At 37.1% G+C, this 144,179-nt stretch overlaps 1 protein-coding gene across 1 annotated transcript; it reads right to left on the bottom strand.

The window, feature by feature from the left end:
* Positions 1–740: 740 nt before the first annotated feature.
* On the bottom strand, positions 741–77,081 carry PPP1CB (protein phosphatase 1 catalytic subunit beta). The gene is made up of 8 exons (XM_027850464.1): positions 76,927–77,081; positions 37,872–38,003; positions 34,964–35,194; positions 31,640–31,744; positions 24,045–24,116; positions 11,609–11,760; positions 5,156–5,290; positions 741–3,373 (listed from the first exon to the last, which is right to left on the bottom strand). Exons 1-8 carry the CDS (start codon positions 76,976–76,978, stop codon positions 3,269–3,271), a joined length of 984 nt encoding a protein of 327 aa, XP_027706265.1. The 5' UTR covers positions 76,979–77,081; the 3' UTR covers positions 741–3,268.
* Positions 77,082–144,179: the final 67,098 nt, after the last annotated feature.

Raw genomic sequence — 144,179 nt, forward strand, 5'->3', positions numbered from 1 at the left:
ATGAAAAATTAATCCTTTTCATTTCTTAAATGTATGTGGCATGTTAAACTCAAGAATTTCTTTTCATATTTAATAGGATGTAGGTAACACTTACAACTAAGAGCACAGGAACTGACAAAGTTTGGAAATTCCTTGGATTAGAAGGAAGATACTGATGTAGGGAACCAGCTGAAGAAGCTACTGCACTAATTTAGTCATGGGGTTAAGGTGGTGGCCACAGGAAGATGAATAATGGAGATATTTTGAAGAAAACTGACTGGATTTGGTGATGATATATATTTAAAAGTAGAATTTAAAATGATACAATGATCTTATCACAACCTATGACCCAGCTTCTGCATCTACAAAATGAAAGTATTGGGAGTTGGGGTAGATTAGATAATCTGTGAGGTCCTTTCAACCTTAAATCCTATGATCCCACGAATCAAAGAATGTTAGATCTTTGCTATTTTTAGATGATTACTGAAATCCATTGGTTTGGACATGGTCAACATGGGGAAAACACAATGGAAGATAAAGCAGCAAAGTCATACTTCTCTTTTAACAACAACAAAAAATGTATAAAAAAGACCACCTACATATTCCTAAAAATGTCACTGCTGTCTTTTGGCAATGTTACTTGGGCTATTTATGTAAACTCATAGTTTTGAAGATTATTATTATTCTGAAGCCTTATATTTTAAGCTGTAATGCCGGGGGTAAGGGAACAGTTTGAATTAGTGACACCAGAATTATAGGACTTTTGTTAAAAAAAGAAATTAAGTTTTATTACTTTCAAGTACATAGCAATATGTAACAGTGTAGCCAAGTAGATAAACATTTGTAATGAACACATTATTTATATGCAAATGATGTTGCTAAAGTGGTTAAGAGGGGTTAAAAAATTTCTTAAGTAGGCTAACACACTCCCCGAATAATCTAGCTGATTCCTCCTCCTAGTTTAGTTTATACTATAAAAATTCACATAGTTAGTCATCTTTTTTCATAGATTGTATAAAGGTAAACTTCAATCCTATCTGAATTATTACAAATTCCCAATTAAATGAATTTGAATTAATGAGGTTTCAATGTATTATGTACAGTTAACAAAAGATACAATTTATTCCATCTTCTATGCCATCTAAAACACAATTTCCAAGCCTTCCTTATATATACCCACACCAAAAATATACTGAATCCAAAATCCTTGAAGAGTCTACTATTCAGTTTCAGCTCTGATTACTATTTAAATAAATTGACATTTAAAATCAAGTTAGACAAAGTGCTGTTGTTAAATTTAACCCAGTATACCAAGAATGAAGCAATGTCAGTAGCATTTACATATTTTATGTATGTTTACATGTATTTGTATAGACAGCTACATAGATATCTATATCTACATGTATGTAGATATAAATAGATAGTCTATAGAATCTATAGTATAGACATTTTTCTGAAGAGGCACCGAGCCAGCACACATCAAGTCTATAATGACAAGTCCTTCGGAGAAAAGTGTGTTGTTGTGATTGTTATTGTTTGTTTTAAAAGTTCATCGGAAAGAAAAAAGACAAAAACCAGTCAGGCTTCAAATCAATTAGACAACTTTTACTAAATGGAAAAAAAAAACTACATTTGAAATACGCCTTTAAAACAAAATGGAATTAGAAAAGAGACATCTATTTTAAAGAACTTTTTCACTGTGTCAAAAATCAAATATCTCTTGCATTATGTAACGTGCCAATTCAAATGTTAAGTTACTAGAATCCTCAATTTAACATTTTCAAAGACAATAATAAAGAGTTTTACATCTATTGTAGCACATTCAGAATGGCATTATAAATCTGGTATCTTTCTCCAAGCTTATAAATTTGACAACGTTCAATAAAAACCTTTATAATTACATTCAGTAAAGAACCACAAATCTGTGTCTTGCAATTTTCATCTTACTAAGAACTTTAAATGACTTTTTTACACCTTGCCATTTGCTAATGTTAACCCTAAAAAAGGGGAGGGGAAAAAGAACAGTAAAAGAAATATAGCAATAAACTCTTGATCATGTACAGAAATTATTGCTACTATAGTACACTACAAAGCATAAGTCTATACAGTAATATTGTATGAACTTTGATCATGAAAATCCAGGAGGATAAAATCTTTAGTGATATAAGCCTTACAATCGCATACAACATCCACATGGCAATACTAGACAGTTAAGCACCCAATAATCATATAGTTGACAGTATCCCACCAATCAGCATCCATTTAAATACATCCCTTCTTTAGGAAAATTTTAAAAAGAAAGTATCAGCTTTCTGAGGCTTATCAAAAAAGGATCCTCACATTCTGGGGATCTACAAAAAAATGTTCTGATGCAGGTGCGGGTGTTACCTGAAAGCTAAGCATGCCAAAAGGTGTTTCGTGCTAATTAAATCTAAAGCCAAGGTACCACATAATCACATTACTAACTAATTGGGTAATACTATTTGAGCCTTATCTTAAAGTTAAATGAAATGCTACTGCACAATATAGCATTAATAAGTTAAAATATTATAGTGCGCAAGTCCAAATCAGTGGCAATTTAAGTAAAAAGCAAAATGTCTACTGTCGGCTGGTCAGATTGCTCAGTCAAGTTGCTTAAGTTACTAGATCGGACTGAGTTTGCATGTTTTTATTCACTATCACTGTATATTATCCTTTTAAAAAAGTATAACGGGCTGCATATTTACTAAGTTAAACAGGTAAACAGCTCAATAAGCAAGGGAAAATAAGTCAGTGGCTGTTTTTAAAAGTCCCTCCCCACATTTCACTTCCAAAAAATCTAGGGAAAATGAAAACCATTTACCATTATTCTAGCTTAAAAAAATCCAAAACAAACCTCCCCCCACCCCCCCAAACAAACCCAAAGTAATTAAACAATCAAGCAACACTAAAAACCACATTACACAAGTGGATCATCATGCTTTCATCTGGTTTAACTATCACATCTAGTTTTAACTGGGATGCTTTTCAACTTTAAAAACCATGATAAGTGCATATGGAACCTTAATGGGTATTTTTGAATCTGGATTTAACTTTGCTGGATATTAGAACAGAGTATACTTGTTACAATACAGTGTTGCACATCTTTCTACTAGGAAAAAAAAATGAAGATCCTTTACCCGTCTCTTTAAGTTAAATGTGTGACATCATAAAGAGTGTCAAATGGCTGGATGGTTTTACAGTGCACACTTATATATTACGGAGTTTTGTCCTTGACAGATCTAATGGGTTCTCTACACAGATCCTTTCTTCACCTTTTCTTCGGGGGATTAGCTGTTCGAGGTGGAGTGACAGGACGTCCAGAATTCAGTCCACCATACTGGTACTTGGCTTTCTTTTCAGATGGTTTTAGTATCTGTAGTAAGGAGTTTATCAAGAAAATGTCATAAGAATTATGATAAAATATTGTGATGAAAGAAATTTTAAGTAATATTTTTTAACCCTATCTAAAGAAAATACCTTCAAAAAGAGGAAATCAGAAAGGCTCCTTAAAATGTGACTATCAACTTTTTTTATTTGTAGTTTCATATGACGGAGCATACCTTCCTGATGAAAATCACTCTGCCCATAGTTTCCATGTTTTTATTCAGTATCACTACATATTAATAAGACTAATAAAAAAAATTATGTCAAAACACTTAATTCCTGGCCTACCTACAATATGTTTAAGTTGTTTTAATAAATTTAATTTGTTGTTCTAATAAATCAAGAGACAGTGTGGTATGTACAAATACTAGAAAGCTGAAGATTCAAGTACTCTTTATTTTTTGTGCCATTAATTGTATGATATTGGGTAAGTTAATGGGTTAAATTGGGTAAGCTCTCCCCAGAACCACATTTCTTCAATTATAAAATTAAGGGATTAGACTAAGGCCATGACTCTATGATTTTATCCTAAAACCTGGGTGGATTAGATTCTATGATCCTGTGGGGGAAAAAATCAGTAAAACCATAAAAAGTTTTAGAGTTATGATTATCTTTATTCTCCCTAGTGGAGAAGTTAAATTTCTCATAATAATTTAGGGAGGATCACTCTTTCAAATTACTATAGGACTACCATATGGGTCTAGATATAAAGTAGTCTTCCCCCACACCAATCTCAGCGAGGACAATAACATTAATAATGAAAATAATGATAATAAGAAAATGAAAAATAAAACTTTTCACATAAAATATTATATATAGTACTTTCGCATAATAGTCTTCCAACATATGTCTACACTGTTTTAGGTACATATTCTGTATTTCAATCAATATCACAAGAAATAACCTCTACTTAGGGTACACATATATATAGGGTATTTGAGTACACATATAATTGTTGAATTGAAACTGATATAAGACATTGGTCTAACACAAAATAGATTGCATGACTGATCATAAACTTGTACAATATAACCTCAAATTGGAGTAATGGAGGATGGAAGAAGCAGTTTAAATCAGTGAAATTTATATTATATAATTTTTTAAAAAGTTATTTATTACTTTGACACATAATTTCTATTTTTAACAGTGTTAAACAGATTAAATTCTACTTTAAATGAGCAAATAATAATTTTTAAGACATTTTAAGTCTAGAACAAAGTTGTTATTTTCTTTATATTTCTACTTTGAATAATGTTTACTGAAAGCTGATTTAGTTTCCTGCGGTTCACTAAGTTACTTAACTTCTGAGCAAAGAGAACTCTTACTCCTTAAATTTTCTTAGAGCATTTATTTTGTTTGGATTTTTCATTTGCTCCTATCACATTCTATAGTGAAATCATATTCATTTTTATAAACGCTGTATCCTTTCCTCCTTCATTCATGAGACTATAGGTTTCTTAATTAAGAGCAGGAACAGCAGTGGCCTCTTTAGTTCTCAGAGTACCTTGCAGACAGCAGCCATTTAATAATTTTTACTTAATTAAAGAGAATTATTTCAAAAGCATTCACTATATTTATTAACCTTACATATACAGCAACTATAAAGTAGGCAATGCCTTACTTAACTACAAATAGTTACTGGTAGCTTAGAATTTAATTTGGGTTATACCAGCATCTAGAATAGTTTACCACACTTCTACCGGGGGGAAAAAAGAGCCAAAAACCACCAACAAAGGGTGTTCAGGGGACTGTTTAAATATTAATACCATACCTGAAATGAACACATCAAAGTTTCATCGACACTCATCATTCCACCAGCATTATCAAATTCGCCACAGTAATTTGGGGCTGAAAATAAGGTTACCAGCTGTCGCTTGGCAAAAAATTCATATCCATCTTCAACCACCTATCAAAATAAAGTATGCTAATTTATAATTATTTCCTGATTGTCAATATTAACATAGTGGATCAATAACATAATCCGAAAGTAGTGGGCAATGGAAAAAACTTTTTTTTTTTTATTCAGAATGCACTGTGTAACTTTTGGTGGTAAAGGAGAATATTCACAAATCACACCACTTTCTATACTCATTTTTGGACTCTTCAATGTTAACCTCATGGTCAGATACTTTAGGAGTAGCCTTCCCTCGCATACTAGATTCTCTCAACCCTATGACATCCTCAAAATCTATCCCTTTCTTGGGAGGACATAATCCTTCCAGACACTCAGATTCTGAATCATAATTGTCTTCAGTGGCTGACTCAGCCTTACCTTCTATATTTCCAATCAGTTGTTAAGTCTTGTCTGTTCTCCCTCTACCATATTTTGGAATCCCTACCTTCCCCTAAGATGCAGCTCAAGTGGCACTCTTACAACAAAGCCTTTTCTGTTCTCTTCACTAGTTACTGCACTTTCCTGGATCTGAAGTTACTTATGAATTTCGTATTTATTAATTTTTATAAATGTTGTTTTACTCAGTATAATGTAAACTCCTTAAGGGCAAGAGATATTTCATTTCTGTCCTTGTATCCCCTGTACCTAGCACAATGTTTTGCACACACAAGTGATTAATATATTACTGTTGAATGAATGGATTCTAACAGGTCTGTAGATAGCAAGAACAACGAATGCCCTCTCAGGACATGCACCATTGTTTAGCCATAGAAATCCCAATTCAAAGAAAGATGGGTATAAATAGGAGGTAATGAAGAAAGTAAAAAAATAATTTCTGAAAGCTTTGTTCTTATTTCCAATTTTCTATCTGAATTGCACAGCTACATACTGAGACAACATTAGTTTAAATTAATAAGTTATTTGGAAAAGGTACTAGAAAACTTATTTCCTGTAACTTTATTGATTTTCCCCAATGACTTTTACATTATAATTTCTAAAAAACCTTTAGTTTCATTTGTGACTGATTCTCAATAAAGGATTTGATTCCAAACACAAAAGGCTTTAAATTCTGAGAACCAAACTCTCTTAATTTTTTAACTTTGCACTAGGAAAGGTCATTTTAAAGTATTAAGTCAATCCATTTCTGAAAGTAAAACATCCTTTATAATGCAAATAATTATCATCGTACTTTGTCAGTTTCTGACAAGGGAAGTGTGGTCGGTCTGTAAAGTGCATGGAAGGGAATAATGTCTAAGATGATGTGACAAACATAGGAAGAAGCCAGATTATGAAGGTTTTTAAAAATCATATAAAGCAGCTTATATTTGATTCTGGAAAAAATAGGGAGTCACCAGAGTTCATTAGTGAGGAGGTCACATGATCAGACCTAAGCTTTAGAAAAATCACCTTGGCAGCTGAGTGGAATATACACTTGGGGCTGGGAAACCAGTTAAAAGGGTATTCTATATTAATCTAAACAAGAGGTGATGAGGGCCTGAACTAGGAGGTAGCTATATTACTGTACAGAAAAAGAATGTATAGATCATTGCCATAAGTAGACTGTTCCACAGACCACCCCGTCCCCTCAAGAAGCTTGATGGGCTCTTGCCCCCTCCACAGTTCAAAGACCCAGCAACCCAAGCACCTCCAGTATCTGGGGCCTAACACAGTGCTTGCCCCAACCCCGCCCTACCCCCCCATTAGCTGGAGCAACTTCAATGCCTGAAGCAGAGAACCCCTGGCTCAGGTCTACACTGGTGCTGCTGGCACCCACGTGGTGAAGGGTGGAGGATGGGGTGTTCCTGCTGCCCACCCCCAGGAGAATCAGATTTGTGTAATTTGTGTAATGCAATCTTAACTAAAAGCAAGAACTATCCGTATATGAGATATCACAAAAGTAGAAATACTTGGCAATGAAATGGATACATGGGATGAGTGAGGATAAAGAATCATGGGTAATACTGAGATGGTCAGCCTGGGTGACCAGGAAAAAAAGTTGTGCCCCCCACATAACAGGGAAGTTCAGGACAGGTGAAAAAAATAGCGTTCTATTTTAGAAGTAATGAATTTGAGATAACAATGGGACATCTGGTTTAAAATGTCCAAAACACAGATAGTGATGTGGGGCTATAGCTCAGGAGAGGCTAGAGCTTGAGATGCAGAACCAGGAATCATCTCCATAGCAATGATTATTGATCTGGCTGGAGCTGATAGAAGGATAGGATAAAAAGAGATGAGAAGAGGGTCTAAGACAGCTCTGAAGGACAGCCCCCCCTCCCCCTTCAATAGGCAAGGCAGGAAGATATGTAGCAAATGGAACAAAGCACAGTGAACAGAAAGAAGGAGAAAAGAAGGCAGTGTTACAAAAACCTAGAGAGCAAAGAGTATATGGTAAAAGTTAATCAACAGTGGTCAAATCCTCTTTTATTTTTCTTATAAAATCTCTCTTTGTATCAAGGTCATGTATCCATTCTGACCTTATCTTGGTAAATGGTGTGAGATACCGGTCCCATTCCCAATTTCTGCCATACTGCTTTCCAGTTTTCCCAACAATTTTTTTAAACTAAATAGTGAATTCTTATCCCAAAATCTTAAGCCTTTACATTTGTCAAATACAAGGTTATTATGTTTATTTGCTGTTATAAATTGTTATGTCTACTCTACTCCACTGATCCACCTTTTTTATTTCTTAGCCAGTACCAGATAGTTTTGATAATTACTGCCTTATAATACAGTTTAAGATCTGGTACTGTTAATCCTACTTCTTTTTCACTTTTTTTTAAATTTCCTTGGATAGTCCTGATTTTTTTGTTTTTCCAAATGAATTTTTTCCCCCAAATTCAGTAAAATAATTTTTGGTAATTTAATTGGCTGGCATTGAAAACATAAATTAGTTTGGGCAAAAGTGTAATTTTTATTATATTGGGCTTGCCTACCCATAAACAATTAATATCTCTATTATATACCTTTCAGACATGGATAGGTGAACAATTTATGAACAAAAGACTGAGAGCAATAAAGGTATAAAATGGATAATTTTGATTACATTAAATGAAAAAGGTTTGTACTAATAAAAATAGCCAAGATTATAAGGAAAGAAGAAAATCGGGGGAAAATTTTATAGACAGTTTATCAGATAAAGGTCTCATATCTAAAACAGATAAAGAACTTGGTCAAATATATAAGAATACAACTCATTCCTCAATTGATAAATGGTCAAAGTATATGAACAGGCAGTTTTCCAATGAAGAAATCAAACAATCTGGAGTCACATAAAAATGCTCTAAATCACTACTGATCACAGAAATGCAGATTAAAACAACCATGACATACCATTTTACACCTACCAGATTGGCTAAAATGATAGAAGGGGAAGGTGCCAAATGTTGGAGGGGATGTGGAAAAATCAGGCCACTAATTCATTGTTGGTGGAATTGTGAACTGATCCTACCATTTTGGAGAGCAATCTGGAATTATTCCCAAAAAGTTATTAAACTACCTATACCCTTTGACCCAGCAGTAACACTAGTTGGTCTATTTCCAAAGATGATTAGGGAAAAATGAAAATAATATATACATTCTAAAATATTTATAGCAGCTCTCTTTGCGGGGGCAAAAAAATCAGAATTTGCAGGGATACCCATCAACTGGGGAATGGCTAAACAAGTTGTGGTACGACTGTGATGGAATACTACTGTGTTATAAGAAACGGTGAGCTCAATGATTTTAGAAAAACATGGAAAGCCTTGCAAGAAATAACGAAGAGCGACATGAGCAAAACCAAGAGAACATTGTATACAGTAACAGCAATATTATTTTAAGAATGACTTCGAGCAAATAAGTTGTTTTATCTATTATAAATACCCAAATTAATTACAAAGGGCACATGAAGAAAAATGCTATTTTCATCCAAAGAAAAAACTGATAAATAGATGTATAAACTTTACATATATCACATATTATATATACATATTACATGTATACATATACATACTACACACACATATTGTGTGTGTGTGTGTGTGTGTGTGTGTGTAATGGTAGTGGGGTGGGAGGAAAGGAAGGAAAAAAGAAATTAACATGATAATTTTGTTGTCTATTTGAAAGGAACAGCAACTTGTACATGGTAGATTTGCAGTTTCATGTACAATCATCTTTTTCTGGTACTATGTTATGAAAATGCTTGTTTTATTCCATAAATTAAAAATAAAATAAAAATGACAAATGCCACCAAAAAAGTCAAGAAGATCAGAACTGAGAAAAGGTCACTTGATTTGGCAATTAAAATATCACTTGTAACTTTGGAAGGCAGTTTCATGGGAATGAAGAAGCTAGATGCCAGATTGCAAAGGATTTAAAGGAATTGAGAGGAAACAAAGGTAGATGGCTTTCTCAAGGTGTTGAGCCAAGACATGGGGATGTCTTGGATCAAAACTGAGCAGTTAAGAAACCTATTAAGGGAGACAGAAGACAATGCTATGTGAGAGGAATAACTCAACACACAGGCAGCTACTGAATGGTATAATGTGAACAGATAATTTATAAGTTTATTATTCTGCTTAGCAAAAGTACAGGCAGCAGGTAAGATAAACAAAAGAAGGTAGTGGGGCAAAGGAGGAGGGGAAGGATTACACTAGGCAAAAAATATTTCCCCCAACATACGAACAGTGGTGATTGATATGCATATATTATCAAGTTGTTAATCATTCTTGGCAATGATAGTAATTATACACTAAATACATTTATAGTTTAGATGTCAACATTTAAAGAAATTGTTCTGACAAAATAAGACACCCCTATACTTTAAAAATAAAACATTTCTCTCAAAATAGAGGCTACCTTGTTTAATTGGATGTGCAACATACTCAGTCTCTTAAGTTACTAGAAATCAAAAAACGAGGTCAGAAAAGACTATTCAAAATGTTTCCAATTTCATAATTTGGCCCCTGGTAGCTAAATTTTGGAGTTAACCTGGTTCCTGATATTCAAATACTTGTAAGAAATCACTCTTCCTAAAAACTGAAGGTATATTGGTAAAATTTACATTAAAAAAGCTGACATTAGGAGACAGGACAAATATCACTCTATAATAATCAACAAGCATTATTAAGCACGTACTATGTTCCAGATACTGTACTAGATGCTGGGGGTACAAAATCAAAAGCAAAATTAGTCCCAGCCATAAAAAAGCTTATGTTCTATCAGGGTAAACAACATGTATACATCTAATATAAAAAATGAACAAGAGATCATGGGGAGGGGTATTTGAATATGAAGGTACTAGCAGGATGCTGTCTGTACTTCATTCTCAAAGAGAATTGGATTTAAGTGAGGGTTTACTAGCAGACAGGAATTTTAAGAAAGGCTTTATGCAAAAGGTTTTGGTTGAGCCAAGTTCTGAAAGTAACAAGGAATTCTAAAAAGTAAAGGTAAGAAGGGAATGTATTCCTGGCAAAAGAGACAGTCTTGCAAAGGTTTTTACCCTAAAAATAACTTTTCAAAGACATATGTGAAATAAGCCATGTCAGGTGAGGCTTTACTCTAGAATATTCTCATGTAATTATTAGAAAACCTTTTCTTGAATTAACAGAATGGTGAAGTTAGATTTTTTTTAATAAAGTAAATAAATAACCAAGACAAAACATGGCTAAATATTTTCTTAAAGTTTTCAGAAAATTACACAAGAAAACAAAATAAATAGACAAATTAGAAATCTATTTCTCATCTGTGCCAATCCTTACAAGGTCTGAGATTAGGTTGACAGATGAGGGTTGTAAAACCATTAGAATGTCAGTTCCTTGAAGGCAGGGATCTTTACTTCCATTTTTTGTACACAAAGTCTGGCACCACAGTAAACACTTAATAATTCAGTGGCAGATGTTAATTATGTAAAGCATCGGTCAGGTTTGTTCAACACCAGTTGCCTGTTTCTGTAAGGCAGAGCTAAGAATGATTTTTACCCTTTAAAATGCAACAAAACATTATTTAAAAAATGTAAAACTCATTCTTTGCTTGCGGAAGTAGCATACAAAACATGGTAACATTATATCTCTTTAAAAATTTTTTTAAAAAAACTTTTATTTCAGTAGATCATAAACTCTTTAAGGGCAGGGATATTTTGTTTTTCTATTCCTATTCCCAGCACTTAGCTTAGTGCTTGCATACAGTCGCTTAATAAAATGCTTGTTTAAATAAATTAAGTATCTACAAGGAATAAAGATTATTAAATCCACTAATAATAATGATCTAACTAATAAAGTCTTATTAAAGTCCACTAGATGGGGTAAAACATTAAGAAACATTTATCAAAACAAGTTTTAGATTTCATACCTGATGAGCTCGACAAATCAAGTCCAAGTCATGACGATTCAGAAATTTACTGACCACATCAGCCCCAAATGTGAAAGAAACACCACGATCATTTTCTCCCCAACCTTGTACATCCTTATCTGGGTCAGACCACAGCAAATCACAAAGTAAACCTTAAAAAAGATATCAGTGAAAAAGTTACTTAGAAATATGATATAGAAGTATTCTATCTTAAATTTAGTTCATCTTTTGTTCCCTCAACCCTTAAACCACCTGACACTAGCAATTCAAGGCCATCCCATTACCTGGATCCAATCTACCACCTGCTGTCCTGCCTGGTTTCTTACAAATACAATCTGTTCTGGTCAAACCAGAACACTTTGTCCCAGTTCTACTCCTAAACTTCTCCCACCTATATACCTTTACTCATGTCAATCCTCTATGCTATCTAGACTATCATCACTCCACCCGTAACTCCATCTATTGAAGTAACCACTTTATTTTATCATACAATTATACTATATTCTCCCCAATCTCACTGGATTGTAAGCTCCCTGAAGGCAGAGTACTAGGTCAACATTCACCTTTATACTGTGCCTAGCACAGTATAAAGCACTTAATATTTTTAACTTTATAAAGTTGAATACTCAACTATCCTTAACTTATAAAGCTGAGTACTCAACTCAGATTCTTGAACACATCTACTGCTTTCCCTCCAAGTGAAAAACCACCATAAACACTCTACTAGCAAAGACTATGACAGATGTGGTAAAGCAATGTGGCATAGTACAAAAATGCTGAATTTGGAAAGGTTAAGATCCTGCATTTGGCCAAGATGCCACTGAATGGATTTCTTAACTCTGAACAAGTTCTTAAATCTATTTGAACAACTGTCCTAATCTAGGAATTGGAGATAACATTGCTGATACTAACCTACCTCACAGAAGGTGCTTGTGAAACTGTGAATCATTATGTAAATGTTAGCTATTATTCTTAGTAAGATTCCAACATACAAGGATACATTTACAATTATCCATGAACACAGTGAGGAAGAACTACCTAACTTTATAGTGGATGATACTCACATCTAACAAAACAAGTCTTACACATGGCAGTACCAAAGTAAAAGATAAATTGATGGATCTATGATCTCAATGACACGAGTATGTATTCCAATAGTGCAGATTATAAACCCATCCAGGACAACTCTTGTCCACATTCTTCTGTAAATCTTACCCAGGGGATGGGAATCTACCTAACGTACTAGAGGCTTATTCTATTTCTACTCCATGTCTCTTGATGTTGAATGGATACCAGTGGAGGACAGAGTGTTTTCTTTCTAGTCATTCATTTCTCTTATAACATCTTTCAAGCTGTTTTTCATGTGTAAGTCTTTGTTGGTAACTTATTGCAGCCTGCTTAAGCTCTCCATGTGCCCCTTCATCGCCTTCTGGGTGAAATGAGGTTTTATTTCTTTGGAGTCATGTAGCATCCCTGACGTTAAAAAGATAGATTTTTGAGGGAGAAGTTCGGGGAGTCATTGAAAATTATATAATTTGTCAAATGCTATCCAATTCATTCTCTTCATCCTATTCAGTTCTACCTGGTCAAAAGACCTGGCTGGTGGTTCATTTGCATCATCCTGATGAACAAACTATAAAAGGTTACTATCAACTTCCATAGCATAGTTTGAAAAATAGGTATTCTTTATTCATATTATCTTTTGTGGGTAGGCCAAATTCTCCATTTGTTATGGATCTCATTTAGGATGCTCTGCCATATCCTAGAACTTGATATAATCATGACCATTTCATCTACAAACAGATCAGAGAGGACCTGGCCAGCTCTAAGGAATCCTTCCTCTTTTCCACGTAACAGCTGTTTCCTATAACAGAGACAAAAATACCTTTGGTCTCACTTGTTATTAATAAGGCTAAGCAAAACTAACAAATTTGTTTCATCAATCAATGATTTTAACATATGCAGAAGACAGTTCTTTTAGGAATCTTTAATGCTATATTTTTCTCTACAAAATCAATTTTTTTAAAAAGTCACACAAAGGTGGAATTTTATATTCTCTATAACTTGAAGGAAGTTATGTAAAGATGGGATGTGTTTTACAATGTATGAAAAAGTTTAATTCTCATATTTTCATCAAGGATGTCCTTGATAAGTATGTAGATTAGCTTCATTAAGATTTTGTAGAGACAGGAAAATAGGCAGTTGATATTTTCTCAGTCTTTTTTAGTAATAATGGTATCCTCTTTTGTTTCAAATATCTTAAGAACTGATTCCTTCAGTGCTCTGAAAATTGTGTCATCTTCAGCACAGAACTTTTCTGTGTACAGCTTGTATTATTTCAGCTGCTTTTTCTGTCCTCCCCCCAACCCCTTACCCCCAGTAGTGACATTTCTGCTTTCTTTCATTCAGGGGCTTTAGCAACTCCACTGTCACTGACGGAAGAAAAATTTGTTATACTAATCCTAAGAATCCTCTCCAGTTTCATATGTTTGTTGTCCTTCAAGTTTCATCACTAAATATTCTCAGGATGATGTGATTTAAATTGGCCTCAACATACTTTCCATAAATTTGTTTTTGTGAAGGATATGGGGAGAAAAAAGCATGAGCAAAGAGGATGCCCAAGAGGTAAAAAAAAAAAAAAAAAAAAGGATGCTTCAGAAAGACAATTGCTGTTTGAATTATATGGGATAAAATTCTTTCTCTTCTCCTCTAACATTGGTTTCTAAGGCCTTTAAAATTTTATTTAGTTTTCAAAAATTAAACTCAAGGTTAAAAAACCTATCTTTCTTCCTTGTATATCTTAACTTGTACAATCAGTCAATATGCATTTGCTAAATGTTTACTACGTGCCAGTCAGGAAGTGACTGGAGTCAGGAAGACTCATCTTCCTGAGTTCAAATTTGGCCTCAGACACTTACTAGCTGTGTGACCCTGGGCAAGTCACTTAATCCTGTTTGCCTCAGTTTCCTCATCTGTAAAATGAGTTGGAGAAGGAAATGGCAAACCACTCCAGTATCTTTGCTTTTTGAAGAAAATCCCAAACGGGATCACGAAGAGTTGAACATGACCAAACAACCAGACATTGTACTATGCACTGGAGATACAAAGAAAGATATGTGTACAGTGGAAAAATTAGAAGTATCAAATTAAATAGCCCCTCTCTGTGTTATTTTGTAGGGGGAAATCTGCAGGGGAAGGAGGATGCTGCTGGGAGTGGAAATCTCTCACTTATGCCATATTTACAGGTCCAAACCCGCAAATTTCAAAACTTCAACAACAACAAAAAATGCATTGTCTTTTCAGCTGTCTGAACTGGTCTAATCAATTTCCTGTTTGTTTCAGACAGGAGACTGAGGAAAGGAAAAGAGGGAAGATAATGATAGAGCACAGAGAACAACCTTGAAGTAAAGATAAAGAGAATATAAACTATAACACTACAAACTTGTCTGAAGTTCCTGGCAAAATTTATAAATGTATCATTAGCGGCATGATTTGTGAAAGGCAAACAGTGACAATCACTAAGCATCAGCATGGTTTCACCAAGAATAGGTCATGATGCACTCAGAGAAATCTAAGACTTGTATGAACTAATGAAAAGTAAATTGAGCAGAACAAGGAAAATTACTTTTACAATGATGCAAAGAAAACAACTACGAATGAGATAAGAACTCTGATCAATACTACAAAAAAAAATCATGACATACTTTCTACCTCTTAGCAGAGATAATGGACTAGAGGTACAAAACAACTCCCATCTTGTCAGACAGGGCCAATGTGCAAATCTGTTTCACTTGAAACTATACTCATTTTAAGGAAGGACTATTAAAACTCCTAACATTTTATTTATTTGGGAGAGAAAAAAGGGGTGGGCAGTGACAGAGGTAACGGGGAAAAAAATGTCAATAAAACATTTAAAAATACACAGAAAAGAGCAAAAGGAAGGAGGGGAACACAAATAAGCAGGGTAATCTTGGTACTAATGTTAAATTTAATATACACTTAAAAAATAAGGTCATGACTGACCAGATTAATTTTTGATAGAATTACTAGATTGCTAGGTACACTGAGGGAATGCTATGGCTATAATATACCTGAAACATTTGAGAAAATCTCTTCTGCTATCCTTATGGACAAAATGGAACTATAAGTTAAATAATGGTATAGCTGAGAGAATTTAAAACTAGATGAGTGGCCTGATCCAAAAGAGCATTTAGTAAAGTCAGGAAAATCTGGGTTCAAATCCCACTTAGTGTGTGGAGAAGCCACTTAATCCCTATGGATCTGTTTGCTCATCTGTAAAATGAGGCCCCTTTAAGCTCTAAATCTATGATCCTAAGAGAAGTCATTAAGGGATTGAATTTAATTGAGAGGATATGCTCCTCATATTTGAAGATGACACAAAGTTAGACAGTAGATACCTAAAGCACTGAATAAGAGAATCAGGAACTAAAAATATCTCAATGGAATAGAATAATGGGACAAATCTAATGAGAAAAAAATGTAGTCTTTCATGTGAGTTTAAAAAAAAGCAAACTTCACAAGCATAATATAGTATCACACAACTGTTGTCAATAAAATAGGGATGGCTTTATGGAACCCAGAAAAGCTAACAACATCTTAGGTTGCATTAAGAGTGGCACAGCATGCTGGACTAGCGAGGTGATGACACTCTATCTGCTCTGGTCAGACTAGATCTGGAATAATGTTCAGTTTTGTGTAACATTTCAGAAAGGAAACTGACAAGAAAGAAGATCATACAGAGGAACTGAAAAACAGTAGAGGTCAACCATGCCTTAGGAAAGCCAACTGAAGGAATTGGGGATGTTTTGCCAAGAGACATGGATGGGGGCTAAGATGGGAAGGAAGAATGGTAGCTGTTTTCAAGTTTTTAAAGAACCATCAAATAGAAGGATTAGACTATTCCTACCTGGCGCCAAAGGGAAGGAGAAAAAATGGATAAAATAGGCAGAGAAACAAATTTAGGTGTGATGTGAGAAATATTTCCTAACAATGAGAACTACTGTATTGCACCACATAATTGTTGCATTGTTGCTTTTTTTTGTTGTTTTTTGTTCAGTCCAAAAATTGGTTTATAACCTTTCATTTTGTAATGGTCACATTGTATAATTCTGTTCATCACTGCTTAAAAGGTAAACAGAGCAGCAATGTATTCACCACTGGTAGGGAGATACGCATTTATCTCTCATGCATTGTGAGCCATGAGCCTCAAATTCTCAGTGTACATGCATTATAAGTATATTTCTGAAAGCCTACTTCTATGGTTTGTTTAGAGCACTGCAGTACAAATAGTACTGTCACTCAACCCAACGAAAAGCCATAGGCGCAAAGGGAGTGGGTAGGCGGGCAAAGTTGACATAAGTTAGTCATGTGTTAAGACTCCCATGCTAGCTAAACCGTACAGTTCATCTGCCAGAGATACATTAACATGCAAAACATTTCTTTCTGATTATGGATAAATATAAAAACTATTCTGCGGGCTTCAAGCTGAAAGTGATTGTGTTCACTGAACAGCATGGAAACAGAGCTGTGGAAAGACGGTTTTCAGTGAGTGAAAAGTTAGTGCAAGACTGGCGGAAACTAAAAGACAAGTATACCAGCACAAGCGATTTTTTTTTAAAGTTTCACATAATGGTCGCACCCCATTTTTCTGCCAAAAATTTGTCATAAAATCTGTGACAATTACGTCGTAAAATATGGTATTCAGAAGTGAAATGGTCTATCCTGGAAAGTATTGGCTTTCCTCCACTGGATCACCGCTTAAAGATGTCATCCAGGGGTTTTGAGTATAGGCACACATTTGACCACTTGGGCTCTGAGGTCCTTTCCAACTCTGAGATTCCAAAATTACCTTCCTGAAAATGGCTAAACTTAAGTAAACAGAACACAAGCAAGTTCAGAAGACATACAAGCAGGAAAATGTTGGAACTTCTATGTTAAATCTGAAATACATATTTTAAAAAACTGTACATATTGGAGACTCACAGTTTCATATGTACTCTTCTTTTTCTCTTTGTACTGGGAAACGTTCATGTTTGTTGATGCTTGGTAAGTTCATAATAATAATAAAAAAAAATTTTTAAGTGCCAAGACCATTCTGTAGGCCAGTTTAACGTGGAAAGACTTTAGGGGCAGGCCTGTTGGTGGACACCATGTTTCCTGTGCAATGATTAGTCAGACTGTCCACAGAATGATTTTTTTTTTGGTAGAGAACAACTCTTGAAGATATTCTACAAAGATATTTGTGTTGCTGGAAGAAGCATCCACATTGATGAAATCAGGTCACTAAGGCATGTCACAGCTTTTTGGTTAATAGAAAATCTACAACTAAACTGAATTCTACCTGTTGACAATAAAGAACAATATCTGATCCATATAATGTTAATAAAAACTTTGCAAATAATCAAAGAGGGTAAGATGTCAAATGTCAATGGTTTGATAAGGTTTTTAATTCAACTTTCGAGGTTATCTTCAATTTCTTATTTGAATGTTAAGATTCAAATACAAATTAAAAACATGGATGTTCATTGTACCTGGTGATATGATATATAACAATATACATAAAAGTAAAAAATAATTATAATGAAGCCTACTAGAGTCCAATGAGAGGCAGTGTGGAATAGTAAAGAGCTGACCTTGGAGCAGGAATATCTCAGATCAAATCCTGCATCTGACATATCCTAGCTATGTGACCATGGGGCAAGTTGTTTCACCTCTCTGTTCCCCAGGCACTGAGACTGAGTTTAAGACTTGTACTGGTAAAAGAATTTTCCACACCAAGAGTTTTCTGCAATAATGAAATTAATTTTTTACATATGTACATGTGAATCACAGGCAGATCACATGTTCCAATAAAAAGGTAATCTATTTGATAGATGGAATGCTTCCATATCTTAAGTTAAAACAGAAATTGCAAATATTCTAAAGTAGCATTTTTTCTACGTGAAAAAAAGTCTATTTATAAAACCTTTAACACCAAATCACAAAGACTGTGGAAAGTTTAGTCAGAGTTCAACCCTTTGCTATTCTTGACTTCCTTCCAAACTCCTAACAAATTTTACCTTCTGAAGGAAGCCTTTCCTGACCCCCTCCCCGATACTAAGGCTTTTCTTTTCAGATTACTGTCAACTACTCTGTATATTTCCATGGACCTCGTTATTTATGTTCTGTCCCTTTTAAAACGTATGCTCCTTGAGGGCAGGTGCTGAATTTTGTCATTCTTTCTATTACTAGCATTTAGCACAATGCCTGTCACATATTAAGTGCTTACATTACTGACTGTTCTTACTGATGCCCTACCAAATTCCTTACTGCAAATGCTTCAAACTTTTCCTTTTAAGTCAGAATCTGTACTTCTGTACTCCATATTAACAGAAGGTCTTCTACTTCACTGAGATTTAAATCATCCAAGAGGAAATCTTCAATTACCAACCTCTTCCTCTACTCAAAAAAATTTTTTTCTTTATCTCCTGCTCTCATCCTTTTGGCCAAAGATTATTTAAAAATTCCTACTCTCTGACAAGGAGTCAGGTCTAAATCCATGCCATTTCTTCCTACTTCCTCCAGGAATAACCCACTTTTTTCTTAGGGCGCAGCTAACTCTCTACTGGCTATTTCTCGTTTGCCTACAAACACACACAGATATTCCTAATCCTAACCAAAAAACAAGAACAAAACAAACTTCCCGTGATCCCTCTAAAACATCCAGCTAACCACCTCTTTTTCTTCATTCCATTCATTGCCACACTTCTAGGGAAAAAAAGTTGGCATTGGCTGAGCTCTTGGTTTGCTGCAGAAGCCTGGCCAGGAGCTGCTCAAAGAATATGCAAACTTGAAAAAAAACTGTAGTGCAGAACTTAACTGGTCACCTGGTCAAAATCCAGCAAGGAAAAAAAATCAAGTCCTAAAGCCCGTAATATGTGGAGAATCAACAAGAATAAATTGTTTCTGGATTCCCCTAATGGAAAGCCAGTGAAAGGAAACTGTTACACTGTACCTCCTCTGAAAACAAAGACTTCAAGACTAAATTACTCTTAGTGCCTCAACTTTCCATGAAAGGTCAGGGAGCCAGCTTCTGAGGGTGGAGAAAAGTAACCTCAATGTTTAATAAATATAAACCTCCAAAGTTTAAATGAATATGAAAACTAAAAATCAAATCTGGATTTGGGGACAGTTTGATGCTGGGAAGAATATACTATCTACACTCCCACTGATGTAGGCAGCTCCTTCACTGACCACCTCTGAAGTCCAGACTGGAAGATGAAACTAAAGGCTCTACTAAATAAACCAATCTGCCCAACTCAGGAAACAGTTCCAGGTAGAATATGAAATCAGCGAGAAAAGTGGCTGCTATTAGATGGAAAAACAAAAGAAGTCTTATGGATAAATGGGAAGAATTAGAATGATAATGGCAATCTGAAATACTTTCAAAAAGAAAATTCTTTAATTTCCATGAATAGTCAAACCAAAATATGATCAGTTCTACACCTATATGCTTAGTTGTGTTCAGATTCCTATTTTTCCTCTGCTATATTTTTATCAGTTATCATAAAATATAACTTTGGGGTCTTCATTTAAGAATAATGAACCTCTTTTGCACCTATTTTTCACATTTGCGTTTTTTAATTAGAAAAACTTTTAGACTGTTAAGATAACAAAAAATACTCTAATTCTACATTGAATGTACCTACTGGTTTTGACTCTGACTACCTAACCTAGAAATTTGCAGGTCTTCTGAAGCTAGAGATATACATTTTACAAGATTCTCCTTGAAGAAGTCAGTGCTGACTTATAATTGGACACAAAACTCTTCTTCATGCCATCATTATAATTCCTTAGTATTCTGAGAATGTGCTTTCTTTGTTTTTGCACTAGACATTATTTTTCAATACAGATTAAGTGAGACATTAAGACTACAGTAGTTGGGCAGTTCTCTTCTAAAGCCAGAAACCTGCAATCTTGGGGGCCAAATCTTATAAAAGTTAGACTATAATTGATTTATTTAGTAGGAAGGTCTTTAAATTTGTCATACAATGTATCAATGTTAAATATCAGGCAAACTGGGGCAGCTAGGTGGTGCAGTGGATAGAGCACCGGCCCTGGATTCAGGAGGGCCAGATTTGACACATTACACTTACTAGCCTAGCTGTGTGACCCTGGGCAAGTCACTTAACCCCATTGCCTAACAAAAAACAAACAAAAAAAAATATCAGGCAAATATCATTAAAGGCAAAATGGCAATGTTTCAAAGTCCATATTTCTACAACCCTTAAAGAGAAATTAGGATCTAGTTTGCCCAGAAAATGATTTATTAATGCCTAGTAAGGACCACTCTTTCAGATCATGCCTCAATTTACTCCCCACCTCTGTACTGCCTCACTTTCTCTACTCCCCAAACTTTATAATTCTGGAATCATAATCAAATCAATACTTTCATTGTGACTTGAAAGGGCATGTCCATCTACTCCCCAAATTTCCACTTACCATCCTGGTAACTGTCTAAACCAAAGCATCCCTTCCTGGCTACCACTCTGTTTTAAGTTTACAGTAGTCTTCCCCTGTTAGAAAGTATACTCCTTGAGGTCAGGGACTAATCTTTTTTGTATTTTAATCCCCACATTTAGTACAATACTTAGCACATAGTAAATGCTCATTCATTCATTCACATGGATGAATTTTTAGTTCCTTTTGACTTTTAGATATTGATCTTATTTAAAATTATTTAGTATTAAAGTCATTATGCCCTTACACTATCTGGATAATTGAATAATGATGGGATGTACACATACTATTTACTTATCATAGTAGTGTTGATTTATTCCTTCCACACAGGGACATGGCATTCCTGTACTCTGGAAAATCTACATAAAATTTTTGCGCCTTCCTTTTGTACCAGAGAAGTCTAAATTTTTTTCTTCTATGCGGTGGTTTACAGAGTACCTTATTGTAAAATTTGGGTATATTTATGGTGTTAAAAGATAAAATATGTTGGTATTATATAATATCATACATATTTTATGCATTTCTGAGTTTCTGAACTTTTTTGTTGTCACCTGTGGCTTCCATAAAACTCCCCAAAAGTTCCCATTTAATTTCTTATGCTGACCTGAGATATATTGAAACCGTGATGGGGAAAGTTGCAACGTGGAAGGGATAACTACTTTTTCATCGAGTTGCCCTCAATTCCCTTACAATCTGGCTTCTGCCACCAACATGAAACTAAAATTGTTTTCTAAAAGATTTCCAATGATCCCTTAATTGTTAAATCCAATAACCTTTTTTGGTCATCTTCTTTTCACTGACCCAATTTACAGCATCTGACACTTTGGTTAACCCTATCTTTACGTATACTCCTTTCTCTTACGGCTTCAGACTCACCACTTTTCCTGTTTTTCTGACTTTTCTCCTTTGTCTTCCTTCACCAGTTCCTTTTAAATCTTTTAGCAAGGTATCCTCAAGATTTTGCCCTTAAATATCTAACTTCTCTACAGTCTCCTCTCTAGCAATCTCATTTGCTCCTATGGCTTCATCTCTGCAAGTGACCACCAAATCTTTTATCACTAGCTTTGACTTCTCTTTTGAGTTCCAAAACAGTACCACTGGCTGCCCACATGACATTGCCACTTGGGATGTTCTGCCCATCTAAAACACAAACTAGTTTATGATCATAGCCAGTTCTTCCTACTATTTCCATCAGTTGAAGTACTATTTTCCTCATGTTCATGTGCCATCTGACTTGCCTCTTTTCCTTCCACTGGATTCACTAAAGGTGATTGTTCTATTGATGGCTAAAGCTTATTTTATGTGCCTTTATTTAAATATTTTGATAGAAGTTTCTATGTTATGCTTGTACATGGGGGTGGGTAGCTTTGGAAGGGTCAATGCAATGACTTTTGAAGGACCTTCAATAACCACATACATACATACATACATACATACACACACACACACACACACACATCAATCAAATGGTCAAATGATATAAGATTGTTGGATGGTTGGGCTCTTTCACAAAGGCTTGGTTTAACATACTTGTTTAGTATTCTAAGGTGTTACCATTTGAATTTTATAAATGTTATTGTGCTATGGTAACATTAATTCACTTTTTTCCTCTTATATTTACATCTTATGTTTTTTACCTGTAAATATCTAGCACACTTTGAGGCACGAGATAAGTGTTTAATAAATCTTTTATGATAGATTTAGGGCTAAAAAGGACTTCAGAGATCCATTAAGTGGACCCAGAGAGGCTGATTTACTTGCTCACTTAATTTCTTTTCTCTCATATGCCAACATTAAGTCCAGTTTGATACACTCCAAGAATAGTCAACTCTGTTAAAGAATGACTTTTTTTCTACAGTATCATCTGCTTAATTTAGTAATTTGTTGATATCTGCTACTCCATTTCCTTTTTGCTGGTAGGCAATTTGTAGACCAGCAAAGAGGCTCTGCAAAATGGAAGTATGAAGCAAAGTTAGTATTTTGCACTGTTATGAAAGATGATGCTATTCCAAGAGTTGAATAAGAGTGGTTAATTTGGAAAACTTTCCATGTCCCCCAAGTTAGGCCTTACTAATATGACTTTATACTAATTCTTTGATTATACATATGTATACTCACATAAAGCCCAAATGCACATTACAAAGCCAATGCAGAGGTTTTAAATGAGTGAACCTCTGCTTCCCTTCATTACTATTGCAACGTGAAGTAAACTAATTGTCCAGAACAAAGGACAACAAGATCATTTGCAAAAGTCAACCACCACACTTTGCCATCCAGGTAATTTCTGCTTACTTTGGTTTGGACCTGCTACAGCTCCTCAAAAGTTATTCTATTTTGTCATTTAACACTATTTGGTTACATCAAATTTTAACTATATAAAACTGGCTAATTCTTGGGAAGGGCCTTATCAAGTTAGCAGACTTGAGGCAGAAGATTATAAAAGAACTACTGGAAAAATTTAAAGAAGGTGACTAACATTAGATCAGGTATACACATATATACATACATACATACACATTTTTAAAAATTGTTCTGAAAAAGGGCTGAAGATGGAAGTTAGTTTGTGCGTGAAACGACCAACACCTAGAAGAGTAATTAAATGTGAAGGTACCATTCAAAAGTATATACTAATAGAGGAAGAACATGAGAAAAACTTGAAGAGAGAATTAAAGATGGCCAGAATCACGATAGTAGAGTATCAAATTTTAAATCCATTTTTTTTGGTGAGATGATTTCAGTATAAAGAGATATAAGTTAGTATAGATCAAGCAGTATCCATTTAATCCACCTCCTGGATAGAGCAGCACCCAGGTAGAACTCTAAACATAATTAAATTTGAGCCAAATTGCTAAATCTCCCAATATAATGGCACTTTACCCAAGACAAATGTTTTATCCAAGTCTACAGCATAATATACCTGTATCAGGGACATCTGTTGGTCTCATAATTCTCCGAATCTGCTCCATTGATTGAAGATCTGGTGAAAGTCCTAAATAGAAAGCAAGGGAAATACATGTGGTATAAACATTTAGTATTATTCAATAAAAAGTACCTCAGAAATTAATTGTACTTGAATAAAATATATTTTAAAATGACAATTTCAGAACCGAGAGCAAATAGGAAATTTATCATTAAAAACACAGCAACTTTGTTTTGCTTTCAAAAAGATAGTTAAAAAAAAAAACTATTGAAAACTGAGAAACAAACATTCATTTTGAAGGGGAAAAAAAACCCCAAGACTGTCTGACTTCAAGGAACTATTATAATCCATATACATATACAATCAACCTTTGCTTCTGACTATTGATAGCTATTTAAGTATACATTCACAAGTATCTACAAAAATCATAAGTCAATAGAAAAACAGCACAATCTATTCAATTCATGATATCACATTAAGAAATAAAGAATCCATATTTTATATAACTTAATGTCCTACTATATTTTAAATAGTTCTTATTCCTTTAGTGCCTACAACTAATTTTTTTTCAATGCAATTTTACAGGCAAGCTGAAAAAAAATATCTAGTAGTGATACAGAATTCTATGCCTAGTTACTCAAAGGGTCATCTCTAATAAGAGGGATAAGAACTTACTCCATTTTAAAAACAAGTCTACACAAAAGAAAATTTCATAACTTGATTTAGCAATTCATTCTAAGTTTTCCCTTCACTGTCAGAATTTTAACTTTTCCTCTAGCCATGTTCATAGTATGCTCCTGAGCACCAGATTTCCATTTATTGCTTCTGACTGCTGCCATTTCAAAGCTGCTACCACCTACCTCTTACAACTCTTGCTCTGGAACAATAATCCAAACACTACCATTCATGGGAACATGTCAAACAAATGCTCTAAGTCCACTCGCTGTCCCTGCAACTTTCTTCAACAGAACTTGGAAAGAGTTTACACTAAAAATAGAAATTTTGGTAGAATAATTGTTTTTAAAAATCCACCAAAATTGTCGCATTTTAGTCAAACCTGTGGTTTAGTGGACGGGACACTGGACTTGGAGTCTGAGATCCTAAGTTCAAATCCCAATTTTTGCTACTTCTTACCTGTTTAACCTTACACAAATCACGTTAGCAGCTATGTGTTGTAACAGAAAGAGCACTGGACTTGGAGTCAGGAAGATCTGAGTTCAAATGCTGCTTTAGACACTTACTATCTGAGTGACCTAGGGTAAGTCACTTAAACCATTTTCAGTCTAATTTTCTTCATCTGTGAAATGAAGATAATAGCAGCATCTACTTCTCAGGATTGTTGTGAAAATCAAATGAGCCAACATATGTAAAATGGTGTGCAAACCTTAAAGTACTACATAAATACTACTACAGTTATCCCTTTCATGCCCCCATGATCTTGCGAATCTTAAATTTTTTTGGCCCTCCCTTTGTACCAGAGAAGAAGTCTGAATTTTTTTTTTCTTTTACAGAGTATTTACAGTAACTTACTGTAAAATCTCGGTTAAGTATTTGGTTATAAGCTATATGTAGGTCAATGTAATATCTCTACATTTCTAGCCTCTGTGTATCATCTGCTAACTTTCGTATTCTTTTCATAAACTTTAACTTTTTACTTATTTTAACTTTTAAAAAAGAAACTACATATTCATGGCATTAAAAGATAAAATATGTTGATATTATACAATAGTATACCTATATTTTATGCATTTCAGAATTTCCAAACCTTTTCTGTGTTGTCTGCTGGAACTTTGTGTGTTGTCTATGGCTTCTGCAAAACTCCCCAAAAATTCCCATTTGATTTCTTATGCTGACCCACGCTATATCAAAACTGTGATGGGGAAAGTTGCAATGTGGAAGGGATAACTGTATTAAGACACAAGCTCTCCAGTCCCCAGTTTCCTTATCTGGACAATAGGGGTTGGACTAGATAATTTCTATGGTCGCTTTCTAGCTCTAAATCCTATTATCTAAAATGGGAGACCATTTCTACATTGTAAAGGGGTAATCTTTATCATTAGGCAAATATTAAATATACAATTTGTAAACAAGTTGGAGAACAGAGGAAATCATAGAATCAGAGTTAGAAGAGATTTAACGGCTATCTAATTCAACCTACACACAAAAGATGTTTTTCGTCAAATGCCAAAAAACCATGAAATGTTAACAGAAATACTATACTACCTTTAAAAAATATAATAAACAGTATTAATTTCTTAAAATTAATTAATAAAGGCAATATAGTGTCATGGATACAGAACTGGCACTGACATCCAGAAAGCATTGGTTCCAGTCCTGGCTCTAACCCTTACCAGCTTTCTGACTCTGCGTAAGATACAATTTTTTCAGGGCTCAAGGCTGGAAATCACAGGTCCAGTCCCTACCTCTATCTTAATAAAATGCAATGTTTGGTACCACATTATATTGGTGACTTAGTCAAAATCATCTCCTTGAACTAGCTCTTCCCAGGCTTCTAATCTCAGCTCAATTATTTCATATCTCCCAAACATCATAGAAAAGATCTCACATTTACATAGCAATTGACAGTTTACAAAGCACTTTCTTCTAACTGTAAGGTAGATAATGAGGTTAAGTGATCTCCTGCATAGTCACATGATTCACAAGTTTCAAAGCCAAAGTCTTAAAATAAACCAAAGATTTTCAACTCCAAATTCAATGCTCTTTTCCACTATGCCACACTCCATATATCCTGTCTTTGAGATCGATATGTTTTCTTGCCCAGTGAGCATATTTTAATGTTACTGTTTTTTGCTTCTCCTAGATTGTCTTTCATTTCTGCACACATGCATTCCCAATTTATTGCTCTCTTTTGTTTCTCGGGAGAGACTCACCATGGCAGATTCCAGTCTTTTCTATTCTGCCCACTGTTTTTGCTGCTCAGGTCATAAAGTCTGCTTTCATAATTCTCATTTTTCTTTTGAATCTTTCAGGAACAGCATATTGTGGTTCCATATTCTCCCAATGTTCCACAGTGTCCACCATCTCATCAAGTGTTGGATCTTTTTCCATTACTTTGCAGTATTTATTCATAGATATTTGAACTCACTTACTAGATTTGGAGGGCACATTTCTTTCTGTTCTTAATGTTTTCTCTGTTGATTTATCTGCTTATGTTCAAGGTCTTTGGGTTTTTTCCTTATTGAAATCTTTGGTAATTTCACCCCCTTCAAAACAAAACCCAAGAACCAGTGCCTGCCCTGAGCTCACTCAGCAAACATCCTTCTTCTACCCACTAGTACCCTAGGGTTCTTGGGTTTTGTTTTGTTAATCTTCTTTTGGATTCTGCATCTTTGACCTAGACCATAAAAACAGCTGAAGCTGCTTTATCTTTGGTACATAATTTGTTTTGAGAGGTCACAGGGATCAGAGAAAATGTCTTGCTCTCTATTTTCTTGCTCCTCCATCATATTATGCTGCCTTTAATTTACAAACATGTATTTACAATGAACACAAGAGAGAGCTCCACCTACAACCCCAAGATGAAGTCTATATGCAATTCAAATCAATTTTAAAGTTTTAATTTGTATTTAATAGGTTATATTATTTTATTATTTTATATTCCATTTCAATATGATTTTACATATTACATTTAATTTTTAAGAGCCAATGATATAAAACGCATTATGACAGGTATTGAAGATATAAAGACAAAAATGAAACTGCTGATCTCAAGGAATTCTCAATCCTCCAGAGGGAAGAGGGCACTGGTGTAGATACAAGTATCAGATAAATAAATACAAAGTAATTTCAGGAAAAGGACAGAATACTAACAATCAGGGAAATCTGGAAGGGCTTCCCATAGGAAGTTGCACCCGAATAGAACCTTGAAGAAAGGTAGGGAATCTAAGAGACAGAAGTAAAGAGGGAATGCATTCCAGTTATAGGCCTGTGCAAAGGCCTAGAGGTGGCAAGTAGTATATCGAATCTGAAGAATAGTAGGTTGGTATGATAAGAACAGAACACACGAGGGGAAATAACATTAAACAAGGTTGGAAAGGTGGGTGGGAGCTAGATTTGGATAACTTTAAATGCTAGGCTGAGGATTTTGCATTTTATTCTAGAGGCAATAGGGAGCTACTTAATATTTTTCAGTATGACAGTGATATAGTCTTATATATGCCTCAGAAACAGAAGGGATTAATTCATTTGCTGTATGTTTTCCCAGCACAGCGCCTGTTACAGGGTAACAGTTTGATATTCATTAATTAAATCGGCAGCTGTGTAGGATGGACTGTGAGAAGAGAGACTGGGGGCAGGCTGGCCATGAGAGGCTACTGCAAATATCTAATACACAATGACAGATACAGAAATTCATCATATACTTTCTTTGGGAACAAAAGCATTAGCATGAGTTCCAGCAAGGACTAGCAATTAGCAAAGAGTTAAGAAAAGAATTAGCAAGACTTAGATATTTTTGCTAATTATCAGACTCAATCTTCAAGATAGGGAAAAAGTCAAGCATCTAGATTTCTAAATCATTTAGAATGGCAGAGGTATGAAGAATATCTGACAGTACAGGGACAAGGAGAAGCGTAAACAGTGTAAAACTGAGAACTGAAGACTACTGTAGAGACTCACAAGTTAGAATAGGGTAGGAGGAGTTAAGGAAGAAAAAAGCATCCTTTGTCTCCTCCCAATTCCATCTTCTATGAAATTCACTTGTATTTTCTTAAAAACAAAAACGAATACAACTTTACCCTCTCTTAACCCCACTCATCAGTCCTACTGGTGTCTGAAAATCAAAAAGTGCTTTGGAAGCATTTCAAACACTACAAAAATTCAGAAAATGCCAGGGTCTGGCCCTGGGAAAATAATTAATAACTAATATTTACAAAGCACTTTAACAGTTGCAAAGCACTTTACATATCTTACCCCATTTGACCCTCAAAGATTTGTGCTATTATCATCCTAATTTTACAGATGAAGAAAGTAGGGCTGACAGACGCTGAATGACTTGCCCAGGGTCACAAAGCTACTAAGTGTCTGAGGCATATTTGAACTCAGATCTTCCTGAGTTCAACGAGGTGGCCCAGTAGACACAGTGCCAGGCCTGGAGTTAGGAAGACCTGAGTTCAATACGGCCTCAGACACTTATTAGCTGTATGACCCGGGCAAGTCACTTAACCCGGTTGGTCTCAGTTTTCTTATCTGTAAAACGAGCTGGAAAAGGATATGGCAAATTATTCCAGCATCTTTGCCAAGAATACCCCAAATGGGATGGCAGAGTTGGACATGACTGAAAACTGAACAAAAACAAACTTCTTGAATCCACCAAGCAAAAGGGCTCCATCCACTGTTCCTCAACAAGACACTTAACAAGCGCTAATACAATTAGTCTTTTACAGTTACACAGTGGTGACTCAGGAAAAAAATGGTGCTTTCTATTCTTCCTACCTAAATTATAAGCTCATCAAGGGCTGCTGTTCAATAACTACTTAGTGATTTTTGGAAAGTATAAAATCAGTCAAAGAAAAGCAAGAGAATTAGAAAAGGAGGGGAAATTTAAAAGACAATTAAGGCTTTATTATTTGGGCTATCTGGCTACTGGGATTTCTCCAAGTTTCTCTCTGGGGCAGTATGATTATATTTAATCATCTGTGGACTTAAAATGCAGAATGAGACATGTTTTTTAATAGAACCAACACAGGAATTAGTTTTGCTTGACTATGCATATCTGTTACAAGGGATTTTCTTTTATTTTTTCCAATCTGGAGGGAGCGGGTGAAAAACGGGGATTGAGGATAAGAAAGCCCACCTCCAAAAAAAAAAAAAAGTAATTAAAGTATGTTTTATATGACAAGAAAGAAGGCATCACCGAACAGGACAGCTTTGAAGTTACATGTTAAATTTATTACACATATTTTTAAGAAGCAACCTGTACCTAAACAGATTCTCAGTTCCATGTATAATTCTTTTTTCTGTTCTACTATGTATATGAAAACGTGCATTTTATTTGGTGCTGAAGTTACAAGTAAAAATTAATTTAAAATTTAAAAAAATTAATCATCTCTTAGTTCCACTAGTTCTATTACACTTAAAGACCTATTGAGAACCCAGCCAAACATGGCCAGTCACGTAACTGTGCATGTGCTATTATAATCCAATATTTAATGATTTTAAAACATATTCAGTCACTATAAGAGAAGTAGTCTGGTGTAGTAGTAGAAAGACCAGTACAAGTAGTCAGAAGATGTGGATGACTGTATGACCTTCAGAGTAAGTCATTCTCTACCAATCTCACTGGATTGTTGGTGATACCCAATTGAAATAATGGATGTAAAAGTTACTACATAAATTATAACGTGTAACAGTAATGGGAAGCAATTTTTACTCTTATACTAATCTATGTCCTGACAAAAGAATGATGGTCATCACTCCATACTTGAATTGCTGCCCAATTTCCTTGAAAAATGCTTTTGTAATGTTATTTCTCTAGTCAAAAACCTTGAATATATCTCACTACTCAGAATATAAAGGCAAGTTCCTCTGCATGGTATTTAAAGTCCCTTATAATCTGGCCCTACTTTACTCACACAAATCTATTTCATGCTTGGTGCCAAAATGTATTCTTAATTAGAGACAGGCAAGTCATTTCTCTGTTCCCTGAATATATAACAAAGTCTAAAAATGTTGAGTATCTTCTCCCCAAAATTTAGCCATTAAAATCAAAGCCAGAGTCTTATGCCCTCTGTAATAAGCTTTCCCCAACAATTCGAGGCCTTGTTGATCTCTACTTTTTCTGAAATTCTGCATTTACTTTATGTGCCACACATTTTGGAATTTACTGTTGTATTTTTTACATATACAAATATCTTCTCTCTAACTGGATGGATTTTAAGCTTCCTGAGGCCAGACATAAAGGTAATAGGTATTCAACAACTGCTGAAATGGACAGAACACCATTATCTATCACATAAGCTATTATACATTCCAATGTATTGCACAGGCCATATGGAAAAGCAATATTCATCTTCACATACATTTTTGTTATCTCAACAGGTAATCTGTTATGTCTAAAGCTCTGTCCATGTGCACAAAAAAAAATCCTTTCAATGAGATTAGGACTGGTGAAGTAGGAAACACATCAGCAAGATGATTGTAGAAAGTCTTCTGACAAGATCAGAGCAAAATGCAATTTGCAAAATGGAGCTCAAGTAATACTCTAGTTTGGGGGCTAGAAAACTACTGCCCACTGGATTTAAGCCAGTGAGCTAAGAATGTTTTTTACTTTGACCCTTGGGCTATAGCTTGATGACCACTAGTTTAGATCAAAAAGTCTCCAAAAGATGTCAGGAATTTTTAGATTTTATAATGGTATCTTAACATATACAACTTCATTACTCAAATACAATTCTCAATTAGTGAAAAAAAAAATATATATATATATATACACATACTTATAAATATAAGAGCTATTTTTGTTTCTCATGATCCAATTTCAGTTGCTTGATTTCCTAATTATTCTTCTATTATCAGGAAGATAACCATAATAATGAAAAAGAAATCTAAATAAGGTGAATTTCTTAGTTTACCTCCATGACAACAGAAGATCTTCTCATCCACAATGGCTGCAATAGGCAGACAGTTAAAACAATCTGTGAAAGTCTTCCATAGTTTAATATTAAACCTTCGTTTGCCTATAAAATCAACATATAGAATAAGTTTATAGGAAGTCACATATACCCTAACTATATCATGAATAAAATTAAAGGATCATTTCCCAAACTGAACTTAAGACTTAATATAAAGATCATAATAAGCACTAAGATACTTTACTAAAGATATGTCTACCAAATGTCTTTAGGCAAATTAACCCAGCTTCAAATATATTCAAACAGCTTATGACTCACTTTCAAAACCTAGTTGGTACTCTGTGTAGCGTGGGTGGGAGGAGTAAAGAGGGGAGTGGAGAGGCATTGAGATTTTGGGTAGAATGTCAATTCTTTTTACTTGAAGATGGTTAAGGGATCACTGGTTAACAAAGTTTAAAACTGGAACCAAGCAAAGGGCATTTCCTGATGCTAGCTAGTTTTTACTTTTCAATGTCTTACCACTTGTATAGAAAGTACCACTTGTGTAGTAAGGTATAAATGGAAGCTAAAATGCTAAAATTTTTCCCACAGTTTGCCATAAGAAACTTCAGCAAAACAAATGCCCTGCAATTCTATTTAAAGCTGCCATTATGCTATAATAGTAAGTAAGTGATCCACAGGTGGGATAGGAGGGAGGAACTAAATGCTGGTTTCCTTAGATTTTCAATTTCATGGCTTGGCCTCAACACCTATCAGCAGTAAGGGCTGAATGTAACCCATATCAAAGTATGTTTGATTATTTCTTTCCTTTAAGACATTTCTCTGGGTACTAGAAGCCAGCCATAATTCCATGTCTTCTCACCAGCAGGAAATAAGTAAATTTTAGAAGAGCAGGATGTCGAAAAAAAGAGATTTCCATGACCAATTCAAAAAGCTTAAAATCTACTGTAGACACAGGTATCTTAACCAAAGAACCATTGAAATATAGCAAAATCTCACTGATTCATATTAATTCTAGGAGGACAATGAAATTATAAATCTTCTAAAGAGAGTGTACTATTTAGGTACATAAAACTACAACAAAAACTCGGATATTTTTCTTGAAAAGGTTCGGGGAAACTGATCTATGAAAAGGATGATTTATAAACAAAAGGACTATTTCCTTAGCTATGAAAATTTTCATTTGTTCAGCAAGATTGTTTAATTAAAAGTTTACCTTCAAATATCAATACAATCAATTAAACTTTCTTTATATTAAAATTAATTTCAACAAAAAGGATTATTTTTCAATCATTCCATCTAAATCCTCATTTGTATTTTGTCCTCTTATCCTCATTACTTTTCCTTCTATATTTACTGTCTACTTCCATTTTTCTGGTTCAGTTTATTCATTTTGCATTATTTCATAAAGATCTTTACAGATTTCTTTGTATTCCTTATCCTTGTTCGTCTTGAGTGCATTGTATATTTATGTTCCACAATTTATTTAACTATCCTTTCGTTAATGTATACTTAAACTATATGTAATTACATTTAACACTACTAGGGAGCATTGGAACAATTTTTTGTTTGTTTTGGGGAATAATTTTAAGATCTATTCCCAATAATAAGTCAGTGTATTCTTATAACTTTGCTGTATGTTGCCAGGCTGTTCTTGAAAAAGATTTTACAGTTTTGCAACTCTACTAAGCAATCAATGACTGAACTAATCTTTTGTACCCATGAGAGCACTGAGTTTTAAATTTTTTGTTGTTTTTAAGGTCCTTAAAATTCCCCATGTATCTCCAACCCCACCCAGCCTCTCTCCCAGAGAACTTTCTCATATAACAAAGAACATCAAAAAGAAGCAGAAGAAAACTAGCAAAGCCAACCAATAAAATCTAAAAACCTAAAAATAAATGCAATATTCCACACCTAGTATTGAGTTTTGACATCTTTTAAAAAGTTTTGCTAAGCAAAAACTATTTAAAATAGTGCAAAAATGAACTTCAGTTGACAAAAATTGGTTATAGATCCTAAATTAGGAAATTAATGAATAAAGTCTGTCTCTAATGTATATTATAGATAATATATCATTAGGGTTATTGTATTATATTAAATTATTATATAATGCTATATTAGTGGTATTATTACATTAGTTTATTATTATAATATTCTCTCTCTCTGTGTGTGTATGTATGTATGAGAGACAGAAAAATAGAGACAGAGACATTCTATGTCATTGATACTGGGAACTCCTTCATATGGAATTCTGTCAATGTATATGTTCCCTGCAACTTAAAGTCTTAGAGAACTGCCAAAAGCAGCACAAGTTTGATACTTCTGACTTAAAGCATTAAGAAGTTGAGTGACTTGTCCAGGAATATGCCATCTGTAGGTATCAAGAGTAGGACCTGAACCCAGATCTTTTTGGCTTTGAAACTAGCTCTCAATTCAAAAGGCCTGCTCTCATAATATGGGATAGATAAAGTAAATATAACCCAGAACAGGTTCAGAGTTAACACAGAAACTAGTAAATTTCAAAACTAACTCTATATATTCATTTTGTAACCAGATAAATCTCTGAACCAACAAAGATTTAGCAAAAAAAGAGAAACTAACAGAAAATAGCAAGAAGGTAGCTTTCTGGTTCGTAACTGAACAAAAAATGAGCAGGAAAATGGGCTATGACCTCTCATCTCTTGGAAACATTGTTTTCACTTAACAATATATCTCCTATTGACAAAAAATGGAAAAGAAAAAAGGAAAAATACTTTTAAAAGGATAATCAAGTTGAAAAGAGTAGCACTGGTACATGTGTACCCCAGAGTATGTAATATTCCTTGTCTATCCAGGTTTAATGGCACAAATTAGTAGTAGCAATATATTTAAACAGATAAACAGTTCTCATGGCATGGGGTTTAATAACACAGCTTGTCAAAAGTACTGAGAATCAACTCCTCAGTACTCGATAGAAAACAGGACAGAAATGTCTAGGAAAATCTTCACAGCTGATTTACCTACTGGCATCTCTGGTTTATCTGGATTATTTTCCTTGCTCTCAACTTAGAATTATATGCATGCTGATGAGATCCTACTATGTTGTACATGGCAAAACCCCTCCCACTCACTAATCCTTCCTCCAGGAAATGGAAGAATAAGACATATATCTCCCTCCTGGTTTTTTTTTCCATGTTCAGAATGCCTGGTCTTTGAAATACATGAAGCTGTGCTGTTTTTTGCTAAACATTCAAGTGCAAATCTCACAGATTCAATTGTTTATCCCCCCTCCCCGTTGTTTTAGCATTTAAATAATTTTCCATAGTAACTTTTACTTTTACTCACATTCATCATAGAATCCATAAATACGATTGATGCTAGCACATTCATGATTTCCTCTTAAGAGGAAGAAGTTCTCCGGGTATTTGATTTTATAAGCCAATAGCAAACAAATGGTTTCCAAAGACTGCTTTCCTCTGTCCACATAATCTCCCAGGAATAGATAGTTGGCTTCTGGTGGGAATCCTCCATATTCAAATAATCGAAGTAAGTCTGTATATTGACCATGAATGTCTCCTAAAAATAAAAAGCACATTTTTATAAGTCAGTCATGCATATGAAGAGTCCAAGTAATAGATTTTTGTGTTATTAATATGTTTAAGAAAAGTATAACTCTTATACCGCATGGAATCTTGTTGATTATTATGGCAAAGTAAAATGTCAAGCTGTGTTGAGGAGAAATGCCCTAACAAAATTTACTTTCAAATGACCCATGGCTTAATAAAAAGAAAGGTCTACAAACTGAAATTTGTATTACATGATACTGAATATTAAGTATTTTTTAAAAATCTCTACCACTTTAGAGAACAAACAGTCATTCTATAAACATAAAGCTTTACTCAAGGTATTTCTTTGTACAAAAATGTTTTAACTAGACGTACTTAAAAGTTATCCACAGTTTCTTTATCTATTTAAAATCAAGGTACTTTTAAAGAGTGGATGTCCAACTAGGCCTCTGTTGAGAGCGAAATGATTTGGGTGAGTTTATTTTTTGAGATTGGTTAAAAGTAAAATAAATTTATTTCAAAACAATACATGAAATGAAAATATTTAACTATGAAGAAATTTTGTTTTGATTTCTCTGAAACTCATCCGTAAATGTTATGATCCAGGTGAGCTGAAGTTGACCACTACAAGGACAAGAAGAAATATTTTAAGGGCACAATGAACAGGTTTAATCAATGTAGCACAACTGGGGATTTCTGGGAAACAAAGTACAAGCTAGAAAAGTTTAACATGAATTAAACTGACCTTTTTTAAGCAAAAGCAGAAGACAAATCTAAGAGTCTTTAACAAAATGAAAAACACTACAAAGAATAGCTACAGCAGAAGATAGATCTTATAAATCAATTTTTTGGAAATCTAGCCAAATTTACTGATAGCAGATCATTAAGTGATGAATTATGAACATTTTACATCTGTTTTATTGTTTTTGCCAAAAAGACGTTCAAGAAAAAACAGTAGGTAGAATGTGACCATTGAAACAAATTAGAGAAATCAAAAAAGTTAGGAAAAAAATCTCATTTATGAACACTTCAATACTTCAAGGATCTGTAATTTCATCAGTATGGAGAATCCCTTTGCTGATGCAGCTTGTGAATTCCTCTATCACTTAGTCAACCTGGTAATAAACCTACATAATTGTAAAAAACATAAACTTCCACTCTTTTCTAATTTTTAATGTTATGACTTTTCATACTTAGTTTTAGCCATATTCAGTTAAACAATCAAAGAATTTTTAGAGTTGTCAAGGATCTCAGTAGTCACCTATCTAGTCCAACTATACTCAAATAAGAATTCCCAATATAACATATGTGACAAGTGATTTGATTATTCAGTTTGAATGAGAGAAAACTGCTACTTTAAAAGTAAGCCATTCCAGCTTTGGATGGCTTTGTTAGTGTGTTTTTTCTGACATTAAGCCTTTGTATAGCTTAAGAATCAATTCCTCAACACTGTTTAAAAATGTGTTACTTTGTATAAAAATATTTTAAACAAGGTCTTTCAACCTGTAGAGAAAAAAATGTAGGTAAAATGCAAATAAAACAACAAAAATTTAAGGTCTAGTTGCCAGAATGAAAAATAGCACCAAAAACTTATAAGAACTGTAAGTCATCTCAGAGATAATCTAGTCCAGGGGTTCTTAACCTGGGATGTGTGAGGGTTTTGTTTTTTATTTTTTGACAAATTAATTTCAATATAATTGGTTTCCTTTGTAATCCCTATGTATTTTATGTACTTAAAAACTATATTCTGAGAAGAAGCCCAGAGGCTTTAAACTGCCAAAGGTGTCCATGACATAAAAAAGATTAAGAACCTCTTATCCAGTTCCCTCATTTTACAGAAGAGGAAACCAAGATCAAAAGAGGTTAAAAGATTACCCAAAGCCATTCAGTGGTAAAGCTAGGACTAGAACCTAAACTCATTCTCTTTTCACTAAACCATGATGAAATACTCTCTAAGGAGGAATCTGCAATAAAAATAATGATTGGAATAAATTTTACTATAAAACTTAAAGTCTGAATTCTTGTAAGGTGTTTGAGCAAGGAAATATTATAAGGAATGTATACCATATTTATTCATAACTTTAAAAACAAATATATATATGCATCATGTACATATGTACACAAACACACATACATACGTACACACATATTTCACTAAAGCCCTACTGCAATACTTCTTCAAAACATGGAAATCACCCTGGGTTCTTGAAGGTTTTGTAGGTCCTCAAACAACCTAGGATTTAAAAAAATATGGCCTGAACAACAGGATGTGTATTGTTTGATGAAATTTCTAAGTTTGGTCATATTAAAGCAAGGAGGGAAGAAAAGTCACATATTCTTGAGGCACTAAAATTTAAATAAAAGAATAAAAGATGAAAGAATCAAAGTTTTTCTTTGTTCAAGGACTTTTAGGTTATAAACAGTAAGAGCTATCACCATCATCCTTCTATTCAAAGAAAAGTCACTGCTGTCACTTAAAGCCCATATAAAACTCCAAAATAATATTCTACACCAAAAAGAAGTATAATAATTCTATAGCTTAATAGAAGACTAAATTTAAGATGCTTTCTACAATTATAATTACCTTAAATTTTAAACTTGTCTTCAAATCATTATGCAAATAAATTTAACTAGCAGTGAAGAATTTAAATTACTGTGAAGATGATTAGTTCACACAGGCCACCTACCACAAATTTTCAAGGGAGCTTCTAACTCCAGAAGTATAGGCTGACTGAGGAAGATCTCTCGAGATTTGATGCACAAGCCTCGGACCTCTGCTTCGGTCATCTGCACAATCTTCCCAGGACGACATCCCCGTACTGAAATGCAAAGGATTTAATAAATTAGTCTTTCAAATGAAAATTTTACATGTAATCTTCAGAAATATGTCCACATATGTCTTCAGGGACACTAGACACAGATTTGTTTGGTCTGCTGCCTGCTGATGTGGCACTTGAAGGCTGTGAATAGAGCTGTGACCAATGACTTCCCCTGCTTCCTGATATATTTTCTCCAGTCTCTATTTTTACTTATTCTCAAGCATTCAGGTGGAAGCAGCAGACCCTCAGAATCAGAAAGACAGCAGGGACAAGATAGTGAAGGTATACTCACTTTTCCCAAGAAACAAGCCTAGAATCTAGATGGGTAGTAGGAAGAAGCCAGAATAGCATGAACAGGAAGCAGTGGTTAAGAAGAGAAAGGGCTTGTACCCATCTGCCAGGAGGTCATAGAGCTTCGTCACACTACCAGAAGTCTTAACATTTCTGTCATCAGTTTTAGAATAGTAAAATTATTGCTTAAGTGAGCATCCTAAAAGTTCACATGAATTGTGGGGACCAAAACACGCAAAAAAGTGTCAATTATTAAACACGTAGTTGACTACATTTTAGTATTAGTATTCAAGCTCACAGTAAAATAGTCCATATATAAATCAAAAGATTTACAAATATACAAACTAGAAGGCTTAGTAGAGGCTTTAAAGAAAATGTATGTACATAAGATTTCTACCTAGTTTTCAAATGGAATACCAACTTAAATAAGTACTATTATGTACACAATTTTACTTATTAACTGAACTTAATTTTCCCATTCAATCACAATCAAAGAAGTACTGAAATTATGAAAGAGCATAGTTTGTAAGTAATGGAAACTATTAGCTGTATCCAGAAAAACATTAAGGCAGGAAAGGAAAGGACAAGCATTTATTAAGCAACTATGTGCCAGGCACTGTGCTAAACTCTTTAAAATATTATCTCAGTTTATCCTCACAACCACCCTGGGAGGTAGGTGCTATTATTATCCCCATTTTACAGCTGAGGAAAATGGGGCAAGAGGGTAAATGACTTGCCCAGGGTCACACAGCCAGTAAATGTATGAGGCTGTACTGGAACTCAGCTCTTCCTGATTCTGGGTCCAGTGGCCCTATCCAATGGTGCCACCTAGCTGCAACAATAATAATAGTTAGCATTTATATAGTACTTTGAAGTTTACAAAGTACTCTACCCATATCATTTGCATGCACAATACCTACTTAATTAAAAAAAAAGCTGACTGAATAATTTCTTGAATTGAGAACAGATTAGAGAAGGGAGAAACTGAAAGCAGGGAGATTAGGACGGAGCTACAATAAGCCAAGTAAAAGATGATAAGAAATGGAACTAGTGTGGTGACTCTGAGCGAGAACGTGGGATGAGATGATGTGGGAAGACTTGCCAAAACTTGAGCATGGTTAGATATATAGAGGGAAAGTAAAGTTACAATTCCAAGAGCGTAGAATTGAGAACTATGGTGGTACCCTCAATAGAAAAAAGGAAGACTGGAGAATAGGGAGGTGGGAAGGGAGAGACAGTGAATTACATTTTGGACATATGAGTCTGAAATGCCTATGTGACATTTGGCTGGAGATGTCTCTATGGGAAACTGTGATAACCTACTAATGACAGCAACCTGTCAAGATGCCAACTCATTTCTTCCAATGCACAAGTGAAGAAGAGAACTGTCTTTTTCATCCCTGCGGCTTAGAAGGGAAAGTCATAAATCTTTTTGAAAATAATACACTTATCTGGCATAGATGTGACTATTGCCAAGGCAGATTGTGAAGGACAAGCCAAAAAGCTGCTAGAATTAATGGAAAACTCAAATGTATAATTTGGGAATGTAGCTCAGGAGAGAGATTAGGACTGAAAACACAGATTTGAGAGTACTCGTTATGGAGATAATTGAACCCAAAGGAACTGATAACATCACAGAGAGGGTATACTGAAAAAATAGAGCCTATAATAGCAGCACTGGGGGACACACACAATTGAGGGCAGGAGATGGACAAGGCAGAAAAGAAAATGAAGGAATGGTTGAACAGGTAGGAGGAGAGCCAAGAGTGAGAAATGTCACCAAAAAAAGGGTCACATGAGCAACAAGACTGGACTACACATCTCCAATTCACACAACCTCTTAAACCTATCCAACAGAAATAGTTTACCAACGATAAAGCAACTTCAGCTGTCACCATGGTCTACACTACCTAGAATCCAAAATAAGGTTAGCCATAAACCCAGCAATTGATGTTCACTGACCTTGAGCTTACTCAGCACCCCTTCCCCACCTCCCTCACTACCTAACTGAAGGACATGACACAGGTTTGTGTTTCGTGTCTCAAACCTACCTCTACATGCCATTGTCCCTCGCTTATTACAGTGCTATGGAGACCCCAACTCCAGACTGTGGAAATTTGCTCATGCCTCCAGTCAGCATGGCCACAGCCCTTCAGGAGCAAAAGCCTGCCTAGAATTGCAACTCAGAAGCACTAGGGCTGCAAAGAGCTGGACTGGCTGTGATCAGGAAAAAGTCTCTGAACTGCTAGTGCTGGGCCAGAGAACTGAGGAACAAAGGGAAAGAGATAAGTCACCAGGACAGGACACTGTGCATGTTGAGGATTTTGCAACATTTTCTCAATATACCCTCTCTGTGATGTTTCTGAGGAGGGAAAGGGCAGAGCATCCAGCTGGGGCCAATTCTGATCAATCAATTATCAGGTGCGGCAGAAACCTAGGCTGCTGAACCATGAATTACCAATGTGGAAGGAGGCTGACTTTGAGATCCAGCCCTCAAGGAAACCACAACTGGGGGAAGGGAGTCAGGAAGTAAGTGATAAGAAAAATGGTGGGGGGGCAAGGGGGGGGTAACCTGAAAGTACCAAAGATTTCAGGAAGAAGTAATTTCATAGACCTTGAACAGATAAATGAACAGAAGAGGAAATATGGCTTACAGATCTGGTAAATGAGTTCAGGCACCTATGAATAAATACTGCTAAACAAAGGAAAACAATCCAATACTTGATGAAATACAGGACCCTGTGGAATTTGAGGAGAACATGTAATCACAACACACTGTTCCTGAGTGGTTTAGAAGAAATGAGAATTATGAGACCAGCACTGATGTTCTCCATAGCAAAAATAATAAGCAGAATAAAAAAGTTTGAATCTGAAATGATCAGACTTTACCAAAGAACAAAAGAAAGAATATATTAGAAATATAAAAAATAAGGAGAAGTGAAGGACAACCTAGAAGAAAAGAAAAACAAACAAAAAAACAACAGCATTAAAAGAAAATAAGCTCACCCTAAGTAAAACACATGGATCTCAAAGACAGGAATTGTAGAGACAACCTAAGGATCATAGGTCTCCCAGAATAACATGACAGGACAAAAAACCCTTACACCATGATGATGGAAATAATAAAAGAGAACTGCCCAGAATTTCTAAACATGAAAATGACATTCCAATTTAGAGAATTTACAGAATGCCTCCAGGAAAAAACCCAAGGCTACAAACTCCAAGACACATAGTGGTTAAATTTAACAATTCAATTCAGAAACAGCAATCTCCACAAGTCAGCAGACTTCCAAATATAAAGGAAAGGATATTCCAGCAAAATAAGACTATGCCCACACACACTGGAAAAAGGAAGAGGGAAAGGAACAATATGTTCCAAAAAAGCACTGGAGCTAAGGATGCAGGCCAGGGTGCCCTATCCTGCAAATGTGATCTTAACCATACAGGACAAAAGATGGATGTTCAATAATAGAGTCTGAAACATTTTTAGAAAGAAAACCAGAAATGAAGAGATTATGTGCTTTTTGAACACTTCACACAACAGAAATGCAAGATGAGTGAATAAACACAGCAGGCAAGGTCAGCAACAGAGTGACAACATAAAAACCAGTAAGACACTTCTTTCTTAATGTACACACAAGGAGACAGAGGTGAAGGCGGAAATCTGGTAGAGGTAAGTGAAGTGGTGGACAATTATGGTGGCATTATGGACAAAACTTTACTATACTCTGTCTACAATGCTCTTTAATGAGATTACATTATAATAAGGCAGGATACATGAAAGAGGGGGAGAATAGGAGGAGGATAGTAAGTGTGTGATATGGGCTAGCAATGAAGGGAAAGTGACCTCTATAATCTCAGAAAGAGAAAAGCCTAAAGGAAAATGGGTGAGGAAGAAGGAGAAAGAAGACTCACCTTGGAGGTGGGAGGGGGTTCCACTGATATGAATTAAGGGAGATGAGGACCACACACTGGTAAGATCTAGGGATATGATGCTTGAAAAGTCTACTAGGGGGTAGGAGGGCTGGAACTTCTGGGAACAACTAGCACTTGGAGGAATGGGAAGAGTATGGACTCCAGGAGATCTCCAGGCAAATGTAGAAAAAAAAAAGAGGGTTTAAATTAGTGTTACAGGAGGGGTCCTATCATGGAGCAATGTCCTCTCTGATACCTGAATAATTAAATTAGCATTATTCTGAGAATGAGGCAAAATGGAAAAGGGGAACCCATGGGGTAAACCCTACGTGAAAGTAACAGAAAACACCCAGAGGAAAAAGCCTAAAATGGATACCTTGGAAGCTTTGATTGTATGAAGACTATAGAAAAAAAAAGAGATCGGATGATTACAGAGGTCATGAATCAGAGAATGAGGGTATAAACAGTGTACAAGCAGGGTTTAAACAGAAACAAGATAGATAACGAGTAGAGTGAGAGAAATCCTTTTTGGAAAGAGGCATAAAGAATGTAATTTAAAAAATTAATGACTACATGAAGAGGAAGAGAGGAAGGGAAAAATCTACTTGACTAACAGGAAAAAAAGAAGAGGAAGAATATATAACCAGATAAAAGCAGGAGAGAAGAAGTAATAAACAAAATCCCAAAGATAAAAAGGTAACATAAGAGGTGGGGGGAAAGAGAACCAGTGGGAACAGGACCACCTTAAAAAAAAAAAGAATAAAGTAAATAAAGAAATATAATACTGTTTTGGCAGTAGAAGATGGGAAAAAATCTTTAAAAAATTTTAGAGGCTGATGGAAGAAAATGTAAACCTAACCTATAACTTTAATGTGAATGGATTAAAGCAATCCAATAAAATAAAAAATAATGACATAATGGATAAGAAAACAAAACCCTAAAATCTGCTGCTTCCAAGAAACATATTTAAAAAACAAAGGCACACAGAAAATAATAGGATGGGGAAAAAAAATTTACTCTACATCAAGTGAATACAAAAATCCAAAACAGGAGTTGCCATTAAGCTATCAAACAAAGCAAAAACATCTGTAAAGTAAAAAGGGATAAACAAGGAAACAGTATTACGTTAAAAGGAAGCACAGAAAACAGACCAATATCAGTAATACACATATGCCCTCCAGATGCCTTAGCAGCCAAATTCATAAAAGAAAACATTATCTGAGCTTCAAAGGAACAAAATAGTGACAAGAAATATAAATATCTCTCTATCAGTTTTGGATAAGTCTAACAGAATGATAAACAAAAGAGAAAATATAGAACTGAGCTAATTTCTAGAAAAACTAGAATGAAAGAGCAAAAGAATATGCTTATTTCTTTGCAAAAAAAAAAAAAACCTTTTTCAAAACTTTACAATATTACAAAAACTCAATTTTGCAAAAATTGACCATGAGCTAAATACAGATATTGTAAACAATTGTAAAAATGCAGAAATAGTTACTACATCCATTACAGACCATAATGCAATAAAGAGAAATTGGTTCAGAGATCATAAAAAATACAGACCCAAAAGACACTTAACAATGAAATTTTAGAGTGGGTCAAAAAACATAGAAACATTATGTAAAAGAAAGTGATAATTATGAAACAAAAGGCCATAATTTCTGGGATGTAGCTAAAGCAGCCCTCAGAGGGAAAAATCATACTTTTACAATCACATACATTAACAAATAAAGAGAAGAATAATGAACTGAATATGCAATTTAAAAATTAAAGAATCAACAAATAAATACAAAATAAGCACAATAGAGGAGATATGATAATTAAAAAACTAAAAGCTGTTTCTTTGAAAAGACTAATAAAACTAATCCAACCCTTAGCTAATCTGATTAAAAAGAAGAGAGCAGAAAATAAAATCAATCAAAGAGCAAATAAGCAAGGTGAAATCACATGCTAGGTGGTGCAGTAGATTGAGTGCAGGTCCTAAATTCAGAAAGATATCTTTCTGAGTTCAAATTCACCCTCAGACACTTACTAGCTAGGTGACGGTGAGCAATTCACTTAACCCTGTTTGCCTCAGTTTCCTCGAGAAATGGCAAACCACTCCAGTATCTTTGCCAAGAAAACCCAAAACAGGGTCACAAAGAGTCAGGCAAAACTTAAAAAAACGACTGTACAACAAAGGTGAAATCACCGCAAAATCAGAACATATTATGCATAGTTATATGCTAATAAAACTGAAAACAGAAAAGAAAGAGAAATACCTTCAGAAATGTAAAACAGCCTACTATCAGAAGAGCAGATAGTAAAAATCTTGATCTCATTAAAGGAAATAGATGTAGCTGTAAAAGAACTATCAAAGACAAAAATTTCTGGTCCTTATGGATTCACTGGAGAATTCTATCAAACTTAAAAAAAATACAGTATTTTATTTTTCCCCAATTACTCTATAAAACAATTTTAAAACTTTTTTTTTTAAAAGGCAATCAGGGTTAAGTGACTTGCCCAGGGTCACACAGCTAGTAAATGTTATGTGTCTAAGGCCGGATTTAAACTCGGGTTCTCTTGACTCCAAGACCGGAGCTCTATCCACTGCGCCACCTCACTGCCCCTTCTAAACTTTTTTTAAATACAAGTTTTGAGTTCTAAATTCAACCCTTCTCTCCTCTCTCCTCCCTCCTTCCTGAGACAGTAAGCCATCCATCTATCAAACCTTTAAAGAACAGTTAGTACCCATACTTCACAAATTATTCTCAAAAACTGAGAAGAACCATACTAGAATCTTTTTATAAGACAAAACACAGAAAGAAAATCATAGGTCAAATATCATTAATGAAAATTAACTAAAAATTTTTAACCACAGACCACAGCAATTTTCCCAAGAAATCAGTCGTTATAATTGAGTGGGATTTATACCAGGGATGTAAGGATGGTTCAACATTAGGAAAACAATCCACAAAATTAATCATATTAAAAACTAAAACATTCAAAACCACATGATCATCTCAACTTATGCAGAAAAAGTACTTTAACAAAGTACAAGGACCAAGTTTTTATGCTTAAAAACCTTATGAAGTATGGGCATAGAGAAACCTTTTAAAGTATTATTAAAAGCATCTATTTAAAATGAAAAACAAGCATCATATGCAATGGGGATACACTATAACCTTTTCCAATAAATAGGAGTGAATCAAGTATGCCCCTCCCCCCACTATTATTTGATATTGTTCTGCAAAGGCTAGCAATAGCAGACAAGAAAAAGAAATTAAATATAGATAAAAGCAATAAAACAAGAAAGGAATTAAAGGAAAAAAGATAGGGAGAGAGAGGAGATAAAATTATCTGTTTGCTTAGATGATAAACCTGCAGGGAATCAGCAAAGATACTAAGACAAATAGCTTCAGGAAAGTTGCAGGCTATAAAATAAATACTCAAAAATCAACAGCATTTCTATATAACAACAAAACACAAGAAGCAATGATAGAAAGGGAAATCCTACTCCAAACAACTACAAAATGTGTAAAATACCTGGGGATTAACCTCCCAAAACATAAAATGAGTTGTATAGATTCAATTACAAAGCCCTCCTTAAAGAAATAAAAATAAATGGCTGGAGGAATATTCAGTGTTCATGGCTAGGCCATTCCAACATAATAAAAATGACAATACCAAAATTACTCTACACTTATAATGTCGTACCAACCAAATTACAAAGGGAATATTTTACAGAACTTGATGAAATAATAACAAAATTTAGGAAAACAAAAGATTAACAAATATCAAGGGAAATAATGAAAAGTAAGGATGAAAAGGGAAAAGCTAGACTTCAGGGTACATTACAAAGAGGCAGTCATCAAAACCATCTGGTATGTTGGTTAAAGAATAAAGAAATAAAACATTGGACAGACTAGACAAGGGAGATTCAGAAACAGTAAAACTCAATAACCCAGTGTTTGATAAAGTGTAAAACATAATTATCTAGGGGAAAACTCTCTATTTGATAAAACTACTGGGAAAACGGAGAAGCAGTCTGGACTAAAGTCTTCGACTAACATCTTACACTACACTCCCAATACATTCCAAATGGATACATGATCTTTTTTTTTGTTTTGTTGTTGTTGTTTTTTAAGCTAGGCAATGGGGTTAAGTGACTTGCCCAGGGTCACACACCTAGTAAGTGTTATGTGTCTGAGGCCATATTTGAACTCAGGTCCTCCTGAATCCAGAGCTGGTGCTCTATCCACTGCACCACCTAGCTGCCCCGATACATGATCTTAATGTTAAAGATCACACTATTAAAAAATTAGAAGAGAAACAAATCATATACCTCTCACAGTTATGGGTACTACATGTATTCTTAACCAAACAAGAGAAAGAAGCAATTACAGCATTTTTTTTTGTAATAGCTAAGAATTAGAAACAAAATGGATGTCCATCAATTGGAGAATGGCTAACAAATTGTGGTACATGAATGTTACAGAATATTACTGTGCTGTAAGAAATGATGTGTGTGGGGCAGCTAGGTGGTGCGGTGGATAGAGCACCAGCCCTGGAGTCAGGAGGACCTGAGTTCAAATCCAGCCTCAGTTCAAATACTTGACACTTACTAGCTGTGTGACCCTGGGCAAGTCACTTAACCCCAATTGCCTAAAAAAAAAAAAAAAAAAGAGAGAGAGAGAGTAGAAGAAATGATGTGTGTTGTATAATTGATATTATATTGCTTGCTTTTCTCAAGGTGTGAGGAGTTAATTTGGAACTCAAAATTAAAAAAAAAAGAATGTTAAAATTTCTTTACATATAATTGGGAATTATTTAATGAAATAAAATATATTTTTAAAAAATTATGTGTGATGAATGCAGAGAAGCACGGAAAGATTTACATGAATTGATGCAGGGTGAAGTGAGCAAAGCTGAGAAAACAATATACATAACTACAATAATATAAATGGAAAGAATCATGACACACCAAAAAACCATTTTGATCATGATGACAACACCACCACAAGAGCACAAGCTGTAGAAGTGTCATCCTTACCACTGACTCTGATCTAAAAACCGGGCTTAGTTAAATTTGGAAAGGCTCACCAGCAGCATGATGACCATTAACTGACGAATTATCTGGCTAGCGTTCCAATGAAACAGATAAAAATTACAAAATAGCTTTCAGTTTTGTGCAGCCTCCACAGTAAGGGGGCAGAATGACAGAAAAAAACAGGAACAGGTAAGTATCTTTAAGAATCAGTGCATTCAGAGCATTAAAAAATATTAATTTAACTTGGTATTCTAAGTGAGAGATCTTTATCTAATAAGTAGTTAATACTCTACTAGAGGAAACAAATCATGTCAATAATAACATTCTCATTATAAATGGAACCAGAAGACAAGAAATTACAGTTTAATGAAAAGACACCTTACAGGTTCTCTTCAGAGGCAAATAAAAGAATTTAAAACTTTCATTGTGCACTGGGACAGTTCATCATCTCAATTTATTTAGTGTGTTCTTCATTTTTCATGAGGAAATTGAGGCCCCAAAAGGTTAAAGGGACATGTACAAAGTAAAATAACTTATTAGTTATTGCAAAGGTGGAACTGGAACTCATGTCTTCTAATCCCCAGTCTGGTGCTCTTTTCTATAACTGGAAGTAACTTTAAAGGTCATCCAGAACCACCCTCTTCCCCCCTGTCAAATCTAGAACAAATAACAGTAAAGGAAAAGGAAAATTACAGTATTTGGTTCTTTTTTCCATTAATAAATATATAGTGACTCACTATTAAGCATTCAGCTAAGTTGATGGCAAATCTAGAACCCAGAGATACATCATGCTAAATAGAATAACTATATCACACTCTGATACCTGTATAGAAAATGTGCTGAACTATGAATAAGAGTAATGCAGAAGACACTGTGCACAGATCCTGTGCTAAAATATATAAAGGCAAGGGAATTTTGTGAACTTCTGCATAAATTAAAGTTTGGAGAGCTTCACTACCAGGTTGGTGGCAAGGCAATCAATTTTTTTTTTTTACCATACCAAGTTCTCAATGCCACCTACAAAACGTCGTAGATTGGGTTGCAATCTGTGTTGGAGGAGGAAATAGCCACAGTAGAATAAGAGATCCTTAAAGATATTTTAGGGGTATATGCCTAGCAGCGGGATCTCTGGATCAAAGGATATATGGACATTTTAGTTAGTTTCTTAGCATAATTGCACATCGCTTCCAGGATGGCTAGACCAATTCACAGATCCACTAGCAGTGACTCAGGCAGACAATTCTTATCTTTTTCCATCTTTGGAAATTGTACAGAAATCTGAAAGTTGTTTTGTTTTCTATTTACTTTATTAGCAAAAATTCTTCTTGCTTCAATCTCTCCTCACTCTAAAATATATATATTCCAAAGTGATTTCTCTTAAGAGCACAATTGACAATCCCCTATTTAAACTGCATTGGATCCCTATTGCTTCCAGGATAAAATATAAACTCATCATTTACTTTTTAAAGCTCTTCCACAATAGGCTCCAATTTATCTTTTCAGCATCATATATCACTTCTCTTCCCGTATCGTCAAGTCAAACTGGATTACTCTTCCTTTCACATGGCACTCAGTACCTCCTATCTTCCCACCTTTGGCTCCTCCAATGCCTCTAATTTTTTTTTAGCTGCCTGTATATCTTAGATATCTTAGACAATCCTTCTTTCTCAATAAACTGTTTCCTTTTTTATCTTAATTCCGTTAATTTTGTTTGTACAAAAGCTTTTATCTTTCAGCACTCACATCTCCCTCCCCTCCCCCTCCCTGGCCATAGCTGTGAATGGTCCCTGTTTTCTTATGGCATACCCTTTCATTTCCAGTCATGTAACAAGTTTAAAGTTTGATCTATATTATTAGCCTTTTCTTCATCACTTTCTTAAGACTAGACAATCACCAAAACAATACTTCAATTCTTGATTTGTAGTGTTTAGTCAGCCAGTAAGAGTCGGCTCTAGCACACAACTTGTCCTCCCCCAAGTTGTTTTGGGGTTTATCAAACATTTTGTGTAAGAAACAATGACTATGATAAACACACAAAAAAAAAAAACAAGGGAAGACTTAAGCAAAGTAATGGAAGTAGAATCACGAAAACAACGTACAACAATGTAAATGGAAAATGAACAAAGCAATTCAGTATGAATGATGTGAAATGATAAACAAATTGGCCACAAAGAGAAATGAGAACGTCCCTCAGACACTTCTTTGCAATGAACAATGGGGTTTGGGACAATGTGTTGGGTCAGTTTTCCCCCCCTGCTTTTTTATTCTTTGATTCTAAGTACAAGGATGGGTCTCTAAGAGGAAATGAAAGACTACATTAGAAAATGTAGGTGATATAAAAATGAAAGCAATCAACCAAAGTATTAAAAAAAAATCTATTTACCAATGGTAATAGAGAAATAAGGACAGAAGAAACAATATTCAACATTAGCGAACACCTTTGCTAACTTAAGTCATAAAGCATCATATGATGATCTGGTTTGACTAAAACAAGAAAACTTCTAGAAAATTCACTTAGAAGTATCTAGGGCAATTAGGAATTTAAAGCTCTTGATTTTACTATACTGACTAATGAACCACTAAACATTTTCTAAAATAGTGAAGCACTGAATGTGAGAAAGTCAAAGATTTAAAGAAAAGTACTAATCAATGGAAAGAACATTAGAAATTGACAAAAAAAAGCATGAAAAATAAAAATGTTTCTGCCCAGTGTGCCATGCCTAACAAGAATATTAAGCCTGAGACACTACTTTTATTCTGTGTAGTCTCAGAATATGCAGAATTCTAATTTGGTCCTAGTACACTATACAGCATTATATGTGTACACACACACACACACACACACACACACACACACACACACACACATGCTTATAACGATAGGATTATTAAATGATGGAGCTGAGAGAGGAACAACTAGTCTAACCTCCTCATTTTTTTACAGATGAGAAAATTAAGGGCCAGAAAGGTTACATGACTCATACTAAATCACATAGTGGCAAAGTCAAGATGAACTCAGATGGCTTGACTCCTAATCTAGTGCTTTTTAAGGACCAAAGATATATCACAGTAGAAGCACATTTAAATCCCAATGTTTTGCTCAACCTGAAACAACCATGATAAAGACTAATTTTTTCTTTGAAATAATTTTCATTAAAAACAAGTAAGTACATACTGTGCACATGGCATTTTACTAGAATGATTTTTCAGAACAGAGAAAATTTATTTTAACACTTTTACAGTTCCTTTTGTCAGGAAGATGGAACAATATTTTACAAATCATTTATCTTTTTAAAACAGAGAAACAAAGAAATTTTTAATATATTCCTTAAGAATATACACAAGCAATCAAGAGACCCACACAGTTGGAAATAAGCCTATGATCCCTTAATTCCAGATACTATAGCAAACTATCAAGAAACAAATAAAGGCATCAAGTCTCAACTTGATTCTCACTGTAGAAATGTTTCCTTAAAAGTGCTTTCACCTTTGCTAGTATCTGTAAGGGTGAAACAAATGAGTTTGCTTATAGGGAGAAAAAAAAAGGCTTTCCTTAAAAAGGCCACTATTAGTAGAGTTGTAATATATTTCAAGAAAACTAAACCACTGATAGCATGAAGCATTCCAATAACAGTTATCTATCTAGTCTTTAGAAATCCACTTATCCATATCAATGCTTTTTTTTTTAAAATATCATTTCCAAACCTAATATAAGCATAACAATTTTTTTTTTTTAAAAAAACACATACATTGCACTAAATGTTTACATATTGAAACAGTAATTACGAACACTGGACTTGGAGTTAGTAGGCACTTATTCCAATCCTAGGTCTGTCATTATTGTGTGTTTGGGTCAGTCATTGGGCACAGTCTTTTAAGAGGCTCATTTTCCTCATCTGTAAAAAGAGACAGTTAAAAAGTAAATAATCTCTAAAGTTTGTTACAGTTCTAATGGTCTTTGAACCAATCTCCACATTCTGCTGAGGTGGATGCTTTTCTTTAGTTTGAGGCTGATTACTATACAGTTGGCTCTGACACTTTTCTATGTTGTTGTTTCAATATGAAATTCAACCTCTCTAAATAATAGCCAAATATAGTGTACTAAATCAGAACATACAGTACTTAACTGTGCTGCCATCTGATTCTTTTTAAATAACCACATCTGTGATGGATTTGACTAAAATAATTTCAAGTCTGTAATCTCCATAAAAAGGCTTATTTAAAAACAACCTTGATGGAAGCCAACCCTTCCATTTTTTCCTAAATCAATATTAGAATAAGGATACAAAAAATTATTCTGAATTTGGGAGAAAGTGATTCATAGAAACATCAAAAACAATACTTAAAAAATTCTTAGGCTATCAGTGAAGATTAAAAATCCTACAAATTCCTTCATATTTCTTGAGGGGAAAAAGGCAAATTATTATTATGCCATAACCATAAGGAGAATTAATCTATTAACCAAAAAAACTGGTTGCTTTTTCACAGAATAAGATTCCCAGAATTTCACAGCTGGAATTCACTCCATAGGGATGAGTTCAAGCCATTCTTGAAGTCCTCACTACATCATACTAAGAAGGCTATGCAGCCTTTAAAAAGCTTCTCCAAAGAGAGGGAATTCATCACCTGTTGAAGACGCCCATTTTTGGCTTTAGGATGGTTTTGTTAGGAAGTTCTTCCTTAAAACAATCCTAAATTTGCCCCCTTTGCAACTGGCTCCCATTGGCTCCTAGTTCTGCCAAGAAGAAGTCTAACCCCTATTCCACATGGCAGCCTTCCAAACATTAAAAGACAGATGTCTTGTCAGGCTTCCTCCCCAGTCTCAACCCCTAGGAAAATATCCAATTTCTTCAACAGATTTTCATGCGACATGAACAGGAAGCTTCACCATCCTGGCTGCCTTGGTCTGGATGTTCTCTTAGTCAACTAAGTGACTACTATGTGCAAATCAATATGCTAGGAAATAGGAATACAAAAATTAAATTAGCTCTTTTCTTCATGGCCTTACATTCTACTGGGGAATACAACATATACAAAGATAATTAAATACAAAATATAGACAAATCAAATACAAAGTAATGTTGGGGGGGGTACGGATGATGATATTAATAAAAATTAATAGTTAGCATTTATGTAGCACTTATTGTGTGCCAGGCACTATGTGAAGCACATTATAAATATTTCATTTGATCCTGACAACAGCCCTGGGAGGTAAGTGCTGTTATTATCCCCATTTTACAGTTGAGGAAACAGACAAACAGGTGTGAAGTAACTTGCCCAGCAAACATCAAGTGTTTGAGACTACATTTTAACTCTAGTCCTCTGGACTCAAGGCCCAGCATTCTATTCACCATGCCATGTAGCTAGCTGCCTGCTAGTATTATCAGGTAAAGCTTTGTATAGGTGGCACCTGAGCTGAACCTTAAAGGGATCCAGGAATTCCAAGAGGTGAAGATGAAGGGGAAAGAGAACATCAAGTAGAGGGGATACACATCCTGTGCAAATGAATAAAAGTGGGAATTGGATAATGAATATGAAAATTAAGTAGGCAAATCTGTCTAGATAGAACATAAGAGTTTATGAGGGGGAATCATGAAAGACAGGCTAGAATCATACTGTGAAGGGCTTTAAATTCCAGGAGTTGATTTTCTAAGAGAATTACAAAAGTCTGGCTAGGAGGTTAAAAAGGCCTCCTCTAACATATAGTGGCCAAGAGAGTAAAGGGTATGAATGCTTCCTAAAATGAGATGCCCAGAACTGAACATAACACTCAGCTGTGATCTGATTTAAGTAGAATTCAGCAGGAATATCAAATCCTTATCCTTACATCCCTACATCTCTTAATGAACCCTAATATACATTAACTTTCCAGGCTGCCATAATGAGCTTACAGTCCACTTCAATCCCTAGATTTATTTAAAAGGAAACTGCTATATAGCCACACAAATGGGAACTTGATTTTTAAAAACCAAGTGTTGGGACATTTATTCCTATTAAATTTCATCTTTATAGACTGGCCTTGCTTAGTGTAACTTATCGAGATCTTTGTAGATCTTGTTATTGAGCATGCTAGGCAACATTACTAATTTTGTGTCATCTGTAAATCTGATAATCAAAAGATCTATGACTTTATCCAAGTCACTGATAAAATACTACTGAGCTACACACAAATCCTTGGAGTATGCCACTGGAGACTCTTCTGCCAATTATATACCCAGTTCTGAATCAACATAATTATATTACTGTCTATGCCACATCTTTTACACAAAGATGGCATGAAATACTTTGTCAAATACTTTAACAAAATCTATGTAAACTAGACTTGAAGCATTCTTCTGACTCATCAATTTAGTATTCAAATAGATCTGTGACCTCATTTAATGATATAGATGACAACCCATACATGTCTACTCATCTGTGAGACTCTTGACATCTTTGTATTCCTTGTGCTAGAACAAAGGATGGGCATAGGGTCCAGATCTGTGATTTCATTTGCATAGGCAACTCCCAGATTAGAAAACTCCCTCTTCCAATGAGAGGCCAGAACTTCCTCTCTATCTAGAGAGCTGCAGAGGGCAATGAAAGAATAAACGGACTGGCTTGCCCAGGGTCATACAACCAATGTGTTGATCTTGAACCCAGTCTTCCTGTTTCTGTGGCCAGCTCTGTATCAGCAAACTGACTCTAAAACATAGTAGATGCATAAGAAATATCTGTTGAATTGAAATATAGTACTACAAAGACTTCTCAGATAAGCTACTTCTGCACTCCTTTTGGAAAGCACTTGATGGAACCTATACATAGAGACAATCCATCCACTATTTAAAAAAAAATGCCTTTGTTGATGAAAAAACAAAGTTGGGGAAAATTTTTTAAAAGTACAATTAAAATGGCCAAACCATGAAAAGCAGAGAATCTATTTTACCATACCAAATTAGAAGTTGAAGATAAATATAAAGTGAGGTTATATATACGGAGAGGTCCTGAACTTTTTGTGTCACGGACCCCTCTTGGCAATCTGGTAAAGCCTATGGGCTCCTTAGAATGTTTTGAAATTAGTAGCAGTAGTAGTAGCAGCAACAGTAGCAGTAGTAGTAGTAGTAGTAGTAGTAGTAGTAGTAGTAGTAGTAGTAGTAGTGGTAGTAGTAGTAGTAGCAGTAGTAGTAGTAGTAGTAACAAAAGCTAACACTTATATAATGTTTTAAGGCATACAAAACACTTTAAAAACATTGTCCTAACATTTGCCAAGTTCTGAAGTATCTGTCTCAGCCAAAAGTTCTTGTATCTGGCTCCCTTCCTCAACATCCACTACACTCTCATCTCTTTTGCCTAAATTACAATAACAGCCTAACTGGTCATCCTGCCTTAACAATTTATTTTTCTTACTAATGTTCCTCAAATAATCTTAATACATAGAGCTGAGCATTACTTTCCTCTATGAAAACTCTTCTGTAGTTCCCTATCATCTACCAAATAAAATATAAATTCTTGATCCTGACATTCAAGGAACTTGTTATCTTTGCAGCTTTCTCGTAGCATTTATTCCCTTTCACATATATTGTTTTAGTCAAACCAGCCTACTCTATCTCCTTCTTCCTCATTCCCATCTTGTCTTCTCCTTGCTCTGTACCTTTACTCACACAACTCCTCATGTCTGGAATGTACTCCACATGTCTGGAATGTACTCCACCTGGTACCTCTTCTTCCAGGGCCAACTTAGATACGACCTCTTCCATGAACCCCATTCCAACCTCTCCCTCCATGGTCCCCCATCAGCACTCAGGTAAAAAGTGATCTCTTCCTCCTAACATTGCCTATACTTATCCTTTGCACTTTCCCCTTTTCCTTCTATCATAATATTTGTATGCATTCTTACACTGCATTAGATTGAATATCCCTTGAGACCTAGTGCCATGTTAGATACACCTTTGTGTCCCCAGGACCTAAGCACGATGTCTTGTACCTAATAGGCTTTTAATGTCTATTGAACTGAATTAAATAAAAATTTACATAAATTTAGGCTATTTAAAAAAAAAAACCGTATATGGCAGAGTAGAAAGAACACTGGTTCTGTGACTCCTCATTTCTAGTTATGTGACCTTGGGGAAAATCACAAACTCTCATTTCCTTATAAAATGGAGGTGATACTTGTGTCAATCAGTGCACAGGGTTACTGGGAGGGAAATACTTCGTAAAGTATAAAGCAATGTGCAAATGTGAATAATTATTACTGAACTTTTTATATTTCTCAATCTTTAAAAAAAAAAAGGCTCAAGCAATTTAAAAATTATTTTATGGGGCCTCCAATGGATTGGTTTTAAGTGAAATTAAAGAGCAGTTATTGGACTTTAAATACTATTAAATAACTATTAACTATTAAATACTAATAAATGAGAACTGTTTCATGAAATTCTGAAAAATAATAGTGCATAAACATGAGGGAATTTTAGTAGAACTCCACTGACTGTCAATCACTTGTTTGGTACCATAATAACTGACAATTTTATAGAACTCTGGAAAGATATTAACATATATTATCCTTTTCATAGTAACCCATTCCTTTTTGGGTTCTTAACCTGGGGTCAGTGAGCTTTAAAAAAAAAAAAGGGTTTTGATAACTTTTTTTTCAATAAAATTAGTTTCCTTGGTAATTCTGTGTTTGATACATATAAAAATATTATTCTGAGAAGCAGTCCATAAACTTCACCAGACTGCCAAAGCATAACATGACACAAAAAAGTTAAGAACCCTACTTTAACCAAAAGTGGTGCTTCCTCTTGACACCTACCTTCAACTCCAGAAATCACCCTCTAAAAGACTGGTACAGACTAGGTTTGGAGTCAGAGGATCATAAATTCACTTAATCTCAGTTCCTCATCTCTAACATGAGAGGGTTAAACTACATGACCGAGTAGATTTCTTCCAGCTCTAAATCTATTATCTTATGATCAATTAAAAAGATCATTTTTGTATAAAACAGAATTTCTTTATATTAGGAAAAAGAAACTATTTTAATTTGCACATTAATCAAATGTGATGGAGTCAGTAGGGTGCCCAGCCTGGAATAAATCAATCAACATTTATTAAGTGCCCACCATAGGGCAGCTAAGTGGGCAGTAAACAAAAAACTGGACCTGGAATCAAGAATACTCATCTTCGTGAGTTTGAATCTGACCTAGCTGTGTGACCCTGGACAAATCACGTAACCCTATGTGCTTCAGTTATTCATCTATAAAATGAGCTAGAGAAGGAAAGGGCAAACCACTCCAGTTATCTTTGCCAGGAAAACTTCAAATGGGGTCACATGACTGAAAAACAACTAAAGTGAAGTGCCTGCTATGTGTCAGGCATTGTGCTAAGTGTTGGAGATACAAAAAGAGGCAAGGCAGTCTTTGCCCTCAAGGAGCTTACAATCTAATGGAGAAACTTTTAATCTAATGATCGGCCTCAGATTTTTATTAGCTATATAACCTGGGGCAAGTCATTTAACTTGTTTGCCTCTGTTTCCTCAACTGTAAAATGGGGCTAATAATAGCACTTACCTTCCAGGCAGCAATGCAGGCACCAATCAAATGAGGAATTGCTAAACAAATTGTGGTAAATGGATGTTACAGCACATTACTGGCCCTTTAGAAACATGAGATAATGAAGAACCTAGATAATCATGTTAAGGATTACATGAATGGATGATTTTATTCTCCCTCTATACTACCTCACTTGGTGATCTCAGCTATCATGGATTTAATTACCATCTGCATACTGATGATTCTCAAATCTAACTATCCTGCCCTAAACTCTCTGCTGACCTACAGTTTCATATCTAATTCTTTTCAGACACTTCAAACTGGATATCCAGTAGACATCTTAAATTCAACATGTTCAAAACTGAACTCACTGTCAAAATAAATCCTCTCCCCTTCCAAACTGTTCTATTACTGTCCAGGGCATCCTCATCATCCCAGTCCCTTAGGCTCACAACCCAGGTGTCATTCTAGACCCCTAATTGTCTCTCATTCCCCATACATCCAATCTGTCGTCAAGGCCTTTTAATTTCACCTTTACAACATCTCTTGAATATGTCCTATTCTTTTCTCTAACAATGCCACCACTCTGAAGAATGCCTTCATCTCCAATATTTGAGACTACTGAAACAAGCTGCTAGTGAGTCTGCCTGCCACAAGTCCTTCCCCACTCTAATCCATCCTCTATTTGTCAGCAAAAGTAAATTTCCTAAAGCTCAGGTCCAACCATGTCACTCTCCTATTCATTAAACTCCAATGGCTCCCCAGGTTCAAATACAAAATCCTCAGTTTGGTGTTCAAAGCTCTTCATAACCTAGTCCCCACCCTTTCCGGTCTTTTTACAGCCTAACCTTCACCAACCCTCACATACTCTTCAATCCAATGACACTAGCCTCCTTGCTGCTGCACAAAGAAGACATTGCATTTCTGGGCTTTGGGCATTTTCTCTGGCTGTCCCCCATGCCTGTAATGTTCTCCCTCTTCATCTCTGCCTCCTGGCTTCCTGGTTTCCTTGAAGCCCCAACTAAAACCTCACCTTTTACAGGAAGTCTTTCCCAACCTCTCTTAATTTTAGTGACTGTTTTACTTACGTCCGATTCATCCAGTACATGGCCTATTTTTGTCTGCTTAATAAATGCTCACTGATTCATTATATTAACAAATTATAATTGATGTCAGAGAAGAATTAAGATAACTCTTTCTTCCCTTCAACTGTGGAGGTTAGAGAATGAAAAGATCACAGCTCTACAGCTGGAAGGGCCATCTATTCCAGACTCTTGATATGTTACTTGGTCTTGTAGAACTGTTTTTTTTTTCTTTTAAAATTTTTGTCACAAGGGAAGGATGGATATCTTTGGAGATGAATATGATGTAAAAACAAAAGGCATCAAATAACATTTTATAAGAAAATGTTAAAATCTTTATTTCATTCAAATAGTATTTCCTTGAATTGTGTCCTGCCAGACCTACTTCAGTCTAAAATATGGGTGGAGGGAAGAGTATATGGAGATTTGAGAGCCAGTTTGATGCTGGTATCTTAGCAATTTTCATTAACCTTGATAATCTCAACCCCATTTACTAAGAAACATACCCACAATTACAGAGTCAACAGTCTAGAAAGTCTAGACATGGCTGAGTAGATTAGAGAATCATTGAAGGGTAGAAACAACATTGGGGGTCAGAGTCATATTCTAACTTTCAAGACTAGGCATTGGTATATTGGGGTGGGCATTCGGCATTAAATCAAAGTGAATGAAACACAGCTTACCATTTCTATTCCAGTTTGCAGATACTATGAATTTTTAAAAACCTATTTGTCCATTAATGGAATGATAGATTCTCTCCAAAGAATATCGTCAAGTTTTATTGAAACTTTGAACCAAGGGTGAGGAACCTTCGGCTTCAAGGCCACACGTGGCCTTCTAGGTCCTTGGGTATAGCCTTTTGACTGAGTCCAAATTGTACAGAACAAATCCTTTTATTAAGGGGATGTGTTCTGTGAAGTTTGGATTCAGTCAAAGTACTGCACTTGCGCATGTAGAGGGCCACATGTGGCCTCAAGGCCATAGATTCCCCACCCCTGCTTTGAACCAAGGGAGTCTGCCATAGTTTTCAACAGCAAAGTTACTTAAAATTTAATTAACCCAAGGATTCTTCCTTCAGTTATTTCTTGATTCTTAAGAATAAGAAATTGCCTTAAACTTCTTGTACTGGCAATTGACAAAGTAATGTAGTGATAAATTTGGCTAAAATACAGTGAATACATTTAGACTTAACTTTTTAAGTTTCTTATTTGGTGTTTAACCACTTTTGTTCCAGGGAAAAGAGAATTTGTGGGCAGCTGCAGCAGTTCCACCTTAATACAAATCTGCCAAGAAGTTTGGAGGTCCACAAACATTGTTTGCTCTAAGGCCAGAGAAAGGAAATAGAAAGAAAAGCAAGATTACTGTAGCTAAACAAGAACAGAGGGCTGAGTTACTAGTTTTTCTATGTTCCAATATATGCCAGAGGCAATGTTTTTTTTTTCTTAATTCCTTTACCAAAGAAATCACAGGTGCAGTCTTGACCCCATCTGCATTTGAAAGGACAAATTATATTGTTCAGGAAAAACTCTTAGGATCAAAATATAGTTTTTTAAAAAATCAACTGAGGATATCTTAATTCAAAATTCCAATTCAAAGAAGGTGAAAATGTAATTCTTGAGAAGGTACAATCAAACAAATGGATTCACAAAAAGGAGAGACCAGCTTTCAAAAAGGATTCCCTGTTCTGTCAACAGCTACAGCAGCATTTAGTGCTTGTGGACTATTACTGCTTTACCAGGTAGTTTTCTACTATGGCTACATGCCTGATAAAAAAGCTAAAAACACTTGCAAAGGGAAGAAGGCAGTGCTTTTGTTGGATGCCTTCATTTAACTCAATGGGTGGTTTGATCAGCTCTGGTTTTGACTTACCTGAACCTCCATCAAAAAGTTTTGGTGGAAATTGATGACTCAAATGTTGCAGTTAGGAGCGCCCTCTCACAAGATGACATTTCATCCAATCTACTGCAGTGATTTATATAGTCAGAAAAAATTAGTGTGATTAAGAAGCAAAATTACACTACTGGAGAGCAACAACTCACCTGGTTCAAAGCTTCATTAAAACTTGACAACATTCTTTGGAGGGGACCTATCCATCAATGGGCAAACAGATTAAAAAAAAAATTGAAAGCATCTTTGAACTGAAGATTACCAGATACAGTAAGCTATTTTTCATTTACTTTGATTTAACGAACTCCTATAATCCATGGCATGGAAACCCAAGACAACAATGCCTACTCCTGAAAGTTAGAATAAAGGTCTGACCACCAGGGTTGCTCTTACCCTTCAATGATTCTCTGACCTACTCAACCATGAGTAGACCTCCTAGACCTAATCTCTTACAGTACCTAGGTCAGAATAACAACACTTGGATCTAATTGACAGTCCTTCAGGTCAAGATAAACCCACACCCAAAGAGGAACTGGTTTCTAGTATCTATTGCTGCTGTTTCTGTGCAGCCCTTGGTGAAATTCTAGAAAATAGAGAGAATCAAAACAATGGAACTCAATAGCCCAGTTTTTGAAAACCAGACAACACAAACTACTTAGGAAAGAATTCCCTGTTTGATTTAAAAAAAAAAATTTTTTTTAAATGCTGGGAAAACTGGAAAGCAGTCTGGGAGAAATTAAGCTTATTATCAAAACCACATTCCACTATGCATTCTAAATGGCTACATGTTTAATATTAAAACTGATAAGGGTTTGGTATCCAAGATCTATAAATAATCAACAGATACCTACACATATCTGTAAATGTATGTCTATTTTATATAACCAAAAGTCATTCCAAATATAAGTAATCAAAGGATATGAACAAAAAAATTTCAAAAGAATTACAAAACATTAACAAACATTCATATGAAAGAATGGTCATATCACTAACAAGTGAAATGCAAATCAAGTAACTGAGATTCTGCCACACAGCCTGCAAACTGGTAAAGATGACAAAAGATGGGAATAGCTGATATTGGATAAGTTGTAGAAAGATTGGCACATTAGTGCATTGTTGGTGGAGTTATGACTCTGTACAACCATTTCGGAAGGCACACCAGAATTATGCAAATAAAGTGACTAAAGTGTCCATACCTGCTTGACCCAGAGAGTCCCTTAAGTGGCTTATATGCCAAGGAAGCCAATGATAAGAAGAAAGTCCCCAAACACATGAAAATGATCATAGCATATTTTATGACAGCAAAAAGCAACTTGTGATATATGAATGTAATGAACACTGCTGTACTGTAACAAATGAAGAATGTGGTGAACATAGAGAAACATGGAAAGATTTATATAAAGTGATGTAAAGTTTGCAAAGCCAAGAAAATATACAGGACTACGACAATGTAAATGGGAAGACCTACACACACACACACACACACACACACAAAATCACAAGTAAAAGTTGTAAAATTATAAAGAAAAAGCATGGCCTGAAAGAAGAGATATGAAAAGATACTCCTCCATCCCTCCCCTTTACAGGGGTAGGAGTCCACAAGTGTTGTACAGTGCACATTATTTTCAGACTTTTTCCAATATATTTATCAGTTGTGTTGTTTTTTTCTGTCTTAAAAACACAATTTGTTAAATGAGACGTCTCTCTGGGAGGGAGAGAAGGGATAAAGGTGGAAACTATAGCAATAAAAAAATACACCAATAAAAACTGATTAAAAAATAAACTTTAGGAAGGTACTCCACTTGTCAACTAACAAACATTTATTAAGCATTTTCTATGTGCCAGGCACTGAGGATATAAAGAAAAAAAGGTAAAAACAAGGTCCCTGCTCTCAAATAGTTTACATTCTAATGAGGGAGGCAATATGAAATAAATATGTACATACAAGACATATACATAAATGGAAAGTAATCATAGATTGAGAGCTAAATCTTGAAGGAAGCAAGGGAAGTCAAGTCCCTTGCAGGGCTAAGTCTTGAAGGAAGAAGGGGAAGAGGGAAAAGGGACAGGCATTATAGGCATGGAGGACCAACAGTAAAAATGCATGGAGTCAGGAGATGGCATTATATGTGAGGAACAGCAAATAGGTTGTGTAGCTGGATCACAGACTAAGAATGGAAAAGAAAATGGGGCCAGACAAAAGATTTTATCTTTGATCATGAAGTATGCAACAGAGAGGGACTAGAGTTGACTGACTAGGGTGCAGACATGGTCAGATGTACACTTTATGAAAATCACTTTTGCAGCTGAATGGAAGATTGAGTAGGAAGAGAGGTGGGAGACCAATTAGAAGGTTACTGCAATAGTCCAAGTAAAAAGCAATAAGGGCATGTGGTAGCTATGTGAGCGGAGAGAAAGAGATATGTGTGATGTTGTGATAGTAAAAACAACAAGGTTTGACAATGGATTGGATATGAGGGGTGAGTTGAGGATAACACCATGGTTGCAAGTTTGGGAGAATGTTAGTGCCCTTGACAGTAAAAGAGAAGTTAAGAAAAGGAGAGGCTTTGGGGAGAAAGGGGGGGAAAATGAGTTCTGTTTTGGGCAGGCTGAAATTGAGATATACAGGGGATATATATTTTGAGACATCCTAAAGGCAGATGGTGAAACTAAGATTGGACATATAAGCCTGGGAATTATATACGTGAAGATGATAATTGAAACCAAGGCTGCTTATGAGATTACCCAGTGAACTAGCATAGAGGGAAATAAAGAGGGGCCAGGAGATTCTTGGGGGACATCTACAGTTAGCGCATATGACAATAGATGAAGATCTAGCAAAGGAGAACGAGGAGGGATCAGAAAGGAAAACAAGTAGGGGAAAAGTTATAAAAATCCAGAGAGGAGAGGGTATCCAGGAGGTGATTGACTATGCTGGTTGCTGCAGAGATCAAGGATGAGGAGTGACAGAAAAAGTCGTTATGAAAACTTTGGAGAGAGCAGCTTCAGTTGAATGAGATCAGAAGCCAAATTGCAGACGCTTTAGAGGAGAATGAGAGGGCGGGAAAAGTGAGGGCACCAAGCATAGATGTTTCTCAAGTTTAGCCTAGACAAGGATATAGGATAATAGCTAGAAGAGATGATCAAGTCAAGAAAGGGTTTTTTGTTTTGTTTATTCGTTCCACCCCCCTCCCCCAGCAGATTTGTAAACATCAGGCAAGGAACTAGTAGATAACGACAGACTGAAGATAAGAGAAAGAAGGGCAGCTAGGTGGCGCAGTGGATAGAGCGCCGGCCCTGAAGTCAGGAGAACCTGAGGTCAAATCCGGCCTCAGACCAAACACTTGACACTTACTAGCTGTGTGACCCTGGGCAAGTCACTTAACCCCAATTGTCCAAAAATTTAAAAAAAAAAAGATAAGAGAAAGAGTGGAATGAATAATGGGATCAAGGATACATGCAGAGGGATTAAAACTTGTCAAATAGAAGGACCACCTCCTCATTAGAGATAGGGGTGAAGAGGAGACATTAGGGGAAGATGCTTGAGTAATGTGTCATGAGGACAGAAAGAAGGAGCTCTTGGTGAATGGCCTTTTTTTTATTTGTATGAACTATTTAATTACTGAGGTCCTTAGCTAAGAGGGGTTGGTAAAGGGGGTAAGGCGGTAAAGAGATGGTAAAGTTTGGAATAGTCACTGCGGGGAGTGGAATACTAAATCAGTTAAGAAGGTATAAAAAGTTGCTATATACACACTCATCCAGGACTTTTGAGTGGGAGGGATATATGCCTTGAGGAAAGGCCTTTGGGTAGGAGCATAGAAAAAATTTAGAAGTTCAGAAGCAAATACAGATAATCAGGGCAGTTTTGTTATTCCTATGTTAAATTGAATACATATTTTAAAAGCAACATGTAATAGAAGTTCAATTTCATATATCATCTTTTTTGCAGATTGAAAGGTTTGGTGATATTAAGTCCATTTAAAAAATTGGTAAGTGAATGGAGAGACAGAAAATAAGGAAGACAAAATAGCTGAGGGGTGAATGAGTAGCAAAGAAAAAAAATAACAGAAAAGAGAAAGACACAGGTAAGACAGAGACTTGGAAGAATGAAATATTGGCTTAGCTAGGTGGAAAAGTACTCTAGTTAGCTAAATAAAATGCAAGCTACTTATTAGTGATAAACAATTTATTTACCTCTCTTCTGTACTTCTAGGCAGAACTACATTTTGGAACTACGATCAACATTTAAATTTTTAAACAAATGTCTGCTTCATGGCTTATTCTTTGAAAGATCACCAAGTTCTTACCAACAAGGCAAGAATGGGAGAAAGCCAGTTAAATAACAAGTAATTATGGAGTACCTTAATAGCAGTAATTTGGGAATTATATGTTCAGCTCAACACAGGAGTTCAGTAAGTGCTGAATTGAATAAAATCACTATAGTAGTCACTTAAAAAATGAAACAAAATAAATCCATTTTTAGAATGAGATCAAATCTGGGAAAGTTAAACTCCAAGGCATCATTTTAAACTACAAGTAGGGTTTTTTTAAGTGTCATTTGATGATCATTTGAAAAGTGTCTGAGGGTGGGTGGGGAGGGAGGAAGGGAGACAATTTGGAACCCAAAGATTTAAAAAACAAATGTTAAAAATTGTTATTACATGTAACTGGGAAATAAGATATACAGGCAATGGGGTATAGAAATCTATTCTGCCCTACAGGAAAATAGAAAGGGAAGGTAATAACAGAAGGGGGGTGGTGGTGAAGAAGGGAGGGCAGATTGGGGGAAGGGGTATTCAGAATGCTGGCAGTCTTGGGGTAGGGGGAGGGGAGAGATAGGGAGAAAATTTGGAACTCAAAATCTTGTAGAAGTGAATGTTGAAAACTAAAAATAAATAAATTAATTTTAAAAAGAAATAAAAGACTTTAAAACATCTAGTTTATTAATACTAAAAAAAAGAAGTTCCATGTTTCAGTTTTTTAAAGTAACTGTTGCAAATAAAAACGCAATAATGGAGAAGAGAAAATAAGAAGAGAATTTATTCAAGATCCTAAGAGACTGCACTGAAGAGACACAAAGAACATAGTATGCTTAGCTTAAAATATACAAGAACTTGAGTTTTATGAGAAAAATTCCCCTCTCTCATTCATTTTTGAAATTAAAAACAGAAAATTCTATTCAATAAATACAACATAGGTCCCTCCGCCCCAACAGGATCACAGAGTTGGAAGGGACTTTAGAGGTTGTCTAAGCCTAATTTCCAAATTTTAAAGATAAGGAAACTGAGCCAGACAGGTGTAGTAATTTGCCCAAAGTCTGATGTTAAGTGGTAGAGTCAAGATTCAAACCACGAATCCAGTACCCTTTCCGTTGTACCACTGGACTTGCAGTTCTATATTCTTCCCAGGAAAGAGAGAAAAATGGGTAAGGAAGCAAGAGAAAGGAAAGAGGGGGCAGTCAAATAATCTGAAATGTTATTAAAGCCCTGAGTAAAGCTCTAACTCATCCATCAACCCATCTTTAAAAATATACAACCCCTTTAGACCAAAAAGAAAAAAGGAAGGGAGGGTTGGGGGTGGGAGGTAAGAATATTCCCAATCAGATTTACTCGGGGGAAAAAAATTTAAAAGGACTCCTTTGAGAGTAACATTCCTAACTTGTGGCCTTTTAGGTCTCTCCTTTCCTATGAAAAATTTAAGGCAATTTTTTTTTTTTACAAATAGTTATCAAAACTACCTTACACAATTCAATCCCTCACCTACAAAATTTAGACAGGATAGTCCAAAAAACTAGGGGGAAAGCAGTACAAATGGTCTGTAAGAACATCCTACCTATTTCAAAGTTATAGTTATTCCAATTCAATTAAACTAAAAATTTTTTACAGTATCTGGATTTTTAACAATATTCACTGATTTCACTATGCAATTCTAGGGGTAAGTCTCTGTTCTTGATAGGCATGACAAGAGCGGTATAATAAAAGTGCTGGGCATAGGAGTCAGGAAGACAGGTGCTCACATTCCTTGCAGATAGACAAAAATGAGTCACTTAATCCTCAGAGCCTCATTTTTGTCACCTATAAGATAATATTTACAACTACATGCTTCACTGGGTTGTTGTAAGGAAAGCAATTCACATACCCTTGGAAGTTATTAAGTGTCCACTACAAGATAGGCACTGGGGAAACAAAAAAAATGAAGTAACTTCTTGTCCTAAAGGACCTTATAATCTGTAAGAAGATATTTAACACGTACCCAAAAAGTGCAATAAAAAAAAGAAAAGGCAAAGAAAGATGCAAAGTGATCTAGGAAAATTTGAGCAGAGAAAAATAGCTTGTCACTCAGAGGGGATAAGGGAAGGCACGATGAAAGAAATGGATCTAGGACTTCAACAAGCATTTCAAATGAGGAACGGAAGTGAGGAGTGCATTTCAGGCACCTTGCACTAATGTCAAGTCAACAAGCATTTACTGAGTGTTTACTAGGTGCCAAACATCATACTAAGCAACAGGTGGTACAAAGAAAGGCACAAACAGTTCCTACTCTCAAAGAGCTGAGAGGGTAGGGGCATTCAAGGCGGGAAGGAGATTTATGTACAATTAAACTATATACTAAGGATAAATTCAAGAAAATCTCAAAGTAATGGCACTAGCATTAAGGGGGATCAGGAAAGGCTTCTTGTAGAAGGTGGGATTTTAGCTGACTTAAAAGAAGCCAGAAGACAGAGATGAAGAGGGAAAGAGTTCCTGGCATAGGGGAAAGCCATTGAAAATACAAAGTGGGAAGATCAAGTGTGATGTTTGAGAAACAACAAGGAGGCCTGTATCACTAGATGACTTGGTGAAGGGGAATAAGATGTAAGAAGACTGGAAAGGTTAGAAGAGGCCAAGGTTATGAAAAGCTTTAAATGTCAGAGGATTTTATATTTGATTGTGGAGGTAATAGGGAACCAATGGAGTTTACTGAAATAGTAGAGGAGTATGACATGGTCAAATCTGTGCTTAGAAATAACATTTTGACAACTGAATGAATATGGACTGGCATGAGGATCAACAAGGCAGAATACCAACCAGAAAGCGACTGCAATAGTCCAGGTGTGACCTGATGAAGACTTGCACCAGAGATGGTGGCAGTGTCAGAGGAGAGAAGTTATGAAGGTAGAATCAAGAGAACTTGGAAACTGGATTGGATATGAGGGGTTGTAAGAGTTTGGAGTTAAGGATGATTTAGGGACTTAAGAATGCAAGATGAATGACTGGGAGGATGTCAGTACACCTGACAGTAATAGAAGTGAAGAAGAGAGGAGGATTTTGTGGAAAAGACAATCAGTTCAGTTTTTGAGAAGCTGAATTTAAGATGTTCACTTACTGTAATTTTTTTTGTTGTTTTTTTTGTGTGTTACTGTTCTACTGATTTTTCTCATATTATTGCAACTATTTAAATAAGTCTTCCTGTGTTTCTGTGAACACCAATTATTTTTCTTACAGTGGAATAGTATTCCACTATATTCATATACTATAATTTGCTCAACTATTTCCCTATTTATGGACATCTACTTTTTGTTACTACAAAAAGTGGTAAGATAATTTTGGCAATATATAAGATCTTCCTTTGATCTTGTTGAGAATACATAACCAAGTAGAGGAATCCCTAGGTCAAAGAATTTGAACAGTTCAGTGACTTTTCTTCTGTAATTTCAAATTGTTTCCAGGGACAGGCTGGACCAATTCACAACTCCATCAAATGTGTATGTGTGCCTGCCTTATTTCCATCTTCTATCATCTTTGAGGGTGTAAAGTAAAATCCCAGAAGTAGCATAAAATTGATGCAATTTTTAAAGTTTACAAAGGATATTAATTAAGATAGAATGGCTACTTCCTTCCACCTTTGCATTCACCACAGCAATTGGTCAAACAAGCCCATAAAGGCATTTATTCAGGGTAGTGGGAATTCCCTAAAACCACTAACTCCCTTTGGCTAGACCTTTTATGCCTCAGGTAGTCAGGAAGCCAAACCAACGATCATCCAAGAAGGTCCTCTCCACTGCCTTAAAGGGAAAGGACACCTACATAAAAGAGGTGTCAGTTCTACAAGACCTGTATTTTCATTGATGTGAGAAAACTCCTGTGAGGAACTCCCATAACAATGCAACTGTTCTGCAAGTTATAGTCTTAGAGATTTGTTGGGGCACTAAAAGGTTGTGATTTGTCCAGGATTACATAGCCAATATGTTAGAGATGGAATCTGAACACAAGTCTTCCTGACAAGGACTATGTTGTCTACAATGCTAACTATTCCTTGCATATTAAGTAGTCACTTAATAAATATTTGTTAAACTGAACTGATGGTTCAGTTCATCATCATGACGATCACTTCATCATAACTATGAGTTAAAACTCAGGAAAAGGATTTAAAGTTATCAGTCCAATGTACTACTGTGGCTAAAATAACCAATGAAATGCTGGGCAAAATCAGGAGGGGTTTAAGAAACTAAACAGCCAGTGGAGTAAGGAACTCAGCACCTAATAAAAACTGCTGGGAAAACCAGAAAGCAGCCTGGCAGAAACTAGACACAGACTAACACCTCATGATAAGATCCAAATAGACACATGACTCAGATCCAAAAGGTGGTATCACGAGCAAGCCAGAGAAGCAAGGAAGAAATCACCACACAGACCCATGGATAGGGGATGAGCTCAGAACCAAACAAAGGATACATGGGGAACAAAGAAGACAAAATGGATAATTCTGATTATGTATGTAAAAAAAAAAATCTTTGCACAAACAAAAACCAATCACAGTTTTTTTAAAATAGGCTTTTACAAAGGTATATTTACTTGGAAGATATAGAGCACCAACAATGTTCAAAGTTTTCCTCAACACCTTGGGAGCCATACACTCCCCTATATCACCTTGGTGGGGAAGAAGAGAAGGACTTGACTAAATTCCTACAAAGCATTTGTCCCAAAAGTTCACACCCAAAGGCAGTACTGCTGTTGTATGAGTCCTTCTTTCAAATATCATTGAGCTGGGATCTCCAAGGTCATCCTTTGCTCCTGAGGAGCACTTGCTGCACTAGCTCTGAAATTCAGGCTTTATAATGAAAGCAACTGACCTACTGAACTCACAAGGTCAGAGGCTCCAATCTCCTTCACCTGATGCCATGGGTAAAGGAGCCAATTATAGACCCTGAAATGGACTTCTCTTCTTGGTGCTGACCTTCTTAAAATATATGCCCAACAGTGAGATGATCATGCCAAAATCTGTTAAGTTTAGTGACTATTCTTGCATGATAACAGTTTTTTTCCCCCCAGAATGGTTGGGGTCAATTCATATTTCTATCTACAGTATGTCAGTGTTCCTATTTCCCTACTGCCACTCCAATACTGTTGCTGCTCTTTATTATCTTTGCCAAATTAATAGCTATGAGATGAAACCTCAGAATTGCTTTAAGTTGCTTCACTTTTACTAGTGATTTAGAGTATTCTTTCATGTTTGCTGATAGCTTCCATTTCCTTTGATAATTTTCTGTTCAAATCCTCTGACCACTTACCTATTGATGAAATGCTCTACCTTACATACAGAGTGTCTTAATGTGTTAATTCCCTAAATATCTGGATATAAGACTTTTATAATTGATAGCTTGATGTAAATATTTAAATGTAAATAGCTTGATGTAAATTATGTAAATATGCCACCCCTCAAAGGCAACAGTCTTCCATTAGTTATCTTAACTCATAAAAACTTTTAATTTTATCTAATCAAAATACTCTCTTTCATGATCAGCTCTGGCCATTTCTTAAATCTTCACCTCATCACAGTTGTGAAAGGTATCTTCTTTTCTCATTATAGCATTAAAATCATATCATTTCTCATCATATCATTAAAAAATCATTTGACCTTTCATATTTAGCTCTGTGTCTATTTGGAGCTAATTACAGTATTTGGTATAAACCTTATTCATTACATACTTCTTACCAAACTTATTAGTAGTTTGTACTCAAGTTGAACGCTTGTTTATGTTCAGCTGCTCCTGGATTTGACTTACCTAGTCTGTACTAGGAATAGTTTACACTTTTCTAGTTTTTAACCAGTACCAAGCAGTTCTCAAGATTTTATTTTGAGATCCCTTCATTTCTACTTTTCTCCATATTTCTCCTGAAATTCTATACCTTTTATTCCTCCAAATGAATTGACATATTTTCAAGTTCCATAACGTAGTTCCTTGATAATCTATTTTGACAGAATACAAAATTTGTAAGTAAATTTAGGCATTATTGTCATTTCTATTATATTGGTTTGGGGTCCAAGCATGAAGAATGAATCTCTCTTCAATTATTTAAATATTCCTTTATTTCTGTAAGGAGCATCATAGTTAAATATAAGTCCTGATTGTATGTAATGCAGATATTTTATGAGTTTCATAGTAATTCTGAATGAAAATCCAGTAATATTTTTCTTTTAAATAATTTTTTATAGGAACCATCACTTTATGCCTTTGTTCATATAACCAAGTCATTTTTAAAGGCTGGCAAATTCAATATTCAAGGGCTGGTTATTTCTTCTCTCTACTTTGACAAGTGCCACCAAAGAAGTGGTGATGCCCTGGTTAGCTGGTATGAGGTCTTGTAAACCTAAGCTTCAGATCATAATCAGGAATTTTCCATTCAATTTTTCCAAATAAGATACAATAGAATGAAAGACTATTAAGAACAGGAACATAGCAAACTACACACGCTAAACAGAGAGATTAAGCATGGCACAACAGAATGGAGAGTAGAGTGACTTTAAGTCAGGAAGACCTGAGTTCAAATCCTACTTTTGACACTAGCTGTTATATCACTGGGCAAATTGCTTAACCTCTCTGAAGTTCGTACAACTCTAAGAACATTAAATTATAGATAGGGTTCAATTTGTGTTAGAATTCTCACACTGACAAAGTCATAGGTCCTTGATGTATTGACCACAGTTACCACTGTTGTCATCTGCTTCAGTGGAGGTAATTTCCACACCGAGGATCCCAAAGTATTGATCTAAATATAACAAAACTAGAACACTACAGCAACCCTCTCTTCTCCGCTTTGGTTTATTACATCCTTAAGTGGCAAGACATTGTGCTAAATACAAAGGAGATATGGAGATCAGTAATCTCATGGGAGTTTATAATCTAGTGAGAGCATATTATAGAAGTAACTACAAAAAAATACAAAGACGACAAATCACAACTAAAGAAAAACACACACTAGTTAAGGTCCAGTAAAGGATTATTTCCAAATGGGGACATGAGGGAAGGCTTTAAGGGAGAATTATAGGGCCAACTGACTAAAAATGACCGGGCTGAGTCTTTGAGACAGACCAAAGTCACCAGGATTCCCTTGACAGGGAGGTTCCCTATGTAAAGGAGAAGGTGGGAAGAAAAGTATCATTAAAAGGAAACTGAACTCTGAGTTATAGAAAAATCAATGAAGGTAACAGAGAAGCCATAACATAATTCTCCACTGCAAAGAGGTAGGAGACTAATAAGATAGACTACTGCATACATTACCAAAGTTTCTTTATCTGGTATTTTCAGTTCTTTTTCTTTGTCACAAGAGGTTGAGAAATAACTGATATAAGGGCATCCAAAACACTGATCAAAATATTGAACAGCACAGGGCCAACCATCCATCCCTAGATCATTCCCCTGAAGACCACCTTCCAAGTTGACATCAAACCACAATGATTGCTCAAAGTCTGGCCATTCAACCAATTTTGAACCCAAGAAACTGTACTATCTTTCTCCATCTTTTCTACAAGAATGAGACTTTATTAAGATATTTTTAAAAGGGAAGAGGGACTTAGCACCCCTAAAAAAGAACCCATAATTTGAACAATTTAATCAGAAAATTTAACAAGTGTTTGAAGTGATTTCATCATAGTCTACTTCCAAAAGAAGTCCACTTTCAAGGGGCAGCTAGGTGGCACAGTGGATAGAGCTCTGGCCTTGGAGTCAGGAGAACCTGAGTTCAAATCCAGCTTCAGACACTTGACTCTTACTAGCTGTGTGACCCTGGACAAGTCACTTAACCCCAATTGCCTCAGGAAAAAAGAAAGTGCGCTTCCAAATTCACCTATTATATCCAGAAATGGATTTCCAAGCACATTTTTATTTGCTTAGTCTGCCATTTTAATCCTAAAAGACCACAAATAATGGAAATGAAAAAAAAACATAAAATGAGTAAGCATTCCTGTTCATATATTTACATACAAAACAGGAGGAAATGAGATGGAAGATGGAAAATGCAATGGTTTGTCTTAAAACAAAAAAAACCCAACTATTTATTGTAAAAAATTATTGAGTTAAAAATATACAATTTAATTCTTCCATTCGGAAAAATTCCTATGCAATGCCAATTTTTTCACTGAGGCCATATTACAATATTCAAGTTTAAATTTAACTTTATTATAAAGCTAAAAAATAAAAACCTATCTTAAATATATGTAAGGAAGTCAAAGAGCTGTGTACTACATCAATTTCATGTCCAATAATGACTTCAAACCCATTCCCAAATGACTAGGTGGTTAAACTACACTTCTCATCAATGTGGGAAGAGCTTGAGAAAGACAAGCATACTAAATACACTAATGACGAAGTTGTGAACTCTTTAAACCATTCTGGAAAACAACTTAGAATTATACTTATTAAAAGTGACTAAAATGCCCTTACCCTTTGATGTGGAAATCTTGCTGTTAGCCATAACATACCCCACAGATATTAAGACAGAAAGGTACCCCATATACCAAAATATTCATAGCAGCACTTATGTGGAAGCAAAAAACTGTACACAAATTGCTATTAGGGAATGGCTAAACAAATTGTGGTATGTGAATTTAATGAAGCATTATCGTGATACAGAAACTATAAACAAGGAATTCCGAGAAGCATGATAAGAAATATGAACTGATAGAGTGAAGAGCTAGGAAAACAATATATACAACTGAATACAATAATGTAAATTTAAAGAACTAAAAATCAAAACTGAACTTCATATAATCACAATAACCAAGATCAGCTTCAAAGAAGAGCTGAAAAAAAAATACACCGCCATTCTTAATACACAGATTGGGGACACAACAGGTATGGAATATTGCATACACCATCAGAAACTGGCTATTGTACTGGTTAGTTTTGCTGAAATACCTTTTATCTCTTTTTTATTCTTTGTTACAAAGTAATAGCTAGCTGGGTACGAATATAGTAATGCAAGTGATATCAATAAAAATAAATATTTAAAACTCTTAAATTGCAAAAAAGATAAAGTCTCAAATACACATACATAACCTACAGGACCTACTGGCAAAGTAAGAAGCAGGATTTTTTGTTTCAGCAAGGTCAGGACTTGTTGACAGGTCAGGCCTGAGAGTGATAGAGTGCTGGAAAGGACAGATATAGTCTGGCCTCCATTCTGGAAGACCTAGATTCAAGTCCTGCCCCTGATATCCACAACAAGTCAGTTATCTACTTAGTGCCCCAGGTTACTAAGACAATAAGTAGCAAAGAAGACGAAGATTTTCATCAGTTGAGGAAGTTCCTCACATTAATGATACCACAGAAGTCAAGTCTATAGGCATATAAAGTTAGCTTGATGGACAGTGACTCCCTCTAATGGGGCTCAATGTCCTCTGTGACATATTTATATGAGCTACATAAAGCTAGCAGGTTTAGGTAAAGAAGAATTCTTGCCATGATAGTCACAAAAAAATGTGGTAAGAGTGGTGGTAGAGTCACCACTGGGAATTAAATGGTAGAAACTACTATGCCTGAATGACAAAAAGAAGTGTCTTTTATAATTTGTATTGAAAGACATGCACTATCAAAGTAACTCATCAACAGAATGTTAATATGCATTAGATGTAATCTACTAAAAATGTCTTCCATCTAGAGGATTTAAAAGCCCTTTGAAAAATATATCAATGATGGGTGGTGAGAATCTCCAAAATAGACAAATTCACATAAAATGAGTTATAAATATCTGTAAGTGTGCTACAGGTGATTCAGGCTAAAAACAAGAAAAAAAAAAATCAAGGCTACGAGGCACAATTGCGATTTGTAAAATTTAAAGACCCGCTCTCTTTTTTCTCTGTGTAGAAATACTGGCAAATTTTGTATCGGTTCCTTTCATTGTTGGCAAACTCAATCATGGTTATTCCACAAGGCAACTTTACAAATGTGCTGAATTTGGGAGAAACTTTACAAGTGTATGGCAGATACTATACAGCAGAGCTTAAAAGTGAAGTTCAGGAGAAGGATTTTTTTAATTGTGTGCATGTTTTGAAAAACAGGCACGAAATTCTAATTTTCAATCTAAGAATGCGGTCTCGTTTCAAATTAGGACCGCGTTATCTAGAGCAGGATGGGACCTCAGAGGCCGCCGAGTCTAACCTGATGAATGAGAAGCTCCAAGACAGTGAGCAGCCGCAACAGGGTTACATGTCTTATAAACGTCGGAGGTGGAATCTGAATCCGAGTCTGTCTGATTCCAGATCTATCACTCTATCCATTGCAACACGCTCTAATGGTTAAGTAAAAGGGAAATTCAAATGTTTATTTTAAACAAGTGACTGAAGTATGTGTGCACACACAAATATAAATAGCCTCAATATGATTTTTTAAGCTCTTTTTTTCTCTAAGAATCATGAACTTCATAACAGTGTCACACCAAAGGCAAGTGAATTTCAAAAAGATGTCCCAAAATCCCAATTAATAAAATATTATAAATAACTGTATCCTGCCATACCAAAATATATTAACACAAATAAGAAAGCACAAAGTCTTTTAAAATGGTTTAAGTCCAAAGTTCCCTATATCAATGAGATCACAGGTCCAGTTAATCCATATTTCTAAAGTCCAAAGTCAATCCCAGAATTCATCTGATGATGAACTCAATGACGTTAGAAAAGACCTAAACTCCCCAATGAGGCCAGCAAAATTCTAAAAATTTTTTCCAAGTCAGTAATCTACCTTAAAAGCAATATTTTATCACATATATTTAATGATCCAACTCACTGAAAGTATGGACATGTTTTTAAAAACGGATTTTATATATATGTATGTATATGCGTATACATATACATTTTTTTACCATAGAAAAGTAATACCTGACACATGCATAATGTGTTCTAGTTTCCAAAGTGTTTTCACATCTGTTATCTTATTTGATCCTCAAAATGGCAAAAGGTAGGCAGCTTGAAAATTATTATTTTCATCTTTCAAATAAAAAAGCAGAGGCACAGAGACGTAAAGTGACTTGTCCAGTGTCACATTGCTAGTAAATGGTATTCCTGCCATATTAGGTACTGTTGTTCTATATAATCTTGAGTTCCCAAGATTAATAAAATTCACTTTAACTACAAAGGACAAGAATCTATGTTTCCTGAGCCCTAGTTCAGAGTTCTTTTCACTACAATATACAGAGTTTGGATATCTGGGGATTCTGACGCGTTATTATGTTATCACTAGCCAGACCATTTCAAGGATTAAATTAAGCTCTTTGCCATTGGGCTGTGCCATTTTCACAGTCCAACACCTTCTACAGAAGGCGCACCTCTTTCCAGTCTACTCCAGCCTACTTTACTTTCCATGGAATTTTTTTTTTAATCAAGGCTCTATAATGCAGTGACTTCAACCTCAGAAAAATTTTCAGATGGGTTGTAAGTCCGTTAAGAAGTTAACACTTACTATAGGCACCAGGGGGCCTCCAAATGATAACTGACAGCGTAGAGGAAAAGGCAAAAAGAGTTCACGGAAAAACTTTGTTTGCTATTTAAGCAATAAACTGTTACGGACTTTCACATCAGGATTTAATACATTTAGTCACACAATGGATACAACATACAGAACTAATTAGTTCTTTAGACACAAATAGGTTGGAAAAAGGAACTTTCCAAAAAGAAAGGGAAAGAAACTTCATTTTGCTAATCTCCCAAAAGCAAGCAGTACTGCTTCACAGTATCAACTATTTTCATGAAAGCAAACAAATTAGGGTAGTTGATGCTAGTATATTTTGGTACTATTATTTGACAAGTATTGTTAGCACAAAAATGTTTTTCTTCTATAGCGAATACGCAATGGAATTAGTTATGGAGATTTCAGGGTGCTTTTTTGGTAAGGGTATTAGGGGGACAGAGGCCGCAATGAAACTGAAAGCTACAATTCACTTTTTACATTTTATAAGAAACAATTTTAAACTCTTCAACACCCCTTTAGGAAAAAGGAAAAAAAAAACCCTCTAAGGCTCAGCAGAACTCAAACATAGTCAATGAAATTTATTAACTGAATTCCTTAAGAAAAAAGTGGTGGAGGAGGCTACTTTCCAATTTCTGCACAAGGCTAATTAGGACCGATTTGTACAAAAGTAACTTTAATTCATTTGAATCGGTGAAGCCACACACCCCAATTCCATCATTTTTTATTTACTTAAGAGACTTCACCAAGATTTTCAAGGCTGATCATTTCTTTTCGAGTCTATTCCAAAGGAGAAAAAAAAACTCACCTTCAAACTCCAAAACTCTAAAATCTAGCCATAGAACCTATCAGATATTTTGGTAGAATCTGGACTACTCAACTCTCTCCAACCCCCTTTCACCTCTTTATCAATAATGTTTTATCTTCAGTAAGCGGCTCGAAAATAAAAGCAGGATCAACCGAAGAGGAGGAGCCACCAAAGGTCAATTTCTAGAGACCAGAACACCGAATTTATCCGGGCAACCTGTGAGTCTCTGGAATGCCCAGAAACACCCGGGTCCTTCTCCTCCTCACCCCCCACCCCGGAGTACAAGCGGGGGGGGTCTGCTTTAGTCGCCCCCCTTCTATGGGGGGGGTTCTTTGCAAGCCCCCGAGCTCGAGTCTCTCCCCGCCCCCGTGGGGGGGGGCGGGGAAACGAGAGGGAGGGGGCCCGCGCTCGGACCACGCCGTTTCCTCCCCTCTAGCGGCCCCGCCAATTCGCACAGCTCCCCGCCGAGCGGAGAGGACTTCAGCCCCGAGCCCCCCCGGCCCCGCGGGAGGCCACAATCCCCGGGGTAGGATGGGGGGGGTCACGCCATGGTCCGGGCTCCGCGCAGCCTCCTCCACCGCCCCGCCCCGCGCCCCCGGGAGCTCGGGGGACCGGGGAGGAGGCGGCGGCGCCCCCGGCGCCCGCTCCCGTCCCGCCCGCACTCACCCTCCAGAAGCCGGGTGATGAGACTATCCACGTTCAGCTCCCCGTCCGCCATCTTGTCGGCGCTCGACTCTCCTTCCCGGCCGCGGGAACAAGGGCTTCTCGGCGGTCGTGACGGTGACGGTGGCGGTGACGACGGCTCGGGCGGCCCGCGCTCCCGGGCGAATCACACCCCTGTGGGCTCGGCCCCGGCTGCCCCTTTCCCTCCCCCCCGCCCCAAGAAGCAGGACACGTTCACCCCCTACAGACCCACACACACAGAGACAGAAAATAAATAATTAAATAAGTGAACCAGAAGCGGAGGGGGGGGGGAAGAGGGAGGGCGGAAGAAGGAGGGAGCGCCCACGAAAGCAGCCGCGTCAGGAACAAGCCGCCAGCGCGGAGGCCGCCTCCAGGCTCCTCCTCGTCGGCACCGCCCAGCTCTGGAGAGCTCAGCAGCGCCGCCCTGGGCCCCACCCGCAGCCGCAACCCTGACCCCGCGGCCCTCCACCCCCAAAGCCGAGCTTGCTGCTGCGCAGGCGCAACTCTCCCCTCTCTCCCCTCTCTCCCCTTCGCTCCCCTCCCATCACGCAAACGCACTAAATTTTCTCTACTGCGCCGGTGCAGTGTGCTCTCCTTCCGGCTCCAACGCGCCGACTCTCCAGCGACGACACAGGCCCCCAGAGGCTCTGGCTCAGCCGTTTTGCGTGGCCGCTGAAGCTCCTCTTACGCTAGGCGCACGTAAGCAAGGGAACCCTTCCCCCACGCTCTTCCCAGGTTCTCCAGATGCCCGAGGCTACGCAAGCGCAGTGCCCTTGCTCCTTTCTTTTTTCTCCTCCCACCCCTTGCTTTCCAGTTTGGGTCTCCATCCCTGTTTCCTAAGCGACTAATAGTAGTTAAACTTGCCGGGAGCACTGACCACAGTTTAGCTGCTTCTGGAAACGGAGTTTGGGATTTCCAAAAGGATTGACCCATGCAGGAAAATTCAGGCATTGTAAATCATCCACCCGCAAGACTGTGTTTATGTTGTAACCTGGTTTCCCAGAGGACTCTGGCGAGTGTTAGTTAGCTACGCCCCCTGAAAAGCCTAAACCACGATGACAAGTGGGGAGCTTGGCTTAGCGGACCTGGGTTCGGGTCCTGATTCACACACACTCCCTGTGTGACCTTGGATGAGTCCCTTACGCTCTGTGAGTCACATTTTCCTTATCTTAAAAATGAGAGGGGTGTATTCATTTAATCATTTATGAAGCAGGCACGTGCCAGGCATCTTATTATTGATCAATCGATAAATATTTATTAAGTACCTACTACCCTACTAAGTGCTAAGCGAAGGGGATACAAAAAGGGGTAAAAAATAGTCCCTGCCTTCAAAGACCTTACAATCTAATGGGGGGAGGGGATAACGTGTAAACAAATATATACAAAGCAAGCTATAAACAAGATAAATAGGAACTAATTAAAAGAGGAAAAGCATTGGAATTTAAAGGAGTTAAGGAAGGCTTCCTATAGAAAGTGGAATTTTAGCTGCGACTTAAAGGAGATCTGGAAAGTCAAAGGCAGAAAAAACAAACTGGGCCCTACCCGGAAGGCACTACCAAAGTAGTTCTCCTAAAGCATAGGTCTCACCTGTAAACTGTAAATTCCGGTGGCTCTGTATTATCTCTAGGAGCAAATATAAATTTCCCAGTTTGGCTTTTAAAGCCTTTGGTTCCTAAATCTTAGATCTGACCTGTTTTATTACACACTACTCTCCTTCATGAGCCTGTGCCACATCCCAGATACTCCATTTCCCTCCTCCAAGCCTTTGTATTAGCTGTGTCTAAGCCAGGTATGCACTTTCCTCCTCACCTCCATCTCTTAGAATCCCCTGGTTTCCCCAAAGACTCTCCTCAAACACCACCTTAGAGCATTCTTGACATGTCTACCCCCCACCTCAAAAAAATCAAGTTGTATCTGGTTTTATATCTGTTTTCTATGTACCCAGGTAAGATATGTATAGGTTATATGTATTTCACAAAGGTTTACTAAATTCAGCTCACAGAAAGACATGAATTGATATCTCTGAAATCTCTAATACCTTTCTCCAAAGGAGACTTTGAGTCCTGACTACAGGGGGGCAGGAGAAGAAGCCACAAAGCTTTGTTCTGCTCTCTAAAGACAGAGGGGGTAACAGACTGGAATTATAACTCTGTGCCCCCCTAAACATTGCCAATCTAGGGGAAATGACTTTGTTCTTAAGTTTAAGTCACTTCTTAGTCAGCATCTCTTAAAGGGGGATGATTATATCTGAAGGCTTGACTCCTTTCTCACCAAATGCTAGTTACACAAAAGACAATTGCAAATACTGAATATTAAATAAACCCATTTATGCAAGCAGATAGCAAACAGAAATCACGAAAGTTATACAGAGTAGACTGTACCAAGTAATACACAGAGTGAATGAGTGCTACTCCTGGGAGTGAGATAGCTCAACCAAGAGAATCCTAAGGGGAAATTCCTCAAAATCTCTAGAGAGACTCTAGAAATCTGGGACATGTCAAGAGACTGGCTTCTCTACATGTTGACAACTTTTCAAAGTCTTTTCTTGCTCTCCAGGGGTCTGTCCCAGAAGAGAGCCTAGAACTTTGTGTGTTCTGTCTCAAAAACTGGAAGCCAGAAGATGTCTCTCCTCTTCCAGGCTCTCACCAACTCCACCCCAAGTAAACATTCTCTCCACCAAAGAGGACAGTCTCATGCAATATTTGCATCAGTCTTGAATAGTAATATAATAGAATATAATCTTCCTGAAGATAGAGACTATTTCATTTTTGTTTTTGTTTCCCTCATACCTCATACAACTCACCTTTGACATGTGAATATTTATTGAGTTTTCAACAAGCGCAAAGCAAAACATTTTCTTTTGCAGAACAAAAAATAATCAAATTGAAGCTTCCTTGAATAGTGATTTAGAATCATGATCCAGTACCATTACACAGAGTAGATGCTTAATAGTAACATGTTTGTGGATAATACTCGATCTATCTCTTGAAATTATTTTGTGTCTCTTTGCATAGACTTTGTATTTATTTACTTGTGCATATGTTGTATTCTCCCCATACAATGTAAGCTCCTCAAAGCCAGGGACTGTTTCCATTTTTGTCTCTCTTTCTAGTACCATAGGTGCTTTCTAAATGTGTGTTGAATTAAATAATTGGGTGTTAGGACTGGCAGAAATCTGAAAGATCATCTAGTTCAGGGGTTCTTAACTTTCAACAAAAAAACTCTTTGGCAATCTGGTGAAGCCTATGAACCCTCTTTCAGAACCATGGTTCTAAATGCAGAAAATAAAATATACAGGATTACAAGGGAAACCAATCATATTGAAATATAGTTATCAAAAAATTTTTTAAAGTTCACAGACTCCTGGCTAAGAACCCCTGATCTAGTTCAATATGTTTATTTATAGATGAGGAAACAGAGGTTGGCTCAGGAGCCAGTCTATCTACAACTATGTTAATAAACTGGTTGGTTGGTTGTTACCATGCATTCTCAGAGAGGACCAAAATAACATCATTACGTTGGAGCCAAGGTACAGTGTTTCTGACTGTGGCTAGTCAGACCAATATGAGCTTAGAAAGCTCTACCACAGGTCAGTTACAAATAGTCCTTATGAACTTTTGGAGTGGGGATGTCTCTAAATTTTCACATCTCGAATTTCTTTCGAGTTACTACAATTCTGCTTTATTCATAAAGCATAGCACTTTCTTTGATGTGGGTACAACATGCTGGGTGGTCCTGTGCCAATGTCTCCCATGTCTCCCAAGTGATTTCAAAGTTCTTCAGAGAGACCTTGAGAGTGTCCTTGTATCTCTTAAATTAGCAGGGATAGCAAGGAAACCCAAAGCTATTGAGCCGTTGTTTGGTTTGTCTGTGCCTCTCCCAATAAATTACAGACATGTCCATTAGCATCTTATTTAGAAGATAAAAGACAACTCATGATTATGTGCCTGGGCTACTCCTAGGAAGAACTGGTTGGCTCCAAAGCTTGGGAAAATGGACTCTTGTAGGATGAGCTGCTCCTTTGTTCTGGCCCATAAACTCAAGCTAACAGGGCTCCTCTGGTCCTTTTGGCTTTTACTCACTCTTCCACCTTTCTTCAGGAGTATAGCCAGGGGTTTGGTGGCAAATATTTAACCACCAGGAAGAAACTATAAATAACAAACATTTAAGCTTAATCTGCATAATTAACATTTTCTCCATCACTTTCTTAAGTCTAGACAATCAACAAAACAATAAATGAGCCCTGATATGTAGCATTTAGGGATTTCTGAGGGACAAATACTCATACTGAAAATTTAACAATCTGCTCTCTCAAGTTATTAAAGATGGCTCCAGCACCTCCCTGTGTCTAGCAAACCTGGGTCCTAGGCACATGTCCCTATTAGGAGGCATTAATGGCTGACAAAGCAAAAGAACATAGCAATTGAACATGTTTACCCACTTAGCATGAGAGCAGCAATAGCTGGGGCAACAATGGTGGATCCTGGAGAAGAACTTAAAAGCTGCAGATGCATGACCCCACAGGAGAATTCATGGGTAATATTCCCACATTTAAGATCCCTATGTTGAAGAGTTGGAGATTTTGGGTTCCGGGCATCATGATGCCAAAATCCAGTCCTCTAGCCAGAAAAAGAAAAATTTTTTGGGCAGTACCAGTCTTGGGGGTTGACTCACAAGATAATTCACATTTAAGAGTTTCAGGAAGCTGACCTTTGAGAGAGAGAAGGTAAGTTCCTAAGTAGCCTGTACCTTGGAGAGAAAAGAGGATTGCCCGTTTGACCCCTACATCTGGAGGAGGTATAGTAAAGGGACTAAAATTATGACATGAGGGAACAAGAAATTAGGGGTTTGGCACCCCCCCTCTCACCCCCAACCCACATACATACTATTACTATGAATTATTTAGACAGTTCTGGGCCAATGGGAAGGGATTACTTTTTCAGCAGTCCCAAAGTTTGTTTGCCTTCCAGGGGGGAGTCCAAACCACAGGGTAGCATTGAAAATCTTAGATGATCTATGTGGGACCTTATGGGAGAGCAAGGAATTAATTCACTGGAATGTCATGGTATTGTGCTGTTGACAAACCCAAATTCAATTCCTTTTTGGGTTTGTTTGTTTGTTTTTTCTTTATTTTTTTTTCAATTCCTTTTTGAAGGGAGTCTAAACCACTCTGTGTCACTAAGTAAGAAGGACTCTAGGACCTTGGTGGAAAATTGAGAACCACCGGAATTGTATTATTTATGGGTTGCCATGAATAGTTTGTAATTTTAGTGTCTGGTTATGTAAATTCTTTGTGAATTCTGAATTTCTGTGGGGTAGAATAAAGACTGCCTTGTTCTTGAGATGCATTTATTACTCTAAGTGTTTATATGGGATTTGGGGCCCCACGTTTATGGAAACCTGTATATAAGCTCTGTGCATAAGTGGTATTTGGAGATAATCCAGAATAACCTATATAATAATTGGAGCAATAACAGCCCAAAAGATAGTGACCTTATTGATTAGCTAATTTTTAAAAATAGTATCATACTCAAAATTATTAACAAATACAAATGTTCAAATAAATAAGAATAAAAGTAGCAATGACTATAAATAAGTATATGAAACTACAAATGTTTATTATTTATAATTTTTTAGAATGTATATAGAACCCTGGGCCCAGGACCCTCCAAGCTACTCAAGTATTTAAATTCAAGTATTCATTGAATGCCTGCTATATAGCACAAACTAGGCTAAATGTTGTGGGTGAAATAGAAGCATAAAAATGTGATTTCTGTCCTTAAGGCGCTTGTAATTGAGATGGGGAAATAAGACTAGTACCTATGAAACAGTAACAGACAATACAAGATATTCCTAGCTAGGTACTCTCCAACTGCTCAATAGGTTATATTCCAAAAAGTTCATTTGTTAATCGTTTGGAACTCATAAGGTATTTCCCAATAGAAATAAAGTCCTATACATTAAATAGGTTCCTAGACCAGCCCACAGAAACCTATTTATTCTAAGATGTAGCTGAATTATAGCACCAATACTATATAGCAGTGATACAAACTCAAATAGAAAAGAGGGCCACTAAAGCATACATAAGGATACTGTACCAGGCTGCATATTGACTTAGAAAACCATATATTAACATTATCTATAACGTATTGTATTTTTATTTGTTTTGTTAAATATTTCCGAATTACATTTTAATCTGGCAGTAATGCGGGCAAAAGTATTTAACCCCTCTGCTATTACGGAACTGCCATTTATAACAATGTTTTTGTGGGAAGATACATTTGAGTTTCCAAAGAAGTTTTTGAAGAGAGCTGAGAAAGGAGGGATTCTTTAGCCTGTAAGGTTGGTTCTAGAGTGGAGTTGGAGAGTCAGAGGGATAGGGTTGGCTCCAGTGGTAGAATATGGGGAGCACTTAGGGATTGGATTCCTGGACAAAATCTGTTCAGATTGCATGACAGCTGGGCAGTGGTGGGATGGATTGGGTTCAGGATTTTTTTGGGAGTGTGAGGGGGTAGATTTGTGATTTCATTGGTATGTTAAACCAGGCCTAATTCAGGATGGTCTGGTAACTCAGGTTATTGAACATCTAATCTTTTGAAAAAGGAGGTTTACTGAGCTATAGCAAGGAAGGATACTTAGGGCAGCAAAACGATATTCAGTGAGAAGTCAGTACTGATTCATCTAAGCAAAGATTCCTTGCCTCTGTGTTTCCCATTATGGTCTACCAGTCAGAAACCTGGGGGGGCCCTGGCTCCTTTGTGCCTAAGCCAGTAGGAAGCTGTGTTAATGAATGACACACACCTTTAGTCCTTTGAACTTTAAGTCTCAAGAATTGTATTAATACATTTTAAGGGAAAACTAGCCTAGCCTTTGCTGGGCTATGGCTTTAGGACTAGCTAGCCCAATTGTTCCTGTAACAATTGGTATAGGGAACTGCCCAAGAGGAAACACCTTTCCTTTCCCAATTCAGAGTACCACCTGCTCTGAAACTTAAAATTTTAAAGCACTCCCTAGGGCATTGAAATGTTAGGTTCTGGGTCTAACTATGATTACATAGCCAATGTGTATCACAGGTAGGACTCAAATTCAGGTCTTCCTGAATCCTTGGGTAACAGTGTCACTCCAGTATAGGGTGTAAGATTAGTTACCTTTCAGGGTGGAAGGATGGAATGAGAATACAGGGATTACTAGACTTGATAGTGATATAGGAGGAAAGAGATTAGTGGGTCTTTGTGATTGTAATTTGTATGATTCAGACTGTAAGTGTTTTAGGATTTCAGAAGAGGGGATCACTGAGCTCTGCAGACAGGGAATAATAATTCAATTCAATTCAGCTAACATTTGTAGGGGGTTAATCAAGGGAATTAATTCCCTGATAGATTTGATAAATTTATAAGATGAGGCTCAAATGAGACTTTTGGTTCCATCTTTTTATTTATACACCCCACAATATCTCCCCTATGATGGGTTTCAGAGATGTGGATTGCCCCCAAGAAAATTGATTGGTCCCTTCCATTGGGGGATAATTGTTTTGGGAAGAGCCACTTATTTGTGCTGGCCTACAAAAAGGAATCAAAAGACTACTTTCAATCTTCTCACCTTTTTCTTTTCTACCTTTCTTCTAGAGAGATCCTGAGAGTTCAGTATCTCTCTCTCCTTCCCTCCCACCCCTCTCCACCCCCTCAACATGTTAATAGCAGGTTTGGAGAGAAATGGAGCAGAGGCAGGTATGTGCTCACCCACATGTCCTGAAAGGGGAGTTCCTAGCCAATGTCATTCCTGAGTTCCTGCCTCCTAATTGGGTGAGGTGGGAGGATTTCCTAAAGAGCATAATTCCAGAATCTAGCCTTCTTACCAAAGAAGTAGGATTTCTTGGGCAGGGACAGTTTCAGGGTTTACCTTGTAAGTCATCCCAACTTTTAAGTTTGGGGATCTGTCCTATTGAAAGAAGGGATATTTCTTGAGTAGTATGTGTCTTGGTGACAAAGGAGGATTATATACTAGGTCTTCAATGTTTGATAGCAACATCAGTAAGAAACTAAAGCCACGATATGGAAGAGAAAGGGAGCTGAACTTCGTACTCTACTATTAGAGTCAATTATTTAGACGGCATGGAAATTGGAATTGGAATCCTATCTCAATTGGATAGCTAACATCCCTAAGTGTATTTTTCATTTAAGGGTGTGCAGACCTCAAAAGGTCTCTGTGGTGTTAAAGAGGATCTAAGTGCAATGTTGGGATATTGCTGGGCTAGCAGTTCCAAAGTTTCCTTTGTGGAAAGAAACTACAGAATAACACTACAAATCAGGGGGAATTGTGGGACTCTTTGGGAAGAGGGACTCATCAGAGTGTCAGATTGTGACTGGGTTATATCCCTGGGCACCCCAAATTCAATTCATGGAGAGGCATTGAGACTAGAAGACTTCAGGACCTTGTGGAAAAGTGGGACCCAAGACCAGAGACTTGAATTGTTTATAAGCACTTGTGAACTCTTTATTTGTTTCCTGCATTTCTTTATAGGCTCCTGTGAGTTCTTTGTGTCTTCAAAACTTTCTATAGAGTAAAGAAAGGCTGTCCTATAGCCAATAAATATATTTGGTACCTTGAGTGTTTATGAGAGCTGAACACATATATATTTATGGAATCCTAGAAATGAGCTACTCACAGGCTATATTTAGAGATTTCCCAGAGTAAACTCTGAATAGAATCAAATTCAAGCAGAAAGTGATATTGTGGTCCAGTCTCTCAAAATCAGACCTAGTCCGTGTGGACCCAGAACCTACTATGTGCAATGCACAATGCTAGATGATAAAATTATGAAGATGAGAAAGGATCATAGATTCAGAGCTAGAAAGGATCTCAAAGGCTGACTAGTCCAACCTCCCTCATTTTACAGATTAAGGAACTGAAGTCTAAGGAGGTCAAGTTACTTCCTAAGGTCACGTAAGTGCTATGCATTAGTGGTGGGGTTTGAACCCAGGCCCTTTAACTCCAGAGCCAGTGTTCTCTCCACTGTATCATGCTATTAGAGAAGAGTGAGAAATTGCTTTGAATACATAAGTTAGGACTAGTTTATAAATAACTTAAATATGGTAGGAACTAGGGAGCCACTGAAGGTTTTTTAGCAGAGAAGTTACATAATTAAAATAGGACTTGTGCAGAAAACAGGGAAACAATTTTTACAGGAAGTGTTTCTGATAAAGGCCTCATTTCTAAAATATATAGAGAACTGAGTCAAATTTATAAGAATGCAAGTCATTCCCCAATTGATAAATGGTCAAAGGATATGAACAGGCAGTTTTCAAATGAAGAAATCAAAGCTATCTATAAGTCATATAAAAAAAGTTCTAAATCACTATTGATTAGAGAAATGCAAATTAAAACAACTTTGAGGTACCACTTCACACCTATCAGATTGACTAATATAACAAAAAAGGAAAATCACAAATGTTGGAGGGGATGTAGAAAAATCGGGACACTAAAGCACTGTTGGTAGAGTTGCAAACTAATCCAACCAATCTGCAGAGCAGTTTGGAACTATGCCCAAACTAGGCTATAAATCTGTGCATGCTCTTTGATCCAGCAATATCACTCCCAGGTCTATATCCCAAAGAGATCCAAAAAAAGGGGAAATGTTCTATTTGTACAAAAATATTTATGGCAGTTCTTTTTGTGGTATTAAAGAATTGGAAATTGAGGGGATGCCCATCAGTTGGGTAATGGCTGAACAAGTTGTGGTATATGATTGTAATGGACTATTACTGTGCTATAAGAAATGATGAACAGGCAGATTTCAGAAAAACCTGGAAAGATTTATATGAACTGATGGAAGCAGTGAGCAGAACCAGGAGAACATTGTACACACTAACAGCAATACTGTACAATGATCAACTGTGAATGACTTAGCTATTCTCAGCAAAACAATGACCCAAGACAATTCCAAAGTACTCATGATGAAAAATGCTATCCACCTCCAGAGAAAGAACTGATGGAATCTGAATACAGATTGAAGCATACTGTTTTTCACTTTCTGTATTTGTGTGTGTGTGTGTGTGTTTTCCCTTTGGGCCTGTGTCTTCTTTTACAACATGACTAATACGGTAATATGTTTTGCATGATTGAACATGTATAACATTATCAGATTGCTTACTGTCTTGGGGGGTGGTGAGTGAGGGAAAGAGAAAATTTGGAACTTAAAATTTTTTTAAATGAATGTTTAAAATTGTCTTTACATGTAACTGGGGAAAAATAAAATACTACTTTAAAAATAGGGCTTGTGTAAATCTTATACGTAGATATGAAATGGACCAGAAGGGGTGAGACTGGAGTTATAGACACCAGTTCGGAGCCTGTTGCAGAAGCCAGGTATGAAGACTGGAATTGGACGGTGGCAATGGGAATAAGGAGGAATGAATTAAAAGAGAGATATTTTGAAAGAAGAAAAGATATGGGTAAAAAGCATTTGAGGGAGAATGAAAAAGGAGGCAGGGTTAAAGATTACTTCAATATAATAACCTTTTAACTTATCTTTTTATAAATCTTATTTTTTTACATACAATCCTGACTTTGCTTCAAGTGTTAAAATACTTGTCTTATATATAATATTCAAGCCTAAAATTACTCTACCCATGGACAACCATTTATATTATTTTTCCTCAGTCCATCAGCATTTATGTAGCATCCCATGTGTGTAGGGCACTGGACCTAAGTGCTTAGTGTAGGTTTGTGATGCTAAGCAGGGTGAAAGATATGAAAGAAATAGATGTCAAATTAATCTAACTAAAGGCAGGTCTGACTATGTCACCCCCTCCTCCATTCAATAAACTCCCTATTTCCTGCAGGATTGAATATAAGATCCTCTTTTGGCTTTTAAAGCCCTTCATAACTCAATCCTTTCCTATCTTTCTTTAAAAAGATGTTTTTATTGATGTCTTTTGTTTTTTTGAATCATCGTAGTTTACTCCACTATTCTCCTTCCGTCTCTCAGAGAGGCATCCCATATAACAAAGAGTATTTTTTTAAGACCAAAAGGAAAAAAAAGCACAACCAATCAATACTTTGAAAAAGTCTGAAAATATGTGTAATCTTTTCCAGCCTCTTTACACCTCATTTCCCTCTACCTATTCTTCATCTCTTAACTAGGCATTTTCACCAACTGCCCTCTATAATTGGAAGTTTCTCCTTCCTCATCTCTGCTTCCTTCAAATCTCAACTAAACTCTTGTTTTTTTGAAAAAATCCTTCCTGACTTCGCTCTTTCTGGCTTCAGTCTTACTGCCTTCCCTCTGAAATTATCTCCAGTTTATCCTGTATGTATCTTGTTGGTACATAGTTGTTTGCATGTTGTCACCCCCATTAGACTGTGAATTCCTTGAGAGCAGAGATTGTTTATTTTGTTTTCCTTTCTTTGCCTCCCAAGTGTTTAGTATAGTACCTTGAACAGAGAAGGTGCATAATAAATACTTATTGACCTGACGGGACTAGCATTTACACAGAACTTTGAGGTTCATAAAGCATTTCCCACGTTATCTCATTTGGTCCTCACTACAACCAGCTAAGATGGATGCCCTTGTTATCCTCATTGTACAGATGAAGAAACTGAGACACAGAGAGCTTAAGTTACTTGCCTGTAGTCACACAACCAGTAAGTGTCTGAGCCAGGATTTGAACTCAAATCTCCCTAAGTCCAAGTCAGGTCCTCCATCACTACACTACCTAGCTCCCTCACAAAGGTATTATTATTCTCCTTCATAGCATCTTTCCCGTTTTAAACCTCAGCTCCAAAGCTAGAAGTGAACTTTTCCCACTTCCCTTGGCCTGATGACTTCAGACCTGGGTCTTTGCCTACATAACTTTTGCTAAAAATAGCCCGGATTCTTGCCAGCTAGTGACTCAGGAGACACATTAAGCTTAGCGCTGACCACCTCATGAATGGAACTTAGTAGAGCATAGAAAAGCAGAGGAGGGTCCAACAATAGTATTATTTTATCTTTGCATGTATTTTGTGCATGGAAGGAACTTTGATTGAAAACATAAGGAGGGAACTGGTAGAATTTCACTTGCAATTTTCTATATTGAACTGTCACACGATTAACTGAAGGGTATATCAACTGAAAGATCTCACCATATTTATTTTTTATTGATTTTTAAGGAAGCATTAGACTAAGGAGAAATAAATGTAGTTTAAAAATTTTTTTGTTTAAATAAAAATTGTTTAAATGTTTATTTATTTTATTTATTATTATAAAATGATCTGGAGAAGGAAATGGCAAACCACTCCAGTATCTTTTATACATGAGGAAATTGATGCAAAAAGGATTACGTGACTTGCTCAGAGTCACACAGCTAGTTAGTGTCTGAGGCCAGATTTGAATTCATTCTTCTTAACTTCAGGCCCTGCACTGTATCCACTGCTTTTGCCAATATAGATGTCACTTCTCAATGACATGACCCCCTTTAAATAAAGGGTGCAACAGGATATAACAAAAGGGTGTTTCTTTGTAACAAAGAAGTACAATTAAGCAAAATAAGCCAACACAATGGTCACGTCTACTAATGTAAGGATCATTGAACACCTATGGAGATGGGAGATAATTTCATAATTGTCTTCTCAAGTCAGGGTCGGTCACTACATTGATTATAGTTCTAAAGTCTTTTAGTGTTTATCTTTCTGTTACTATGGTCATCATGTAATTTTTCTTCTGGTTCTTCTTAATTCACTCTGCATTCATATTAATCTGAGATTCTTAAGTGTTTTGGCCTAAATATTCAACAAATAGTGATATGTGAATATAATAGAATATTACTGTGCTGTAAGAAATGGAAAATATGAATTGTTCAGAGTAATTTGGGAAGCTGTATATGAACTGATACAGAGAGAAGTAAGTAGAACCAAGAAACTAATTTTCATGATGTCAAAATAATATACAGGAGAACATCGAAGGACTTCAGAACTCTAATCAATGCAGTACACAACAAAGATTTTATAAGATGGATGGTAAAATATGCCTCTTGCCTCTTGGCAGAGAAGTAGTAGACTAGTGGGGCAGAATAAGGCATACATTTTCAGAAATGATCAATGTGTACATCTGTTTTGCTTGACTTTATTTATTTGTTACAAGGCAGTATTCTTTGGAAGTGGTAGAAAGTTAATGGAAAGTGTAATTTTTTTTTCGTTTTGTTTTGTTATAGGCAATTGGGGTTAAGTAACTTGCCCAGGGTCACACAGCTAGTAAGTGTCAAGTGTTTGGTCTGAGGCTGGATTTGAACTCAGGTTCTCTTGACTTAAGGGCTGGTGTTCTATCCACTTGGCCACCTAGCTGCCCTCAAAAGTGTAATGTTTTAAAAAAGAAAATAGCCTTACTAAAACATTCCAAAATGCCAAAATTATTAATATTCATTAGTTTTTACAGTCCAATCATATTCTATTATATTTATATACCACAATTTGTGTAGCCATTCACTTATTTCTAGTCCTTTCCTGTCACAAAAGTACTGCTATATATATTTTATTATGTGGGACCTTTCCTTCTATATTTGACCTCAATCAATCAACAAATACTTTTCAGCATTTTCTGCATGCCAGATATTGTATTGGGCACTGAGAATATAAAGACAAAAGGGAAACAAGGCCTGATAGAACTTTCATTCTATCAGGGAGAGAACATGTACATGTATAAGTTTATACTTTATATATACCTGCATGTATACTATATGACATATACATGTCAACCACATGTTGTATATGTAATATACACATGTGTGTCTACCCAAATAATACAAGGTAACTTGGTGGGAGAAGCATTAGCAGCTGTGGGAATCAGAAAAGGGGTATTGTAGGACATGGCATGTGAACTGAACTTTGAAGGAAACCAGAGATTCTGAGAATCAGAGATGAGGAGGTAATGCATTCTAGGTATGGGGGTGCCTAGGTGCAAAGGCACACAGATAGGAGATTGAAAGTGTGAGTTAAGAGTGAGAAGGTCAATTTGGTTGGACCACAGAGTAGTATGTGAATAGTAATAATATAATATATGATAAATTTGGAAAGGTGTGTGTCATATATTATATGATAATTGTTGGAAAAGTCCCGATGATTAAGGTTGTGAAGGGCTTTAAACGGCTGATAGAGGGATTTGTATTTGCTTCTCTGAGTAATTGGGAGTTTCTGGAGTTTATTGAACAAAGGAGTGATATGATAAAATTTGTGCTTTAGGAATATCATTTTGGCAACTATGGGTACAATGGATTGGAGAGGGAAGAGAGCTGAGGAAGGAATAGCTTAGGAGCTCAGGCAAGAGGTAATAATCTAAGGTAGTGGCCGTGTGAATGGAGGAAAGGTGACAGACAAGAGATATGGAAGTGAAATTGACAAAACTTGGATGACTCTGATGTTTCCAACCTGGATAACTAGAAATATGGTGGTGCTCTCAGAAGAAATAGGAAGTATAAAAGAGAAGTAGGCTTTTAGCAAAAGAAAATTAGTTCCATTTTGGACATTTTGAATTTGATATGTCAAAGGGACATCCATTTGGAAATGTCCAATACACATTTGTTGACATCAAACCAGTTTTCAGGAGAGAGACTAAGGCTAGATGTTTAAATCTGTGTCATCTTCAAAGTGATGATAATTGAGCTCAGAGGAGCCGATGAAGTCACCGAGTAAAACAACGTGTAGAAAAAAGAGAAAAAGGCTCAGAACAGAGCCTTGGGGGTTTACTTACAATAAAAGGGTATGATATGGATGATGATCCAGCAACAGAGACTGAGAAGAAATGGTCTGAGTTTGGTAGAGGGGGTTGGCAGGCTAACTTGTTGCACCTCTTTTGTGCCCATGAGCAGAATGTCTTCAGGTATTAGAAATTTTTTGCTGTTTTATTCAGACTAACTGCCCTGCTGCTCCCTTGAGTGGTCCCCTTCTACAAACAGTAAAGCCCCTCATTTACTTGTCTTGCTATACAGAATTTCAAATTTCATTTCTGTTTGAACTAGATTGAGTCTTTTCCTGTGGTTCTTCTTTTCCCAGTTCCCTGCTGGGTGCCTGCTCTTGCACACTATGTTCTGCTGTTACTTGTGGTTGTGAAATGTGAGATGCTCAAATTTAGACATCTCCACTCCAAACGTTCATATGGACTGTTTGTGCCCGACCTGTGGTGGAGCCTGAGCTCCTACAGGTCTGATCAGCCAGTCAGACACACTGTGCCCTGACCCCAACATAGCGTTGTCATTTTTGGTCCTCTTCAAGCACAAAGGACAACAACAGTGTGGTTATAAAGGCTTCCCTTTCTTCCTTTTCTATCACCTCTATTCTACTGGACTGGTCCATGAAAATTAGCCCAGGGTTGCCTCTAGAAAGCACTGGGATTGAAGAGGAAATGGGAACAGAGCTGAAGGCTATTCCCCAGGTCAGGTACCAATCACTCATCAGAGAGAAGTTTTGTCCTGATGAAATGCCAAATATTCCTGACCCCATTACACTAGCAGCTCAAAGAATACAAGGGACAAATTCACCCTACAGGGAGCAGAAGGAAAAGCATTACACATATATATGACACACAAAAAAGATAGGGTGGCCATGTAACAAAAAATGAAAAACAAAAGGGATCGTTTTAGTCTTATGCTAGTACTTTCATCAGACAAAAAAAAAAAAAAAACAAGCAGATCTAGGTAAAATTTCTATGGAGGGTTCAGGATAAAGCTTGAATGATAATTGAGCAGGATGAGATAAAAATTACATTTTCAGGTTGCTCGAAAAATACTTGTACGACTTGAACAGTGCTCTGTACTTTTTGAAAAACATTAACAGAAATTACTTCATTTGACCCTTACAACCCTATGGGACAGGCAGAGCATGTAATTTTACACTAGTTTTACAGATGAGAAAACTGAGGCTCAGTAAAGTTCAGGGAGATTTTCCCAATATCACAGTTCTATTAAGTAACTGAGCCAAGGATTGAACAGTTTTGCCAGTGCCTAGTACAGTGTCTTTAAACACTATTTGGAGCTGGAAGGTACCTTAGAAGTCATTGAATCCAACCCTTTCATTTTATGGATGAGGAAATTGAGGCTCTGAGAGTTGAAATGACTTGCCAAAAACATCACTGAAGTGGTAAGCAGAAGAGCTGGAATGGCCTGGACCTGTGAAGAAGCAACCCTGTCTAATGTGCCTTGGGGTCAAGAATACCTTCCCGAAGGGAAGAAGCATTTATTAAGTGCCTACTATGCAGGAGACAGGTGTTAAGCACTTTACAAAGATGATCTCATTTAATTTTCACAACAGTAAGTGGTAGGTGTAATTATTACCTCCATTTTACAGTTGAGGAAACTGAGGGAGACAGAGCTGATGTGACTCACCCAGGGTCACACAGCTAGTAAGTATCTGAGGCAGGATTTGAATTTAGGCCTTCCTGATTCCAGGCCAGCACACTATAACAATAATAAACTTGCGTTTATATATAATGCTTACTGTGTCAGGTATTGTGCTAAGTACTTTGCAATTAGTATCTCATTTGATCCTCACAATAACTCTGTAAGGTAGATGCTATTATTATTCTCTTTTTACACTTGAAGAAACCAAGACAAACAGAGGTTAAGTGACTTGTTCAAGGTCACACAGACAGTATCTGAGGCAGTATTTGAACTCAGGTCTTGTTTACTTCAGGCTTGTTGCTCTATCCTCTGTGCCACAGAGCTGCCTTAAACTTGAATTCGCTTCCTGCTTCTGATATACACCTCTCAGTGCCTCCTCTCCCAATTCCCTTCCCCCCAATTCTCTAAGACTAGCTTGCAGAGTAGCAGAAGCAGTTTTTCACACCAATGAAACCACAGGACCAGTAATTACAAGCCTTGAACATAATAATAGGCAAAAATGGCCTTCTCTGGATTCCTCATTCACAGCATTCCATCTCCTGTCTCCATGGTTTTGGGGTCGCTGACCCAGATACCTGCAATGCACTCCTTCTTGTCCTCTGCTTTATGGAGTCCATCTCTCCATTTCTCCTTTAAGAGGCTGCTCAAGTATAAGTTTAAAGCCTTTCACATGAAGCCTTTTCTAATCCCCACAACTGCTAGTACCCTCCCTCCCTGGTATATATATATATATATATATATATATATATGAAACTTTACATTTATACTGTATGTATTTTGGATATGTACTTGTCCTTCCCATTAGACCCATTAGGTCTTTGGGAGGGAAGGTTGTTCCATTTTTTTGTTCTTGTATCTCCATCACCTAGCACAGCCTCTGGCACCTAGGTACTTAATAAATACTTGCAGATTGACATATTGATTAATAAAGGCTAGTTGAACTGAACTGAATTTTTTACTTTGAGCAATATGTCCAGCACCTGAGGAGGCAAGAGGTCTTTTTCACTAGGCCTCTTAAACTTATAATAGCTCTCTGTGGGTTAATTGCTGCCTCAACGATGGCAGACAGCCAAGGTTCAGACACTGAGAAGATATCAATGGTCACCAGGAAGGGAAAATGGGAGTGGGTGTGGAGGGGCAAAGAACAAAGATGGAGCTCAATGATATGGGAACAGGGTATTTTAAGTGCATCTGTGATCCCTTCTACAGATCTGAGACGGATTTTGTAAAAACGAAGAATTAACTTTTTAACAACTCAGCTGTAAATAGACCCCCTTTTGTTCTGTGCAATGATATCCAGTTCTTTATTGCTGATCCCAAAGATAAAAATCCCCTGGGTATTTTTGTCACTGAGTCAGCCTAAGTTGGGGAATTAACTTCCTTTAACCTCTCTCCTTCAGTTTACCCATTCAGGATGGAGAAATGATTATAATAATTACCTACTTCATAGACTTGTAGTGAGGTTTAATTAATGCTGAGAAACCCCTTTGAAGTCTAGAGATGAAGGGATTGTTGATAGTAAAAGTACTAATCTGAGATCTGCTTCAGCAAGACAAGGGCTGAGAAGGTAGAAAGCACACAACTTCTAAAGGTATCCAACAGAACTAGACTGTCTCTTGACTTAATTAGAATTTCCCTAGTGCACTGAGGCTAGCACAGGGTGTGCAGGTATACCACACCTAAGGTCCTTAATTGCTTTAATGAAAACTTGAAACCACATTACTGCTGGGCAGTATAGTTGCATAGAAACCATAGGCTATCTGCCCAACTATGTTTGCTGACAGAGGGGCTTGTCTTTGTGTACTTTTGGAGTGGTATTATAGTCTCAGTTTGAAGTCATGGGAAAATCTTTTATCGTATTTTGTGAAAGTTATTTTTACCCCACTTCTTTGAGAAGAGAGAATTTACTGAGCTAAGGGATTAGGTAGTAATATTGGAAGCAGGTAGTAATGTTGGAGTAAAGAAACCAGGGTTCAAATTAATTTGACTATAGACAAGTCACTTAGCTTTTTAGAGTCCTTCTGTTTTCCTCATCAGCAAAACAGACATAATAATACTTGCACTGCTAACCTCAGAAGAAGTAAATTGGCCTGGTGGATAGAAAGCTGTCCTAAAAGACTTGAGTTTAAGTCCCTGCCACATACAGGCTGTGTGATACTCAGTAAGTTGCTCAACCTCTTAGTGTTCTAGGCCCTCTTCAAGCCAGGAAGCTGTAGAGAAGGTGCCCACATGGATTGATAGAGGGAATCTCTTTACCTAGGAGTTCCCTACTGTCCTAGTCCAAACCTTATCCCAACCTACCTCACTGGTCTGTTGTGAGGAAAGCATTTTGCAAACCTTACAATACTAGTAAATGTGAGCAAAAAATTGAAAATTGAGGAAGTGCCCATCAATTGGGGAATAGCTGAACAAGTTGTGGTACATGATTGCAATGGAATACTATTGTGCTATAAGAAATGACAGGGAGGATGGTTTCAGAAAAACCTGGGAAGATTTAAATGAACTAATGCAAAGTGAAGTGAGCAGAACCAAAAGAACATTGTACACAGTAACAGCAATACTGTAAGGATGATCAACTGTGAAAAACTTAGCTATTCTGATCAAGACAATGATCCAAGACAATTCTAAAGGACCCATGATGAAAAATGCTATTTACTTTAAGAAAGAATTGATGAATTCTGAGTGCAAATGGAAGTATATTTTTCTTACTTTCTTTATTCTTCTTGGGTTGGTTTGTTTTTTTGGTGTGTATTTTCTTTTGCAACATGGCTGATATGGAGATGTGTTTTGCATGACTTCACATGTATAATTGATATCATATTGCTTGCTTTCTCAAAGGGTGGGGGAGGGGCAGGAGGAAGGGTTAGAATTTGGAACTCAAAATTTCTAAAAATGAATTTTAAATGTGTTTACATGTAATTGGAAATATTTAATGAAATAAATAAAAAAATTTTTAAAAAAGAAAGTAATAAGGCCATTTACTGAGAGTTCTTGTCTCCCTTCTTTCTTGTTTTCTATCAGTCAGGTATCTTCCCCTACCATCTCCTCCTTCACCCCTGAATCTGATAAAGAAGTAGCCCTTTCTCTTGCTAAGGCAAATCCTCCTTTGTACATATACCCTTGATTCTATTTCCTCCAACTTCACCAGCAGATTGCCCCTACTATCATTCCTACTCTCTAATTTTCAGTATCTCTATATACTGGCTCCTTCTCTGTTGCCTACAAACATACCCATTCTTGAAAAAAATCTTTACTTGATCTGACCATCCCTGCTAGATTATCTTCTATTAGGTTGGTTGGTTGTTGTCCTTCATTATCTAAGAGGACCAAAACGACATCACTATGTTAGAGTCAAGTTATAGTGCGTCTGACTGTGGCTGATCGGACCAATATGAGCTCAGAATGTTCTACCAGAGGTCAGGCACAAATAGTCCATGTGAACATTTGAGGTAGATTCTCTAAATTTGCACTTCTCACGTCTCTTTTGAGCTATTTCGATTCTGCTTTGCTTATAGAGCACAGCGCCTTCTCTGATGAGGGCACACCACGCTAGGCGGTCCTGTGCCAGTGTCTCTCATGTCTCACAATTGATTCCAAAGTTCTTCAGAGAGACCTTGAGAGTGTCTGAGTATTGCTCAAATTAACCATAACAGCACGGAAATCAAAAGCTATTGAGCCTTTGTTTGGTTTGTCTATGCATTAGAAGAAGAAATACAGGAGCTGGTGGAATTGCTTTTATTGTGCCCAAGGGCAACAACATTATTTCTTTTTTTTTTTTGGAGATGTTTTGTATTTTATTATTTTTACATTCTTATTAAGCATATTTTCAAATTAGCCATGTTTTAAAGAAGAATTAGAACCAATATGACGAACCATAAGAAGGAAGTAACAAAACAAAAGAAAAAAAAGAGCAAATAGTGTGCTTCTATCTGTAGTTCTTTCTCTGGATGGGGATAGCATTTTCCATCATGAGACTTTTGGAGATGTCTTAGATCCTGGAATTGCTGAGAAGAGGTAAGTCTATCAAAGTCAGTCATCGCACAACGTGGTTGTTACTGCATACAACGTTCTCTTGGTTCTCACTTCACTCAGCATCAGTCCCTACGAGTCTTTTCTGAAGCCTGCTTGTTCATTATTTCTTATAGCACAATAGTATTCCATTACATTCTTATACCACAACTTGTTCAGTCATTCCCCAATTGATGGGCATCCCCATGATTTCCAATTCTTTGCCACCACAGAAATAGCTGCTATAAATATTTTGGTACATCTGGGTCCTTTTCCTATTTGTATGATCTCTTTGGGATACAGCCCTAGAAGTGCTATTGCTGGGTCAAAGGATATGCACGTTTTTATAGCCTTTGGGCATAGTTACAAATTGCTCTCCAAAATGGTTGGATCATTTCACTATTTCACCAACAATGCATTAGTGTTCCAATTTTCTCACATCTTCTCCAACATTTATTGTTTTCCTATTTTGTCATGTTAGCCAATCTGATAGGTGTGATGTGGTACCTCAGAGCTGTTTTGGTTTGCATTTCTCTAATCAATAGTGATTTAGAGCATTTTTTTTTCAAGAAAGATGTCATTCTCCCTACCTGCCTTTCCTTCCAACTAAGTCTTTTCTTCTCTAAACTATACTCTAGAATTCTTTTACTATCCCTAACGTATAGAGATTGCTCTATTCCCAGCCCTTCATTCGTCTCTGGCTTCTGTGATCATTTATTATCTAGAGGTATATGGGCACAGATTTGGCCATTTGAAAATCTGGAAAAGGGGCAGCTAGGTGGTGCATTGGATAGAGTATTGGGCCTGAAGTCAGGAAGACCTGTGTTCAAATCTGACCTCAGATACTGACTAGCTGGGTGACCCTGGACAAGTCACTTAACCCTGTTTGCCTCAGTTTCCTCATCTGTAAAATGAGCTGGAGAAGAAAATAGCAAACCACTCCAGTATCTTTGCCAAGAAAACCCCAAATGGGGTCATAGAGAGTCAGACATGATTAAAAATGACTGAACAACAAAAAATTTGGAAAAGGCTTAAGATCATTGGATTTAGACCTGAAAGGGTCCAGTCCCATTATTTTATGAATGAGGAACTGAGGCCCATAAGGGGAAAGCGAGGGCCATGATCTTGGAGTAATGAGAAAAAGCCAGGATATAGACTGAGGTCCTCTCATTCCAAGCAGTCTGCTAGGTGAACACCACCAGAAATTAAATGAGTTAAGAGATAATAATAATAGCTAGCATTTGTATAGTGCTTTAAGGTTTACAAATCACTTTGTAAATATTATCTCATTTGATCCTCATAACAACCCTGGGAGGTAGGTGATATTATTATTCCCATTTTACAAATAAGGAAACTGAGGCACAGAGAGGTTAAGAGACTTGTTCAGAATCACACAGCTAAAGTATCTGAGGTAGGATTTGAAGTCAAGTTCGACTTGATTCTAAGATCATTGCTCTTTGCACTGCACCACCTGGGTGTCTAGCTCACACCTTCCTTTCCTTTTCTTTAGTATCTCTTAAAGCTAGAAACAGAAATGAGGTAGTGAATTAGGGGAAACCTGTGACAACTTCCAAGTTCCCTCGAAAGAAGGAAAAGTTGATAACTGAAGCCTCTGCGTATTCAATTACCACACCTCAATGTTAGAACCGTATAAGCATTTTGTGAGAGTTCTAAATTAATGTATGCAGTTCCACCTTCTCTGTCAACTTAATTTCTTCCACTTCCCATTGATTTCAACCATTCTGAAATACTTGCTATTGGGAGGTCCATGATACAAAAAGGGAAAGGAGAAGGAGGAGGGATAAGGAAGAAAGCAGCCCCTCCTCCCATCTCTCTGAAAATACAATGGATAGCTTTTGGCCCTCAGGCTTCAATGCCTAGATCCAAGGCATCAAACTGGCCATATCTCTGTCTGATGGGGGATCATTTGCTCAGAAAAAAAAAATTGAAAAGCTAAAAATGTCTGTGTAGGGTTTTCTTACATAAAATTCAACTGCAGTAAAACACATAGAGGAGTAATGTTGAGGGTATTTGCTGGCATTTATTATCATCTCTTGCTTACCTTCACAAAAAAAATATTTCAATATGTAATCAGAAGAAGCTGCTTACAATTCATTTCAAAGAATAACAAAAACAATGTTTGATACCTTTCCTTTAAAAAATCTCAAAATATCGCATTTACCTGTCCCTTCTTTTGTTGGAGGAATTTTAAGCACAGTGAGGTTACGTGATCCTTGAGAGTCATAATGCATCGGTGGATGGAATTAATGCTATTTATAGCTCCACATTGCCTGGAAAGGAAGGAGAAGCAAAGGACAATTAAGGAACAAGCATTTAGTGAGTGTTTGCTTTGTGCCTGTCACTGTGCTAGGCTTATGGGATAGAAAAGCAAAAATGAAACAGGTCCAGCCCTCCAGGAGCTTACATTCTATTGGGGAAAACAACTTATGCACATATAAGTGCAAACAAAATATATACAAAATAAATATGAGGTAATTTGGGAGTAGAGAAGGGGAAGGCTGAGTTCAGGAAAGGTTTCCTGTGGTGGAGGACACATTTGAACTGAGTCTTAAAGGAAGCTAGGAATTCTCAGAGGCATAGTGGGGGGGGGAGTGCATTTCAGACAGGTTGAAGCTGAGGGTGGCAGAGGCAACATCAGAGTGCTAACTCATTAATGTCCTTGCTATTTCCTGAACTCCTAGAGTGAAAGCTCCCTTGTGCTTCCCTCTGTCTTATTGATTTCCTGGCTATGCCATACGAAGCGGTGTGGAAAGAACTGGGGATATTTAGCATGGAGAAAACTTAGGGCAAACGTAAAAACTGTCTTCATGGAAGAGAGATTAGTCTTGTACTTATGGGCCCCAGAAAAGGGCAGAACTAAAAACAATTGGTAGAAGCAACAAACAGTCAAATTTTGTTTTGGGCTATATAAGTAAAAACTTCATTAACAATAGGAGATGTCCAAAAGGGGAATGGGCTGCCTTGGGAGGTGGTAGGTTTCCACCATGTGTTAGGTATGTTGTAGACAGTGGTATGTTGGTAAATGTTCAACAATTAGCTCTCTGGGGAAAGGGGGGGGGGGAGAAGGAAGGAGAATGGACGCAGGACACATTTTTAAATTTAATCTGCATTCTTAATATTTTCTCTGTCATTTTCTTAAGTCTAGAGACAATCAGCAAAACATTAAATCAAGCTCTGATTTGTAGCATTTGCCTATTTTCAAGGTATAAATGCTCACACTAAAAATTTAACAATCAGCTCTCACCACTTGGTACATCGCTTGTTGCAGAGATTTTTTTCTTCTTCTAGGAGTGTATCCCTTCCAACTCTGAAATTCTGAGATCTGTTATGTGATCTCTGTGACCAGGCTTTTGCCTTCTGCGAATTTACATAACTGACAGCTGATTCATAGTCTAACTGTTAGGGCTTAGGTACTGAGGGAAGATTAGAATCTATGACTCCAGGTTTCCCAGAATAATGAATGAAAGCACCCAGTAGTTTAGAGCCAGAAAAAGAGAAGAGGAGAGTTAGCGAGGGATGGATTGGTGTGGACTGCTCCCTGTTCTTGGTGTGGTCTGCTACTGGAGAGACATGGTAATACTAGTCAAGGTGTAGATTGCCCTGAGGGATAGAGGTGGGGAAGGGGGAGGAAGAGAGGAACTGGGAAGATCACATAAGAGCAATTGCTTCAGGGAGATAAGAACCTGAGCCCGGAACAAATTTGGGCTCAGCTAATGGGATGAATTTATCCAGAATCAATTATCTTAGAATTAGCTTCTAAGCTAGAGGAGTGCTAACCTGCCTGCATGTAGACTGTGACCTTTTGAAATCGTTAGCTTGTAGCAAAGTAGTTTGTTTGTTTTTTTTTAAACCAAAGATAATTAATGGCATTATGTAGAAGATGACAGCAATAAAGAGTTGGGAAAAGGCTGGGTTCATAGGGAGGAATCCCAAATCCTATAGTAGTTGTATCAATGTAGCAGTAAAAACAGGGAACTCCTTGTTTTGTCACAGATTCACCATTGCTGAAGACCTAGTAAACATTTCTCCCAGGAGAATGTAAGCTCCCTGAGGACAGGGGTTATTTCACTGTAGCTGTTTTATCCCCAGGACTTAAACTGTGCCTACTGTTGTAGGTGCCTAATAAATTGTAGAAATGTAAATAGAAAGAACTCTAACAACCAAATAATTGAAACTGAAAGCTGTGAAGTTAAAATGACCAAGCTTGACTCTAAGGAAGAGATTTTTAAAAAAGGTGCCTCCTGTACTTTGAAGAGAGGAGGGACTAAGGGTGTGGAACACTGTATTGTTTATGATGCCAGATTTGTTCAGAGTGTTTAGTTTTGCTGAACTTGATTTTTCTCTTTTCTGATTCTTTGTTATGGGGACTAGGGGAGGGAGTAGAGAAGAAAAGTAGTTGATGTAACAACAAAAGACGGTAATTTTAAAAAATCAAACAGTGTTTAATTCTTTTTTCTCTCTTACTCTTATCTATCTATACCTGTTACCATGGGAATATAAGGGGTCACAATGATATCTATGCATTCTGCCATTCAGAAATTCATACATATTAATATACATATATATGTATGTATATATGTATGTGTCTGTGTATATATGTAAATGTGTGTGTATATACATACACACACACACACACACACACACACACACACACACACACACACACATATATTACTGAGGACTGAGAGGCCCAAAAACTCTCTAGCCTTTTCTGCCTAACCAGGAGCTTAAAGGTATTCTAGTAAGAATTGTCCAATGGGATCCTGAGAAAGGTATTTTAATTGTTCTGTCCTGTCTTCCCAGAAGTATATCCCTTGGAGATTGTTTTCTCCTTTTCTGGTCTCAGCATTCTATTTTTGCATGTGCATATGTTTTCCTCTCATGAACCTTAGCCCCTTCATTTTCCCAGTGTGTGTGTCTTCCCTCCCTGACCGTGATGCATATGATTCACTCATAGATATTGTTAAAGCTAAGTTCCTAAATGGTTATTTGATTGATCTGATTCTTATTTTCATGAACAATGATTTGAATTCTTGATTAAATGATCTAAAATTTCCTTACTGTGGAAAAAAGGTATATCTAATTCTGTATATTTGATAACTGTACATTCCTATTTTATTTTAACTAATTTTTTCAAATGACAAAAATAGATTCTCTCCCTCTCTCCCCATTGAGAAAAGAAAAATAAAAACAAAACCCTTGTAGCAAAAATGTATAGTCTGCCCTGTCAGAGCAGTAACTCAAGGTCCAGATCTTCTGGCCAGCCAGGACATGACTTATCCTCATGGTGATTGTCATCTTTTCCTCTGAAAAGAATATGATTGTAACCAGCCTTTTCTGTTCATGGAGTCCAGATCTCTTGAGGTCTTGAAGTAGCCTCAAGGCTAGAAATGCCCATCTCAGGATTGCTCTTTGGTTACCTATGTGCTCAGAACAAGACGCACAATGCAAAAGAGACAGCTAGGAACTTGAAATCTAGTCTCAGGATCACCTAAACAAGCACATGTGTTCACTGCCATGTTCACAAAGCTGCCATATAGCTCTACCTGCTGCTAGAGAGGGGAAGAGAAGAGAAACTCCCTCTTTCACTCAGTGGAAGTCCAAGGGAAGTTGTAGAGTCCCAAGTGACCCTCTCAAAAAAGAAAATAAAGATCCAGAGAAGATATTATTTCCCCTTTTATAGCTTACTAAATAGACTTTGCTTCTTGCTTAGTTACCAGTCATTTTTGACACAATCCCCAGGGATGGAAACCATGGAGACTGACCAGGAATTTCTAGTCACATATATATGTCCTTAAGCAAGAGGTTGGGCCAAGGGGTTGAACAAAAAGGACCGGAGTATAGACTTGACTCCAAGGGAAGTAACCTAATCCAGCAGATGAGGGAGAGTGATGATTTAATTTTTTGTACTTGTATCCCCGGTGCCTGTCATAGTACCTAGCACATAGACAATTGGCACTAAGTGCTTACTTTTTCTCTTTAAAAAATAGTATTTTATTTTTATACATGTTACATGTCAAGAAAATTTTTAGCATTAATTTTTATAAGATTTTTGAGTTCCAAATTTTTCTCCCTCTCTCCCCTCCCCTCTTTTGAAAATGGTAGACAGTTTGATATAGTTTATATATGTTCTATCATGTAAAAATATTGCCATATTAGTCATGGTTATGAAAGAAGAAATAGATCAAAAGGAAAAAAAAAACATGAGAGAATAAAGTAAGCTAAAAAATATGCTCTGATCTATATTCAGAGTCCATCAATTCTTTATCTGGATGTGGATAGCATTGTCCTTTGTGAGTCTTTTTGTACTTGTCTTGGATCACTGTGTTGCTGAGAAGAGCTGAATCATTCATAGTTGATCATCATACAGTGTTGCTGATAGTGTGTGCAATGTTTTCCTGGTTCTGCTCATTTCACTTTGCATCAGTTTATACAAGTCTTTCCAGGTTTTTCTGAAATCTGCCCATTCATCATTTCTTATTGCACAATAGTATTTCATTATATTCACAGTTTGTTCAGCTTGTTCAGTCATTCCCCAATTGATGAGCATCCCCTCAATTTCAAATATTTTGCCACCATGAAAAGGGATGCTATAAATATTTTTGTTCATGTAGGTCCTTTCCCCTTTTTTATGATCTCTTTGGGATACAGATCTAGTAGTGATATTGCTGGATCAAAGCATATGCACGTTTTGGTTGTCCTTTGAGTATAGTTCCAAATTGCTGTCTAGAATGGTTAGATCAGTTCACAACTTCACCAACATTGCATTAGTGTCCCAATTTTCCCACATATTCTCCAGCATTTGTCATTTTCCTTTTCTAATCTTGGCCAATTTGATAGATAAGAGATGGTACCTCAAGAGTTGTTTTAATTTGCATTTCTCTAATCAAAAGTGATTTGGAGCACTTTTTCATATGCCTATAGATAGTTTTGATTTCACCATCTGAAAATTTCCTGTTCATATCCTTTCACCATTTATCAATTGGGAATAGTTTGTATTCTTGTAAATTTGACTCAGTTCTCTATATGTTTGAAAAACGAGGCCTTTATCAGAGACACTTGCTGTAAAGATTGTTTCCCATCTTACTGCTTTCCTTCTGATATTGGGCATTAGTTTTGTTTATACAAAAGCTTTTTAATTTAATGTAATCAAAATTATCTATTTTATATTTTGTAATGCTCCTTATCTCTTGTTTGGTCATGAATTCTTTCCCTACCCATAGATCTAGTAGACTATTCCTTGCTCTTCTAATTTGCTTGTGGTGTCACCCTTTATGTTTAAATCATGCCAGAGGTCTGTCATATCTAACTTTGCTATTTACCTCCTTAGTTCCTTTGTTGTTTATTTTTTGGTTGAATTTATTGAGTTCTCAGAGGGGACAGTTGAGGTCCCCCACTGGTATAGTTTTGCTGTCTGTTTCTTTCTGTATCTCACTTAACTTCTTTAAGAATTTGGATGCTATACCACTTGGTACACACATGTTTAGTATTGATGTTTCATCATTGTCTATGGCACCTTTTAGCAAGATGTAATTTCCTTCCTTATCTCTTTTAATTAGATCTGTTTTTGCTTTTACTTTGTTTAAGATCAGGATTGCTACCCCTGCTTTTTTTTACTTCAGTTGAAGCATAATAAATTCTGCTCCAGACCCTTACCTTTACTCTGTGTATGTCTTTCTGCTTCAAGTGTGTTTCTGATATACAACACATTGTAGGATTCTAGTTTTTGACCCACTCTGTTATCCACTTTTTCAATCGGTGTTTGTCGATTGATTGATTAAGAAAGGATTATGCTGGTACTCTTAAGCTAGTAGTACAGATTGAACATCTATTACAAGAGTCTATGTATCTGTGGTCTTGTCAGCTGCCTGCTATTTATCAAGGCCATAGGAGTTTATGTGGCCAGAGGTTATGTTTTGAGCAAAGTAAGGGCTACTTCAGTTGTCTAGATACGAAAGTGTGGTATGGTAGAAAAAATATAGGATGTACAGTTAGACGACCTGGGTTCGGGTCCCAGACCTACTACTCACTACCTTTGTGATTTGATTATTCTTCCTAGGGCAGGAGCTGGAAAGGAATGAGGGAGACTCATGCACATGGCTAAATGGGATATGAAGCGTTATCTAGGGCTGGCTAGATATAGTGGGTTAGGTGAGTTTATAATCACTCATTCACCAGCTGGGATAGCTCAGTCCTAGGGTGGGTATTTGAAAATTGGGTAGAGGGCAGGGAAGGCATGGTATTTAGAGGTCCTGACAAGATGTCTGGAGTGGATGACTGATTGGGATTATTAAACAATTGTGGAGTAGTTTATTTTTGTTTTGTCAGCTTTATTTTGGAGGGATATAGCACACACAGTCTAAGTAGGTTTTAATTTTTTTTTTGTTATATAGTATTTAGTATAATGTTACTTTGCATTTATATAACTCCTTCCATGAAGTTCAAACAATATGTTAATTTATTCCACTTCATAATATTCAGAACCACAGAATTCTATGAATTGGAAGGGATTTCAATGGCTATCTAGCCCAACCCATTCCTAAAAGGAATCTTTACTATAACATGCCTGACAAGTGATTATCCATCCTGAAGACCTCTAATAAGGGGGAATCTACTACTTCCTCAAGCAGTCCATTCCAATTTTGGGTGGCTTTAAATATATGCCTACAAATCAGGTAAGTTCAATCCTAAATGTGGCTAAAACTCAGGCACAGGAGGACTGGAGCATGTGTGGGCTTTCTGTGTTGACCTACCCTGTGGTTGGGAGCATCGTTTTTTCCATTGACTTTGTAGCTGGAACTGTAGGGTTCTTTAAAATCTCCTGACTCAGCACTTGCTGTGGTTTTTGTGGCATTCCCATCTAAGGGAGGAGGTAACTTCACTCACGTCATGGGGCTTTAGAGCCTCCTTCCCCTCCAGAGGCCGTCATCTTTGGCCTTTTTGTTTACTCTGTCGTAGGTGCAGGAAGTGGAGTCTTTGATCAGGCCTGGGAGCTTGAGCCACTGGGCTCTAGGAGTCCAGGAATCTGGGCCAGGTGTTGCAGCCAACACAGCATCAAAGCCCAGAGGGGAAAGGGTCCCAGAACTCCAGACCAGCAGAAGCCTGACAATTTTGAACATGAATTTGGTGCCATTAATGCCATATAGGAACTAGGCAAAATTGTGAGCCTAACCTCTCACCCCTCTTAGACCAAGTTGTGTAGGTAGAATTATGCCCCTGAGATGTTGGAGGCAATATTTGTAAATTTGTTTTTGCTGTATCTTTGAAGTAAATATCTCTTTGTAGAAGCTAATCTGATGTTAAATAGCTTAATAGAACTGGGGGAGGGGGTTACTCACTAGGCCCCCAAAATGGAGAGAACACAGCTCCAGTCAAGGATAGAGGAGATCCCCTCACTTCATCCCTTCAGGGTGCCTGAGATCCCCGAGTAGGGGGTCGGTAAAATGTAACAGGGCTGCCTGGCCCTGAGAGAGTGAACCCAGAGTCGACTATCTTACACCATTCAAGAGAGCAAGATAGTGCTGGGAGCTCAAGCCTGGGAAGAAGTATTCTGAACCTTGCAACATGACTACTCCCTCTTCTACTTAATTGTTTTTGCTGTTCTTGAAACCTTTCACCTTCTTTAGATAGATTTACAAGGGAAAACTTATGATGTTTACAGCAATAACCATTGGGACAGTTCTACTTATCTAAAAGGAGACATACTGTTCCTTCTGTTTGGAATGCTAACCCTCCCCAGTCCACCTGTCCAAGGTACCACTTAAATGCTATCTCCTCTGTAATGTTCTTCCCAGTGGAAAGTAATCTTTCCCTACTCTGAACCAGCACAACACGTATGTCCCATACTGCACTTTCGTGTTGCATCTTTTAATTATCATTGTTTGTGAGCATGACTTAACTCTTCTGTACCAAACTATTTTCATCATCTGGGGTGGAAGGCCCTAATGTGGTTTTAATAATGAGTTCTAATATCTTAGCGTCTATAGGAGAGTGGAAATGGCAAACCCATCCAAAGATGAAGGTAGGAAGGACATATGGACCAGTCACAGAAGAAAACTATGCTAGAGGTGACATCATTTTGAAAATATTAATGGATCAGTTTTTAAGATATTGCAGAGGGAGGACACCAAATTTTTTGGGGGCGTGGGGAGAAGGATCACAAATTATTATTACAAAAAAATGTAATTGATCACACAACAGGAATTACTGACTCATTTACCTACTTTATTATTTCTATAAAATCTTTACAAGACTGAGTTACAAACATATTTACAACATATCATATTTGATGAAAATATGAAGTCAGAACAGACAGCTTTCACAAGTGATTTCCTAAAGCAGGCCACATCATAGGCCCACTACTGATCAGTAGAGAAAAAAACAAGATCTTTCTATGACTTTGGTGTCTTCAGTATCTGACCACACTCTAAGCACTCCACAGCACTTGCTGCAGCTGCCTTCCTGGCCATTGGAACAAATTTTTCTCATTCACCTATTCTACCAGGGGAAGTCTTCTTCTGCTTGGAGCAGTCCCTTCCCCCTCAGCTCACCTGGTTTGAGTTCTGTCAGTTAGCATCAACCTGGTTTTGTCCTTAAGCTAAGACTGTTTACCGGGTATGGCCCTGTGCATGTTACAGCTTCTTTGAGCCACAGGTGAAAGTTGGGTGAAGGTTGACACCTAAGATAGATGAACAGCCCTGAAAAAGGGCTATTATTAAAAATGTTTGACTGAGTAGAGCAAAACATAGCCTTGCCTTGAGAACTTTCCTTTAATAAGGTGTCTCCCATGAATGTTAAGATCATATGATATTTCTTCATAGATTCAATCATATGAATAATTTATTCAATAATTTTTGGATTGCCAAAACCAAATGAGGTACATAACAAGTGGATGTATGGTCCCCTAAAGTGTTTATCTGTAACTGAGTGTGTCCTGGACAGATTCCAAATGGAAATGGAATGACTTGAAGTCATCTAGATGCTCCTGTTCATGGAAGATTAACTTTTACTTCCTGAGTGCTATAAAGACCTCTTCAATTAAATCCACAACCATTTAAAAGCTTGCCCACAATCCATACAGGAAAAAGCAAATGGATGAAGAATGCTAAATGACCAGATCATGATGTGCAATTGGAAGGACAGCCGTTTGAGCTACATATATACATATATAGTACATGTATTTTGGATGGGGTATATGGGGAGTTCAGGGAGGACTAGTACTTCTAGTGTGAGTGCTTGCCAACCCCTTTTTCAGGACTTCTCATCTACCTTAGGTGTCCACTTTCACTCAACTCTCACCTGTGGTTCCAGGAAGCTGTGACATGCACAGTGGCCACACCCCAGTAAACTGTCTTAGCATAAGGGCAAAACCAGATTGAGGGTAACTGATAGGCCTTGAACCCAGTGCGTTGAAGGAGTGTCTGCCCTAAGCATAAGACTTCCCCTGATGGAAAAGTCGGATGAGAAAAATTTGTTCCAATACCCATAAGTGGCTGAGGCAGGCTCTGTGGAGTGCTTAGGGCTTGGTTAGTTGTTGAAGACACCGATGTTATCCAGTGCATCTCAGGCCATTGCCAGTCATCCTGACTTTTGTCTTGCCTCTGGATCTTGAAGACTGTGGAAGGGAGAGTGAGGCTGACTGATGACTTTGTGCAACTCTGCCTCACTTAAACTCAATTCACAAATGAGTTAAGATAATCACCCTGTGATGTTATTGATCCTTTTCTGGTAAGGACAAGCAACAACAATATCTCAAACAGATATGGTCCATGCAAATGGACCAGAATAGAGTAGGAGGAAGAATGTGGACTGGATCGCATCTGGGGAATTGTGCAGTACTTTCCATGATTCAGAGCTGTTTCCTTGAAATGAAAATCCATCTTTTTAACACACACATTCTCCTTGTGTTGATACATGACTTAGTCATGGAATACCACAACTCTGAAGAATCAAAAATGACAGGTGTTTCAAAGGACATTGAAGAGAACAGACTCTTGGAGTAGGTTACAGCAGATTATTGACATGAAGTCATGCTAACAGATGCCACACAGGGAATGTATGATTGGGAAGAGGAGGTGGGCCTGTCATGTTTGAGAACAAGAGATAACAGGTGGATAACCCATGGAATGTTAAAAAAGAAAGGCCTCTGGCATTTTATGGGATGAATGACATAGACAAGAATCACATAGGATGGGAAATTGTGGATGGATTGCGATCTGTACCAACTATGGAAAAAGGGCACATTAATTAACTCACAGATTCACTGTTAACACTGCAGTATTGAAAGGACTTTCATGAATGCAGCAGCACCTGTTTTCATTCATCTATACTTCCCCCATAGCAAATCTAGATAATGCCTGGCATATAGTAGGTCCTTTAAAATATTTGATAAATTACTAAAATGTAACATAATTCCAAAATCAAGAAAATCTTGATTATCAATAAATAAGTTGGTGAATATTAATTAAGCACCAACGATAATAATAATAGCTAGAATTTATATAGCCTCTACTACATGCTAGGTACTGTACTAATATTATCTCGCTTGTTCCTCACAATAGCCCTGAGAGATAGGTGCTATTATTACCCCCAGTTTACAGTTGAGGAAACCGAGATAAACAGAGGCTAAGTGACTTGCGCAAGTTACATAGCTAATAAGTATTTGAGGCCACACTTAAACTGAGGTCTTCTTGACTGCAGGCTCACTCAGTGCTCTACCACTACCCCAACCTAGCTTCCTCTTGCCTACCAGAACTGTGGTAGGTACTGAGAACATAAAGACAAAAGTGAAACAGTCCCTGCCTTCGAGGAGCTTACATACTATATGGGAAAACAATATATACAGACATAGGTGTGCTCAAAATATATATGAGGTGATTGGAGGGAAGGTTCCCAGTCATCAGAGCAGAAAAGGCTTCTTGTGGAAGCTGACGAAGGAACTGAGTCTTAAATGAAACTAGGAAATCATGGCATTTTAGGTGTAGCGGTTGATTAGGGCAAAAGCACAGATGTGGAGTATGGGCTAGGAGGCATGGTAAGAAGGTCAGATTGCAAGGATTGTAAGATATGTGAAGGTGAGTAATGAGTAACAAGGCTGGAATGGTAGGTTGTGGGTGGGTTGTGAAAGGTTTTAAAAGTCAAACAAAAAAGTTTGTATTTTCTTGTAAAGGTTATAGTGAGCCAAGGGAGTTTAGTGAGTAGTGAATGGAGTGACTCGGACAGATCTCTGCTAAATGAAAATCAATTTGGCAAATTTAGTTCAATGGCTTGATACCCAGACCCACCACATTATTGCCCTCAGTCCTCCTGCCTACCACCTTGCTCGCTAGCTTGTCAGTTAATTGTCCTTCTGACCACTTTCAACCCCTTGTAACTTTCAAATCCAAAATACCCCTACTTGGTCACCACTCCCTTTTTTAAAAAAATCTCTAAATAGAATTTATATTAGTGAGGTCAGGGATTCTTTATTTTTGTATATGTGTCCCAGAGTTTAGCATAGTGCCAGGCACAAATTTAAGCACTTAAATGCCTTTTTACTCATTTATTCATTTACCCATAAACATATCACAAGACACCATCGTTTCGAGTCTTTTTAGTTTGAAGAGGTAGAAAGAAATGCCTATTAAACTTACTTTAAAATGATGAATGAGAATCAACTGCTGTGGCAAATTAGTAAATTTAATCCCTAGAGAGAGTTGTGGATTAATCGGCCCTGCTACCAATGGAGTAGATGGAGAGGCCTATGTGACACTGTGTAAATGTGAAGTCTGGAGTGCCTTAATATTGTAAGGGAATGAAGTAGCATGGGGTGGAGGAAAGAGCACAGGATTTGGAATCAGGAGACAGGTTTCAAGCTCAGCTCTATTAATTCAATAACTACTTAAGTGCAAGATACTATGTTGGGTGCTGAGGATGTAAAGACAAGAAAAACACCTCTTGTCTTCAAAACATTTGATAGCTTAGGAGCAGGTAAGGATACAGCGTAAGATCATAGATGGAAAGCTAGAAGGGGCCTTTAGAGGTCATTTACTCCAATCCCCTCAGTTTCACGAAAGGCAAAACTGAGCCCCAGAAAGAATAAATTACTTGTCCAAAGTTACACAGGTAGTAAGTGACAAAGGTAGGATTTAAATTCAGGCCTACTTATTCCAGAACTAGTATTTTTTCCATCATGTTATACTGTCAACAAAAACACAAATAAGTAAATGTAAAAATATGTAAAAATGAACAAAATGCAAAGTAAACACCAATATTACATGTATGTAGATAGATATAAAGTATATACAAAGTAATTAAAAGTAATTTTAATAGAGAAAGTATATTAATAACTAGAGTAGTGGGGAGGGGTCAGGAAAGGCCTGGTTTTGGGAGTTGCACCTGAGCTGTGATTTAAAGAGATCTAGAGATTTCAAGAGGAGGCTTCTAGGTGGTGCAGTGGATAGAGTGCTGGGCCTGGAATCAGGAAGAATTCAAATCCAGCCCCAGACACTTACTAGATATGTCACCCTGGGCAAGTCACTTAACCATGTTGGCCTCAGTTTTCTCATCTGTAAAATGAGCTGGAAAAGGAAATAGCAAAGCACTCCAGTATCTTTGCCAAGAAAATCCCAAATAGGGTCACAAAGAGTTGGACACAATTGAAACGACTGAATAACAACAATAACAGAGATTCCAAGAGGTGGAGGGAAGCAAGGTATGAATTCCAGATATGGAGGACCAAAGGCACAGGTATGGGAGACGAGTTATCATGTATGGGGAATAGCAAGCTGGCCAGTTTGACTGGAATGCAGAATGTATGACAAGGAGTAATATGAAATAAGACCGAAAGGGTACATGGGAGCAAGAATACAGGGTACTTGAAATGCTAGGCTGATGACATCTTAATTTTATCTTAAAGACAATAGGGAGTCACTGAAGATTTTTGAATGGTGGTCATGATGGGAAGGGAATGACATGGTTTTAGGAATACTGGTTTGTCAGCTGTGTGAAGGATGGATTGGGAAGGGGAGAAACTTGAGACAGGAAGATCAAGTAGGATTCTCTTGCAAGAGTGCAGGTGAGAGGTGATGAAGGCCTGAACTTCGGTCAATACTGTTTGAGTAAGAGAAAGGGACAGAGCTGAGAGACAATACAAAGCGCTTATAAATAATGCCTGGAAATTGATTGGTTATGTTGAGGTGAGTGAGAGGGAACAATGGGAAGAGGCAAGGAGGACTTCAAGGCTCAGAATCATGTAACTTTGGGCTGTTTTTTCTCTGGGCCTCAGTTTCCTCATCTGTATAAGGGGAGGGCTATAGTAGATGACCTTTAAAGTTATTTTAAGCTTTATGTATCTATGTTCTATGGAGAGGGGAGGTTTTGTTGAGTGGAGATTTCTCTGAAATACTCAAATTTACCTTGGAGCTCCAGTAAAGGTAAGGGCTTTTAGAGAAAGATATAATTGAGAATTAGACCTAAAGAGGACCCAGAGTTGGGTTCTAATTGAGATGAGATTATAGATCAGCTCAAAGGAGACTAACAGGCTTGATCTGCCTAGAACAGAGGAGAGACCAAGAATTTCTGTGAGCAAAGTCCAAGGGATACTGGTGAGTCAACGCTCATTCAGGCCAATTGCGTGAAATGGCTTTAAACAGAGAGATTGACCTGGAGTTTGGACAGAAAACGGCCTTTCTTCTCTGGAAATTATAGTAACCAAAGTGGTGAGAACAAGCCCTCCCTTGATCTGGAAGAGTGGAATCACATAAATGATCAAAAAGGGACAGAGGCCTCAAAGTCAAAATCTAGAGGACAGAGAACAAAGGGAGCAGAGAAGAGTGATTAAGGCTTTAAACCTATCCCGAAGTAATCAAATGTCAGAATGTATGTCTGTAATGTGACTAATTTGTACATGGCTTGTACCCTAGGAGTCAGTCACACTTTACAACTGAAGTAAAGGGGATGAGGAAGGCCCTGCAAGAAAGGTCAAAGTTGGTCACCTTTGGGTGATAGCTTTTGAAGTAGAAATCCTCTTATCTCTGAAGTGGTGGTAGGGGAAAGTTATTCAGTTGGGCCAAAGAAGGATCCAGCGGCAAGTTCTAATTGAGATTAGATTGTAGATCAACTCAAAGGATTCTAAAGAAATAGCCTGGGAACCTTCTCTGTTTAGGAGGGATAGTTGAAGGAGGTTATATATTTGCTAGACTATACAGCCATCACTTTTATTGTGTCATTAACATGGCCCATTTTAATTCTGTAGACTATTAAGATGGGTTTGCCTGCAATTAAGCATTCTGTTTTAATAAAAATTACTAAGGCTGAGATAAATATTGATTGAATTTAATGATCTGACAAACTGATTGACCAACAAGTAACTTTCATTCAAATGCTGTAGGGAAAAAAAATCTTTTTTTCTCCCTAATGTTTCTGAAATGTTGAAGTTTAAATAACAATCCAACTCTTGGCATTAAATGTTCAGATGCTGTTATCTCATCACATAAAGGATTAAACATTGTGCTCTCTACGTTTTTGATTTAAATGGTTCAGTAATTTCAGTGGTCTGTAGAATTTCAACCTCAATTTCTGTCAGAAGACAGTATTATCTCTTCTGTTTCTAAATTCCTTAATTCTTTTTCTAAAGGACTAAAAATACCGAGCTCTTTTGGTTTCACAGATTAAAGCCTTATGAATTACATACTGAAAAAAAAAAAAAAACAACAACAACAAAAACCTCAGAATGGTACAGAGATAAGCCAAGGGAGAAATATTAACATTCTCTTAGGAAGTGTTTTCTCTCAATATTACATAAATATCTTCATGTTTCTTCCCTTTCTTTTTGAAGCCAAATCACCTTGTGACATTTGAAAGTAAAATAACTGCGTGGAAATAATTTGTATTTAAAAGCTTAGATGACTTTTTTTTTAGAACCAAGCACAATAATCAACATGTAATTCTTTATGCATTGTCCTTTGACCTTTGTGACTTCATTTCACATTCTGAAAATATTTGCATCTAAAGTTAGTTACAAAAATGCTCCAATTATGGCCGTTTTACTTGACCTACTATTTAAGCTGTGTGTGTTTTCAAATGGAATTTTAAAAATACTTTTTTCTTCCTCCCCTCCCCCAACACACATAGCTTGAAAAATATAGTAAAAACCCAGTAATTCAGATTTACTGAGGGGAACCTCATCTCAATTCATAGACTGTCCTAATTAAATATGTTAATAGGAACCTGTTTTTCCCTGTTTTGAAAAGGCCTCAGGGCAGTTGACTATCAATTACTCTATAGGAGGTTACATCCTAAACTCTTTATCTCTGCATATCTGTGAATCTTGACTCAGGGACTCAGCCTTCACCTACCAGCCACTGCCATTCTTTCTAGATCCCACCAGTTTTTTAAGTCACTCAAACCTTGGGGTGATGGTTAAACAAACAATTTAAATAGATTAGTAAGAGAATGGTAAAGTCAAGAATCATTAGCCACTTGTATCTTCAAATGCTGACATTCCAATCACTTCCCAGCTCTAATTGCCGAGGGCAAGCCTCACCTTTGAGGTGGGAATCCATTCTCACTCTCTTCTGTCTTTCAGTCTTTGAAAGAAAGAACCAAGAGGTTCATTTGCATAATTAGTTTTTTTAAAATCCCAAAACTAAAAAAAAAATTCTCTTTTAAAAAAATCCCAAAACTTTATGGCAGAAGTGGGGAAACAGAATAATTATTCATCTCAGTTAACTTACAAAATAATGTGGTAGCCTAACGTCTGCTTTCACTTTCACTGGACTGTTCACCACCAGCCACATACTCCGAGCCACCTTCTTGCTGATTATCCTAGGCCTCTTTATTGTGGTCAGTTTGTTACCTGGCTCCATTGCTCATGCCAGCATACATCTATGTATCTCTGCAGGTTATGGGTATGGGGAATTCCCTGGTCTATCATTGCAGACCAAGAAATGGGAAGAGACACTCTTCGTTGCTGCCATGTCCTTCCTTCAGATTACAAGCTCGAGATGATGTGCATACTTTATTAATGGTTTCCAAGGACCCTCTCCCAATGAATTCACTGGTTGTTCCCAAGGCTTTCTCGGAAATATAGTCTAGAGAGAGGCCACCTTACTACCCAGACAAAAGTCTGCCCTAAAACTTCCTAGGGGATGATGGTCCCTTACATGTAACTACTGGCGGAGCAAAAGAGAAAGTATCCTTACTCTGTTTTATGGTTTTGCTGTAGTTACCATTACACTGTTATCATTTTAGCTCCTTTCCTGGAGTAGCTGCCTCTAGAGATCTTGGAATAAACATTCTGGGTTATCTGGACCCCAACTGGAGGCTTCTAGGGATTTCCTTTGAAATATCTCCTCTGATCTCTCCTAATCTTCAAGACTAGCAATTTCTTAGACATTACAATACTCTCTGCAGTGGATAGACATGTGCAGTGAGGAAGACCTGAGTTCAAATACTGCCTTGGATTGACTTAGATATGACTGAACAGATCACTTAAACTCTCTATCTCATTTTCCTTATCTGCATAGCACCTACCTCATAGGGTTGATATGTGGAAATGAACTAACAAATGTCATTGTTGTTGTTCATCCTTTTTTGAAGATGACCAGTGACCTCATGAGGTGATGTCTGAGTGTGTGAATTGGATTTAAGTGAGGCAGAGTTGCACAAAGTCGGCAGCTTCACTCTCTCTTCCAGAGTCATGGAAGTTCAGTGGCAAGACAAAAGTCAGGATGATTGGTGATAGCTCAAGATGCAGTCGATGACCTTAGCCTCTTTGATGTCTGACTAGACTTTTCTAAGCACTCCACAGCGCCTGCTTCAGCCACCAATACGAAAGAACCATAGCATTTTTGGCTATTAGATAAAAAACAAATGAATTCTACACAGAAAACACCCTGAGTTTGGCTGAAAGGATCAAGTCATACCTCTTGAGCTTTGTATAAAAACAGTATTTAGACCAGGGATCAACTTAGTTCAGCTGTGAGTCAGTTCCAGGTTCAGGCCCCTCATAGGGAACCCCAACCCTCCCCTTCTCCCTGCCCCCTCAATTGACCACATTATTAGAGAGACTGGACCAATAAAAGGCAAAAAGCTGACACAAGATCGAAACAAGAGAGAGACATACTGAGAGCAAATAGGTCTCCCAAGAAAAGAGAGATAACACCTCTGTTCTGTCTTCTTTCTGGAAAGTGACAAACCTCAGGCCTAATGCCCTAAAAAGACATTAGTTTCTCTGACTCCCACTATACCATGGAGGTTGTGATCACAAGGCCTTTTCTGTCTTAGCAATTATTTTTTCCTGATCCGTTGAAGAGTTCACCAGAGCTGGTAGCAGTAGCTACCAGAGTTAAGAGTTGGGTGAAAACCAAGGGGCAACTTAGAGCTGGGCACGTCCAAGAAATGACCTTGTGAGCATTTCAAGATCTGGAGAGATTGCAGGGCTGCAACTGAGTGGCCTGATTCATCAGCCAATCAACCTGGCCCAGCAGCAGATGACCTGACAATGGATAGAGAAGCTCTATCAAAAGGGAACTTTCTGAGGATTCCACAAAGGAAAAAAAGGACTTTGAGTGCCAGGGGCTGGGTGGTACTCCTTGGTCATACATGTTCTCTACACATCTAATCAAGGGGAAAGTGTGCTTTCAAGTTGAGGGCAATGTTTCCTATCCACTGTTCTTACTATAATTTCTTAGTAAATCCCTTTCTAAACGCTAATGGATTTCAATTCATAATGAGAAACACAATAGAGGAGGCTCGGGAGCTAGCTTTAGAAGTCAGAGCCTCGGGGGCAGCTAGGTGGCGCAGTGGATAGAGCACCTGCCCTGGAGTCAGGAGGACCCGAGTTCAAATTCGGCCTCTGACACATAACACTCATCAGCTGTGTGACCCTGGGCAAGTCACTTAACCCCATTGCCTAGCCAAAAAAAAAAAAAAAAAGTCAGAGCCTGTCAGGGTTAGCCATAGAACCCTGAGGGCAACAGTAGTAAACCATCCTTTAAGGACCTGGCCCCGAAATATGAGTGCGAGTTAATGAAGTATCACCATAGAGAGTGCTACAATTCATTCATTCATTCATTTACTCTTCATGTTTTTTATGGAAAAGCTGTTTCTATACTCTCTGGCCAGCTTTTCTCTAGCCACCTTGCTGCAGCATCCAGAACTGAGGACTTAGATCTTGCATGTCTGGGACTGCTGGTCTGATGGGTAAGCCCTAATCAGGGTAAGTACTTTATTCCTTATTAGGGATTAAAGGCAGCTAAGTAGCATGATGGACCAAGTGCTGAGCCTGCAGTCAAGAAGATCTGAGTTCAAATATGATTTCAGATACTTACTAGCTGTGTGACCTCGGGCAAGTCACTTAACTTCTGTTTGCCTCAATTTCCTCATTTGTAAAATGAGAATAATAATAGCACCTACTGTCCAGGGTTGTTGTGAGGATCAAATGAGATATTATTTGTGAAGCGCTTTGCACAGTGCCTATAGTATGCACTATATAAATGCTATTATTACTATTATTATTGCTCCTAGACATCTTAATAGCTTTCTTGCTAAAGATGTGGTGTTCTGCACCCTCTCTGCACCCTCCCCTCTCCAAGCCCCTTCCCATTCTGGAATCATAATAAAATCAATACTGTCATTACTTCTAGAAAGGATGTGTTAATCTATTCTTTTGTGGTCCTAGTTACCAACCTACTAACTCTTCAAACCAAAGTACTTCTCCTGGTCTTCCCTATTAGACTGTAAGCTCTTTGAGGACAGGGACCAAATACCCTTTTGTTTTTTTTTATGCCCCAGTGCTTGGCACGAAGTCATTGCTTAATAAGTGCTCTTCTAATCATTCATCTCTAGGTATATCTTCCCCTCCTGTACCCTCACCAGTGAACATCCGTGATGACAAAGAAAAATCGTTAAGCAAAACCAGCCAACACAATGACCATGTCTGACAGAATGTGACCACGTCCCACACCCATACCTTGCCACTTCTCCAGTGAAAGAGCACCTGACTCTTAAAAGAAGCCCAGAGGCATAGCTGTATGATTTAACCCAAAAGAATGATAAAAATTTTAGTCATGAGAGATATATTTGGCAGGAAGGGCCTTCCCAGAGCCTCTTGACTCATACCATGTACTTTGCTTCTACTGCCTTAAATTCCTCTTGAACTGTGGAAATCACACAAAGTGTTATCAGTAGGTTAGAATGGAGAAGTATATGCCCATGGCTAGAGAGCTGCAAATTGGAAATATCATTGTTTTGAATTTTTAACTCTGTTTGTCATGAGAAGAGCTATTTTTCCTCCCAAAGGACTATCCCTGAAACTCTGTCAAAAAAAAAAAAAATCTCTCAGCCCAAAGATTTAAAATCCACAAATGCCATTGAGCTTGTTAAGAATGAGATGCAATGTTTTGGGTGTTCCTTTGCAATATCCTATTGTCAGAAATAAACCAAGAAACAATCCTTCTTTTGTCTCCATAGAAAAGCCTGCAATAGTAACTCTGACAAATGCCCCCTGTTCTGGAGTGGCACTGAGTGATGTACTGTGTGTGAACACAGAAGGGTTGGGGAGGAGGGAGTGGTACATGGGATGAACAGCCTCTGTAAAGAATATAAGAGACCAGTAATTCAAGGTTATTCACAGCTTTCCTAAAGCAAAGTTTGGTTCAATCACAAGTAGTGGAAAGGCAAAGAGAATTTAAAGATCATTGTACTAATTGTTATCTATTATGTCAGGGGAGGCAGCTTGGTATAGTGGACAGAGGACTGACCTTAGAGACCTGAAGATTTGGATTCACTGTCAGTGTGGTCATGGGTAAGTCACATGACTTTTCAGTGCCCAATAGTCAAATCTTTAAAACTACAAGTTGTTGACAATTTGCTGATCTGAATTGGTGAAGGGAGTTTCCACACTGGGTATTTCCCTACACTGATGAAATATTAGGTCCATGCTGTCCTTCTACACCCTCTACCCACAGTGGTATGGTGAAGTAGTATGGGGGTAAGGAATAGAATGCTGAACTTGGAATCAGACTTTGAACCTGGGTTCAAATCCTGTGTTTGCCACTTATGAGCTGTGTGATAACCTTTCTAAGCAGCTTCAGGCAACTTTCTCAGACTTATTTACCATTTTTAATACAATCTCCAATTTTCATTGATTGAAGGAATTCCCACATCCACAAAATCACAGATCCTTATTGGAAACAACACAAAGGATAAAATTGCAAGGCAACAAAGCAATATTTGTGCAAGTGTCTAGCAATTTTTGTCTGTTCACATTTTCTGGCAGAGCCAATAAGCTGAGTCTAATGATGAGAGGGGTGGATGATAACATTAAAAGACACATAGTGCTGAATATTTCCAGCATTTTTATACAATTATCTTATTAGCAACTCTACCTCTGTGTTCTTTGACAGCAAGTGACATAGTGAGATAGAATGGCAGTACAATGTAGGGCTAAATGATTCAACAAATAGGCCAGGCATATTTCCATACCATTGTAGATCTGTCTCTTCTTTCTCCTGGAAAACTGGGAAAAGCCCAGGTTTCCACATAAAGCAATGGGGAAATGTTCTTTTGTTTTAAGGACTCTTTTGCTGTCAATTCCTACCTGTAGAAACACCACCCCACCCCACTTCCATCTAGCCTAGGCAATAGAACATCAGTAAGAAGGAATTGGGAAAGTTGAGCCTAGAAAAGGGATTTAGGGTCAAATGATAGTGGTCTGTGGAGCACCCCCCACCCCTTCCAGGATTCTTCACTAATTCCCACTCTCACTTGAAGGTTATTCCCTAGAGGGTGGCTCTAACTATTTTCCTTAAGTGTAATCCTAAGGGTGTCTTTCTAGTATTGTCACTCAGTGTCCCCACAGGTGTGCTCGTAAATTTATCAGGTCTTAGCCTCAATTAGATTTTGGCAAAGGTATTTGATAAAATGGTATTGTATGAACAGTTATTATGAAACTTCTCAATCTCTCCCTCCCCCTCCCCCCAAAGAATGGGGCATACTCTTCAATAAATACACATGAAATTGAGGCTAACACTTAAAGAACAGTGTTAGTGAGGACCGTATGTAGAGAACAGTATGTGGTCAGAGTAAACTCACAACTCCTGGCTATGAGGAGTGCTCCCTTGAGTACATTGTTGGTGTTATTCTCTGACACAGGGGTCATATTCCTTAAAACTGCTTCCTCCCTCAGGTGGTTAGCTTCCTGTGTTTGTGTATGTCCATGTTTATCCTCAGGGTGTCTTCTGGAAGTATTGTCTAGGACTGGTGCAGATTCTCTGATGACAATATGGTAAGAAGCTTTGTCCTTTTCTCCCAGGATGATTGCTTTTCTGGAATCTTCTATCACTAGATCAATGCACTGATAAACTGAACTCACCACTGAGCTCCATGCTCTTTTTATACTTTGCCCAAGAGGTGTGACTTCATCTTCTCACCTAGTCACAAGATGTTTCTTGTGTGGCATCATCTGCCTTTTACAAAATCGCCCAAGGTTCTTTTCAAATTGGGTGTGGTCTTGTCTACATAATGAGATGAGGTTATAGGAAAATTCCTTAATACCTGATTTTCTCTGTTGATTGATTAATTGGGAATGGAGATGGAACCACATCCTTATCCCCCTGGAAGCAAGTATATGAAGGTCTGTCACTGGAAGGATCAGACTTATTTTGCTGTGCCCTAGAGGCCAGAATAAGGAGTAATGGATAAAGTTGGAGAAGAACAGATTAGGCTTGATATAAGGGGGGAAAACCCTGACAATTAGGGCTCTCTCCAAGTTAAACATGGTATTATGATGGGTAGCAGATTCTTCCTCCCAAGTTTTGTTTAAGTAGAAACTGGATGATTTCATGTTGATGATATTGTAGAAGTGATTCTTCCTGGTAGAATGTGTGCCCTTGAAAGGGCAAGGCATTTTTGTCTTTGTATCCTCAGCATATAGTATAGTATTTCTTGCAAATAGAAACCTAGTAAGTTTTGGTTGGGTTGGATCGGACTAAATCAGTATGGGTTAGGCTAGATGGTCTCTGAGTTTCCTGCCATTTCTAAGATAGTGTAATTCTTTCACATCCTCATTCCTAGAACTACCAGGAAGAAATTTCTACCTTCCCATACTTCTTCCACCAGGAGTGGAAAGTATTCAGTTATAATCCATTTTAAAGAAAGTGAGATGTAGTAGAAAATGAGTTGGGAACAATCTGTGGTTATGTAACACAATATTATTGTGGACTATGAAATGATACATATGAGGAATCTAGAGAAATATGTTAAAAATTTGTATGAATCAATGCAGAGTGAAATAAGTAGAACCAGAACAATATGGTTGGTTATTGTCCTTCATTCTTGAAGAGGATGAAAATGTTGGGGTCAAGGTATAGTGTGTCTGACAGTGGCTGATCAGACCCATATGAGCTTGGAAAGTTGTACCACAGGTTGGACACAAATAGTCCATATGAACATTTGGAGTGGAGATGTCTCTAAATTTGCTCATCTCACATTTCTTTTCAGCTACTGCAATTCTGTTTTGCTAATAGAGCACAAGTGCCTTCTTTGATGCGGCACACCATGCTGGGTGGTCCTGTGCCAGTGTCTCCTATGTCTCACAATTGATATTGAAGTTCTTCAGAGAGACCTTGAGAGTGTCTTTGTATCTCTTCTTCTGACCTCCATGTGAGTGGTTGTTTTGTGTGAGTTTTCCAAAAAATAATCTTTTAGGCAAATGTACATTTGCCATTCAAACAATGTGGCCAGCCCATTGGAGTTACACTGTCTGTAGTACAGTTTGGGTGGTTGGCAACTCAACCAGAAAAACAATATTCATGCAATATAGAGACAGCTACATGGCACAATAGATAGAGTACTAGACCTAGAGTCAGGAAGACTTGAGTTCAAATCTGGCTTGAGATACAATCAGTTTTGCTATAACAGGACATATGGATAGATGTATTTCTAAAAATCACTGTTCTGTGCAAAATTATGAAATAAAAACCACAGAGCTTATGGGAAAAAATAAAGCTAAGGGCATAACACTCAAAACCTTTGTCAGTTACATAAAAAAATAAGAATCTAATAAAAAATGGTAGCACAATTTTTATTATTGTTTGGTTGTTTTTTAGTTGTTCATGACCTTTTGTGACTCCATTTGGGGTTTTCTTGGCAAAGATACTAGAGTGGTTTGCCATTTCCTTATCCAGCTCATTTTACGGTTGAGGAAACTGAGACAAACAGGGTAAAGTGACTTACCCAGGGTCACACACTAGTAAGTGTGGGAGGTCAGATTTGAACTCAGGAAGATGAGTCTCCTGACTCCAGGCTGGGCATACTATCCTCTATGCCATCAAGCTGCCCCAGCACAGTTTTATACATGTTAAATGGTTAAGAGTTAAGAAATATACAAATACTACAATAAACAGTACAAGCATCTGAAGCCTTGGGCTGTTTCTTGGCTTGTGCAAGGTTTAGAATGTTGCATACATTGTCAGTTGTGGTCATTGCATCATTTGATTTTGATGAAATGTTTTTGTTTTTATTTTGTTATAAGGAAGGGTTCAGTTATGGGACAGGACTGGGAAAGGGGTGGCAAGGGTAGTATACTCAGAAATGACAGTGATACAGAAGCAAAAGTCATCAATAAAACCCGAGAGGCAACATGATGTAGTGGATAGCAAATTGGACTGGAACGAGCAATGTCTGGGTTTGAATCCTACCTCAGATGCTTACTAGTTGTATGACCCTGGCTAAGTCACTTAACTCCTCTGGCTGTCAATATTGTCAACTATAAAATAAGGTAGTTGGACTTGATGACCTATAAGTTCCCTTCAATTTCTAAACCTATGATCCAGTGAACTTAAAAAAATTTTTTTAAAGTGTGTTGGCCTTGGAGGCAGGTGATACCTGGACTTGAATCCTGATTTTTGACGCTAGCTGTGTGAACATGGGGGTGTCTTTTGACCTCCCTGAGCCTCAATTTCTTCATCTGTAAAGGGAGACTAACAATACTTACAGTATTCACATCATGGAATTATTGTGAGAATCAAGTGATAGGATATATGTAGAGCTGTGATCCTTGAAATATTTAGATGTTAGCTATATTTATTATAAAGCTTCTCTCAACCCTAGTATTAATTCTCATTCCTTTCAATTGACTACAAATTCTTTTTTTATCTCTATAAAAACCAGTAGCAGAGCGCCTTTAACATAGTTGGGTTTTATAAAGGTTTATTGAATAAAATTTAGCTTATATTAAATCTTTCCTTTCAAATGTGAAATCATCAGTTCATTTTGGGGTGAATCTTAGTCTCACCATGGGCTTCCTCTTCTCCTCTTCTCTGGATCTCAAACCCCTCTGATATCACCCTCCCTCTACTCTCCTCCTTACCCTTTTTGCCTTTACTCCAGTCTCTGATGATGAAATGGTCCTTCTCCTAACCATAACCAACACAATCCAGGTCAGGGCTAGTACTTACTTGTATTGTTCTCCTATGGTAGATAGATAAACCTTATGGAAAATAGCCTTCTTAGGAAAGAAAATATAACAATCTCAACCATTCTATTTGTCGGTCTAGAATCCTTTCTATATGCCAGTGGACACGAGTATGCCTCAGAACATATGTCTCTGTTCATTTCTTCCCTCTCCTTCTCCCTTCCCCTCAATGAACCTGTTCCTTCTTTCTCTCACCCTATTCCATAAGCAATAGCTGCTCATTATTCTAATCATTCCTTTTCCTTTCTTCTTCCTAACACAGCCTCAATTTCTTTATGACTCCCTCCCCAGTGCTTCCAATATTCTTTTCATCTAATCCCGCCATTTTGGATCCCTGCTTCTCACTGCTGCCCCCTCCACCTCTTGTTCATTCCATTCTCATGCCCCCTGTCACTCCCTTCCTCATGTGGAGGGCTATAGTTGCCAGCTTCTATTAGTCCTCTTCCTGTATTTTTCATGCTGTTCCTGTCCTAGTGAACTGAGACCCTCCTATCTATGCCCAGGTTTCGTTTCACTCTTCAAAAATCCCTGTACCTCACACAGTACCATTGATACTGTTCCAGCACTGAGAACAACACAAGGCTATCTTCATTAAAAAGAAGTTGTGTTCTTAGAGAATTATTAATTGAATTATCATGGTAATAGCATTTTGTCAAAATACTAGGTTATATTAATTATTTTTTTTGTCATTTTTGCATTGAACAAGAAAGGAACAAGATGGGAGGAAGAGGTTGGAGTAAATGAGAGCAAAGATAGCCAATTGTAATGACCAACCTTGTCCCAGAAGAAGAGAAAATAAATTTCTTTCTCTTCTTTGCAGGGGTGGGGGACTAGGGATGTAGAACATTGTATACATTAAACTCAGTTGACATGTTGATTCATTTTGTTGATCTCCCTTTTTCCCCCTTCCTTTTAAGTCTTCATCATAAGGGATGGCTCACTGCACAGGGAAGGGTTGAAGGATATATTTGGAAGTGATTGTAAAAACAAAAGATAGAAAATTTATTTTAAAAAGAGTAAAGAGATCCAAGAGGGAAAAGAAGTATTGAGAAGAGGAGTGGATAGATAGGGTTATAACAGAGGGGTAATTAAGAACTGAGGTTCCATGCATACCATATACCTGATAAAAAAAAAAAAAACCAGCTACAGCTGTTTGGAGATAATAATAATCATTCCCTGCACTCTTTTCCTCACTGCCTCTAACCTTTTCTATTACCTTTCTGATAATGCCTTAAATCTTTTAAATTTATTTTAAAAAAAACACAGTTCCATATTCAAGACACTTGCTTTTAGGAGGAAAACAACCAGGTCCCTGTTAAAGTGCACATCTGTTTTCTTTCTTCTTTTTGTACCATGATCATTCTGGATATTACCCTAAACCTTACCCTTCTCAATCCTCCTCTTCCTCCCCACTCCCCACATAACAAAGAGAAAACAGCTAAGCAAAAACAATTGGTACAGTAACTAAGTCTCATAGTTTATGCAAAGTCCTGCTCCTGTAGTTTCCTGGAATATTTCATCATCTGCTTTCTGGGACCAAGATTAATTATTACAATTATTCAGAGTTTGCCTTCCTTTTAACATTCTTTGCCTTTACATTATTGTAATCACTGTGTACATATTTTTCTACTTGCTACATGCTACATCATTTCACACTAATCTTCCTAGCACTTCTATTTTCTGGAAGACTTTTTTTGTTCTCTTCTTTGGTGTTTTGTTTATAACTGAACCTGTCTTTGGGGAAGTTGTCAGCTTATAAGGGACCTTCCCTTCTTCAGCTCCACCAACATGAAGCTATTCCCAATTTCCTTTGACAAACTGGATCATCTGCTTTCCTTGCCAACTCAAGTCAAATTGCTATGACATTTCATGGAAGAAAGACAAAACACATTTTCACCTTTTGGCTGTTAGGCTCCTTTTTCTTCCTTCATTTTACACTAGAGTTTCTGAGTCAGATTGTAATCATGAAAGTGAGGAGCAAAGAATGACATCTAAGGTGGGGGGCTCCCAACTATCTTGGGTAAAATAGTAGCCCCACAGAGTTCCCCAGAAAATGTTTCTCCCATTTTTGTTCTAAGCCTCCACAGCCTTCTTAGAGGTCATTAGTCATATGATTGTTTTTGAATGTGCAAGAGTTGGAGATTACAATGGGATCACCAAAATTATTACCATTTGGATATGTCAGATTTAACTCTAGGTTTTACTGAGAAGGAAAAAAGTATCCAGTTCGTTTACCATTTACCATTCTTCCTAAGCCACAGAGTGAATGGACTTATTATTTCACTGGTTTTGACTTTAGGGTTGAATGACTCTTTGGACTCATTCTTCCTGGTACTTACGAGAGCCTTAGAAATCACTTGCATTATAAACACTTGAGGAGGAGAAAAGGGCTGCTAATTTTTACAGAAACAGAGTAATTCTGGTACTTTGGTATTGACTCAGTCTGAAGGATTCCTATGGTCTAAAACAATGTAGCATTCTCATAGTTGAACTGGTGTCATAGGCTTTATTGAAGGGTACACGGTGTAGCATGCTGGATTTGGAATCAAGAAGACCTGGTTTCAAATTCTGCCTCAGACACTAAATATCAATGTGACCTTGGCTAGTAACTTAACTTCTCTATATCTGTTTCCTTATCTATAAAATGAAAGGACTGGATTTAATGGATTTTATGATACTTTCTAGCTCTAAAACCATAACCCAATGAAAATAATAGGAAGGAAAGGAAATAAGAATTTATTAAGCACCTACTATGTGCCAAGCATTGTGCTAAGTGCTTTCCAAATATCCTGTTTGATCTTCAAGACAGCCCTTGTGAGATAAGTGCTATTATTATTATCCCCATTTTATAGTTGAAGAAACTGAGGTAGACAGACTTGCTCAAGTCACAAGTGACTTGCCCAAAGTCACACAGCTGTACCTGAGGCAGCATTTGAACTCATGTTTTCCTGACCCTTAAGTCCAACACTCTATCTTCTGAACAACCCAGCTGCCTGGTAAATTAGCATGCTGTCTTGATGGACCTAAGTAGTCATGGTGATTTTCACATAGCTTCCCTATCCCAGTCAGCCCCAGAACCCAAGGATACATTGGCCAACCCTAGGAACTTATTCTATGCAGATCAAGACTTTTGTTAGAGCCAAGGGATTCATACCCTTAGAGGGCATTTGTGACTTAAACAGGGTCTCTGGGCAAAGCTGGTCATGTGCAGAGTGGACTTAGCTCAAGGTTAGCATGATGTAGATGGTGTCTACTTCGCAGAGTATTTTCTCCACTGTGGGAATATTCCCTGGGTCAGGGATGCATGTGAACCTGTGGAAAGCTGTTAATGTCTCCAGATCTATACCTAATATCTTTGCAAGCCACAGCATCTCATATCTGAAATGACAAGCAGAAGCAGCCCATTGAGGCACTGGATGGGAGGCACTTTAAATGTGAGGTATTCCAGAATGAGACATGCATATTTGGATGCGGTCAATATGAGAATTTGTTTTGCTAAATTATGTATTTGTTGTGATAGTTTTTTTAATTGTTCTATGGTGAGGGGGAGGGCTTATAAAACAAAAAAGAAATGTTAAGTCCCTTCAAATTTATTTCTGCAGTACTGTGTGTTTTTAACTCTCTTGTTCTAACAAAGTGATTGGATGTGTAAAACTCATGCCAGCTTTGAAAGAAGAACTCAACCTGCCCCCCCCCCAAAAAAACCCAAAACCCTACAAAAAAAACCCTCAACTCCATAGCATTAGGAAAGATTTCACTCCACTGTGGTGTTTATTTTTTTTCTCCTTCTTTCTCTAATGTTAACTTTTCAGATCCTGATTTTCTCCAAAGCAACTTAGGCATGCCATCATTTAGTATGGTGTGTGTGTGTGTGTGTGTGTGTGTTTAAGGGTTGAGGGTTTTAAAGGGTTTGCTAGAGTTGAAAATCAGCTATGGGCCTTGAGGACAAGAACAACTCTAGCAAGTCACTTGTGACTTGAGCAAGTCTGTCTACCTCAGTTTCCTCAACTATAAAATCGGGATAATAATAGCACTTACCTCACAAGGCTTGGGTTGAATATTTTTAAATATAAAATTTTCATGATGCTTTTTGTTTTTCTGTCACCTATATTTCCTAACATATACCTCACCCTTTACTCTCTTCACAGAGAGCAATCCCTCATAAAAAAAAAAAAGCATTTCATAAAACTAACCAAATACATCAAATGGTCTGCCATTATGTATAGTGATCCATAATCCCATACCAATAACCCCCTCCCCATGCCTATAAATAAATGGGGGATGATACCTTCTGATATGGCATGTCAGATTTTAATTTTTTTATCTTAAGTTTTTTTTTTTTGCTTTGTCCTGGGAAAAAGCTGGGACTTTGGAGTACATTTGCAATGGTCTTACCTAACTCATTGCATTATCAGAGGGAAGGAAAGGTAATTTTCATTCTTTTTGGCCATGGACCTTAAGGACAAGAACAACTCTAGCAATGAATTGTTGTAGGTATGTTTTATTAAAAGCCAAAATAATTGTAAAATTTCAAACTTGTGAAAATGATAAAATTGGCCAGTGATTTGTTTTGATCAGAAAGAAACTCAGCACTTTAGGAATTTCCAGGGTATATTACATAGTGTGTTAATATTGGGAAAGTGTGATAATATTAGGTTCATGTGATACATAACTATATTTACCACAATACAGAAATTGTAGAGAAAAATCTAGATTTGTTGTTGTTGTTTGTCCTTTTTTTTTTTTCTGAAAAGGATCAGTGACATCATGGGCTGATATCTTGACTCACTTGTGAATTGGATTTGAAGCAGAGTTGCACAAAGTTGTCAGCCTCACTCTTTTTTCCTGAGTCATCAAAGTCTAGTGGTAAGACAAAGGTCAAGATAACTGGCAGTGGCCTGGGATACAGTGGATGACCTTGGCATCTTCAATATCTTACCACAGTGCCTGGTTAGCCGCCTTCATGGCCTTTGGAACAAATTGTTCTCATCAACCTATTCCACCAGGACAAGTCTTGGGAGATATATGTTGGGGAGAATCCCCCTAACTCACCAAGAGGTTTGAGGCCTGATTTAACCTGGTTTAACCTCAACCTGGTTCAGCCCTTCAACCAAGACAGTCTGGGTGTGGCTGCTGTGCATGCTATAGTTTCTTGGAGCCATAGGTGAGGTGCTTTATCTCTTAGAGGGTCTTTGTAGCTTGGAGGTCTCTGATGACCTGCTCTGCCATATGTCATGACTCCTTTTGATCCCTCATCTGGTCCTGGACCTCTATCCGCAGTAATTCCTATGATTGCATTTCTATGGGATTGTTCTCTTAAAGCCTACCTTTCCCCTCTGCTGTGCCCCTTTGCCTTTTTTGGGACTTGGGGACCATTAGCTGTGCTGAGGGGATACTGGCCCAGGGATAGGCCATTCCCTTCCTGAGTATAACTGAAGTTGGGGGAAGGACTGTCTGGGAAGGGACTTACCCAAGGTCACATAGTTAATTACGCTGTCATAGCTTGCATTGGAACTCTTATATTTGGTTTTTCAGTTTAGTGTTCTACTATACCACATTTTCTTCATTGGTAAAGTACTTGGGGAAGGGTAGGGAAGTCCTAACTCTAAGACTATATGACTCATAATATATAGTTAACAAGGGACTGACCCTCTCTTACCCTGAGCGACCATGAAACCAGAGCATAACAAGTGTAATGGAAGGCTGGCCAATGAATCTAGTTCTTATGCACATGTTCAGAGTACTCAGCTGATGCAGGTACATTCAAAAGGTGCTGGGTGACCAGAACTTCTCCCTTCTTTTGGTCTGACTCTTTCCAGCTTTGAATTCCAGTGAGAGAAGAGAGATGATGATGTAAGAGGAGAGCCCTAGGGACATCTACACCTGAGGCCAACATATACCTCATGAGTATGGGTCTTGGTTCTTTGCCTCAGCATTTGTTCTTTTGTAGATCATGATTGGAGGCTATGACCTTATGAGTTTTGAAAGGAGAGTGACCCACTGGAAGTCTGGGAGTGGAGTCTGTGCTAAGGTTTTCAATGAGTACAGCACTGATGCCCAAGTGGCCTTTGGGACCTAGTCCATTAATAGTTGAGGCAAGGACTCTTCCGACAGCTATGCTATATTTGGACTTGAACTTAGTGGACCGAATACTATGTAAAAATTGTAGTAAGTCTCAACCCACTCCTCCCAGAGACTGAGGTGGTACAAATGATAGGATTGGAGAAAATGATTTGTACTTTTGTTTTTGTTTTATCTTCCAAGTACTTATCTCTTTGTAAAAGCTAATTGATGTTAATTGATTATGTGCACTTGATTGCCAGTAAGTAGTGGCTGACATTGGGAGTGAATATATCAGAAGAGGAGCTCAGGGTAATACCAGTAGAGAAAGACATACTCACTCCTTCAGGGGTTAACTCTAATCCCCTGTGGAAGAGGGGTGAGTTTTCTAACTTTTTCTGGAATAGCAAGGCCAGAGTACTCACTACATATGTGAGCACAGAATTAGCATTTGTAGTGTAATGCAACGCCGGACATGTTTGCTGGGATTTCTTCTTTTTTAGTGTTTCTTCCTCTTTCCCCCTTTTCACTCTTCTTTTCCTCTCTTTTCCCTCCCTTTTCTTCCCCTCTTCTATTCTCTTGTCCTCTTCATTTTCCTCTTCTTCTCTCTTTCCCTCTTCTTCCCTTCTCTTTCTTCTTTCTTTACTCTGTTTTCTTTGTTTCCTCTTCCTTTTTCCTCTTCTCTTTTTCTTCCTCTCTCTTCTCTGCCCTCACTCCCTGATGCCCAGAGTGAAAGGTGGCTTTGAGGGCATGAGGAAACAGTCAGGAATGCAAAGTGAAGAGTCCCATGGTTCTTACAAGATTGCTGCGTCCTGAAGCTCAGTCAGTTGCTGATGACATTACCTATTGAACTCTATTGAGCTCATTCATTCATATAGAGTCATCCAGGAATTAAGGCAGGGTCATCGATTTGGAGCAGAGAAGAATTTCAGAGGTCACCTAGTCCAACCCCCTCATTTTAACTGAGGCCCTTTAAAGTGAAATGACTTGCTCATTATCACAGAAGCAAGTATCAGAGGTAGAATTCAAACCCAAGTCCCGTGACTTCAACTTCAATTCCCTTTCTCCTGAAGCATGTAACCCCCCTATTCTTTCCATCCTGTGTGAGTTATTGCTACTGACACTAAGAATATCAAATTTTGAGAGTTTCAGTGAAGAAGTTTCCTCAGGATTTGATTTTGCCATTATTGGTCAAAGACATATGAGAGGTTGAACCTGCTCAAGAAGCTTCCATGGCTCCCTGTTGCCTCTGTAGAATAAAATACAAAGTCTTCCCCTGGTCATTAAAAACCCTTCACGTTCTGGCTTTAGTCCATCTCTCTAGCCTAATTATACATTGCTCCCTTCCCCACATTCTGTGGTTCAAACAAACTGACCTACTGTGCCTACATACTTAGCACTCCCTCTCCAATTGCCATTCCTTTGCATAGGTTATTATTTCCCATGGTTGGAATACTCTCACTCCTCACCCCTGTCCTTTTGAGTTTAAGTGCTCAGGTTGCTTAAGTGCCACCCACTACGAGAGATCTTTTCTGATTTTCCTAGTTCTTAATGCTTTACCAGTCAAGAAATGACTTCTTAGCAATTTTTATTTCCTTATCTATATTTGTGTTCTTTGTCTCAGATAAAAAGGAAGATTCTTGAGGGCAAGGACTGCTACATTTTTATCTTTGTATCCCCAGTGCTGGCACCTAGTAGGTGCTTAATATATGCTTGTTGGATTGAATTGAGTTGAACCTTGAAACACTGAAAGCTCCATTTTACTTCCTTCATTCAAGGCTCACTAGAAATTTGGCCAGAACAGACAGTATGTCACCCTACCTGGTGTCCAGAATTATCTGGGTTTTTGTTTTTTTTTGTTTGTTTGTTTGTTTGTTTTTTGTTTTTTTTAGGCAGTTGGGGTTAAGTGACTTGCCCAGGGTCACACAGCTAGTAAGTGTCAAGTGTTTGGTCTGAGGCCAGATTTGAACTCAGGTACTCCTGACTTCAAGGCCGGTGTGCTATCCACTGCGCCCCCTAGCTGCCCCTCAGAATTATCTGAGCAAAGATTTAAATGGAGCTAATTGGAAATAGTATCACTTTAATTTTGAAATTCAAGTTGATATTACTAATTCAAAGGACAGGGTTAAAAACAAACAAACAAATGAAAAAAAACAAACCACCAGACTATTCTGAAAGAATATCATCATATATTTCAGAAGCAGTGAATAATTCCGTCCTGTCTCTCACCCCCCACCCCCCTCCCCCCAGTAATCTAAGGCACTAAGCTTATTTTTGTCTTACTTGGCTGTTGCTAGGTTTCAGGAAGTAAATATCTATTAGTTTACAGATTGAAATGAAGAGAAAGTTACTCTCATCAGGTGCTTGGTGTCACCACTAGAAAGCCCTCATTTCCAGATGCATAGTCCCTTTGAGGTCACCTAATCCTTAATCATGCATGAATTCTTTCTACAATACCCCTGAAAGGTCATCATTCAGCTTCTGTTTGATTACTCTCAGCAAGAGGGAATTCACTAATTTACAAAGCAGTCCATTTTACTTTGGGATATCTCTGTATTGAAGAAAAAATTGCCTCCTTGTACCTTCTATCTACTGGTTCTAGTTGTACCCTCTGGAGCCACAAACAATAAAGTTAATACTTCTCAGTGATAGCCCCTCAAATATTTAAAGACAGCTGTTATATTGTCCATGTAAGTCTCTTCTTCTGCAGGCTAAATATCCCCAATTCTTGGCTGTTCCTCATGTGATCTGGTTCCAGACCCCTGACCACCTTGGTCACTCCATCTGCAGTATTCTAGTTCATTAGTATCTCTCTTGAAATGTGACACTCAGGACACAATATTCCCTATGTGTTTGACCAGCAGCAAGTTCCATTGGACTGTAACTTTTCTTGTTCGGGATACTGTATTTCTATTAATATTGTCCAAAATTGCATTTACTTTTTTTGGCAGCCACATCACACCATTAACTGCTATTGAGCTTTCAGTGAATTAAAACCCTCAAATCTTTTTCTCATAAGCTGCTGCTAAGGTCATATCTCTCCCATCCTGTATGCATTTAGTTTTATTTTTACTTCAATGCTGGAGCCATTCCTATTAAATTTCACCTTATTAGTTTTGGCTCAAGGTTAATGCCAACTGAGATCTTTTTGGATCCTGATCCTGCAAATCCAGTGTATTAGCTCAGCTTTGTGTCACAGAATTTTGTGAAGCTTACCGTTCTTGTTATAAATGAAAACAGAAGAAGGGAGGAACAGTTAAATGGAAGTGTGGCTCACAGGTTCTCCTTGGAGAAGTAAATACAAGAGCTGGTAGAATTGGTTTTATTGTGTGTCCATAGACAATAAGTATGCTCATTTGGGACATGGGACATTTAGTCAGGATGAGTATTTGCAAAAAGACCACTAGAAAAATGATTACAGCATATTACACCAATATCAGGTATAAAGGATAAAGATGTAGAGAAAGTCTGTGAAGAGCTTGACAAGACCCTCCATATTGAGTTGATATATGCTTGGATATTAGGTAAGTATCTAAGAACAACTTAGGGACTCTGATCAATCCAATGACCCAACTAAAATCCCATAGTACAAATGATGAAAGATACTACCCACTTCCTAACAGAGAAGTGATGGAGTCAAGAAGCAGGATAATAAACACATTTATTTTTGGACATGGTCGATGTAGAAATTTGTTTTGTTAGATAATGCATATTTATTACGAAGGTTTTTTCCCAATGGGATGGAAAAGGTAGGAAGAAGAGAAAAGAAATTCTTTTTAATTGAAAAAAATGTTTTTATTGTATAATATACCAGGAAAATGTCAAAGATGGTTAAAGGAAAAATGGGCAAAAACAAGTCAGAAAATATGGTTCAGAAATAAAGAATGAGAGAGATCAAAATCTTTTGTGTAGACTACACAGACACTTTACATCTCTATACCATGCATATTTTCTTCTAGAAATCAATTGGAACATGTTGGGTATAGTGAGGTCCAGATAACATGACAAAAATAATATTGATTATCATTTAACAGTCACCCTTAGTGATCTTGGAGTCATTCCTGAATCAGTCCTCTGCATGCAAACTACTGATTTTATAGAGCAAAGATCAAAGTTATCAACCAGTTAACTGATCAGTGAGCATTTATTAGTCACCAAATAGGAGGTTATTATAATGGTGATTATGGACTGAACTAGGGTGGGGCCATGAGAGAAGAATGAAGGGGACAGATGTATGAGATATTGTTCTTGGCATCCTAAGTTGTAAGTTGGAATTTACTTTTCCATAGAAACAATTTTATAAAAGCCTTTTTAGGTAGAAGTGAACTCTTGTTATTAGTATGAGATGTTAGGCACATTAGAAGCATTTGTGGGCTATTCTCAGGACACATCCGTGTAAGGTATGGATACCTTATAACTTTACCTTATAACACAATTCCTATGGGGAGTAGTGTTTTTAGATTTCCATATGGGATCCAACTTCCATATGGTTATTTGACATACTTTTCAAACAAAATTGTTCTTAAGTTTAGAACTACCTTTTATAGAACAAACCTATAAACAGCTTAGGATAGAAAATGAAGAAAAATACTAAAAGTTTTATAAGATAGAATCTAGCTAAGGTTTCAGTTTAAGTCTTTTTTTTAATAGCAACGGTCTTTAATAGCCACATTAGAGTTGAGACATTAAATTAAGTTTGACCCTCTTCACAGCTTATTTATGTTGGGTATCAAAACTGGCTTAGTCATTTTTTGTTCTGTGATGTCTAACATTGAGAAAATAGAAACAAAATAAGAAATAACCGGCTCCACTTTCTTTTTATTGCCATTTATCATCCTCTCACTTTTTTGATCTTCCTATTTACCCCAACTGTAGATGCCTGTCTTAATTCATTCTATGATTTAGTACAAATGACAATATTTTTATAGGATTGTGACATGCATTTATGTATATCTTCTGTTACTTTTCCTTCTTTTGCATATATCTTCAAAAATTTTAATCTTGTTTTCATATCTTTTAAAAATAATACCTTTATTTCTGAATACATCCTTCTTCATTCCCCAGTGAACCATTCTTTATAACAAAGAATGAAAAAAAAAAGGGGGGGGGAAGAAAGCAGTTCAGCAAAACCAACATATCAAGTACTTCTAAAAGTATAGATCACATTCCATGCCTATAGTCTGTGAACCCCAATGAAGAAGGGAATGGCCAAGTTTGATCATTATAATTAGTCAGCATTCAGTTTTAGTTTTTTTTCTGGTTGATCTTTCTGTTTACATTGTATATCTCTTTAAAATCTAAGTTGGTTGGTGAGTTCCTTGTTTATCCACACCTATCTCTTCAGACAACTCTCATGTTTCCTCCTCGTTGGAATTGTTTCCCTTTCTGTCTTCAGGATTTCCTTCTTGAGAGTTTCCTATTCCTCTTGGGCTGATTTCTGTAGAATTTTAGTTCATGGGATCCTACCTGCCCTTCCTAAGAGCCTTTTGAAATCTGCTGTCCTCGAATCTAAGTTGTATATCAGAATATGCTCAGTTTTCTTCTCTTTCTCTATTACAAACTCAAGGAGAATGTGGTCACTAATCACTACCCCTCACAAAGGTTTTCATAATTTCCACCCTGGCAATAAATTCATCCTTGTTTGTGAGAATCAGATCCAGAATAGAATTTGTCTATGTTAATTCCTCCACTTTTGGAAGGATGACATTATCTTAAAGTCAAGGCAAGAATTTATTAGCTTCTCTGCTTTTGGCAAAGAGGAGCTCCAGAAAAAGGCTTAATAATAGAAGTTCCCCATCATTATTATGTCACATCTGTGTGCTAATCTTGTGATAAGTTTTTCAAACGCCTTATCTGCCTTCTCTTTTTCCCAGATGGTCTATAGTGTTTTACAGTGACAAAATTACTTCTGATTTTCCCTCCATTGATTGTTTACCCAAATGTTCACCGCCATGCTAGTCCATTCTGATTTCCTCATATGAATATATCTCCTTAATATCCAGTGCTATCCCGCCTCCTATTTTACCTACCATATTTCTTTCTTTTGAATAAAATGTGCACATCCGGAGCCAAATTTTCAGTCATGAGTTTCATGTCTCCATGATACTTACAAGATTAGATCTATCTCTTTTCATTAGAACCTCTAGTTTATTTCACTTACTGTTTAATCTTTGGACTCATATATATACATTAGATGCCCTGGGTTTTATTACTGTAGCACCTCTTCTGAATTTCTTCTCCAACTTGAACTGGCAGTCACTGATTGGGTCCCCAGAGGGTGGCTGCTACTGTGTGACCTAAGGGGAATCTTGTGATTCTTTCCTCTTCATACTCTAGCTCAAAAGCCTCCACCAGTCACTCATTAGACTTGATTGTTGCTGTGTTGTTTTGGTCGTGTTTGACTCTTTGTGACCCCATTTAGGGTTTTCTTGGCAAAAATACTGGAATGGTTTTCCATTCTCTTCTCCAGCTCCTTTTACAGATGAGGAAACTGAGGCCAACAGGGTTAGTGATTTGCCTAGAGTCACACAGCTAGTAAGTATCTGAGGCCAGATTTGAACTCAGTAAGAGGAGTCTTCCTGAGTGCAGGCCCTATCCACTGAGCCACCTAACTGCCCAAAGGTATTTATGAAGATGATATTGGTAAGAACAGTTGGTATAAAACATTTTCTATCGAAGCCTAGGGTTCACTTTCCCACAATTCACACAGCGTTCATGGAAAGAGTGGACTCAAACTTCAGAGTATAATGATATTGAGACTTATGGGCAAGATACACACATGGGAAAAGCAACTCATAATTCTTGGCATTGTAGGGACTGGGGGTCCTTTTTCTCTTCACAGACTTCTCGTCCAGCTCTCCATTGGGTGTGGCACCTGTGCCAGGTGGGATTTTGTCACTGTACCATCTAGGGGAAAGAGAAGGCAGATGAGAGGAGTTTTAAAAACTTATCTAGGCTTATTCTTCATAGGGCATGGCACTCCAGTTGGGTGAGTTCATCTACTTGACCTTTTTTGATAGGTAGTTGTAGAATCTACCACCTGGAGCTTCAATCCTTGGGTGGGATTCTATTCTGCTGTTTCAGACAGAGCAAAAACTCCTTAGCCAGGGATTGGCAGAAGCCTTTCCACTCTCAGTTTTCTCTAATTCAGGGATCTGCGGTTTACCACCTCCCAGGCCAGAGGTAAGGGATCAGGGTCATCCTAGGAAGCCAACAGCTTTTAAATTTAAGCTCTTTCCTTTTGAAATCTCCTTCTAGTTCAAGGCTTGACCCACTTGGTGAGAGACTTCCCCTAACTTCTGGTGACCATCCAATATGTGTCTCAAATCTTCATCTCCATCAACTAGGCTATAACCAAGCAATAACCATTTCACCAATAATTAGCCAACAGCTCTGAGGTTCAGGGTTCCTTATTTTTTTTTAACTCCAAAGTTTTCCTGGTCTATGCAAATGAATGGTTGGGGGAAAATTATGGGGGAAATTTATGCTGGAGGTGGAGTGACAAATTCATTATTTCTTCTGGCTACTCAGATGCTTTCTTGGACTTTAATTATGACTCAAAACCTTATAACCTTAACAAGATGCGAATGAGCTTACTCAAAGTTTTATATCCTTTATAAGAGAGGTGTCAGACGCCTCCCTAGGAGGCCTGAGTGTAGCCAAACCAGATTAAAATGTAATTGGGAAATATTTAACAAAATAAATAAAAATACAATAGAATACAAATAATGTTAGTATGTGGTTTTCTAAGTTAATATGCAACCCACAGGGATTCTTAAGTACATTTTAGTGGCCCTCATTTATATTTGAGTTTGACACCACTGCTTTACAATGTGCAGGGTATATAATGAACTTCTCTCCCGAAAGTAACACACCCTTATGTCTCATGTCTCTGTTATGGTCCCTTACATCATGCAAATTTACCAGAGTCTAGAAGGAATACACCCATATGCTATTACTTTCTTGGACTTTGTCTTGTGTATTTCTCTGGGTATATCAAGTGCTATTCTGTTTCCTTCATTGTAGCTATTCTATGTGGCTTGTTGGATAAACAAAGGCAGCTTTCTCCTTCTATCCTTTTAATTTTAAAGCCCTTTTGATTAGATTTATGCCTGGACTGATATTTAAGATTAAAGGACTGTTGAACAAGGTTATTTATTATTATATTTTTCAAGGAATCTTAAATTATTGATTCATGGATGAGATACACCTTGCTGTGAAAGAGACTATTAGTGTTTTGTTCAACTGAATCAAATGATTTTTCAAAATCCAGAAACAATAAGCACAAGGAGAGCCTATACTGTCTATATCTTTCAGTTAATTGTGAAATGTTGAAGATGTGGTACATTGTTCACGTTATTTACAAAAGCCAGATTGTTCTTTACATTAACCTCATAAAGACATCCTCAAGTTGAGTAGACATGACTCTCATAAAGATTTTGTGTAGATGGGGTAGCAGACATACTGGCTGGCAGTTATTGATATTGACTTGATTTCCTTTTTTCAGTATTAGTAAGTTTTAAGTTTTTTTCCATTCGTTTCATACCTTTTGTATTTTCTCCTCCTTCAGACACCTTGTATATCAGTCCCTCAACAATCACAATTGTGTCTCCTCTAGTATGATAGGTCTCCCCTGTATATATTTGACCCAATCTAGCTACTTTCCCCCTCTTTCAAGCCATTTTATCTTCTCTATAAGTACATCTGGTATTGTGATGTTAGGATCCAAATGTGGTGGCATTTGATGTATAAGACAGTTTATTAGAATGATTTTTGCAAATCTTTTAGATTTTTCTTTTGTTTGTAATCCTCCTTCAATTGTCATCCTTAATTGTCCTTGGAATAATTCTGCTTAGTTGGATATCTTGTCAAGTGTTTTTTAAACTGGTTTTTACCATCAACATCTCTCTGTTGTATAAGATAATGTTCCTTATGAGTATTTATTATCTTTTTTGTGAAATTTTATAAACACATTTGTGTTTTAACCTGGTATCTAGGAATGTTTGTTGCTAGAATTTCCTTTTTTTTCTTTTCCTTTTCCTTTTCCTTTTCCTTTTTCTTTTTTTTAGATGGAAGGAGCAACAGTTTTATTCTTTGAAGTATACAAGGCTTTACACTTATGTACATGGGGAGGACAAAGACACAGGCTACTCCTTAGTCTTCTCATCCAAACTCTTGGTGGCGAACTTATCTTGAAGTTTTTTCCTTAAGCTTTTATTAGTTTCTTAAATTCTTCCAAGGTATCTGTAGCAGGTACAATCCTGCATTCTTCCACTGTCAGTCCACTGAAGCTGGTGTCTCTTGGGCATGGATATTTGTGTTTGTAATAGTTTGAATGAAGTTATGCTAAACTCGCATACATCTGGTCACAGGGGTCAGGCTCAGCAATCTGAGTGTTCTCTCCCTCCCGAAAGGCCTGCACCACCCGCTGCTGCAGGTAAGCACCCAAGTCTCCTCCCCATTTGGTCTCATCCAAAGGTCATTCCTCACAGAGCCAGTAACAGCTGGCTGCCATCTTGGGCTAGAATTTCAAAATGCATTTGGATGGGCAATTTATGGAGCTTGTCCATTGGTATGTATAACTGGAACATATAATTCACCTGGACAATGAGTTGAGCCCAGAATTGAGTAGGAGAAGGGGGACAGACTAGATTGCCTTCAGGACTTTGCAGAGTTCTTTTTATGATCTCAAGTTCCCAATGAAATAAAAGTCTTATCCTTTTAATTTTACTGGTACTGCTATATAGCAGTAAGAAATGAGATACAACTATCTCAGGAGAATTAAAAATGAGTATCACATGGAGGAGAAAGAAATGGCAAACCACTCCAGTTTCTTTACCAAGAAAACCCCAAATGGAGTCACAAAAAGTTGGACATGACTGAACAAACAAGTAGAGTAATCACATAGAGGGCAGTGGAGAAGCACAAACTTCAAAGAAGAACAAGAGTAAATGATGTCATCAAGGAATTGTGTCATAGGAAGAGATGATAGGCTCATTACATAGTCAGAGAGAGTAGTAACTAGTAGACAACCATAGTGCTCTACTGGCCCCCTCACAATGTCAGGAGAAGTCAAAGAAGGCCTCTGACATGCTGTGTTGATCTCCTTTCTCCCTGCTGTAAGCTTCTGGGAGGACAGGTACAGGGGTCATATAGGATAAGCAGGCATGGATGGAGGGGTCTGCATTTTTAGAGGGAAGTTCTGAATCAATGAGATCAGAGATGTCGTTTGATATTTGAGAGTTGGGATTTGAACGACAGCGGGCAAATACTTTCTTATCTATTGAGTACGCTTCATCCCTGACCAGGAGCCAGTTATCATTATATTTTAAGCTGTGGTCTCCATTCTCACACAACATCTTTCTATCCAGCTGTTCACATCTCAAATCTATTTTTCTTTATCATATCCCTTGTTTTCATTGGGAATAGTTAAAAAACCAAAACAAAATCTTTGCCCCTATGGTCTTCTGTTTCATTCCTAAGCCCTCATAGTATTTTGCCATACTTTCTAGGTGTCTTCTGGCCATATTATCTGGTCTCTGTGAATCACCAGAAGTGGGTAGCCATTATCCACTTTGACAAGTCTTAGGAGATTCTCTGTTTTTTCTTGGATATATGCCTTGGAAAGAAAACAGAGTTCTATTCACCTTCCATTAGTTTACTGAAGACTCAATGGGCAGACCACTACCCACTGACAGAGTACTTGTTAGCAACATGTAGGGACTGCGTAGAAAAGAGGACTCTGTGCCTATACTAGTTGGACCTATAGACAAAATTTTAAGGCTGAAAACTTTGTCTTTGGAGCACCCTTATTCCCTATGCAGCAAATCTTTTTTACCCTTTTGGTAATCCTCTCCAAAATTCCCAACACCTTGACTGTCTAAGTCTCCCCGCTGTGGTGCCCCAACCAGATCTTCTCTCCCGGGGTCAGCACTCCATTCTTATGGTGGCCCTAAGTGCTTTGATTTAAGAAATACAAAGTATATTTTTAAAGTTGGCTTTGCAAAAAGACTAACCTTTGTCAGTACACGTGTGTACAGATTTTTAGAAAATGTGGTCATTGTAGTCATGCTCCACACTTATCCTTCCTTTTTTCTAGCTCCTCCCAGGAATGTACGTGTATGTGTGTATGAGTATGTGGTCAGGAAGATAGGAGGCCAGTATCAAATAAAGGAAGACCCAAAGAACTGGGCTAACAACCAACATTCATGGATGGCTCAGAATAATAGAGTAAAAATGGCAATACTTCCCAAATGTATGTATGGCCTATGTAATATAATGACAAACAAAATAATAAAGGACTTCTTTATAGAGCTTGGGAAAATCATAAAGAAATTTACATTAATCAATAAATATTTATTAAGTGCACATGTGCCAAGCACTGTGTTAAGCACTGCAATACAATAGCTAACCTTTCTATAGTGCCTACTGTGTGCCAGGCACTATGTTAAGCATATTACAAATATTGTCTCACTTGATCTTCATAACAATCTTGGAAGGTAGGTGTTATTATTAATCCCATTTTACAGATGAAGAAACTGAGGCAAACAGATTAAATGACTTGCTGAGGGTCACACAGCTAGTAAATATCTGAGACTGGATTTGAACTCAAGTCTTCCTGACTCCAGGTCCAGCATTCTATTCATTGTGCCACCTAGATGCCCCCTATATAATGAAATAATAAGGGATACACTGAAAATAAAAGCTGATGAAAGAGAGCTTTATGAATTGCTATTAATTAAAAAAAAGATGGAGTTATTAGAGATGAGATAAATGTGCTTGTCTATAATAAAAAAAATTTTTTAGAAACCTTTTGTGTAAAAAGGTTTATAACTAAAGAAAAAGAAAAATATTTGTGAGAAATATAACAGATAAAAGCTTGACTTCTGAAACATGTAAGGAGAACACTGCATGATTAAACTGACCAACCTCAGTCCTGGAAAAGGATTAAGAACCTTCACCTTCTTCCCTTGATTACAGAGGAGGGGAAGTATGGGTGTGGTATATTGCATACAGTGTCAGACATAGTCAATGTGTTGATTAGTTTTGTTAAACTTATTAAGTGCTTAGCATGCAGAACAACCCTATATAATGTTGAAACACCCTGATTGCCAGTTGTTCATTTACAGTTGTATTGTTATTCTAGAACTCACTGGTCCCTATAATATTATTTTCCCTAAGCTGAGTGTTCTCAGAACCAAGTTAGTCTGGTTTGTGAAGGCTAAACACTTTTCTCTTCAAAAGAACTGCCTTACTTGAAGTGAATGCTAACTTGTGGCTTTTGCAGAGCGACATTTACTTTGAAGACTTAATAGCAGCATGAGCTTTTATAGATGCTGTAATAAAATAGATCCAGACAACAGACACAAAGAAATTCTGCTATAACTCAGTTGGGTATTTTACCCCATAGTGCATATGTAGTTACGTGAAACTTTTGATTTGGTGTTATAGAAGCACTTTTGTCAGAGAATTTTTAATTAAATTTAAATATTTTTCTTTGGAAAGATGCATTTTCAGCATCATGGTCTTTTAAAAAAAATTTTATATATGCCTTCTGTTTTCTGTATCACAGTCATTTCTGGCTATACCTTTCACCCCATATGACCAGCATTGTAACAACAACAACAACAAAATAGTTAAACAAAAATTGATCTGATGGAATTTCATTGCAATTTTCTTCATTTGTACTTGCCCATATCTCTGTTGAAGGAAGGTAAAGTTTTGTTTCAATAGCCTATTATTTGGGAACAGAATCAGTTATTATAATTAACTTAGAGTTGTGTTTCCTTTTTGTGGTATTTAAATATATATGTTATTGCAGTTGGATATATTATTCTCCTGATTCCACTCACTTCATATTGCATTTGCTCAGACAAGTCTTCACATGCTTCTCTCAGTTCCTCATAGTCATCATTTTCTTACTCTATTACATTCATATATCATAGTTTCTTAAGCCATCCCTCAATAGCTGGGTATCCCTTTTTCCCCTCATTTTTTGCTACCACAAAAAAGTGGTTCAATGAGTATTTGGGTATATCTGGACCTTTTTTTTCTGTTATGTATTCAATAATGGGAATAATTTATTTTCTTTTCTCAAATAATTTGATATGATTTTCCAGAATCATGGAACCATTTCACAGCTCTAGCAACAGTACATTAATATGCCTCTTTCTAAAGCCCCTCCAATATTGACTATGTTATTTCTGCCAATTTGCTAAGTGCAACACAAAAACTCAGTTGTTTTAATTTCTACTTTTCTCATTATTAATGATTTAGAGAATTATTTCATGTGATTATTGAGTTGATAATTCTTCTTTTGGAAACTATTAATATTCTTTGAACATTTATTTATCTGTAAGGGAGTAGTTCTTAGTCTTCCGCATTTGTGTGAATTTCCTACATGTCTTTGAAATTAGCCTTTTATCAGTGCTGTTTAAACATTGTGATTTTCCACAGTATGCTGTAGCAAAGAGGGCAACTTTGTGGTGCAGTGGATAGAGTGCCAGTCCTGGAATCAGGAAGATCTGAGTTCAAATATGACATCAGACACTGTCTGTGTGACCCTGGGCAAGTCACTTAACCCTGATTGCTTCAGTTTCTTTATCAGTAAAATGAGGCGCAGAAGGAAATGGCAAACCACTCTAGTATCTTTGCCAAGAAAATCCCAAATGGGGTCATGAAGAATCAGCTGAACAGAGCTCAAGTCTCCTGACTTCCATCTAGTTGTGGGTCACCTGTATTTCCTCTGTTGAAATGCTGAGGATTAATTCTCTCACTCACTCCATTATTCACTCTAGGCATAAAAAGAATGAAGGTAATAGGAAAACCAGGAAATCTAAATGCACTTCAACAGTTTATTTGTTATCAGTCCCTTATGTTGTGTTATTATTTTATTAACATTTTGTTGCAGTTTTCCAATATTTCATAGGAAATAAAATTGACACCCAATTATACAAATGGACAGTTTAAAATTTTCCAAGGCATAAAAGAGCAAACACAAACAGTCCTATTTCTCTTTCCTGCCTTTAAAATCTCTATTTAACAACAACAACAACAACAAAAAGATAGCATTTGACTGATATTGGAGTCCTGTCTCAGCTAGCTGTGTGACAGTTTAACTTCTAGGTGTCACTGGGCAACTCTCTAGATCAGAGGTATCCTACGTGTGGCTGTGGCTCATGGTCTGTTAGGGGCCTGCCTACAACACTCCTGAGTGAGGCCTGTGCCGGATTAGAATGTATTTGGCAAATATTTTTCTAAATAAAAATACAATGAAATATAGATAATTTTACCTTTTAAAACTAAGTCAACATGCAGCCTGT

The sequence above is a fragment of the Vombatus ursinus genome, unplaced genomic scaffold, assembly GCF_900497805.2.
Source record: "Vombatus ursinus unplaced genomic scaffold, bare-nosed wombat genome assembly UNPS02009062.1, whole genome shotgun sequence".
In the NCBI taxonomy this organism is placed as follows: Eukaryota; Metazoa; Chordata; class Mammalia; order Diprotodontia; family Vombatidae; genus Vombatus; species Vombatus ursinus.

Coding starts and splice junctions, on each gene's coding strand:
- PPP1CB (XM_027850464.1), bottom strand. CDS start 76,978: ATGGCGGACGGGGAGCTGAACGTGGATAGTCTCATCACCCGGCTTCTG. Junction 35,195..37,871: donor AGCTCCCTTGAAAATTTGTG/GTAGGTGGCCTG, acceptor TTTTATTTTTAG/GAGACATTCATGGTCAATAT. Junction 5,291..11,608: donor TGATTTGTCGAGCTCATCAG/GTATGAAATCTA, acceptor TTATTTTGATAG/GTGGTTGAAGATGGATATGA.